The sequence below is a fragment of the Gorilla gorilla genome, chromosome 21, assembly GCF_029281585.2.
Source record: "Gorilla gorilla gorilla isolate KB3781 chromosome 21, NHGRI_mGorGor1-v2.1_pri, whole genome shotgun sequence".
Classification (NCBI taxonomy): domain Eukaryota; kingdom Metazoa; phylum Chordata; class Mammalia; order Primates; family Hominidae; genus Gorilla; species Gorilla gorilla.
In genome coordinates this window covers 50,682,661-50,804,241 of record NC_073245.2, presented here as the reverse complement: position 1 = coordinate 50,804,241, position 121,581 = coordinate 50,682,661, and the positions used below count along the sequence as shown (strand labels likewise).

The 121,581-nt window shown below is 40.8% G+C and overlaps 2 protein-coding genes across 6 annotated transcripts; both read right to left on the bottom strand.

Annotated features, from left to right (window-relative positions):
- Positions 1–4,469: 4,469 nt before the first annotated feature.
- ADIG (adipogenin) lies at positions 4,470–11,729 on the bottom strand. 2 transcript variants are annotated; one of them, XM_004062141.5, is made up of 3 exons: positions 11,520–11,725; positions 6,821–6,935; positions 4,470–4,832 (listed from the first exon to the last, which is right to left on the bottom strand). In XM_004062141.5, the coding sequence occupies exons 1-3, from the start codon at positions 11,719–11,721 to the stop codon at positions 4,478–4,480; spliced, it is 672 nt and encodes a 223-aa protein (XP_004062189.3). In that variant the 5' UTR covers positions 11,722–11,725; the 3' UTR covers positions 4,470–4,477. The 2 variants fall into 2 exon arrangements, 1 of the variants encoding a protein (XP_004062189.3); XR_010132233.1 differs by having other exon boundaries at positions 4,685–4,832; positions 6,707–6,935; positions 11,520–11,729.
- Positions 11,730–14,036: 2,307 nt separating this feature from the next.
- Positions 14,037–120,000, bottom strand: RALGAPB (Ral GTPase activating protein non-catalytic subunit beta). Of its 4 annotated transcripts, none has more exons than XM_055373230.2 (30): positions 119,696–120,000; positions 104,057–104,272; positions 99,547–99,749; positions 95,184–95,347; positions 93,060–93,246; positions 83,493–83,624; positions 76,662–76,840; positions 75,376–75,524; positions 75,030–75,246; positions 71,327–71,528; positions 68,088–68,255; positions 67,515–67,629; positions 66,990–67,137; positions 61,768–61,832; positions 60,144–60,273; positions 57,792–57,913; positions 53,051–53,233; positions 51,826–51,977; positions 46,477–46,664; positions 44,109–44,215; positions 41,684–41,836; positions 38,826–39,035; positions 34,451–34,609; positions 30,220–30,385; positions 27,429–27,548; positions 25,672–25,808; positions 22,918–23,026; positions 22,067–22,145; positions 18,611–18,759; positions 14,037–18,135 (listed from the first exon to the last, which is right to left on the bottom strand). In XM_055373230.2, the coding sequence occupies exons 2-30, from the start codon at positions 104,240–104,242 to the stop codon at positions 17,942–17,944; spliced, it is 4,473 nt and encodes a 1,490-aa protein (XP_055229205.2). In that variant the 5' UTR covers positions 104,243–104,272; positions 119,696–120,000; the 3' UTR covers positions 14,037–17,941. The 4 variants fall into 4 exon arrangements, with proteins under 4 accessions (XP_055229205.2, XP_018872918.3, XP_004062187.3 ...); XM_019017373.4 differs by having other exon boundaries at positions 27,429–27,551; positions 57,792–57,925; positions 119,696–119,994; XM_004062139.5 differs by having other exon boundaries at positions 57,792–57,925; positions 119,696–119,994.
- Positions 120,001–121,581: the final 1,581 nt, after the last annotated feature.

Genomic DNA, 121,581 nt, shown 5'->3' with positions numbered 1-121,581 from the left:
GCTTTACATGCATTACCACATTCAATCCTCATGATAAACTCTCAAGAGAGTGTTATGGGTTCAAGTGTCCTACCAAAAACATATGAAAAACATGTGAATGCCTAAGCCCCAGTACCTCTGAATGTGACTGTCAGGCCTCTGAGCCCAAGCTTAGCCATCATATCCCCTGTGACCTGCATGTACACATCCAGATGGCTGGTTCCTGCCTTAACTGATGACATTCCACCACAAAAGAAGTGAAAATGGCCTGTTCCTGCCTTAACTGATGACATTATCTTGTGAAATTCCTTCTCCGGGCTCATCTTGGCTCAAAAGCTCCCCTACTGAGCACCTTGTGACTCCCACTCCTGCCCGCCAGAGAACAACCCCCCTTTGACTGTAATTTTCCTTTACCTACCCAAATCTTATAAAACGGCCCCACCCCCATCTCCCTTTGCTGACTCTCCTTTTGGACTCAGCCCACCTGCACCCAGGTGAAATAAACAGCCTTGTTGCTCACACAAAGCCTGTTTGGTGGTCTCTTCACATGGACGCGCATGAAAGTGACTATATTTGGAAATAGGGTTTTGACAGAGATAATCAAGTTAAAATGTGGTTGGTAGGGTGGGCCCTAACCCAATAAGACTGGTGTCCCTCTGAAAGGGGAAAATCGGTCCCCGACACAGGTGTGCATATCAAGAGGATGATGGGAAGACACACAGTGGGGACACTATGTGAGGGCAGAGGCCGCAGCTGGTGATGCTGCCACAAGCTGAGGCACATTGGAGCCACCAGAACCTGTCAAAGGCAAGGAAGGCTCCTTCCTCTGCAGGGTTTGGAGGGAGCCTGGCAATGCCAGTACCATAACTGTGGACTTCTAGCCCCCAGAAGTAAGAGCCCACACGCTTCTGTTGTTCTAAACCACCCAGCTTGTGACACTTTGTCATGGGAGCTCCTGGAAGCAAATGCAGAGGGGATTGGCCCTGTTTTGCAGACGATGACACTGAGGCTGAATGGGATGGTGATGGGCTTGCACTCGGGAGTCCAGGCCCGTGGCCCCAGGGTTAGGGGTAGAAAATAAGCCTGTGCCTAGAAGATATGCTGTGACAAGGGGTGTGGCGTTCAACGAGATGCACCGACAGTCAGATACACCCTGCTTTGCTGATGCCCCTGCGGTGCTCCCATGTCATGCTGGTGACTGTCCTCGCAGGGTCCCTGCGCCCCTCAGCCTGGGGAGACAGGTTTGCTGTCCCGAGTGCACCTGAGTTTCCTACAAACGTCAACCGCACAGCCTTAAGCTCCATCATTCAGCTCTAGGAAGAGCCAGGGGCATCCCTGTGGATCTGGAGACACACATCCCAGTTAAGAGTCAGAAAAATGAGCCACTTCATGGCTGTGTGACTTTGGGCGAGTTGCTTAACCTCTCTGAATCTCAGTTTCCTCGTCTGAAAATGGAACCATGATGCGACTGAGAGGGCTGTTGTGAGGATCCAGTGGGATAATGCGTGGGCACTCAGCCGCAGCTGCTACGTGGGGATGATGTCTCTCGGGAGCCTGTGACTAGAGTGTCATGGGATGTGTTTACCAGTCACACGCCCATCTCCTCTGTATGAGTGTGCATGTGTGCGTGTGTGTGTCTGTGTGTGCCAGAATGGGGACCTCGTCCACATCCGTAGAGGCCCGGGGTCTCAGCCCTCACCAAAGCAGGGAAGGCGTCTCCCCACACTCCCCACAATTGTTCTCCAGAGCTGTCACCTGCCCGGGGCCCTGAGGAGCGGCCTCATCTGCCTTCTGCCTCAAAGGTTCCAGGGGCATGGCAGACGCTCTCCCCAGACCCCAGTGCAGGGCCCACTGCACTCACTCTCCTCGGGGTTGCCTCCTCAGCAGGTGGGGCAAGAGGGCTGGGGGGCTCTGCTGGCTTTTCTAGCCCAGAAGGGAGGCTGAACAATGGCCCAGCAGCCCCTCACAGCACAGTGGGGCAGGGCCGAGTAAGCAATGCACAGAGACTCCACAGAACGGGGCATCTGGCAAAAATGCAGACAATGCCAGGCAGAGCTTCCGCCACAGGGAGGAGTTGCCAACAGGGTTCATTCAACACCACCCCTGCAGCTCCCAGGAAAACCCCGTGGTGACAAAAGCTCATCAGCTGGAGCAAGGCTTGTGTGGAGAAGGGAGGGTTGTGGGGGTGTGTGCGTGTGTGTGAGTGTGCGTGTCTATGGATGTGTGTCGTCTAGCCCAGGTTTCTTCCTCATTCTCATTTAAAAGCCACAGCCTGATTGAAAACAAAATATTTAAATGTGTGAGAATGCGTGTGTGCATGTGTGTGTCTGTGAGAGTGTGTGATAGTGTGTCTGTGTGTATAAGGTGGTGTGTGTGAGTGTGTCTGTATAAGGGTGAGTGTATATGTGTGTGTGCGTATAAGAGTGTGACTGTGTGATAGTGTGTATATGTGAGTGTATGAGTGTGTGTGTGTGTCTGTGTGTGATAGTGTGCCTGTATGTGTGAGGGTGTTTGTGTCAGTGGATATATGTCTGTGAGCATGTGTGTGAGTGTATGAGAGTGTGTGTGTCTGTGTGTGATAGCGTGTGTGAGGGTGTCTGAGAGCATATGTGTGTGTATGCATGTGGATGTGAGTGTAGTGAGTGTATGTGTGAGGGTGTGAGTGTATATGTATGTGTGAGTATATGAGTGTGTCTGTATGTGTGAGGGTGTGTGTGAGTGTATATGTATGTGAGTGTATGAGTGTGTGTGTGTGAGGGTTTGTGTGTGTGTATGTGTGTGTCTGTATGAGGGTGTGTGTCTGTGTATGTGTGTCTGTATGAGAGTGTGTCTGTGTGACAGTGTGTGTCTATGAGGGTGTGTCTGTGTGATAGTGTGTGTATGTGTGTCTGTATGAGGGTGTGTGTCTGTGTGTGTGTACGTGTGTCTGTATGAGGGTGTGTGTCTGTGTGTGTCTATGAGTGTGTGCATGAGGGTGTGTGTGAGTGTGTGATAATGCGTGTGTGTGTCTGTATGTAAGAGAGCATGTTGGGATTGCACAGCAGGGCAAAGGACTGGGGAAACAGGTACTTCTAAGATACCCTTGGGGCCACTTTTTGGTCGGGCAACTTAGTTTCTGCAAAATGTAAATGCATGTCTTATATTCAACAATTTCTCCTTTCAGAATGTTCTCTGGATAGAAGCACATTTGTGAGCAAGGATTTAGGTTCAAGAGTGTTCATTGTAGCCTGTGGGTAAGAATAGAAACCTCATCCAGCAAATTCAGTGGGGCTCAAATCCCAAAAGGTGGCTTTCTGCACCTGACGAGGAGCTCAGACTTTAGCCCACGGACAATGGAAAGCATGGAAGACGTGAAGCCGGGAAGGGACATGTCCCAATTTGTGCTTTGGGTGGATCACTCCAACAGGGCAGAAAGAGCAGAGACCAAGGCCAGGAGACCAAAGACCAGGAGACAAGCTAAGATTTCAGGCTCAATTCTCTCTCCTTTGGACATTTAGAAGTCGTGGTGGCTGGTGGGGTGTAGAGTGAGAGAGAAAGAAGGGATAAAGATGATGCCCAGTTGGTACCTTGGAGGGCCTGTCCCTTTATCCCCCCACCCCCATCATCCTGCAGCCTCTGGAAACTTACGCCTCTCACCATACCTCCCCCAGCACCCCACCTGGGGAAGAACTGGCACAGTGGAGTGGGACCTGGTTCTGGAGTCATGGAACCTGGGTTCAAATGCCAACTCTCCCAGTGTGACTCTGAGCAACTTACTAACTGCTCTGTGCCTGTTTCCCCATGTGTAAAACAGAGGTAACCAACCTACCTTGCAGAATTCTTACAAGGGCTAAAAGCAATCGTATGTATTTGTTTTTGTTTTTGTTTCTTTGAGACCAAGTCTCACTCTGTTGCCCAGGCTGGAGTGCAGTGGCACGATCTCAGCTCACTGCAACCTTCACCTCCCTGGTTCAAGCGATTCTTGTGCCTCAGTCTCCCGAGTAGCTGGGACTACGTGAGCCATCACACCTGGCTAATTTTTGTATTTTTAGTAGAGATGGGGTTTTTGTCATGTTGGCCAGGCTGGTTTTGAATTCCTGACCTCCAGTGATCCACCCGCCTTGGCCTCCCAAAGTACTGGGATTACAAGTGTGAGCCACCGTGCTCGGCCAGCAATCGTATGTATAAAGCACATAGAAAAGTGCCTGATGTGTAGTAAGCACTCACCACATGTTGAGCTACTCCTATAGCTATTCCTACTCCTACCAAACTAGGCACTTGGTAGACACTCTGCAGCTATTTATCAAATATTTGTTATTAAGATCAGCCTGAAGTCCAATCAAGGAGCGAATTTGAAATCAGAGAATGGAAGTTCAGAGCAAGCCCCCCATCCCCGTTGAACAGATGGAAGAGGGTTGGGCATTCCCAAGAAGGTCCTAGATGGCTTGAATCAGGGCCAGGGCTGAGTCTCGGACCTACGCTGGTTGAATGAATGACTTGGTCAGGCCTGGTAGGTTTGTCAGGGGTCCCCCGGGCATGGGAAGACCCTTGCTTCTTTAATATGGACCCACACCCTCTGGCCCAGCCCTGCTTTAAGACCCCTCTGAATTAAATTGGCCAATTTCTCCCCATGGGCCTGCTCACTGCTCCCATGCCCTCCCAGACTTGAGCGGCTCCCTGCAGGGCTGGAGGTCATCTGTGATGCTGGAGAAGGGCTGGGTCCTCTGGAGGCTTTCACATGTCGGTCTGAAGAAGAGATGAGTTGGGGGTTCCAGGGAGGCACCACAGTTGCCAAAGTCCTCTTGCCTCCCTGGCAAGTCTCTCCCATCCACTTCTGCCATTGCCACTGCCCTGCTGACTCCAGGAAAACCAAACTAGAAACAAAAGGAAGGATGGGACTAGGGATGCCATTGGGATGAAAAAAAAGAGGTGGGTAAGGCCAGACGTGGTGGCTCATGCCTGTAATCCCAGCACTTTGGGAAGCCGAGGCAGGTGGATCATCTAAGGTCAGGAGTTCAAGACCAGCCTGACCAATACGGTGAAACCTTGTCTCTACTACAAATAGAAAAATTAGCCGGGCGTGATGGCATGTGCCTGTAATCCCAGCTACTCGGGAGGATAAGACAGGAGAATTGCTTGAACTGGGGAGGAAGAAGTTGCAGTAAACTGAGATTGCGCTACTGCACTCCAGCCTGGGGAACAGAGAAAGACTCCGTCTCAAAAAAAAAAAAAAAAAGGGAAAAAAGAAAGAAAGAGGTGGGTAAGTGATGGGGGTGGGAAGGGCTATGCATAAATGGGATAGGGTTCTTGTGCAGGGTCTGAAAATCTTTTCTCATGCCACAAATTATATAAAAACAGATCAAGCTACATAATTTGTAGGGCCCAACAGCAAATTAACACGTGGGGCCCCTTGTTCAAAAATTAAGAATTTCAAGACAGCAATAGCCAAGCATGAAACCAAGCCTGGGACCTTGTGGGACTGCAGGTTACACACCTGTGGAGCTGGCCCCGTACACAAATCTCTGAGGGCATGCATAGGAGGAGTTTTCCTGGGAAAAGGGCCCTCAGTGGTCAAGGTAGGACCCAAAAGGCTAAAAATCATTACAACTGAGGTTAAGTGAGGGGCCCTCCTTTTCACCACCTCCTCCCTCCACTCAGACAGGGTCGGGGGCTAGTGAACACACTGCATGAACCAACTTCAGAGTAAGGCAGGCTATGGTGGCCAAGGAGACAGAGAAAGGCGGACACATGAGAGATGGAGATTAGAGTTGGGAGAGAGAGGCGAGAGGCTGGCTCCCGGGTTCGTGACTCGGGCAACAGAATCAATCCACAGTGGTGCTATTCATGGAGATGAAGAAAAGCTAGCAGAAGATCAGGGTGCTGTTTTGCTTGGCTGGGTGACAATGGGAATCAAGATTCCTATTCTAGGCATGAGAGGGTGTCAAGCAGACAGATAATAAAGCTTGGGAGGAGATTAGATGAGACACACACATTTTGGGGCCATTGGTATAGAGATGGCATCTAACCCCACTGGAATGGCTGAGGTCTCCTAGGAATTCAATGGGTGCAAGGGCCTTTGGGTACAGCATCTGACTGCCCTGACACCTCACATGAGAGTGTGTGTGTGTGCCTCATTTGTAAATGTTCTCATTTGTAAATGGAGGTGAGAATCATATCCTCTTCATAGGATTTCACAAGTAAGCTTGTGGAAGGGGAACGGTTCAGACAGGCCTTGGTACCTATTGAGCCCCCAAGGATACCAGCCATTGTAATAATAATAATAATATCATGTCATCCTTCCACACACATGTATTGAGCCTCTAGCGTGTGTCTGGCAGTATTTTGGGGCTTTGGATGCAGCCACGATCAAACGTGTTAGAAGGCGGTAAGTACTACAGTGAAAGGAAAGCAGAGCAGGGTAAGCAGCACAATGCGGAGGATGGGGTGGGGGCTTCAATATCGAACAGGGTGGCCAGTGGGACTCTGCTGAAAAAGTGACATTAGAGCAAGCCCTCAGAGGTGAGGGAGTGCCCCACGCAGATGTCTGAGGGAACAGCTGGCCAAAGACCATCAGGAAAGTGGTGGGGGGTGAGGCCCTAGGGTAAAGGGTAGGGGACCTTTGTAAAGGCTCCTTGTGGCACAGGGGGCTGGCCCTTTAACAGGGCAACACCAGGCCTCCCCCACAATGAAGCAGAAGGCTCTCACATGCTGGAGAGAACCCGTCATCCAGCATGGCCAGGGAGCATACCTCTAATATGGTGGAGGCAGCCTCTTGCCCACATAGCAGCTGCCCAAGGCTTTGGGTGGGCCTTGAGGCTCCCCCTGGCCCCTGGAAGGGCCTGACCTGGCACAGCAGGCTCACCAGCAGGGCCTCTCCTTCTCTTGGCCGTGGAGTGTCCCCTTCCAGCAAAACTCGGCTGGGCCTTTGCTCCAGGGCTCCCAATCCAAGCATACACTGGAGTCATTTTCCTCTGAATCTGTGGAGATACGAGGCAAGACCTCTTGGATGGTCACATCCTGTCTCCTACCCCTGACCCATGAAGGAGTCCCCTGCCAGGCCTGGGTATCCCTGCAGCCTTGCCTGAGGCTAGGGCCAAGGCAGAATCCTATGAGCCAGCCTTGAGGCCTCAGGAAGACTTCAGGGCCTTAAAGGGTGACCAGGGACCAAGAAAGAAGGCTGCTCCTGTGACTTGGAAAATGGCCATATCTAGAGGGGAGGACACAGAGGTGACCAAATGACATACTGTACTGGACATGGTCCAGGAAGAGGCAGTGAAGAGACACAGTTATTGACCCATCCAGGCATTTGTCCACTAGTTCATTGATTAACAAACATCTGAGTACGAAGGCACAATGATCTCCACTGTAGCACTGTTTTGTGATGAAACACACACACACGAACAATAAAACACCTGGAAACTGTGTCCACGTCCACAGATCACGAGAGATCTGGGTGACTAAGCTGTGGCACAGTCACACCACATGGAGACCCGGACCCTCCGTTTGATGGCTTGTCATGAAGCTGTTAAAATGTTTGCATCGTACCTGTATCTTCTGACTTGCAGAATATCTATGGTATATTATAAGCAAATTAAAAAGAAATGTAGGATCTTTTTGTTTTGAAAAGCAAATGCTGCACCATTCCCCAATTTGTTTTGAAAACCTGCACATGTTAATGAGTTTGCTAACAGACTCATCTTGGGGAGGTAAGGTGAGAAAAAAGAGGGATGGGGAAGATTATTATTCTTACTAAACTCTTGCACTGTTTCACTAGTTGCAGAGAAGTAACAAAGGTTTTTGTACAATGGGCATAATATCAGCATCTTCTAGGATGAGGGTTAACCGAAGGCAGACATGTAAAACTCAGCACAGGCCTTCAACAGTGTTGGCAGTTAGTATGTCTTAAAAGTCAGTAGAGGCCGGGCACAGTGGCTCACGCCTGTAATCCCAGCACTTTGGGAGGCCAAGGCGGGTGACCATGAGGTCAAGAGATCGAGACCATCCTGGCCAACATGGCGAAACGCCGTCTCTACTAAAAGTACAAAAATTAGCTGGGCGTGGTGGTGCGCACCTGTAGTCCCAGCTACTCGGGAGGTTGAGGCAGGAGAATCGCTTGAACCAGGGAGTCGGAGGTTGCAGTGAGCCGAGATCGCGCCACTGCACTCCAGCCTGGTGACAGAGCGAGACTCCCTCTCAAAAAAAAAAAAAAAAGTCAGTAGGATGGCGTGAAGTGACTGTTCTTCACTAGAGAGAGTATTTCTTGAACATAGAGTATGTGCAAAGTGTTGTTACATTCATTTTCTCATCTGATCCTCTTAACACCTTCCTGAAGTCAATTACTAGTATTTTTTGTACTTTACAGATGAGGATGGTGAAATCACTTGTCCAGGCTCACAGCCAGGGAGTGGTGCTACTGGATGCAAATTCAGCCTCCGCACTCCACAGTTCCATTGGGTGTGTTTGGACTCAGGGGATTTAAAGGCAGCTTTGAATTGAACATCTTGCTCCAAGGCCCACCATGAGGGGTTGTTGTGCCACTCTTCTGTTTCAGCCCCAAACCCATCTCTTTGGAGGTTTCCCTTCATCCTTCTGCAAACTCCTTTCAAATCGCAAAAGGAAAATGCCGGCAGCAGGGCATCTTCCCCTTGAAGGGTGTGTGTGGCTTCCTCCACCTTATGGCCATGTCATGGCCAGACAGTAGCACTGTCCCCACTGACCAGCTTCTGCAGGAGTTGAGCTGCCCATTATCATTTTTGCCTCAGTGCCAGTTTCATCAGGCAGCTCTCCTTTCCTCCCCATTTGCTCCTCCTTCGACTTGGGAAAGTGCATCCTATCGGGTATTCCACAATTAACCCTCTGTATTCTGAGGCCTGAAACTGCCCTGAGGAGCCAGCAGGAGTGTTGCGGGGTGGTGGGGAGGAGGCGGCAGAGCTACTCCTGTCTGCTTTTCAAACTGGATTTCAGGCAAACTGATTCCAATAAAGGGATCTGCAGCAGAATAGAAAACTGCAGGTCTGGGTGTCCCGACCCCTTAGCCCCCCAAACCCTGACATTGGGTCAGTTCCCAGCACAAGGGCAAAACACGCACAATAACACCGGGAGTTTTAGAAGACGGAGAACCTGAGGGAGGAATGCCCACCTCACTTTAAGGACGGTTTCTCTTCGTTGCAAAATTAACAAATGACTTATTTCAAAACGCCACATGACACCAGTAAACAGCCTCTCAGGAGAAAGTCTGCGGAGGGGTTGGAGTGGGGTAGGTTGTGGATGGTTTTGGAGTTGGGCCTCCAAGCAGAGTGAATGCTGGAGGAGATTCACGCTGCAGGCCTTGGCCTGGGTGGTAGGAGAAATGTGTCTCCGCTCTGGAGAAGGCATCCAAAGCCACACCACCTGCATTTCCTCCCACACTGACAAAACCAGCATTGGCTGGACTATTTTCTCAGCCTACAGGAACCTACGATGTGCCAGGTGTGTATGTGTACTGTGTGCCCTGCCCTGTAAGTACCCGATATGCATCGACCACTGGAGCCTGTCACAACCCCAAGGGGCAGGTACTAGTGTTGTCTCCATTTTGTAGATGAGAAAAGCAAGGCTCAGAGAGGTGTCCACAGTCACGCAGCTGGTAGGTGGCAGAGTCAGGATTTGAAGGCAGACAATTGGCTCTCTTAAGTAGTTCACAGATGTATGACCTTGGACAGGTTGCTTCTCCTCTCCTAGCCTCAGTTTCCCCAATTGTGATATTATTAAGTATTATTAAGCAGGGTTATTATGAGGATTAAATAAGATTATGCAAGTCCAGTGTTTAGCACAAGGTCTGGTATATAGTCAGTGTTCCAAACAGGTTCACTATTATTAGGAACTATTAAGAAGCAAGGATGAGGCTGGGTGCTGTGGCTCACGCCTGTAATCCCATCACTTTGAGAGGCTGAGGCGGGTGGATCACCTGAGCTCAGGAGTTCGAGACCAGCCTGGCTAACATGGTGAAACCCCATCTCTACTAAAAATACAAAAATTAGACAGGTGTGATGGCAGTCACCTGTAATCCCCGCTACTTGGGAGGCTGAGGCAGGAGAATCGCTTGAAGCCAGGAGGTAGAGGTTGCAGTGAGCCGAGATTGTGCCACTGCACTCCAGCCTGGCTGACAAGAGTAAGACTCTGTTTCAAAAAAATAAAAATAAAAAAAAGGATGAAATCTGAACTCATATCTTCCAGACTCCAGAGAGACAACTTTTATCGCCAGTATGCAAACAAGGCTGACTCCCCACCAGCTGTGGGGCCCAATGCCTAAACCGTGCCCCTCAGGGAGGGCTGTGGTCTACCCTAGGACTATGAGGAGAATATACTTTAAATAAACACTTTCTAGAAACAAAAGGACATCCCAAGTTCTTGCCAGGAACTCCCAATAATTACATAATTATAAGCCCCTACATTTGAGATCATGGGGCTAGCAGGGGTGTGGGGAGGGACTTCTTACCCTGCCTCAACAACATCTGACCATTGCTGGTGGCATGTGCTGCGCCCTCCCTGCCTAGCTTGCCAAAGGTCATGGCACTCAGCAGCAGGAGGTAGGAGGTCAAGTGGTCCCCACGAAGAGGCCTTTTTTTGACACAGGGTCTCACTCTGTCTGCTGGAATACAGTGGTGTGATCTCGGCTCACTGCAGCCTCGACCTCCCAGGCTCAAGCAATTCTCCCACCTCAGCCTCCTGAGTAGCTGGGACCACAGATGCATGCCACCGCACCTGGCTAAGTTTTGTATTCCTTGTAGGGACGTTGCCTAGCCTGGTCTCAAACTCCTGGGCTCAAGCAACCTGGCCACCTTGGCTTCCCAAAGTGCTGGGACTACAGGTGTGAGCCACTGTGCCCAGCAGGAAGAGACCTCTTGCTGAAGGGGATGCTCAGGGAGACACATGCCAGAGGAGCAGAAGTCCCACTCCTGCCACACAGCCAGGCCATATCCTGATCCAGCCACGCACAGCTTCCTCCACAGCCAGTTTCGTCCCACCTCTTGCTCCTCTTGGTGGCATGCTGAGGTCAGGGTGAATGTCAGCTGGCTTCCATGAGCCTGTCTCCCAAAGAAGCCAGATCCTTTCTGGCAGAAACACTGTTTCTAGGCAGAAACAGTGAGTGGTCTGCAGGTACCTGAAAAATGCCTAAGGCTGCTGTATCCCATCGTGCAAGCTGTTTACTGCACAAAAGCACCCAATTGAGAGGGTGAGCGGGGCTGAAATCCAGCCCACGCTCTGCTCACAGAGCCTTGTGCCCCAGCTGAAAGGGGCACCTGGAAGTTCATCTGCCTGGAGGGATAACCTCTGATTTGTTCAAAAGATCACTCTCGAACTCTAGGTTCAAACTCTAGGACTCACTCTCGAACTCTAGGTTAAGAAACCCTAAACAACCAAACCAATCCTTTCCACTTAAGAGTTGACTGCTTGTATCTAAGCCAGCACTTAAAATGACTGAAGGAAGCCCCTTCTGCAGTTGTTTCAGGACACACTGGCCTATTTGGCCCCCTGCCTAAATCCAGGATTAGGGTCCTGCCTGGACGGGGTAAGAAGCTCACCTTGGCTAAGTAAGAAGCGTAGCCAGATGATCAATAACAACAGCAAACCCACAGGGAGGCAGAACCAGAAAACCAGGAAAGAAAATGTGAGGTCGTTCACCAGCGGCATCAAAGGGTACTTCATGGCGCATGTGTGGCTAAGCTGGGCCAGCCTGGGCTGGGCTGGCAGGGCTGCCCCATGGGACCTGGCAGGCTGGGCCATGCTCTGCTCTCAGCCCAACTGTGACTAAGCTGTGACATAACAAGGAAGTCACAGTGTACTTCAGGCAAAGCATGCAGGGGACACTTTGAGGGCGAGCTGTTCTGGATGAAAGGGTGGGAAAGTGAGGCAGTGAGACAGACAGACTGGCTGAGAATTAAAAAGCCCAGGTTTCCAGGCAGGCCTGGGTTTGAATCTCAGTCCAGTAGCTATTGGGTTCATGACACACCTCTGACCCTTTTTCTTGTAAGATGGAGATAATTGTTAAGTTAGAAAAATAGATGGCACAAAAATTACCCCCGGGATTGGTGTTCATATATCTGAAGTCACAGACCCCCTCCAGGAGCCAGCTGGGTCCCCAGGTCCTGTAATACCAGCTGTGGGTGCCCACGTCCACACTTGGTGGGGGTGCTGGGGACTGCGGCAAACTGGATGCAGCTTACTGCATCCTAAGCATGCAGTGATGGCAGCTCCAACCAATAACTGCTACAAGTGAAATGCAGGTCCATTATTGCAGGACTCCTAACTTTCCCAAGACAGGCAAAAAGTCTGGATTTCTATGTGAAATCTCCCAAGTTTAAAATGTCGGATCAGACCTTGTCAAAGCACTGTTGGCTAAACAAAACGTCTGCCAGGCTGGATTGGTCACTGGGCTGCCACTGAAAACTTTTAAAATCTAACACATAGTAGATTATTCTAATGATTACTAGATTAAATGACTATAAATGATTATTACTTAATCTGAAAGCTTGTGCCTCTCCTTATTAGGGTTTTCAGTGAAGCGCTTCTAACGACTTGAATCTTGTTCCTTTATCTCCTGAGTGGCCAGAACACTTCCACATGTCATCCTCATCTTCTCCTATCTGTCATCCGTTCACTCATCAAGTATTCAGTAAACCTCCATGTGCCAGACCATGGCAGAAAGGAGGCTTCGGGCTTCCCACTGGAGTGGCTGCTGCACGGTATTCTCCAAGAGGACCCTTGGACCACCTGCCTGTGACTGCCAGCAGGTGGGTGAGTGCTGGAGTGTATTTATTAAACATGCCAATTCCCAGGCTCACCTTCGTCTCCTCAGACCTCTTGGGGGTGGGGGTGTGGCTTGGGATTCAACACACTGATAAGCAACTAGAATGATTCTGATGCAGGCTTGATTTTGAGACTACAGCATCTCATGACTTAAAAGCACCTGTTGAAAAGGCAAACCCAGGTCCAGGCGGGGGAGCAGCTGCAGGAAGGGGGTGGTAAACCTAGGGAAAAACATGGAGTAGAAAACCCCCTTACAGGAAAAGACACCAATTCAAGGAGAAGGGCGCATGGGGCCAGCAACAGGAAAAAATAAGAGCATAGGAGGGGCTGGGAGAGCTGGGGCATGGTTTCAAGAGTCCTAGCCCAGCTGTGGGAAGGCCAGAATTCCTACAAGAGGAAGTCTGGGAAAATGGACTAGAATGAGTGTCCAAGAGGAGCAGTGCCCTGGCAGGGTGCTCCTGATGCAGGGCCCAGAGGCCAAGAGAAGGAGGAGCAGGTGGTCTGGGTTGGGGGTGATTCCCTGGAACTGGGTCCTGAAGGGGCTGCGGTCAGAGAGAGAGAGCTGAGCAGCATAGCTGGGAAAGGCTTGAGCACACATTTTTTTTCTGGCTACAAAACCTTTCCAGACACCAAAACGGGGCTACTGTGCAGTCAGCGTCTCTGGCCACTAGGCCCAGCTGGAGGTCCTGCTGTGCGTGGGCAGAACAGGCAGAACACACAGTGCAAGGTAGGCAGCTCCCAGGCACAGTTCAGAGGGCACACGTCAGCAGCTCTTGGCAGAGGCATGGCCACAATAGTTCTCATGGTTGTTTCAAGTGGTCCATTCACTCCACTATGTGTGATCCAGGCCTGAAGGCACTCATCCGGCTCCAAGATGCCCTTCACAAAGGGGGCAGTGGGCGGCAGGGGATGATCTCTGCACCTCCCCCCTTTCCTGACTGTCTAGTCCTTCTAGGGCTCAAATTTTCTGCAAGCAGAGGGCACAGCTGGCACTTTCTTGCTCCCATAACATAAGCATCTATCTCCTCAGCAATTCCCAGCCCCTGAAAGGTGAGCCTCTATTGGCAGTGTTTTAATTATACAAGCTCCTTCCAGCAGAGAAGGCCAAATACTTTTCTTAAAATTAATCAAACTTTGAGTATTTCATGAAATACTCATTTAATGTTCATTTAAACTACAGATCTAAATTATAAAGGGCAGCCAAAGCCGAGCAGACATCCCCTGAAAGGGTAAAATTAACAGCACCAGTGTAGGAGTAAAGATTCAGCCTGTATCCAAAAGCACACACAAAGTTATTAGATAAGAATCTCCTTAAAATTTAATTGACTAAATGTATTACATTCAATATTCCATGGGCTTCTTCTGGACAAAGGATCGGCATAAATACAAACAAACCTCTGGACCTTCTTCCCTAACCGACGAAGATGAAACACAGGAGGCAAGGGGCACGGGCACGCCTTCATATTTACACTTCGCCTTTACTTTACAGTTCAGTGCCAGAAATATTTACAGAAAATACAATAAGAAAAAGATCATGTCTTGGCAACATACTGAAATTCATACAAACTGTATATATGATTTCAAGCAAATAATGATACTGCTTATTTTTTAGCCACAACTGCCAAGCCCTTCAGAGGAGAAAGATGTCTTGGTCACTATAAGAGATGAGGACTTGGGAAACTTGGTTTGCTTCAACAAGTATTTATTGGGCGCCTACTATATGCAAGGCACTGTGGAATCCCAAATTATACCTTTTCCCTCACCATTAAAAAAAGAAAAGCATCTGAAGAACATGAGTTGATATTCTGAGAAACACACTAGAAGTACATGGCTTCTTTAGCTACTAAGAAACCCACCGTTTGATTCCACATCGTACGGATGGACCACCTCCAATCTCTCCAACTCAGGAAAAGAGGCTGTCATGGAAATCTTTAAAACAGACCATCTGACTCCAATGTCATTTCATGTAAACACGGCAATCAGTTCTTTTCAGGAAGAGAGAACCTGAATGGGCTTTAAAATGGTGAATAGAGAACTACTGCCAGCAGCAGTGTCAAATTACCTCCAATACATGTTTCTTTTTTTATTATTTATTTATTTATTTATTTTTACCACCTACCACAAAACACATCTTTGAGCAAGGCTAACTTCCACTTTGGGTAAAGCTCCACCTTCCAGAAGAAATGAATACTCTTAAAGACTCTGCCTCTCTAGAACCCAGTCTGCAGAGTCTGACCAATGCTTCCCTAGTGTATGGAGAAGGTAACCGTTCATGAAGTCCTCATACACAGAACCTGCAGCAGGTAACTGACATTACTGGCCAAAGGTGTGGGTACTTGTATTTATCAATGAATCCAGAGGAAAATGGGCTGCTCTGAAATAAAGGATCTGGAAATGAAGGAAAATGTGCATGAGTATGCGAGTGTGTGTGTGTGTGTGTGTGTGTGTGTGTGTGTGTCTGATTAGTCCTTTCAAAGGCCCAATGGATGGAAGAGGGTCTCAGGAAGAAGCCCTAGACAAAAAGGAAAGCTACCTAAATAAGGAAAGGATTAACAAGGTAAAAGCCCTCCTCACTGTCCTCAGTGCTCCCAACCAGAGGGGAGGAGAAAAGCTCCCTCCTGCAACTTAAGAAGGCAGTAGAAGAGCAACCTTACTTACCACCTTCCTCTTCACGGAATGCCACACTCATCCACCCCCGGCATACCCAAGAGATATAGCAACTGAACTGTTTAAGCCACAGACAAAAGTGGTCCTGGTTTCCCCCCAGAGGCTAGAACATATGCTGGCAAATTTATCAATGGACTACTAAATATTAATATTAGGTGCTAAATATGTTCCTCCAGTGTTATTCTACTCAAAGTGATTTTTAACACAGGCAGGTGGGTAAAAATAATGACCATGAACTCAAATCCATACTAGTGAAAGAGCTAAGGGTTCTTCCCACTCCCTCTTTGGGCAGATGTTATTTTGAGCAGAAGGAACCAGCGCCTGGTAAGGTATGGGTATCCCATATTCCACTGGCTCCGTACACACTGGGAGTTTCATGCCTTCAGGGGCTGCACATCCTTCCTTCCCTGGAAGACGAGGGAGTCTCCCAGATCACGAATGCATTCAACATGATTGTTCATGTATCAAATATATTGGAATTACAAGGAGTTGCCAGAATTTAGAGCTAACTGAAGGATCAGCAAGACCAACCCTCATACACACACACACAGAGCACATTTTTCTGAAATTAACTATGCCAAAAGTAAAAGTTTGATCTGAAGAATCACACTGAAGAAGTACATCTACATCAGTTATTTTTAACCTCTGGAATGCTGTAAGTTACATATTAATTTATAGCCTTCTCTGCTCACTTCAACTAGAACAAGACCCCATTTTCCCCTCAAAATGTCAATCTAGAATTACCTTGAAAGTTATTAAACCTCATCTTCTTCCTGTGAACTACTAGAACATTTTTAGGGTAGAATTTGCTCATTTTTATCCTATATGCCCTCTCCCATGCTACCATCTGGAAACATCAATTTATTGCCCAGCTTAAAAAGAAAATCAACTATTGAATAATACTATAACCTGAATGGAAACTGGAGTCATAGAAAGAGGAGATTATCTTTACCTGAGCTTAAAACAAACACGAACAGGTTATGGCAAACTTTAAACCAAGAGCTGCTATGCCCATATTTCTTGCTTATAGATGACAAAATGCACATTTCTGGAATAAGAGACATTTGCACAGGGAATTAGGTCTCACACTATCCCCACTCCGTAAGTAAACCACCAAAACATCAAACCAAACAGATGGTTGTAGCTCTGACCCATAGTCCACTGATATCAGAGTTCAAGTGGGAAAACACTCCTTATACAACTGTGATCATTCCTCTTTGGACTTTAAATATCACTTATTTTCTTAAAATAATCTTACTAAAGAAGAAAGCACATGAGAATAGGATAAATGAGCAGTGTGTACTGTAGCACTGTAACAGGAATCCTTGGATGTTCTGGGTCTGGCCACCTCAAAAGTTTTATCCCTGCAGAAAAGTAGCAGCGAGGTAACAGAAGTATTTCCAAAACCTGGCAGGGATCTGTTGGCTGGCAAAGTCCAGAAAACATGACAACAACAGCCATTTCTAACAGTAGCCACCCAAAGAGGTGGTCACTCATGTTTGTCAATTATGAGGAAATCCAGTAGTTCTCTGGGAGAGATCTGAATTAGTAGCGTTGAGAGGCTATTCCTGAACCCCATATTAGAATCCTTCACAAACTACTGCAGTTTGCTGCTTGGTCCTGAAATAAGAGACAATGGATGAAACCAAATAATTTTCAACCCTTATTGTGAATTTACATTTCTTTAAATAATATTTAATCAATGAATCACAAATATTTAACCTGTCATTATGTCACCCCGCTGGACAATAATGGAGAGAGTGGGGTGTCACTGCTGTCTTATAACTTTTAACCCCACAAACTTTATTTGCATCCCCATTAAAGGACAAGGCCATGCTCCATTTCTGATCTGTTCCTGGGTCACTGAGAAACTGAGGCTTTCAGACAGATCTGTGCAGTGATGAGAAGGACAACTTTTTGAAATGTGGAGAAAAAAAATATGACATCTTTTAATGTCAGGCTTCTTATCTGAGCAAAAAACATGTATCATCTTTTCTTTTTGTCAGTGTGACAGCTGGATGACAAGAAGACCTACAAGTGAGTAGAAGGCTGTGACTTCTTTCCTTCTCCTCCATGCTATCAACATGAGTCTTTAAATGTCCTGTAAGATTCTGAGAAAGATTTTAATTTTGAATACAACCTCCTAAAAAGTGAGGTATAAAACTATCTTCAACTTCTATATTGCAAATTTGTTGATACTACCAATGCACGTATTTAACTGAGATGCATAAAAGCCTTTCTCCTCAAAAGGCTTATGTTTAACTAAAATTGTCACTTTTAAAAGAAAGTTTATGGCTAAAATGTATATCATCATTATCAGCAGGAGTATGATTGTGTCTGGGAGCCCATTTCACTAGATAGCCCAAAGTCTCCTATCAAATGGGTTATAATGTGTTTCTTCTATTCTGGTGATTAAACAGTAAGCTCTTGGGAGTGATTTGTTTTTATTTTTACAGTGATCACCTATCAAACTGTTCTGCTGTGTTATAGTTCCCAAACTGGAGTTCAACAGTCTTAGAAATTCAGTGGTCTAAGAACTGCAGTTCTTGAGTCCAACCTCCTGGAAAAGTGAAGTATAAAACTCTGGCTCCAACTGCTTGCTCCGGTACTTGTTGACAATGTCGGTGATTTTCTGTTTCCGGCGGACATGGGGGGGACTGTAGGAGTCACTTTCGAGTCTCTTTCTTCTACAAATGTTAATTACAGTCTGCCTCACCAGAAAGCCTTGAAAATAGAGAGTTTTAAAATAAACGTTAGAAACTAGTCACTTACGTAGGTGAACTGTAAGTATTCAGGTGAACTATTCTCCGCATACTCAAAACTACTTCATTCAATTTGCAAACTTCCCATCCCCAGAGAGATAGACATAGTGCTAAGATAAAACTGTCAGAAGAAACACACAATGACAAGGAAAAGGAGAATCAAAATCTAGTCTAAAAACCTATTTTCTGTCCTGGATTACAAACAGCTTTCTTCAATATTTTAATACTAGAAGTTAGTGAGGTTTTACTTATACTTACTAGATTAAGGACAGATTTAAAAAGAACAAAACATGCTCCCTTTTTAACAAGAGCCATACCATTTCCTACATGTGGAAGCTATTAATTATCACCATTTCCTTATTTTTACTTCTTTTTGGTTTATAAAAATGATAAAGAAAAAGAAAATTTAACTCTTCAGCCACATATGAAGACCTTACCAAGAGCTCGCCTGCTGACAATCATCCCATCCACAAGAGGGATGACCATATTAAATTTTCCAGTGGCTCCTTGAATTTTTATCCGGAATAATCCAGTGTTTAAAGGGTGGATGAAGATGACAGGAACTTCTTTTTCAAGAGTTGTAGATCTTAAGAGAAGAAAATTTTTATCTCAGACACCCAAGAGTTGAAGTCCCCGAGACACCCAAGAGTTGAAGTCCCCCACATATAGCCTAAGATTACTAAAGGGACCCGTTGCTTGGCAGTGGTCTGAGAAAAGCCAAGGGGTCAGTGTGCTCAGAATCTGCTTTCTGGGAATCCATGCTGCTGACCCCTATAACATCTGGTCCTAAAGGTCCATTACTGGGTCAAGCTTTCTAAGCTAACAGAAAGGAGCTGAAAAAATATATATGCTTGGAAAACCAATAGGGACACTGGGTGGAAGGAGAGGCCAAGAGTACTCTGCTGCATGGAGTTAAGAATTTAGCAACCAGCTATGGGACTTTCACTTTAGTTCCTCTTCTTGTAGGGAACAAAAGTGTGGCCGGCCAGAGTACAAGGAATTCCAGCATAGTCAAGGCTGATAATCCCAGAGGAGAAGCAGGAACACAGCTTTGGCCCATGACAGGAATCCCCGACATAATTTTTTTTCAGGGTGGGGAAGGAGGTTGGGAGAGCCATTAATCTAAGCCAGCTGCAAATGTCCTTCTCGGCTATGGTGATAAATGGCCGCATTGTGGCAGGGCCAAAGCCCTCACAGCCTCTGGCCAGGCAGCAGATGCTAAAGTTGGCAACTGCTCCTATGGAGGGGCGAGTTACTCATTACACACCAGGGATAGGCCAACCCATATAATATTACATGTTATTTGTGATGCTACATGTTGGGGTCTTTTTGCAACCCAATGAGTTTTCTTTCTATATAGGTAAGGTGATTTTGGCCAAAGCAACACTGAATCAATCTTTCAAGACATTAAAAAAAAAAAAAGAAAAATCAATCCTTGAGTAATTCTGTCCCCAAGACAAATTATAAACTTTGCTAATCTACCAATAAAATATATATTTTACTGTCAAATTGTATTACAACCTTTGACCTAAAAAGATGAAAACTTGAGAGGCCAAGGCAGGAGGATCACTTGAGCCCAGGAGTTCGAGACCAGCCTGGGTAACATGGTGATACCTTGTGCCCAGTTTTGTTTTGTTTTTTTAAATTAAAAAAAAAAAAAAGATGAAAACAACAAAGACAGTAAATGATAAGTAAGTCTCTTCTAATTAGTTCCAGAAAAGTCTACTCATGACTATTCTATAGTCTCTTCTTTAGCAAGTTAGTGTCATAAAGAAAAAAGGACTGTTCCAGATTAAAAGAGACTGAAGGAATTAAAACCAGATATATAGTCCTGGAGTGAATTCTTTACCAATTGTGAAGAATATTTTAGTAAAAATGAAGAAATTTGAATGTTGGCTATTAGATAATATTAAGAAAGTATTACTAACTTTATTATTGCGATGTTGTTTAGCTATCTGAAAAGTTTCTTACTTTTCAGATGCATACTGATGTATTTGGAACGTTAAGATATCTGTAATTTGTTTTAAAACACCAAAGCATATAAAACATGGAAGTTTTAAGAATGACTTGCCCTCTTTTAGAAGTTTAAAATGATAATGCTAAAATAAATCATCTTTACTTACTTCATTTCAACAACAATCACCTAACAATATTAGAATAAATTCATCTTATATGCAATTTGAATCAGCTCACATAACTAAAAGGAACTTAAAATATCAAGTTTCAGGGTAGCTCTGTGATGAGAGAGATGCAGGGTCAATGCAGTTGGGGTCAAAGGCCTGGATTCAGGTAGCTTTCTCCTGCATTTACTGGATGTGTGATACTAAGGAATAACCTCTTTGAGCCTATTTTATCCCACTAGTAAAACGGAAAATAACTTTTGAACTCTTAGAGTTATAAACCAAAAACAAGTAAGCAAACCTTGAAAACTACAAAGCCTATACAAATACATTGTTACCATTCTTAGAATCAGATTATTCTCTTTTTATCCTTCTTGTGTATGGGCAGGTAAAACAAATTTTAACCCAATTATAAAGTATTACATTTTGCTTAGAAACATATTTCTGTTAATTAGCTCATATGATTTAGGATATTTTAACTGCTATTTGGCCACACTGTTTTGGCCAATTTAACTCCATTATTTCAATCTAATATTGCTACCCTACTATTACGGTCTTTATTTTTAATTGCCTCTACTTCTCCATTTTTCTTTTTGCTCTACATAAATGTAAAATAGCAATTAATTATACTATTAAAACTCCTGCTAAAGCACCCAACATCACTAATCATCAGGGAAATGCAAATCAAAATCATAATGAGATAGCACCTCATTCCAGGTAGGATGGTTATTTTCAAAAAAACCAAAAGAAAACAAGTGTTGGCGAGAATGTGGAGAAAAGGGAATCCCCTTGTATGCTGGTGGTGGAAATGTAAACTGGTACAGCCACTGTGGAAAACAGTATTGTTCCTCAACAAATTAAAAATAGAATGTTCATATGATCCAGCAATCCCACTTCAGAGTATATATCCAGAGGAAGTGAAACCAGGATCTCAAAGAGATAGCAGCACTCCCATTTTCACTGCAGCATTCTTCACAATAGCTAAGACATGGAGGCAACCTAAATATCCATCAATGGACGAATAGACAAGGAAAATGTGGTGTACACATACAATGAAATATTATTCAGTCTTAAAATGGAAATCCTGCCATCTGCAACAACATGGGTGAATCTAGAGTACATTATGATTTAGGCAGGCACAAAAAGACAAATTCCACATGATATTACTTATATGACAAATCTAAAATAAACTCAGAGAAGCAGAGAGTAGAATTCTAGTTGTCAGGAACTGCAGGGAGGGAAAAATGTGGAGGTATTAGCCAAAAGGTGATATAAAGTTTCAGTTATGCAGGATAAGTCCTAAAGATCAACAGTATAGTACAGTGGCTACAGCTAATAATACAGTACTGTATACTTAAAAATTTGCTAAGAGGGTAGATCTTATGTTAAGTGGTTCTTATCACAAAATAATAATAATAATGAATTAAGTGGGCAGGAGAAAACTTCTGGAGATGGTAGAAGTGTTCAGGAATAGATTGCTGTGATGGTTTCATGCATATATACTTATCTCCAAGCTCATCGAGTTGTATACATTAAATACGTACAGCTTTTAACAAGTCAATCAGTTATACTTCAATAAAGTGGCTTTAAAAAAATCCATGCTATACTAATTTGATAACCTTGTACATTGTATACAAACTTCTTTCTTTGATCTTTTTTGTTTTTATTTCTAGTTGTCTACAACTCTTTCGTTTCATAATTCTTTATTTATTAAGCTGCAATCAATATGTTAAAAAAAGACATGCTGATGAACTTCAAGCAAATAGAGTGTACCTCAGTGAAGTGCTACTATTTGCAGTAGTTTCCACACCAGTACTGATCTCTGTCATCAGCTCTGAGAGGGGAAAGTTTTCTGGAAGAAAATAATAGCATTACAATTAATATCTCTCTCATTTTCCCAAACAGATAATAGGAAATCTAATTTTCTAATCTCTTTACATAAGTGAGTGGCAAATATATGGACTGTGCTGTCCTGAAATATCATCTTAATTATTCTCTACAAATTAAAAAATTCTCTCTCAAGACATTTTTTAGCTAATTTCATCTAAAGCAAAGAGTTTTTAGAAAATATGTTCTGTGATCTTCGAGGGCTTGGTTGAAAAGTAACTATCACACTTTCCCACAAACTCTGGGCTGGATGGGATTTTAGGCAAGTATATATTTCTAATGCTCTAATGTTGCTTATGTAAAAATCATGAGAAACTTACCCAGAGCGCAACTCTTAAGGACAAATTAAGCTTTATACTAAAACGAGACAGTAGGACATGTGGGTGGAGAGAGGGTAAGTGAAGTGCTTCCCCTTCCCTTTTCCAAAGGTCCTGGGATGACTGAGACCAACTGGCAACAAACCACTGACTGTGATGCCAACATGAATAGCCAAAAGCTTTGTATCTACTGGTCTCATCAAATCTTCACAACTATGAAAAAAGTACCAGGATTTAACAGAGGAGTAATCTAAGGCTTAAAGAAACTGAGTAGTGGAGCTGGGGTACAAACCAAGGCTTGCTGAACTCCAGGACTAGCTCCTGGCCATACCATGCTTATGTGCCCACTCCCTGTAGACATTTAGCAAGTCATTGTCATATACTGCCATTTTATTTATGGACAAAGTCCTCATACAGTACCTATATCATCATAGCGTTCCACCCAGACTACAGAAACTCTTGTCTCAGGTCCAAGGGGAGGAACAGGGCGACCCTGAGGCAGCTTCCTCATTCTGGAACTGGGACTGAGCTACATGAAGAAGAAGAAGACAGAGAGCGGGAAAAACAACAGCAACAAAAAACTGGCTTAATAAAACTACCCAGTCATTCATTTGTCAAGGTGCTCAGTGACATAAGTATCAGGTCATGGAAAATCACTTTAGGAAAAAGTGTATACATTTGCAACAAAGCTCGTCTTTGGCTCCTGTTCATCAGTCTTAACCTAGGACAAGGCTTAAAATTGTCAAAGAAAAAAATGGAAGGAATACTGAATAATTATAATTTGCATTAATAAAAACAAAATTTACACACAGTATCTTAATGAGGGCTTAAAAGATTTGAGTCTATCTCTGTTAGGGCCAGAAAGCAGCACCCTTCCCCATCACAGCAACATCACTACTTGTCTGGGGATCCTAATCTCTAAAATGTCCCATCAGCAAGTTATTCCTAGATTCCAGACCAAATGTCTCCTACTGCAATTTATGCTTAATTCCTTTTTCTCATCAGTAGAAAGAAAAACGAGTTGTTTGGGCCTTCATTACCATGCAGTGTGCTTCTGGCTTCCTGCCACCCTAATCAACTCTAAGTTTCACTGCAAGGTTAACAGGACTATGTTGCTCCCCTTTAGCAAACTGGTACCCTGAGCTGCACCTCTTTTGAGGCATGCAGCAGAACTAAGTTTGTGCTAAAGCCCTAAACAAAGCTCATGTGTACAGAGGGAAGAATCTCATACTTGAGGTGAATTTTAAAATTAAACCTGCTTTATTAGCATAGAAATATACATGTCTTTACCAGATGACCAGAGTCCATGGCAAGTCCCCCCAGATAATTATATCTACTCTGACATTCACAGAAAATGGCCAGACCAAGAGATTTCTCCCAAACTAGTGACAGACATCTGGCCATATTCACAGACTACTTTCTTAGTATCAAGGCCCCTATTTAGCTTTGACTCTCTAACTTCTTCCATCTCTGACCTCTAGCCCTAGATTTAAAGAGCTCCTGTGATTAGGTCAGGTCTACTTGGAAAATCTCCCTTTTGATTAACTCAAAGTAACCCAATTAAACCCACAGGATCCCTTTGCCAAATAATGTAACATAATCACAGTTATCCTATCATAGTCACAAGTTCTACCCACACGCAAGGAGAGGACATTGTACACGGGCAAACGTCGCTGGGGGTTACCTTAAAATTTTGCCCAACACCCTGGCGTTTTTCCTGCAATCTTGCTAAACTCACCTCAATAGTTCTAGTGGATTTTTAAAAAGATTCCTGAGGGTTTTCTACTTACATGATCATGTCATCTGCAAATACATACAGTTTTACTTCTTTGTTTCTAATCTTTATGTACTGTGTTTCCTTTTGTCTTATTTCTCTGTGTAGGCCCCTCCTCTACCATGTTGAACGTAAGTGGTGAGAATAGGCATCCTTGCCTTGTCCTCCACCTCAGAGGAAAAGCATTCAAGAATAATGTACAATGTATAAGTATAATGTTAGCTGTAGGTTTTTAGTAGATGCTCTGTATCAAGTTGAGGAAGTTCTATTCATAGTTTGCTGAGAACTTTTCTCATAAATGAGTACTGAATTTTTGTCAACTGCGTTTTCTCCATCTATTGAGATAACCATATGGTTTTGCTTTTTTTTTTGTTTTTGTTTTTGTTTTAGTTTGTTAGTGTCTGCAAAGTACAGTATAAGTGAGAAACAAAAACATGGTGCTTTATCTGGGTTCTAAGGAATAACTATGCTGGCATTCAGAAAATGAGTATAAGGGCAGCTAATCACTGAATACGAGTTCTGTCCACAAATCTCAAATAAAAAAAACTTTTAAAGTAAGTATTAGATTTGGCTAAAATATTGCATTGCTATGCAATACTGACTGATCATCTCTAAATTGTATTCTGTAAAACCTTTTAAAAACTCCTGATTTTCAAATCAGTCTACTCCAGGGACTATTACACCACCTGGCATTTTTTTCCTAAATCAATTTTAAAGGTAAAAACCTCCCCGTATTCTCTTTTAAGCATACACTTACATTAAAAATAACTTTCACTGTGGAAGGAAGCTAACCTAAAATCCTGTACAATGGAGAACACCTTTAGTCAAGCTGACACTTCTGTCTTTGTTATGATTTGTTCTAAGTCAATCTTCCTACACTTCTGACCTGATCACAGATAAAGAAGTAACATTTGCTGATAAGGTAAGAAAAAAGATAAAGCAAAAAGCTCCTCTTGTAGTAGGTGCTGTGTTCCTCACTCAGAATATTTATCCATATACTGAGTTATTCTCCATAATGTTCCTATTTTCATATGGTCAGACTTGTTAAAGATGAACATTGCAAGATTAAAGATAAAAAAACATGTAGTTACTGCAGTAACTTTAGTGGATATTTCAGGGACAAAATTAAAACCTAGGCTTAAAAAGGAACAGATGAGAGAATCAAGTACGGGACCAGAATGGTGAAATCAAGAGAAACCACAAAGGCTGTCTCAGAATGAACTATTTGTTACAGGCTGAAAAAGAGAAAATCGTGAGAATTTTATTTTAAAAAATTAAGTTACTAAGGAATCAGTACTCTGATATAAATACGCTCTGGGTTAAAAGCTTTTCAGGCAGGATTCTACAATTACCCTGATTTCACTACAACATTTTGGAGACCTATCAACAAAGTAACTTACCCTCTGTGAGGAATTAAGATTGTCTGTATGATTGGGGAAAAGCTCAAGTGTCAGGGATGGCTGTTTCAGAATTCCTGGCATAAGATCCATATTTGAATCACTATCTTGGTCCGAGATGTTACTTTCCAATGAATCAGCTATGGGGTAAAGGAAAAAAAGCAACTATAATACATACCACTTATTTGGAGCAAGGCTGTTAAAACTAATTATGCTCACCAGTCTAACCTAAATCACTTAAACAAAGCATTGCTTCGAGAGCAAGGGCTGACAAACTTTTTTCTGTAAAGGATCAAGTACTAAGTATTTTAGGCTTTGCTGGCTATACAGATCTCTCACATATTCTTCTTTATATTTTATTTATAACCCTTTAAGAATGTAAAACCCATTATTGGCGGCATTTGGCTTGTGCCACTGTGGTTTGCCAGCTCCTGCTCTAAAGGATAACCAAAATAAGACTAGAAAATATTTGACGTTTCAGATGTAGAATATAATAAATGCCATTATTACTCTCTGAATTATTTAGATTATATATTCAATCATGTAGCATTGTGCCAAATAGGCACTGGGACATCCAGAAGCTACAGAAGATCTAGTCTCTGTGATTAAGAGCAATCTGGTTGGAGATAAGTACACAGAAAGTTATCCTCCACCCCATCCAAAAAAATCCCCAAATATCAGAAATAGGAGGAAGCTGAGTTGGAGTGGGCACAGTTGGCATAGGAGATGTTTTCACAACAGGAGACAAAGACCCAATTGCAGGAGCTATAGAATAAGGACGAGGCTCTAGCTCTGGGAGGACTTGTCTAGTACTAACAGGCTGGGCCAGAGAAACCAGGCAGGTATGTCCCCAAAGAGGACGGACAGGTTCTGGCTTCTGGAATTATAAGTAGTAAACCAGAACCTTGATGGGAAGCCCAACAGCTGTTATAATTCAAACCTAAACCATGGAAGGTCCAACCTCCCAGGGACACAGCTGGCCCCAGAGAGTAAGACAGGGAGGGGCCTAGAGTGAGAAATCAAGGGTCCAAGTACAAAGGTTAGGCAGCTACCAAGGTAGGGCACAACAAAAGTCATTAGTCTGGAAATGAGACTGTGAAATCGTGATGTATAGTATCCCATCCTACAAATGATCTCAAAGAAGAAGGTGAAGTTTCCCACCTACTGCCAGACCACCTACTCGGTCAGGCATGAACAAACAGGCTTAATTTGCAAAGAGCAAAGGTTCTGGGCAAAATAAAACTGTGAGTTCAGACTAAGAAGTAATAATTACTCCCAATTCTTAAAAAGTCTTGGACCACCATCTTTTCTAGGCTGCTTAAGTTTCTCTTGCTCAGTGTTAGAAGAATGGCCATATGCTATCATGAGATACTTCCAGTTGTAGGATCCTAGGTGGTTCCATGCAAAGGCTCTCATATGGGAATAGAAAAGCAGGTGAGGGATCACTCGTAATTAGAGAAAGAAATGAACTGGAAAATAAGCCTATGTATTGATTAATTAGATTAAAGAAAGCAAAATATCAGTTGAAATGGGATTCCTTCACTATTTAAAGATTATTAGAGGGTCAGTCTGCTTGTCTTTAACTACTTTCCATAAAAAAGTTAAGAGAAGACATCTTGTGCTTCTGCATATTGTTATAATGCCTTAGAAGCTAAAGAATGCCTTAGATCACTTCAAAATCTCTTCCAATGCAGTAATATCACACAACCCAGGAATATAAAAATAGATCCTAAAACAGGACCATGCAAAAATGATCTTACTTAAGGACTCCACAGGAGAAGGAACCACAAAAGCAATTTCTGTAAGGGCATCAGCATAATACAGCACCTTCTTCTGTCCATTGAAAATGCTAGCTCCAATATCTTCAGAGGAAATCACTTCTTCTGGGAAAAAGAAACACTACATTACTGCCTCAAAAAGTAGGAAAAAACCAGTATCATCTTGCTACATGAAATGTTAACTGGTTAATAAAGTGATAAATAGAATATATGTTTTCAACAAGAACCAATTAGTATGAAGGAATAAAATATGATGCTTATTAGATGTCTTTATTTTTAAATAATAAAATCTTAATTTCATAATTTCTGAAACGACTGTATATCAGACCACTTCTGATTAGCAGGGCTTTTAATTCAAGTGTATGAAGCAGATTAAGGGAGCAGTCCTTTGGATCCAGTAAATAAATAATCAAAAGGAAGACCATCCCAGTCCCTCAGAAGGGAGTTGGGCCAGAGAGACAGGCAGGCAGGCAGGCAGGCAGGCAGACAGAGAGAGAGAGAGAGAGACAGAGAGAGAGAGAGAGAGAGAGAGAGAGAGGAAGAGGAAGAAGAAGAAGAAGGGAGGAGGAGGAGGAAAAGAAGAGGAGGAAGAGGAGGAGGAGGGAGGAAGAGACAGAGAGAGAGAAGAAGAGAGAGAAGAGAGAGAGTGCACATGTGCGTTATCTCTGGACTCTTGCTTTTAAGGCATTTCTATCCCTGGTCTCTCTCTATGGCTCCTCAAGTTGGCCTATGTTCCACCTTCCTCAATGGTCAGTGACACTGTATAAAAATGTACAGCCAGTTTTAGTAATAGTATCTGCTCTAAGCCAGGAAGACTGAATTAACAAAAGAAACATTCATGAGAGCTATATAGTTCTCAATTAAAATGAACTCAGTGTCCTACTAGCAATACATAAAAGACCAACAATCGGACCAAAAATTGGAAAGGGGAAATGGACAAGTACTTCTCAGGGAAGAAATAAAAATATGATAAGATATACTCAACCATTATTAAAAATTAAAAATTTCTCACCAAAAAAATTGGAAGATACCTAATTCTGGTGAAGGTATGGCAAATAGGAAGCTTTAGACAAGAGGTTAGCAAACTTTTTCTGTAAAGGACCAGACAGATAACATTTTAGGCTTTGTAAGCCACAGGGTCTTTGCCACAACTACTCGATTCTGTCATTGTAGCATGAAAGCTGTCATAGACAATGTGTAATCTAGAGTGTGACCGAGTTCCAATAAAACTTTATTTACAAAAACAGGGCTTTAGTTTTCTGACTCCTGGTGTGGGCTCCGGGCAGGCACTTTGTATCTGATGTAGTAGATGCTGTGGTTACTATCCCAATAGCCACTCTATCCACCCCTACTCTGCAGCAGGCAAAATGTGCAGGTGGGACTGACCTCTGATACTAGTTCTAGCTTGTCTGTATCTCTCTACCAGAGTCATTCTATCTTTCTTGCCATAAGGACAGGCTTGGGATAGTCTAATCGCCATATAGTTCCGGATTCGGGGAGTAGGGGGTTCTGAGATCTGGCTAATCTCTCCTCTTCAGGCTGCTGTGGTATGTGAATGTAAAGCCTGGAATTGCCTTTCTGCACTATTAGAGAAGCCAGGCTGGGGACAAAGCCAAAATATGGAGAGCAAAGCTAAAGGAAAATTGTAAAGAAATAAAACAGGAATGCTAATCAAATGACACCAAAAACTTAACCAACCTCTAGAATTTTCAGTTACATGGGCAATAAATTATCTTTAAAATCTAAGGCAGTTTGGATCACGTTTTCTGATACTTGCAACCATAAGTATCCAACTGATATATTTATCAAAAGGAAAAATGTGCACTGGGCATAGGCATTATCCACTTTAGAGAGGTAACACTAACTTTCCAGTGACCTCAGGAGCCCAGGAACAGAAAGCATTAGCCAGGTGGGGCAAAGGTCTTAAGTTTAAGTTTATACTTGCTCTGCTACTTGTTATCCTGATTACAGTTCCTCAGAGGATCTGAGGGGATGGGCAAGAATCCTCAGAGATGGTCAGCTGTTTACTACAAAGGTTTTGGTATAATATCCCAAGAATATAACCTTTAAGTGTGACTGTTTTGATAGCCACAGTTGATAAAACACACTGGTTAATAGAAAACTACTTATTAGACAAAACATGCTTGTTAGGAAGCTGTATTGTTTGTATGGATGACCTATATTACACCATTTGTATAGAAAATTGAATCTTATGCATATTATAAAAAAAGGAACTTATCAGCATTGTAATAAGCCAGTCATTTTGTATTAACTCTATCATTATGTGTATATATATCTTTCATATACACTGAAAATGCCTAGAATATATAAACTGTTATTAAGTTACCCTGTCAGGACTGGGATTAGGGGAAGGATACTTTTCCTCTATATACCTCTGTTTATTTTTTAGAGACAGGGAGTTGCTCTGTCACCCAGGCTGGAATGCTGTGGCATGATCATAGCTCCAATCCCTGGCCTCAAGTGATCCTCCCACCTCAGCCTCCTGAGCAGGTAGGACTACAAATACATGGCCCTCAAGCCTAGAAATGTTTTCATTTTTTGTAGAGACGGTGTCTCGCTATGTTTTCCAGGCTGGTCTTGAACTCCTAGCCTCAGTCGATCCTCCCACCTTGGCTTCTCGAAGACAGGCATGCGCCACTGCATCCGGCCTGGTTTTGTATTTTTAACAAGACTATAAATCACAGTAAAGGGGGAAAAAAAACAAGACTAACAAACAAGAAACAACTGACATTTGAAACACTGTGAGTTTTACCTTGTTGAGATCCTTCACCATCACCACAACAATTAATAGACCAACTGGTAGAAACATGCCCAGTCCAACCAGGGTGTCTGCCCACATCTACTGACCAGCCAAGGGAAAGCAAAAATTCTAGGAAATGTGGCTGAACAGTTCTGGAAGACTCCACATTCTTTAAAATCTGAAATACATACCAATCATCAGCTATAATGAAGGAAACAAAATAATATATCAAAATAAATCTTCATAAAAATTGGTTAGTTTTGAAGCTTCTGACAAATCATGTCCAAGCTCAGAATAAATTTGAGGATATATCACTATAGAGAAAAATGCATTCTCCAGAGTTAGACAGATTTGGATTGGCTGAGCCTTGGGCAAGTTTCTTAACCCCACTGTCTCAGTTTCTTAATCCATAAAGTAGAGATAATAACAATGGTTGTGAAGTAATGCAAGAAAAGCCCTGAGCTCTCTTCCTGGCAAAACAATTACTGAACCAGGCATGTTTACTAAAAGACACTATGTCCCTGCCTTCGCAGAGTTTACTGTCTGGTTAATGAGAAACACTACATAGGTATGCAATTATTTAACTATAAATCTTGATAAATGCTATAAAATCTACTAAAATTCAATAAACATTAGGTGTAATTAATAAATGAGTATGAAAATATCCTTTTCTTAGGCCAAAGAAGAGAATTCCAGGAAAAATGAAGTGGCCAGAAAGTTCTCTCCTCTTCACTAAGCACTAAACGTAATGCGTGGGGTTTCTACTGGCCTTACAAAGAGTCCCTCATTCTAAAACAGTGCTTCTCATCTAGGGGTGATTTTGCTCTTCAGCGGACATCCAACATTTGGAGACATTTTTGGTTGTCATAACTGGTGAGGCACACTACAAATATCTAGTGGTAGAGGCCAAAGATGCTGCTAAATGTTCTAAAATACACAGGACAGCCCCCATAACAAAGAACTTATCTGGCCCAAGACGGCAATAGTGCTGCTCTTGAAAAACTCACTTTTAAAGGAAGGAAACTAAGAAATTCCCTTGCAAATGAAAAATAAAAGGGGGAGGGTAGAGAGCAGAGTATATCAAAATCATCTGGGAAATCTCCTAAAAATAAGGTTCTCTTCGCCTGCTCTAGACCTTCTACATTAAAATCAGTGAAGGCGGAATCCTGGAATCACTATTTCTAAAAATTCCTCCAAATGACTGTGATGCAGCCAGTCCACAAATCACTGATGTCATTCATACAATGCTAATCTATACCAAGATCATACAGAGGCCTGTGAAAGTCAAAATATAGGAAGTTACATTCATTACATCTGACCCACTGCAAACCACCTCAAGGTCATTACCTCTTAAACACAAAACCAGACTATTTTTTTTTTCTTTTGAGACGGAGTCTTGCTCTGTGGCCCAGGCTGGAGTGCAGTGGCGCAATCTCTGCTCACTGCAAGCTCCACCTCCTGGGTTCACGCCATTCTCCTGCCTCAGCCACCCGAGCAGCTGGGACTACAGGCTCCCGCCACCACACCCGGCTAATTTTTTTGTATTTTTAGTAAAAACGGGTTTTACCGTGTTAGCCAGGATGGTCTCAATCTCCTGACCTCGTGACCCGCCCGCCTCGGCCTCCCAAGTGCTGGGATTACAGGCATGAGCCACCACACCCGGCCTAAAACCAGTCTCTTTTGAAGTGAACCTATTTAGTTTACTCATATCCCTTCACATTCTTATGGATGCCAAGAAACTGACTTAACAACCATTTCTAGTTTTTGCGATTCAAATTTTTATCTAGAAGTAAAACTTTTAAATAAACAATTTTTGAAAATTTAGTCAAGAAGCAATAAGTGAATCAAATTCAACTTTCATGCCACTTGCTGGCAGACAGAAATTAATCTTAATCTACCCTGTGGCTAGGGAAGGCAGGTCTTAGACATTCCAAAGGAGATCTCAGGAAATCTTCATTAATTCCTAGTCACCCTCAGCTTCTAAAAAGCTAAGGAAACTGAACTGGGTTAGGAGGTGCCTCAAGGGTTTGTGTCTTCTTGTACAGGCAGGAGAAAAGTGGCTCCATTATTCTTATACAAAACAAATGCACTGATTTGCTGCAAAGCAGATCCCCACCTCCATAATTAATCCAATTTTACTGAGCTTCTTCTAAAACACTTGACTCCATGGGTCTCATCTCTGGCTACCACCAGCCCACCTTCTCTTAAGCTCCAAGCATATTAGACCCCATAATGAAATTCATGAAGAAATGCTCTCTTTACCCTGAAGAATTTACACGTTATTATTATTTTGTCAGTGACAATCTGCTTCTACCTCCTTACCTACAGTTAATGCACACCTTAAATACCAGCTAGAATATCTTTTCCTCCAGGCCACCTTCTTAAAACCAGATTAGGTTTTCCTGCTATGGCTCCTATAACATGCTTTAATGACCCTATTAACACCCTTTACAATGGTTGTTTGCTTATTTAATCATCTGCCTTCCCTTCTATGCAGTAGTTTTAGGGGGCCAGAAATCTTGTAGATTTTGTTCAGCACTATAACCCTGGTACCTAACAACAGACACTTCTTAACTTTATTGACTCAATAACAAAAAAAATACTTTTTCATAAATCAGTGTTCTTTTCTAGGAGCTCACAAATCATTTGAAACAGTGCTTCTAGTGTAAACATTTGGAAACTTTGGTAAATTTCTTTAGGCATGCTAATTTGATTAGTTGATGGTCTTAAAATGACTACAGTAAAATTCCAGGATCATGTAGTCACAGTGCCCTACACATCTGAATACTACATTTTACAAGTCTTCCTTCGGCTCTTTCCTAGTTACAGTTGGTAACTTCCTGCCTATTCCATATTTCAATTATTCCTTTCCAAAAAGCACTTCAAGTCTCCTGCCATTTTGCTCTCAGTTTTCCACTCTCACCTATCTTATATTTTTCTTCATCTCTTTGTTCCACGTATCCAGGTATGTTTTACTTAGTCCTTATGTTTTGTTTTGTTTTTGAGATGGAGTCTCACTTCTTCGCCCAGGCTGGAGTGCAATGGTGCAATCTCGGCTCACTGCAACCTCTGCTTCCCGGGTTCAAGCAGTTCTCCTGCCTCAGCCTCCCAAGCAGCTGGGACTACAGGTGCCTGCCACCACGCTGGCTAATTTTTGTATTTTCAGTAGAGACGGGGTTCCACCATGTTGGCCAGGCTTGTCTTGAACTCCTGACCTTGGGTGATCCATCCACCTCGGCCTCCCAAAGTGCTGGGATTACAGGCGTGAGCCACCGCACCCGGCCAGTCCTTCTGTTTTTCTCCTTTATTTCAGGTGTTATTTCTCCCACTGCACACTATGCATTCCTCAACTGAAATGATTTGCTTCTGAAATTACTAGGAAGGTGAGCTGCTTCTCAAAAAGGAAACTGTTACTCACTTCTATATCCTGGGACGCTGAGCCACAGGGAAGATGTTCCATAAATATTTGTTGCTATTGTTTTATTCTTCTTGAGCCTTACTTTAACTTTTATGACTAACCTTCGTTATTTCAGTTTCTTTTGTCTTGTGAATCTGAATTCCTTAAGGGGAAGAAAGATATCCTACAGCTCCTATTTAAATCACATTCCTTAAGGGTCAAAAGACTCAGGACTCCAAGCATCACAGTTTTCATTAATTCTGTTTTCAAACTGGTTCATAGCAAGTCTTTAGGTATCAAGTATAAAATACTTCTTACCATAGACAAGTGCATACCATGTAAAATTTTGTATATGAAAATGAAACTTTTTAAGGAATGTGAGTCTCCCTCAAATTATCATGCCTAGAAAGGCATTTTTTTGATAGCAGTCACATCTCACTCCCGCTTGAGCTAAGTAATCACTTTGAAGCTGTGTGCTATATGGACTCTAGACTGCGTGTCACCACCAACAGTTCATTAGCTAATCTAACAGTGCTGGACACCATAGCTCATATCCTACAGTTCAATAATTTATATCCACTCATTAATCAATGTTATCTCTGTAAACCAATGAGAAGTCCTGAAAAACAACTTTTGTAATTGCCTACTCTCCTGACTCATCCTTTTTATCTTTAAAAACTTGAGCCTCTCCTTTGTTCTTGGAAGCACTTTCCAGCATTTCCCAGGCTGCAGTCCTCAACTCTGGCCCAAATAAACTCTCCATATTAATTTTGCCTCAATTTTTTTCTTTAGACGTGTATTTATAGCACAAAAACATACCAAAAAAAAAAAATTCGTAACTCTTACCTCTTGGTTCGTTTTCTGACCTGGCTTCATATAGAAAATAAAAACTGTGTCAAAAGGACGACATGGCAAGAGATCCAGATACCCAATGTCATCAAAAAATCCAGGTATCGTGGAATCAAGTGCAATAAGGTGAGGAGGTAGACGACTATTTGCAGGTTCCTGCCACCAAAAGAAGAAAGGAGCAATTATTACCTATTTTCTTTCATTGTTATAATTATAAAAACAATACTTGCTCATGGTTTAACAAAAATAAAATTAAAAAATACAGAATGGTAGGAATAAACACAACCATAATCCTAAAGAAACTATTTAACATACTTCCTTTTAGTTCTTTTATTTGCCTCTTTTTAAATTAAAGACAACTGAGATTATATTGTGTATATAATTTTTGGATCCTGTTTTCTCTATAATATTGTGCTTTCTAGAACTTACTCTTAATGTACTTTTTTTCTCATTCATTACTGGTGAAATGCAAAATGGTACAGCTACTTTGGAAGACAGTTTGGCAGTTTCTTACAAAGCCAAACACAGTCTTACCATGCAATGCAGCAACTGCACACCTTGGTATTTTCCCACAAACATCCACACAAAAGCCTGCACACAAATGTTTACAGCAGCTTTATTCATAATAACCAAAACGTGGAAGCAATCAAGATGTCTTTCAATAGATGAAGGGATAAATCAACTGTGGTACATCCATACAATGGAGTATTACTCAGCAATAAAAAGAAATAAACCACCAACCCAAAAAGACACATTAAATGCATACTGAATGAAGAAACCTTAAATGCATACTGATAAAAGTGAAAAAAGCCAGTGTGACAGGACTACATACTGTATGATTCCAACTATATGACATTCTGAAAAAGGTAAAACTATAGAGAAACAGTACAAAGACCAGTGGCTGCTAGGTGTTGAGTGAGGAGTGAAGAGGGAGGGATGAATAGGTGGAGTACAGGGGATTTTTAGGGCAGTAAAACTATTTGTACAACTGATGGTAGACACATGTCATTATACACTTGTCAAACCCCAGAAACCTGTACAGCACAGAGTGAACCCTATTGTAAATCACCAACTTCGGTTAGTAATGCACCAATACAGGTTCATCAGTCATAACAAATGTACCACATCAATGCAAGATGTTGATGACAGGGGAAACTGGGCTGTGGGGAAGGTGTATGACAGCTTTCTACCCTTTCTGCTCAATTGTTCTGAAAACCTAAATCTTCTCTAAAAAAATTAAGCCTACACATTTTTCAAAAATGCATTTTTGTTTTGTTTTCCTCTTAATCCCCTATCTTCTTTGAGATCTTGATCTTGCCAAACAAGGTTTTGCTAACCATAGTATATCTTTCAGGAAAGCATCCTCCAGAGAAAGCAAGAATGACTGTCTTTCACACTGGCAAGGATTGTGAGTCTAGCCTTCTAGTCAATTACATAACATTCCTAGCAAGGTCTAGGGCAATATTCTATAATAAAAGACATTAATATTTCTGCAGTCAAACATAAGTGTATTCACACTAAGTGACATAAAACTACAAACAGCCTCATGTCAATTCAGGTCCAATTTTGCCACTAAATGAATTTACTACAAATATATAAAAAATTTTCCAGTTTTCAGTTTTTACTTTGAAATCATGGAAAAGGAATTGTGGACCTGAAGCATGTTGCAATACAACTTGTAGATCAGAATGTCCCCATTCTTCTTTTTTTTTTAAAGTAAGGTATTTCCTCAGCTTGTTCTTCTGTGTGATCTTCTAATCCAGGAACATAACATATACATATTTTATATCTCTTAATAATTGTTAAAAGTTTCTTCCTCTAGGTCTTGTACATAGTTTGTTAAGGTAACTTTTGTCAATATCACAGCTGTAAATGGGGCATTTTTGCATTGTATTTTTAACTGAATATCATAGACATAATCATTAATTTTTGTACTTTTTTGTAAGGCAACTTAAGTCTCATTTATTTTAAATATTTTATTGATTTTCTTATGGTTGTCAAACTAGAAGTCATACTACCTACAAACGTTCTTCTCATTTCCAATGATTTTTACCTCTTAGTTTAACATTTCATTGACTTTCCTCATTTTTATACTGTACTGTAGTTATATAAGAATTTATCATCGCAGGAAGGTCCTCATGTCTTTATTTTGCAATTTCCTGCTAATCTATAATTATTTAAAACTAGAAAGTTTAAAAAACGTCATTGACTAAACAATTCTCTTTCTTAAACAGTAGTCAAGGTAGATAACTTTTACCTCTGATTTTAACAAAAGATTCCTCTAGTTTGCTCCTGGGTTGTCATTAGAGGAATCTTTTAAAGTAAGAACCTACACTAGTAGTGCTGGCTTAGTTTGTTATTTTTTTAAGAATCAGAATATGATTCTAGTAAATACTGACTTACTGTTTCACTGACTGAACTGCTAATGGGATCAAATTATTTTCTTAATAGCTTTATTAATATTTCCTGGTAATTAATTGCTAAGTTTCTGGGATAAACCTTATTTGATCATGGAAAACAATTCACTTAACATGCTATTAATTCAGAACTAAGTCTGCTTAGCATTTCCTTTAATACTTTTGTACATACATTCATAAGTAAAACTGGTTTGTAGTTCTGTATGTATGAGCTGTCAGGTTTAAGTTATTAGAAATATTCTAAGGTTCATAAACCAGGTAACTTTATTTTTCCTATGTTCTCATACAGATGAGAAAGCATGATAATTATTTTCTTAAAAGCTTAAGTTTCAACTAGAACAGATAACAGAAGTGGAAAACTATAATCTCAGAAACAAGGCTATTAGGGCCTTTCTTGTGTCCCTGAAGTCCATAGGAAGCATTAATTTTCTTCTAGTATATTTTTATTTACTGCTTCTACTCTGTTCAATTTTCTCCACTAGGAATATCACTAATGATTTGTAAGTTCTGTCTTTTTTCCTTGCCTTCCATATTTACCTCTATATTTCTTATAATTTTCCTCTCTCTGCTCTTTTATTCTGCATTTTAAGTTTTTATGTTCATATGCTGCTTCAAACTCAATTTTCTACAAAAAAAAATACAAAAATACAAAAAAATTTTCCCTCTACATGCTGAAATACAAAATCAAACAGCAATGTCCCCATTACTTTCCTACAAAGCTAAATGGCCTATAACCAGGTAGTTCCTAGGCAGTAAGAGCAAGGGACAAGTTATGCAATAAGCAACTTCTTGCTTGGCAATCTTCAGTTGTACTTTTCAAAACAAACAGGACTTAGAATAAATTCCAAGTCCACCTCCACACAAGTTATTTCACATATTTAAGCCTCTATGTCCACATCTATAAAACAGGAATTGCATCACTTGTCTTGTACATTTTTTTTTCCCAAGAGACAGGGTCTCACTCTGTCAACCACGCTGGAGTGGAGTGGAGTGACCATAACTCACTGTAACCTCGAACTCTCAGGCTCAAGCAATCCTCTTGCCTCAGACTCCTGAGAAGCTAGTATTATAGGTGTGCCACCACACCCAGCTAATTTTTAAAAACAATTTTTCATAGAGATGGGGGAGGTCTCGCTATGTTGCCCAGACTGGTCTCGAACTCCTGGCCTCATGTGATCCTCCTGCCTTGGGCTCCCAAAGTATTGGGATTATAGGCATAAGCCACTGCACCTGGCTGTAAAATTGTTTTAAGGCTAATGGAATTAAGAATAATAGCAATATTTATCTTATAGGCTGGCTTAATTTGTGCTAAGTACTATACCAAGTATCTTCTACGAGTTAACACATTTAATCTTCACATGATCAATGAGATGGATACTTTTATCATCCTCACTTTATAGATGATGAGGAACTAAGACAAGATGAGAAATTCATCAAAGACCACATAGCTGGCAAGCAGTGATTCCAGGACATAAAGCCAGACAGTTTGATCTTACAAACTGGACAACATAAGAAGTGCTTGACTTACAAATACTACAGTATTAACTTCATTCTTTTCTAAAAGTGGCATGAAACAGCAAAGTTAATTGTAGCTTATATTCTTAGTAATAATGCTTACTAGCGGAAGATTTTTAACATTCTTTTTCTAATTATCTATAGATTTCATTTATCTGTGTAATATGGGTACTGTGTTATCTAGGAAAATTCAGAGTTAGATGTATCATCAAACCAGTCCCCTCCGACAGAACTCTGAATGCATTCATGGGGTGACCTGTCCTGGAGCACAAACTATAACCTACAGCAGCACAGAATTTCATTTATTTGTATGCAGGCTAAAATTTTAACCAGTTTTTTTTTTTTTTAATTCGCTTCTATCCTCATAAAAATATTTTAGCTATTGTCAGCTGAATGTTAACTTGTGAATATATTTATTCATAAAAGTTCATGAAAATTACCTTCAATGCTTCTAAGGACAAAAATCCAAAGTGTGAGAGAAAAAGGCGGGCTGTTTGGAATTCCTGGGCAGGAGGCGGGGGCTTGCAATCCGTAACTGGGTCAGGAAAACTTCTCTTCTGCAATTCCTCCTCACTCTGTTGCTCAAGGTGTATTTCATAAGCAATCTGCTGGGCCATGCCACTCCTTAACTTTTCGTGTCTCTCTTCTAACTGTAATAAACCAAATATTTCATTTTTTGAAACTATTATCAAACTAGTAAGGCCAATCTTAAGTTTTTTGTTTTGTTTTTTTTTTTTTTGAGACTGGGCTCTCTCTATGTTGACCAAGCTGGTCTTGAACTCCTGGGCTCAAGTGATCCTCCTGCCTTAGGCTCCCAAAGTGCTGGGATTACAGGCATGAGCCCCACTGCACCTAGCTAAGTCAATCTTAATTTTAAAATGAAAATAAAGCTACAAGCAACAAAGAAAATGAAGATAATTTTCAGTGATCAACATTGTGATTCAGTTCAATGTAGAGTATGCCATTAAGCAAACATGGTTCAAGGTTAAAACAAACGCCAAAAAACTTCCCTATACCTTCAACAATTGCTCCTTCATGTTTTCACTGTAAATGAAAACATTCAGTCTCTGGTTCCCTTCAAACAGGCAAGAAAGGGGGCAGAGTTGTCGCTCTCACCCCTCGCTTGCAGATCACTGTCCATCTTCACCCTGACGTGCTCCCTGTGTTTAATTCCTCATCTGTATGGATGACATGACTGTACTCTTAGAGATTTCTCCCACCTTTCCTTCTGATCAATCCTTGTTTAAAGTTCCATCCCCGGGTGAGTGACGATCCTTCTAACAACCTGGCTCAGAATTCTACAAGCTCCTCAACCTTCACAATTTTGGCCATCCATGAAAACAAACTTGAACCTGATATGTGCCCTGCTTTCCAGGGCTGTAAGTCTGAAATTCCCTCTCCAATCATAAGCCCCCTTGTGCAACTCCTATCCCTTCACTCCCTGAGCTCGTGCTCTACTATTGCTGTGGGGCACTCAATCCCTCCCCCTGCTTTCCCACTCCATTAGCATCCTTCTGGCTTTATCTGCTTCCCAACTAAACTGAAGCCCCCACATCTAACAGCTAAATACCCTCTCCTTAAGCACATTAAATGGCTGTGTTGAACCTCCTTCCAAATTTCCACACCTGTCAATCTCCACACCAGTCAAATTCTTTACTTATGCTTCCAGATCCCAAGGACTTTTGAAGAAAGTCAGCAGAGTGAGTTAAATAACTTCACTATAGATAATGCTACTTAACCTCAGCTGCACTGCCTGGCAATTCTTAAGAACTGTCTGGGATCCCCTATTACACTGCCAAGAACCAGGATTAAAATTTTCATAAACTTCTTCAATTTCCCTCCTTTCCTCTCTAAATGTCTCTGAACCTTCACCTACTCTCTCCTTCTGTCTTAGAAGCATCTCTTTTCTAGACTAGACTCTTGACCTTACTGCCTCTACTACTTGTAAGTCCCACTGCCCATCTTACAGTGTTAGCCAGACCCCTCTCTACTGGTTTCTTCCTTTCAATCTATAAGCATGTTCATAATCCTCACATCCTTGAATGTAAAAAAATATTTAAAAACTAGCCTTTTCTGGCCGGGTGCGATGGCTTACACCTGTAATTCTCAGCACTTTGAGGGGAGGCAAAGGAGGGTGGATCACCTGAGGTCAGGAGTTCGAGACCGGCTTGGCCAACATGGGGAAATCCCGTCTCTACTAAAAATACAAAAATTGGCCAGGCGTGGTGGCATGCGCCTGTAATCACAGCTACTCGGGAGGCTGAGGTAGGAGAATCACTTGAACCCGGGAGGCGGAGATTGCAGTGAGCTGAGAATGCACAACTGTACTCTAGTCTGGGCAACGAGAGCGAAACTCCATCTCAGAAAAAAAAAAAAAAAAATCAGCCTTTTCTTTCCTTAACGAGGTCATTTCCTTAAGCTATAGTATTACCCATTCTGTACCCTTGCCTTTACTGTTAACAGTGTAGTTTCTATTCACTGCCTGTCCCTCAATACATTCACTCCCCAGCCCTTTGAATTATCCCTCCTACTGTACACACCTGTTCTCAAAGGTCACCTAAATTTCATGCCAAAATTCAGGGGACTTTTTCTATTCCTTCTTCTCCCTGGTCTCTCCAGCACTGGAGAGTGTAGCCCTTCCTCCATTCCTGCTCTTCTGTTCTCTCATGTCCTGACATACTTCTGTCCCCGACTTCTTAAAATTCTTCTCCCTTGACCTAAGAGACAGTTATCTTAATTAACTCTCTAAATTAATCCAAAGCCAAATAAATTTTTCCCATCTTCCCAAACCTATCCTCTTCCTAATGTCTGTATTTCTGTAAATGGCACTGATATCTCTTTGTCACTCAAGCTCAAAATCTGAAATTCTTTGGCTCTTTTCCTTCCCTCACCAATTCAAGACTGCTTGGATCTACCTCCACAATACATTTTATATATTAAAATTCCATATGAGTGAAATAGTCCTTCCTTTCTTATATAGACTTAGATTCTCATAATAGTCTCTGAACTGGTCTTCCTTTTCCAAATAACTCTACTACCAGAGTCTGATCATGTCACTACAGTACTGAAACCTACCACGAACAGCCAGGCAGCCCAGCAACACCTCTAAGAGATATGCAGTTCCTTTCGATCAGCCACAATCTATATTCGTCTTAAACATGACAACCTCCTGGATGATGGAGGCCCATGTCATCTTAAAAATCATCTCCAACAACGCTAAAAGCATTGTCTTGACCACGGAAGTCGTAAGAATGTTTCTATTCATCCCCTTGACAACAGCTAAAAATAATGTACTTACTTCTTCAGTGACTATTTCATGCAAATCTGGAATGCTGAGATCTGCTTTCACAAAAGGAATCTTGTCCACCTCTTCAGGAAATGGCCGATGTTTCACAGAATATTTAAATCCAACGTCATTTTTAGGAACTGGGCGAGGTTCAGGTACAAAAAGCTGTTAAAACAAATAACATTATGTTTATTACACAGGGTCCAATACCCATCTGTAATGACATGTATTTCCCTGGTCTCTTAGATGCCTGTGTTTCCCTAGGATTACATGTCACAAAAACTCACTCAGAACCTGCAAATGCTACAGATAACAGTAAAGGGAAGCAGCCTGTGCCCCTGTGTACTCTTATTTTTCTAAAAATATTCATCGACTTCTTATAGATCTCATGACTGACAAATGGGCTGTGGACCTCTACTGCTGCAGGCCTGAATCTCCCACATTCAGTGGTAAGCCAATGGGTATAGCATTTTGGAGCTTTAAGACTCAAACTCTCTTCCCCAGGGGCTCTCACATCATTCAATATAATTAAAGACAAGTTTGGCTTCACTGGGCATCTCTAGAAAGTGATTTTAACAAGAATCTTAATACGGCTTAATTGAGAGTATGGGCACCAAATCTAGGTCTTCATAGCTCCAAATCCATGCTTTAATATGTATATGGGTACATGGTGAACCCTAAACAAATTTTAGCTCCTTTCCTGGTCCCCTTCCTCTTCAGTCTTCAATGCTAACTTACTGGCTTACAGAGTTGCTGACAGAATGTGCTCTGTACCGCCCCCTCCAAAAAAATGGAGGACTGGGTGATAAACACATCACATCTAACAGAGACATCTAAGATATTAAATGATTTTAGGCACATGCTCCAATTTTGTGGTGTCTCTCAAATGCTAGTGAAATATTAAGTCATATTTTAAATTTTTTTTAATCACTTTATTATTATACTTTAAGTTTTAGGGTACATGTGCACAATGTGCAGGTTAGTTACATATGTATACATGTGACATGCTGGTGCGCTGCACCCACTAACTCGTCATCTAGCATTAGGTATATCTCCCATTGCTATCCCTCCCCCCTCCCCCTACCCGACAACAGGCCCCGAGTGTGATGTTCCCCCTCCTGTGTCCATGTGTTCCCACTGTTCAATTCCCACCTATGAGTGAGAATATGCGGTGTTTGGTTTTTTGTTCTTGCGATAGTTTACTGAGAATGATGATTTCCAATTTCATCCATGTCCCTACAAAGGACACGAACTCATCATTTTTTATGGCTGCACAGTATTCCATGGTGTATATGTGCCACATTTTCTTAATCCAGTCTATCATTGTTGGACATTTTAAATTTTTAATAGCAGAAGTAAAAGCTTACAATGTTATAAATGAAAAGAGCAGTATACAAAATGACTCAAATTCTATTCAAGTGTTATTGTGTATGAAAAGAAAAAAAGGGAAGGAAATCCAATAAAATATTAGCAGTGGTTATATTCCTCTGGATAGTGAGTAAAGGTGATTTAAAATTTCTTCGTTATCTGAATTTTTCCAACTTCTCAAGTATTATTCACATAACTACAAATGCAATAAAATAAACTGCACCCCAAGAGATTTCATTAAATTATACACAGCATACATATGTGTGTGTGTGTGTGTATATGTATGTGTGTGTGTGTGTGTGTATATATATATATATATATTTTTTTTTTTAAATTAGGCTGGGTGTGACAGCTCACATCTGTAATCCTAACACTTTGGGAAGCTGAGGTGGGAAGATCACTTGAAGACAGAAGTTTGGGATCAGCTTGGGCAACAAAGCAAGACCCTATCTCTACAAAAAATTTTAAAAATGAGCTGGGTGCCATGGCATGTGCCTACAGTCTCAGCTACTCAGGAGGATGAGGCAAGAGGATCACTGGAGCCCAGGAGTTCGAGGCTGCAGTGAGCTATGATTACACCACTGCACTCCAGTCTGGGCAACAGAACAAGACCCTGACTCTTTATAAAAAAAATAAAATTTATACAATATATTACCAATTATTATATAAGAACAAATCATATAAAACAATTTCAAACTAAGTCCTGTTGCTGGACAAATCAAAAGTCCCACCAAATTTTTTTCACGTATGGTATATATCTGACTTTTATTACATGTAAAATTACATGGAAAAAACTGGGGCCATTGTCCACAACAGCAATTACTCCTAAGTAGATGTCAGAATCACCTGGAAAGCTTTTTGAAAAGACACCTGCCTTGAACATGTCTTTAAAGAGTAATTGAGTACATCTGGAATTCTAGGTTCCTAGATGATTCTGATATGAACCCACTGACTGAGAATCTGGCTAGGGATCAAAAATATTTATTTGATCTGTGTCTTCTGTTGGAATGTTACCTAACCTTTAAATTACAAAACACACACACACTTCCCTGTAACTTCTGATGAATACCTTCTGATTTGTTTTTGCTCCTCTGGGTAAAAGACAAAGTTGTTGTGCCCAAGCAAGTCTTCCAGACATTCCCCGGACCAGCACAGTGACAGAGGGGAAAAAATCATCTAGAATAAAATATGTATATAAAAGTTTTAATTTCAGACAACAACCATTTAAAATAAACTTGTTATCAACTGCAGAGCTTCTCATAATCAAAGGCCCAACAGCGTTTCCTAAGCTTTGATCTTTTGTGTACCACTTCTGTGGTTTCTGCCGTACCCGTACCCGTGTACTGTAAGTACTATTACTTTGTATCAACCACTCTTGTGCATCTCTAAATGGAAAATCATGAATTTTGGCATGTACTAATTATATCATTTTAAAGCACATGCTTAAAAATACATAAAATAATGTTCACTAATGTATCAACTAAGATCATCTCACATACCTCCAACGGTACATGTACACATTTGTGGGAAACACTGTCCTAGTAAATACTCTTAACCTCCCAATGTTGGGAACAACTTAAGTGTAGAAAGATAGACTGGGTGTTTGCAGTGTTAGTGTTATATCTGCCCATGCCTTTGTGTACCACTGCCCACCACAGGCAGGCACTGTTCCATCTCAGCAGAAGTTCAGGGACATGATGGGGGTGGTAAAAAAAAAACTCAGGATGGACTTCCTGAGTGACCCAGATCCTTTTTTTTATTCTTCTGTCTCAGAAATGGGAGTCAAACGCCTTCAAACTTCTCTATAATTTCTTATTATTACAATAAACTATTAAAATGTCCTTGTAAATCTATACAATTCCAATTGCTTGTATTTTTGGTACACTTCCTATGCAATGAAATTATTTGGAATGAAAGTAGGAGAGTCTTTAAAAAGCTGGAAAAAGGCCAGGAAGCCTGAAGGGGACACTGGGATTTTGCAGACTCCTCAGCAGATGGCTTGGAGTAGGAGGCTGGAGGAATCATGAACAGGCACAGGCTAGGAAAGAAAGCCAAGTACGCTCCATGTCTAGGGTAGAGAAGGATGAGATGCCTGTAGAAAAGACTTGGGAGTAGCACTTCTGAAGTTAGACAATAATAAAAGGCACCATTCCATTTCACATTAATGTCACCGCATCTCACCACAACACAACAGAAGTTTATGATGGTATTCTTTTCATCTCAAACTACAGGGAAATGTCTCACTTTCACTTCATGGATTTATGAGCTCTTACTCATATAATCAACAAAACTGGCACAGAACTCTTCACCTTTACAAAGGCAAGAAGGCAAATCTTTAATCACTGAGCAAATCCTATCACTGTGCAACAATAATAATAGAAAGGGACAATACAGGGTTTAGAAAATCTGGGCTCTAGTCCCAAGTAACCCTGGGCAAGTCATATACCCTCTGTGAGCCTGAGTTTTTTTCACTCATAACTAAGGGAATTGTATACCAGGTGACTCCGTGAGTCACTTTATACCCACAGATTCTGTAACCTTCACTTTCCTTCCCCTTCCCAGCAATAAGGGTCTGAGAACATGCTTCTTTTACATACTGGCTGATGCCAATTACCATCAGGAAAAAAAAAAATGTACTTGTGGATAGTTTGGGTCACAGTGATAATCACATATTGTGAGATGGCTTATAACTGAGGGGGAGGGAAAGGAGGAAAACAGTGCATGTTGTGTTAATGGAAAATCACTGAAGGATTTTCAGTAGGGCACTGGCATGTTCATTTGTGGTTGAAGATGAATACTATGGTGGCAGCAAGTAGGATGAAAGTAGGGAAAACACATGTTAGAACTGGCAAGGGGTTTAGGGGTTGAGGGAATCAGAGTAGGTAGGAAACAGCTGTAATAATCTAGGTGAGAAATAATAAGGACCTGCACTTGGATGTATTGGGAAAATACAGAGGAAAGGAAAAATTCAAGGGTCCCTGGGAAGATGGAAACTTAGAAACTAATTATATAAGTGAGTAACAGGAAGGGGCAGGTAAAGATAACTCCTCAAGTTTCTAGCCTGTGTAGGTAGCACCAACAATTGACACAGAACATGAGGAGTGAGAGGGAGGGGAGCAGAGGGGCAGGATCCGAAGTTCAAGGGGGAAGAAAAAGTGACAAAGATAAACAACACAATGGAACCCACTAAAACACCACCTTTTATAAAACTACAGAGCTAGTTCAGATGCACATCAAGAGCCTTTAAAAGACTCTATGTAATATGTATATTCTATTTTTTTGCCCCCCTATTTTTCAGGTGCTATTGTCCCACAGCTAGAAATCTTTCTGACCTACTTAGAATCTGTTGGCTGTCCTTCCCTGATCCTGGAAACAGCTTCATGGTACTGGTAACACTGATTAAGCAGTAGAGAAGGCTCAAAGTACTATAAACTTACTCTGCTCATTTCCAAGAGGTTGTTCCAGCATTGCCAGGATGACACTGTTATCCAAGACAAAGTACCGGAAACTATGCTTGTTTATGGTTGGCAGCCTGGAGTATTTAATCAAAGTGGTCTCATTCACAAGACTACAAGGAGAGGCAGGACCACTAGGTGAAGGAAATGCGCCGAGCAACTGCATAATGCTATGGAGAATGGAAAAGATAACAGTTAATTCCCAAAGCAAAATCTTCAGTTTACCTTGTGCATCAATGTGTCCCCTTCCACTCTTCTGAATTTTAATTGACCACAGCCATGCTTCTTGACAGGTCAGATTTACTCCTTGTGGTGAATGCCATGGCATGCTGTCCAGACTCTCCCCTCCAAGATTAAAAAGCCCATTACCCCAGATGCATACCTGTATGTCTTTATTTCAGAGACATTTAATCTGCCTTTCCAGTCTGGTCAATATCCGGAAGAGAAAATGCAGTTAGGCTGGTATAATTTGATCTTAGTGACCTACTCCCTTACCAGCAACCTATCTGATATCTTAGAATCTTGCATGGAACACAACAAGCTCATATTCCATATGCTTTGTGACAACCGTCTCTATCCCATTTTAGAAAACCAAAGCCATATTTTCTCATTATTGATCTCCTGGTGTTTAAAAGCCATATTTTCTCATTATTGATCTCCTGGTGTTTCTCCGATTTTCTGCAAACCATTAGAGGCCTGAACTTAATGCCAAGTTCTCCTGGTCCCTGAAGTTCTGAGACAGTCTTCGTTTTAGGAGGAGAGGAAATGGAAGAAAAATAATCTGTTGAGCAATGTTGCTCTCCATTGTTAGAGAGCTTTAGGTTCAAACCTTAGAGTGAAAGAGGAGAGGCCATTCAAGCTGAGAGTTGAGATGACAAATGTGGTGCTGTAGAATACTGGTCTTCCAATTGAGATGCATATGAAGGGCCAGATGATATTAGAACCACAAGATAAAATCTTCATTTTAATTTTAAGATATTTTCTTTCTGTGCTACAGTTCCTTCATTATAAAATGGGAATAATGGTACCTATCTGATAGGATTGTTATAATATTATGTGATATAGTATCATAATATCACAACAATTCACATAATATCCTAACAATAGGTACCACTATTATTCCCATTTCATATTATATGAAATAACATTTCATATAATATCATGAACTTGTAGCTAAATTTAAAAATCCCTGTGGACCTGAAGGAAGTGCTCTGATGATGTGCTTTGCGAGTCTATCTGTTCAATATTTTTATCAAGGTATTTAGAACACACAGGATATGCTCATTAAATGTCCAGTTGACCAAAAGCTGAGCTGCAGAGATAATATACCATAGAAAGAGTTGAGATCCAAAAGAATCTTAAAGACTAAAAATAATGAGGTAAATCTTAGATGAAGAAATTTCAGGTTTAAATGTAAAGTTCTGTGCATTACTTTCAAACACTCCCAAACAAGTCAGGATGAGAAAAACACATGAAAGGTAAACGTGTGAAAAAAAACTCAAGGATTTTAGTTGACTTAATGCAAATCATCAAGTTCTCAAAAATGCAATGCAGTCCGAGTACATTTTAATGAAAATGTAGTATTATATAGAGTTTAAAGATCATCAAATCATATCTAGAATACTGTACTCAGCTGGGTGCAGAAGGCTCACACCTGTAATCCCAGTACTTTGGGAGGCCGAGGCGGGAGGTCTGCTTGAGGCTCAGGAGTTTGAGACCAGCCTGGGCAACACAAGGAAACCTCATCTCTATTTCTTTAAAAAAATACAGCTGCGTATGGTGGCTCACGCCTGTAATCCCAGCACTTTGGGAGGCCGAGGTGGATGGATCACCTGAGGTCAGGAGTTCAAGACCAGCTTGGCCAACATGGCAAAACTCCGTCTCTACTAAAAATACAAAAATTAGCAGGGTGTGGTGGCACGTGCCTGTAGTCCCAGGTACTCGGGAAGCTGAGGCAGGAGAATTGTTTGACTCTGGGAGGCGGCAGTTGCAGTGAGTCAAGATCATGCCATTGCACTCCAGCCTGGGTGACAGGGCGAGACTCCGTCTCAAGAAAAAAATACAAAATAATAGAGTATTATACTCTGTAAACCACCTGTAAGAGGCTCATAGTCAAATCTATGCCAGTTGAGAATAACCAGGATGATAAAGGTACTTGAATCTTTGTAATATTTAAAAAAAAAACAAAACTGAAGGTAATAGCAGAAATGAACCAGAAAGAACATGAAGACTGCTTCTGGATACTGCTACTGCCTGGACAAAAAGGATTTAACAATCAAATGTATGAATTAGAACCAATGCATAGAAGTGGGAGAGATTTTAGCTCAATGTAAAGTATCAAGTTTTTAACAATTAAAATGAAATGGGCAACCCTGGGGGTTAGAAAATCTCCAAATTAGAGGCTAAATAACTTGGTACACATGTCTTAAAGGTGACGGGCAAAGGGACTGTTGAAATGACTTCCAAGAGCCCTAATCCTGAATTTGTATTAGCGTACACAGAGAGGGAAAAAAACCTAACCAGCTAATCTGCACTCCATAATTTTCTACTACGTGTTCAGCACTGTGTTGGCAAAGAGGTAAATGTGCTCCCCAGACTGGGGAGACAACACTAGCACGGATCACATGTAACCAGGTACAATCATGACAGTATAAAATTCCATGCCGTGCAGCAGCGTCAGACAGAATGAGCACGGAAGTACAGAAAAGAGTCATCTTCAGAAGCAGAATAACCAAAGGCCCCATGGAGGTAGCTAGATTTGCTACAAGCACTGAACAGCGGAGGATGTAGCCAAATGAAGAAAAAAGAGGTCCTGAAACCCAGGGGAAGAGCATAAGCAGGTATAAGCATGGCCAGTTCATAGCCACAGTGCTCTGTCAGGCCTGACAATGGCAAAACAGACAAGCTGCAAAGCAGTGGTGGAAAAGATCAGATGGCGCCCTTGAAAACCAGATTGAGGAGTTTAGACAACAAGGAAGGAAACAGATCTACTCAAGGTTTTCAATCATTCAAGCAGCAGGATCAAAATTGTGCTTAAGGATGATGAGTTTTGCAATAGAATACAAAATGAACAAGAAGGGCTAAGAGATCGAAAATAGGGCAACTGGGCAAGAAGTGAGGAGGGCCTGGACTAGGATGCTATCCAGGTTGGAGGGGATGGAGGAAATACTTTACAAAAATAAAGTCTGTTTAACTCAGTCACTGGCTCATGACAGAAAGATAAATCAGAGAAACAGCCAAAGTTCTGTGTTTGCATAACTGGCAAACAGCAATGATACTAACATAAAGCAGCAATTGTGAGAGAACAGAGAAATCTGGTTAGAGACATGTTTCATGATGACAGTTAAGACTGAAAACTGGAGATACCATTTGCCGAGCTGCTAGCAGAGACAAGACAGCTGAAGCGAAACAGATGAGCCATGTAGCTTACTGGTGAGGTTGAGAAGAAGCATCCCAAGACTCTACTTACCCTGAGCACATATCCAATCCTCACTGCTAGCCATGCACTCAAAGAACACCCCATCCAGGCTAGGATGGAGCAAGCTTATTTTTGTATAATGAAGAGTTTCTAGTGAGAAATGTCCCCTCCTTTCTCTCCATATCCTTCTTACTCTTTAAGACATGCATCAAGTTTTAGTTCTATGACACTTTTTTTTTTCTGAGATGGAATCTCACTCTGTCGCCAGGATGGTGTGATCTCGGCTCACTGCAACCTCCGTGTCCTGGGTTCAAGCGATTCTCCTGCCTCAGCCTCCTGAGTAGCTGGGACTACATGTGTGCACCATCACACTCAGCTAATTTTTGTATTTTTAGTAGAGGCGGGGTTTCACCATGCTGGCCAGGAGGTCTCGATCTCTTGACCCTGTGATCCGCCCGCCTCGGCCTCCCAAAGTGCAGCCACCGCGCCCAGCCCTATGACACTTTTAAGGGTACCCTGACCCACACATGGTCTTCTTTCTGAACTTATATTACTTCTAGTATTCATCATCAGCATAAGCACATGCTTCAGTAGCTGTATTCACATTTTTTAAAAATTTTCTAGCTATTAGCCAAACCTCCATCAAGTCACCGAAAGTCCAGCATTTGCATAGTGAGCAGGACTAAATGACAGAAAGCATTCTTCTAAAAATTCACTGAATGACTTAGGCCCACAGGAATAGAAACAAATCCAACTTCATTGTGCATGTCCCAAGCAAGCAACAGGCCACTGAACTCACAGAAGATGCTGGGATCTTGGTAACGGCTGACTTACACACGAATTTTCAAGCGGTTTTGCCTGCTACTTTACTAAGACCAAGATGCCCCAGCCCACACTAACTTGCCACTCCTCCTTTCTGCTTTTACATTTTCTGAGCCTTCATCTGCACATATCCTTTCATAAGCCCCATCTTTCCACGTGTACTATGGTTCCACCTAATTTCCACTAACTGTTCCATTCAGTCCACAAATGTGGCTAAGCTGCCTTCCTTCCCTCTTTCCAGTATGCTCACTTACAAGCCAAACAAAAACTCTCTCAACTTTCTCTGCTACTCTTTTTCAAGGTACCAAACTCCCTGTCTTTACCACTTTACTACACCAAAATTCTCAAAACAGCAGTCTTGGTGCCTTTTTACCCACCCTGTACTCTGGCTTGCAGCTCAAACTTGACCCATCCTCCCAGAGTCAGGTCCAGTGTCATTTTCCCTAAGAATGTTACTCTGACTTCCCCTTATCTGGAAGTATTCATTTTCTCCTTTCTACTCCCCAGCATTTTATTTATACCTCTTCTCTTGCAGCACTTATTTTCCACCTAATACTATAGCTATTTGTGTTCATATTTTATCTTCCCTACCAGACAAGATGGTAGACGTAGTGGTGACTAAATCAGACGTATCTTTAAGATCCTATTCTCAGTTGTTAAGAGAGTTCATAAATCTTGGTTGAATGAACCTATACTATGTAATATAAATGGTATAGCAGAGAATACAGTCCACTGAGCTGGAGAGCAGATCTAACAGTGTAACCACAAAGAGACAGACACCATCTCTGGACTTAGCTATCAAAGTGAGGGGGTACAGTAAGTCTAGCTCTAACACAGTATTACTTGAATTAACATCAAACGGTATAGAAAAAGGACTCAAACTCTCAACCCCAAGTTCCTAGTTTCTTTTGGTCTAAAAAACACGTGAAAAAAAAATAGAGATTTTCTTCCCATTTTATTTCTGGAGAAAAAGTATTCTAAAGGGGCTGCATCACGCAATGCTGAACAATCAGGAAGGAAATGAAACAACATGGATCACTGCTAACCCCATCTAATTCCTAGGCACAATCCCTGTGTGGTCACTTCCATACCATGTTAGGGTGGCTTCAGCAGCATCCTTTACCCTCATAGATGCAGGGTTTGGCTCCTTATCTCCTTTGTACTTGACCTCTTGCTCATTGTTCCTGGACTTACTTCCTGAGATACCCAGTTCCACAATCTCCAGTACTTCCTTAAGGCAGTCCTAAAAGCAGGAAAGGCAGATCAATTTTTGGAACACACCTTTCTCATGAGAAGACAAGGAAATCCATCCAAATGCTAACAGTGGTTGCGTTTTGGTGGAAGGGCTCCAGTTTCTTGGTAATTTCTTTAATGGATATATATTAACTTCATAGTAATATAATAAACTTTACACCCCCACCCCCCAATTTCTCGTTAAAGAACTAAATTTTGGTGTTAAGAGTGTTAAATAAATTCAATTCAACTTTCTTATAAAATTACTGAAGACTGTAAATCACAAAAGCACAAATCAAAGAGATTAAATAGTAATTCAGTTAAGCTTGGGATAGTGTAACCACAGAGAGACAGACACCATCTCTGGACTTAGCTATCAAAGGAGGGGGATGGTTTAAGACATAATATCCAAAGGAAATCTTGTCATTGACATTTTTAGGTAATTTCTGGTATTACAACTTCAGAAGCCATAATGAAAATGACTAAGATTTAATCAACAATATTATTCCTTAAACTACATAAAGGTTTCTATAAATATCCAAAGATCTCTCCTTTGATTTGCACTATGAATTCCTTATAACACCTGCTTCCCTATAAAGAAGACATTACACAGAACAATGGTAGGGAACATGGACTAGTTATCTGCATCCACTTGAGAATGAAGCAATGAGTATGAAGTAACATTTTTCGATAGAAGCAACCTTTATAGATGAGCTGTGCTCTAGGTTTGCAGCCTGGCAATCATCTGCCCTTCTTTGTTTGGTGAAGGGTGACCAAAGTGCCTACTAGCTATCTCCAGGCTACCATCCTTTCAAGAAAGAACAATCTTGATAGTTCAGATAAATTAGCCAAGGTCTCATCTTTCTAAACAATTTCTCTATGAGTTAATTTGCAACCAAATATAAGCAAAATGACAGTTTTCAAGTTGTACCCAAAAGGACAAGTGTTCCACTGTAATCTAACAAGTATTTTCAGTTTAAAGTGTGCAATACTGTATTTAAATTTAGATATTCTCTTTCAAAAGGCATTTTGCTAGCATACATTTTTGTTTTTACTTAATGGTTTAAAATAAAATAAACTCACCTTTTCATCAAGCATATCAGGGTGCTCTGTCAGCCAGACACAGAGACACTGAAAAGCTGCCACTATCATGGAGTGCAGATCCCTGGAGTGTAAAGGAGCTGGCCGACTACACTGATACACAATGTAGGTGCACACAGAACTGATGGCTCGCTTCCGGTCTCCTGAGTCAACCATCACTTTTACCTGAGCATATTCATTTGGAGAACAAAAACAATCAGCCAGGAATTACTGTACCAATTTCAAAGCATTTGCACTGAAGCTTGACCTATTTGACAGTGTCATACACTACAGGAATCCTTGCTTTTTTATATTATTTATATACAGGAACAGATTATTTCAGATGTACTGTAATACTCCACAAAAAATAGTGGCATTTTTCAAGTGCTCAAACAGTATTTCATTTTAGCATAGTTTTTCATGCCCTAAAACCCAAACCCATTGGGTATACCTGTTCATCACTGCCAGAGACTGAAAGAACATGGGCACATTTTTAAACCCCTAACCCAACCTCACAGTGATGCACTAGGCTCTGCAGAAAGTTCTGTGCAGCTGCTCAGGGCATAATTGTCATAAATTGCCCAATATTTCAAGTATACAACTGGTCAATTCTGACATAAGTATGAACCTGTGAACTATCACCACAATCAACAGCGGATGTATCTATCACCTCCAAATCTCTTCATGCACCTTTGTAATCCTTCCTCCCACTCCTCTTTGCCCCTCTCCCTAAGCAACTGCTGATCTGCTGTCACGATAGATTAGCTTGCATTTTCTAGAGTTTAAATAAAGTCATATAAAGATCATACAATATGTACTTTTCTTGGTCTGGTTTCTTTCACTCAGCATAGTTATTTTCAGACTTAGCTACACTTTTGGGTGTATCAATTGTTCATTCATTTCTATTGCTGAATAGTAGTCCACTGCATGGATATACCACAATTTATCTAGTTACTTATTAATGGACATTGGGTTGTTTCCAGCTTCTGGATATTATAAATACAGCTGCTATAAACATTCATGTACAAGGTATTTATATCGATAAATGTTCTCTTATCTCCTAGGAGTGGAATTATTGGGTCATATGTAGGTGTATGCTTACCTTTTTAAGGAACAGCCAAGCTGTTTTCCAAAATGGTGGTTCCATTTAACATTCTCGTCAATAGTTCCTCCACATCCTCACCAACATTTGGTATGACCAGTCTTTTATATTTCAGCCATTCTAATAGATTTGCAGTGGTATCTCATCATGGTTTTAATTGAATTTCCCTAATAATTAATGATATTGAGTATTTTTTCATGTGCTTATTTGTCATCTGTATATCATCTCTGATAAAACATCTATTCAAATCTTTTGCCCAATTTTTAATTGGGTTGTTTGTTGTATTATTAAGGGCTTTTGCTGTTGCATTTTGTCGTCTTAAAAGATTTTATTAAAGGTCTTTACAAGGCAACATCCAGACTCCAGATCCAGCTGCCAAGGAGACCCTATTACACAGTTGGGGCTGGGTAGAGCATGGCTTCCTAACCATCTGTCCTGAGATGGGCATGGAGAATAGTATCTCATCTTTAGGGTCTACAGTGCTCATGTGGTCAGGCAGGGGATTCTTGAGGCCAATCTTACCACTTGGGCCCAGGATGCCTGAGCTTCACTCTGATGCCCAGCACACCCTGTCTTAGCAGCACATGGTGGATGGCAGTATCAATGCAGTAGTTAACAAGGTCTCTGCTGTGGATCATCAGATCACACACAAAAGTTCATGAATTCAGTTCTCTGTCCTTAGAGTTTCCCTGACACCATGACGTCGTAGCTCTTGCCCCACTCTCCATAATGAACCACAGCACACTACAGAAGGCTCTCCTCACAGCAAACCCTAATAGTAGTTTACAGCACAGACTCTGTCTGGGCAATGGCATAGAGAATTATTTTAGGCCACCTTTTCAGCATAAAGCTTTCCCTGCCCTCAAGGAAGCCAAACCTCTTCTGAACTATCTCAGCCAATTCACAGATCCGGTGGTTCTTTTCACCAAGAACACTCTGCATCCTGGAGGCTAAGGTAGTGATATCTGTCCTGGTTGGTATAACTTGGACCTCAGCTCCAGAGCAGTCACCTTCTGCAAGCTTCTGAGTGAAGAATTCACTCAGTTTATTTCTGAAGATGCTATCAAACTTCCTCTTCTTAGAAATGTTCACCACCATATTGCTGCTGTGCACCACCAAAAGGAAAGGCTATTATTGAGTTCTGAGAGTTCTTTATGTAATCTGAATACAAATCTTTCATCAAATATATGCTTTGTAAACATTTCCTCCCAGCCTGTGATCTGTCATCTCATTCTTTTAACAGTGTTTACTAAAGAACAGCAGTTTTAAATTTTGAAGTCCAACATATCAGTTTGTTCTTCTAGCGTAACACCTAAGAAATCTATCCCAAGGTCACAAAGATTTTCTCCTGTTTTCTTCTAGAAGTTTTATTGTTTAGGTTTTATATATATATTTTTATGTAATAGAGACAAAGTCTCACTATGTTGCCCAGACTGGTCTCTTCCTGCCTCAGCCTCCCAAAGTGCTGGGATTATAGGCATGAGTCACCGTGCCCAGCCAGTTTGAGTTAATTTTTGTTCATAGTGCAAGGTATGAATCAAAATTTTTTGGCTTTTTTTTGTGTGTATGACTATCCAATTGTTTTATAGTACCTCTGGTTGAAAAGACCACCCTTTCTCCTTTGAATTACCTTTGCACCTTTGTCAAAAATCAGATGACCACTTAAGTATGGATACACTATTTTCTTCCACCGATCAATTTGTCCACCCCTATGCCAATACCAGGCTGTTGTGTTACTGTAGCCTTACAGTAAATCATGAAATCAGGTAGTGTTAGCCCTTTATGAATTGCTAGGCAGGTCCAGAGCAGTGCTCCGTCTAGGACTAATTATTGCTTACTACTGAGTGTACTAAAGGTCACAGGAAACAGTACCTTGCTCTCAAAGACAGTGTGGTCCTGTATGTCTCACAAATGGCTGTTTTTTATTTTCTGTACCAGTAACTGCTTCTCGCAAAGTTATGATGTCCATCCTGGAGGATCTTTGAGGTAAGCTCTAAGTGGTGGTAAGAACACCTTAGGTTTTATTGCTTATTTTGTTTCTTACAGCTTAGGTAAGTCACAGCCTCTGACAACTATTCCCATAACTGAAAAATAAGGATTTGAACCATATCATCCCAGACAGTAGCACCTGGTTATCAGCTCTTTGTTCACAAAATATTTTATGTATTTCCTCAATTATATATTATATGTAAGATAATCCTGCTCATCTTACTGACAAGAAAACACCTAGATGTTAGAGAAAATGCAAAGAAAGTGAAACTCTCATACACTGGGAATGTAAAATGATTCAGTTACTGTGAAAAACAGTTTGGCAGTTCCTCAAAAAGTTAAACATAGGGTTACCATATGACCCAGTAATTCTGCTCCTAGTGTACACCCAAAGAACTGAAAACTGGTATTCAAACAAATACATGTACATACATGTTCACAGCAGCACTACTGACAACAGCCTAGAGATTAAAACAACCCAAATGTCCATCAAGTGATAAATGGGTAAACTGGGGTATATACACACAATGAAATATTATCCAATCATAAAAGGGAATACAGTTCTGACACATTCTACAACATAAATGAAACTCAAAAACATTACATTTAGTGAAAGAAACCAGACACAAAAGGTCACACATTGTATGATTCCATTTATATGAAATGTCCAGTATAGGTAGACCCATTGAGATGAAATGGTGGTTGTCAGGAGGGGGTGGGGAGACTGAAGCAAAACTGCTTCATGGGTATGGGGTTTCCTTTAGGGATGATAAAAACATTTTGGAACTAGAAGTAGAAGTTGCTCAACATTGTGAATGTACCAATAGTCACTGAATTGTTTGCTTTTAAATGGCTAATTTTATATTACACAAATTTCATCTCAAAAGAATACACTTAGAGAAGCACAAATGACCACCAAGTTCTAAGTTTCCACAAAACTGAAGTAACGGCTGGGAAAGAAATCTAAAAAGTGTAGCCAAGGCCAGGTGCAGTAGCTCACACCTGGAATCCTAGCACTTTGGGAGGCCAAGGCGGGTGGATCACCTGAGGTCAGAAGTTCGAGATCAGCCTGGCCAACATGGTGAAACCCCATCTCTACTAAAAACACAAAAATTAGCTGGCTGTGATGGCGTATGCCTGTAATCCCAGCTAGTTGGAGGCTGAGGCAGGGGGATCGCTTGGAAGCGGAGGCTGCAGTGCGACGAGTTTGCACCACTACACTACAGACTGGGCGACAGAGCAAGACTCTGTCTCAAAAAAAAAAAAAAAAAAGGTGTAGCCAATTTTCACTTATCTCTGATAATGGAGGATGGCAGAGCCACAGGTAATCCCAAATGGCATACATTAGGATAATCATTTTTTACAAAATCAATATGCATTCTAGTATTATATGCAAATAAATAAATGGCAAGTATTGAAATGTTTCCTATAATTTAACGGTAAAAACCTCATTCATACTCTTTGAACCTATTTTTAAAAAGTAAAGTTCATTTCATAGAATATCACTTGGAGGCTCAATTTTGTACACTTTGGATATAAACTATGTTTGAGCATGATCAACACTAAAATACCCACACAAGGGGTTAAGAGATACAGAAAAAACAGCCAAGGCCCAAGGCTGTTGGGTTAAAATAAAAGGACTGTCTTCCTCACCTTTGCAAGGCCAGAGAGGAGCTCTAGAGCTGCCAGTGATATGCTCATGTCTTGGCGCCATTGGGAGTTGAGTCTCTGGGTGACGAGATGAATGCTGCGAATCAGGAGCCCAGCAGCTGAATCTGTATTAAGAGCTAGGATATAACCCCAATGCCACATCCCACAGGGAGGGAAAACAACTAAGCATTAGTAACGAGAAGCACAGCATCCACTAGGCACAGACCACAGCAGCCACAGTGAGAACGACGGGCACCCACACAGTGCTACGCTCCCCACCCCACTGGGTTGAGTGCCAAGCCCGACTACACGGTGCACAGGCACATGTGCTAGACCAGAGCAGCTTCTAGTTCCCGGTTCACGCACTTTCACACAACCGTGGGATTTGGCAGTTTCAGTGTCATTTTCATAACAACGTAATTTAAAGTTTCTAAATTATCAACTCATAGAGAGCTACATTTTCAAAAAGAGTGATGAAAAGGCTATCAATTATTTCCTTGAAACTTTATAGAGGAAAGTTCTAATTTTACGGCCTCCTCAGATGCTAGGAATTACTCTGAAGCAAGCATCTGTTGAAATTACTTACAGGGTTTAAGCCATCAAAACTCACATGCAATGCCTTTTCAAACATACTTTAACATTTAATTCTCCAGGATTACTTTAATACTTCTAAAAAAATTAAATAACCAAGCCACCATATTTTTATTTGGGCTCCAATCTATATGTAAAAGCAATCACCAGTTAGCTAATAGGAAATTAGGAAAAATTAAATAAGGACAAATTAAACTGAATTTATAAAGGAAGCTTTAGGGACATTATACCTGTCGATCCTATCAGAAAGAGGGCAGTGACAACAGAAAAAGGAATGATCATTAAAGAGAGACACTCATGCGACACTAACACAAATCAGGATTTCTTAGTAAAAAATATTTTACGACATTACAAGCAGAGCTCACTAACACCAGCTCAAAATGCTGAAACAAACAATAATCACTTAAAACATTTATATTAGAACACATGCAGTAATGAAAAATTTCTTTTTTTGTTTTTGTTTTCTGTTTTTTTTTTTTTTTTTTTTTGAGATGGAGTCTCACTCTGTTGCCCAGGCTGGAGTACAGTGGCGCAATCTTGGCTCACTGCAACCTCTGCCTCCCAGGTTCAAGAGAGTCTCCTACCTTGGCCTCCAGAGTAACTGGGATTACAGGCACCCACCCCCACCCCCAGCTAATTTTTGTATTTTTAGTAGAGATGGGGTTTCACCACGTTGGCCAGGCTGGTCTCGAACTCCTGACCTCAGGTGATCCGCCCACCTTGGCCTCCCAAAGTGCTGGGATTACAGGCGTGAGCCACTGCGCCCAGCCAGTACTGAAAAATTTATTTAGCTTAAACGTGTTTCAGAAAGCATGAAAAATAATTTTCAACCTATAGAATACCTAAATCTACATACACAGTGAATAAGATAATTTAAATAACTTCTTCATGAATATAATATTTAAATGTGTCAAATATCCACATAATGGCTTTATGTATATCTGACATGTTCAAGGATACTTGTTGCAAACTTAAACCATAGAAACATGCCTCATGAATTCATGAACTCATGAACATGGCTCATGACATGCCTCATGAACCTCATGAACATGGCTCATGAACTCTCCAGATGATTAAAAGATTAAACTCACATCTAAGAATCTAGGTATCACTCCAATCTAGCTGGATAAGTGCTCACAGATTTAATACACTGTTAGTACTTGTGTAGAAAAACATAAAGGTACCCACAAACTCACAGAATCCATAAAACAACTGCCCAAGGTAGGGGACAACCTTGTATAGGATGCTTGGCTGGCAAATGTTATAGTTGGCAGGGCAGAAAATAAAAATGTTTCAGGGCTAAAGAATCTAGTGAGCTATAGTAGGGGGTACACAGGTTTTAACATGAAGACATGCTCTCCTCTGGGCTGCTATCTAATCCATCCCCCATCACCCTCCTTGCCACACTGCAATAACTGGCTTATTGGACATCTCTGCCACTACACTGTGAGCTCTGAGGCAGAGCCCACATCTTATTTGGTTCTCTACCACCACACATAGTAGAGAATTCAGAAATGTTTACTGATCACCCATTACTATCAATTATACAACCTAATATACTACCCCAAATCTAATATACTACCCAAAAGCTATACAGCTAAATTAAAAAGATTTGTTTTTTCTTAGCTTCTTAAGACTGACATCCTCTCTATTATACTTAAGTACATAAAAAACATGAACATTAAAATTTTTAATGTTGTTTTATAAATGTAAGCATTAAAGTCATTCAATTAAACTTTGAATTTCAAAAGAAACACGACTAACCATAATCTCTTAAGAGAGCTTGAGCAGGTCTCTCACTATCGGGAGTCGTGGGCTCCGTGCTTCCACCACTTGCTGAACTAATACCACTATTGGTGCGACTATGACTCTTCAGGTTATTTTCTCCACCACCCTAGTCAAATGAAAATGAATCAAGTGAGGATTACATCACAGTTTACAAGCATAAATAAAGGTCAATCATTAAAAACCATGTTGATAAAGCAGAACGTGCCAACTGAATAGTACAAACTGACAGTAACAGAAATTGACAAGGGATTAAAACCACTGTGGTATTTTTACACACACACATCTACTGGAGGGTATGAAGGATTTGACTACTACAAGTGCCCATACTGGGGTCTTCTTTGCCACTATTTACAAAGGGCTGGCCCAGCTTTTTCATCTTTACTAGACTTCACTAGATTCCAGGTCCTTAAAAAGAATACCCTAGTGCCTCCCAAGTAAAACCTCAGAACAGAAATATAAGCTTAAAAAGCATGAATAACGCCAGGTGCACTGGCTCACACCTGTAATCCTGGCACTTTGGGAGGCCAAGGCAGGTGGATCACGAGGTCAGGAGATCGAGACCATCCTGGCTAACACAGTGAAACCCCATCTCTATTAAAAAATACAAAAAAATTAGCCGGGCGCGGTGGCAGGCACCTGTAGTCCCAGCTACTCGGGAGGCTGAGGCAGGAGAATGGCGGGAACCTGGGAGGCGGAGTTTGCAGCGAGCAGAGATTGCACCACTGCACTCCAGCCTGGGAGTCAGAGCAAGACTCTGTCTCAAAAACAAAACAAAACAAAACAAAAAACAAAAAGGCATGAATAAACAAACGGCAACTTTCAAATACAGTTATATCAGAAAACACAAACAGTAAAATACTAGGGTTAATTTTAACTCCCGTATGTATAGGGGCTAATAAACCTGTTAGACTTCCCTCATTTTTCCCCCATATAAACACAGTTCATTATATTCAGATCAGTAAATTATTATTCACCATCTACTGAGACACGAATGTAATTTCCGTAATAATAATTTGATCACCCATCCTACATCTACTCAGCTTACTACATCTACCCAACTTACCCCAGTATACCCTATTAACCCCTCCATTCTCTTGCCTATACTCCAAGTATAGGGAAGATATATCTTGAAGACAAAGCAGAGAGCACTGGAAGTCTCTGAGAAGCATTTTTGATTTAGAAGCATTGGTGCTTTGAGGGACCTGCAAACTTAGGTCTAGAGGGGTTAGAAAGAATTGATGGGTAAGAAAAAGTTAAACTAGTTGCTTGCTGGCTAGGGCTTTTCCTAGGTTATTCAACCAAGTTTGCCACCACAGCGAAACAAGTGACAGTTTTAAGCAGACACTGTTCAGGAATAAAGACTGGATTTAGCTGTAGTTTCTCTCATACGGAATATCTCGAGAACCTGATGTACAGCTGAAGAGGCACTGAAAAGCAAACCTCAAAATATACATTATTTTTAAAAAGAAAACTTCTGAGCCAATGAGCAGGATTTACAAACCAAAGGCCTTTAAAATTCACAAAGATGGACATTCTGGAATATAGTTTACATGAAATTCAAAAGCGATATTCTCTGACAGATTGCATGTATGCTTCTTACCATCTCCATCTGGCAACCAATGGCTTCCAAAAGTGCTGAATCTTGAACAATATTTAACATTGCCCCTACAACAACAATAAAACAGTATTTTATATAAAATACACAAGAACACTAAAATGCCTAAGACATTTTATATGATTAATAGTAGAGATAAGAATATAATTTTGGTTGAGCATTCCTGAAATACCCATGAAATTACAGTTGGCTCTTAAACAAGAGCTTGAACTGTACATATACAGGTTTTTTTCAATAAACATGTTAGAAAGTTTTTTGGAGATCTGTGACAATTTGAAAAAACTCCCAAACTGCATAGCCTAGAAATATTTAAAAAAAAAAAAAAAAATGGCCAGGCACAGTGGCTCATGCCTATAATCCCAGCACTTTGGGTGGCCGAAGTGGGGCGGGAGGTCAAGAGTTCGAGACTAGCCTGGTCAACATGGTGAAACCCCATCTCTACTAAAAATACAAAAATTAGCCGGGTATGGTGGTGTGAGTCTGTAATCTCAGCTACTCAGGAGGCTGAGGCAGGGGAATTGCTTGAACCTGGGAGGCGGAGGTTGCAGTGAGCCGAAATTGCACCACTGCACTCCAGCCTGGACAACAGAGCGAGACTTCATCTCAAAAAAAAAAAAAAAAGAGAAAGAAAAGAAATATTTAAAAAAGTATAAAAAGTTAAAATTGGCCGGGCATACTAGCTTATGCCTGTAATTCTAGCACTTTGGGAGGCCGAGTCAGCAGGATTGCTTGAAGTCCTAGGAGTTTGAGACCAGAGTGGGCAACAAAGCAAGACCCTGTCTCTAAAAATAAATAAAAAATAAAAAGCTAAAATTTATCAAAAAACTTACGTACACAAACACTTACAGACCATACATGATGCCATTTGCAGTCCAGAGAAATGTAAACAAAGATGTAGTATTAAATAACTGTATAAAATTAGCTGTAGTACATACTGCACTACTGTAATCATTTTGCAGCCTCCTCCTGTTGTTACTGGGGTGAGCTCAAGTGTTAATGAGTATGCTGCTTAAAATACAATGTGACGCTAACCATCTCCATGTGAGTAGTTCATCTCTCTAACAGACTGAATACTGCAGTAAATTGCATACCATGGTTCTCACATGTTTTCATCATGTTTACTGCAACACCATGAACCTTGACTAACACCATGGGACCCATAGGAAGTGCCACTAGTGATACTGGAAGTGCTCCCAAGAAGCAGAGAAAAGTCATGACATTACAAGAAAAAGCTGAGTTGCTTGATATGTACTGTAGATTGGGGTCTACAGCTGCAACTGCCCAACAGTTGAGATGATTTATCTTATAAACAGACAATTTATGGTATCAATAAATATAGTACTATAAATGTATTTTCTCTTCCTTATGATTTTCTTTTTTTTTGAGATGGAGCCTCACTCCGTCACCCAGGCTGGAGTCCAGTGGCGTGATCTTGGCTCACTGCAACCTCCACCTCCCAGGTTCAAGCAATTCTCTGCCTCGGCCTCCGAGTAGCTGGAATTACAGGCGCCTGCCACCACGCCTGGCTAATTTTTTTTTTCTTTTTTGTATTTTTAGTAGAGACGGGGTTTCACCATCTTGGCCAGGCTGGTCTTGAACTCCTGACCTCATGATCCACCCACCTCGGCCTCCCAAAGTTCTGGGATTACAGGCATGAGCCACCACGCCCAGGCTTTATTTTTATTTTTATTTTTATTTTTGGAGACGGAGCTTTGCTCTTATTGCCCAGGCTGCAGTGCAATGGCACGATCTTGGCTCACTGCAACCTCCGCCTCCTGGGTTCAAACATTCTCCTACCTCAGCCTCCCAAGTAGCTGAGACTACAGGCATGTGCCATCACACCCTGCTAATTTTTGTATTTTTAGTAGATACAGGGTTTCACCATGTTGGCCAGGGCGGTCTCGTGAGCCACCCACCTCAGCTTCCCAAAATGCTGGGATTACAACATGTATTTCTTAATAAAATATTCTTTTCTCCAGCATACTTTATTGTAAAAATGCAGTATATATTAATAATATGCATAAAATACAAAATATGTGTTAATCAACTGGTATGGGTAAGGTTTCTGGTCAACAGTAGGCTATCAGTAGTTAAGTTTTTAGGGAATCAAAAAGTTATATGTGGATCTCAACTACTCAGGGAATTGGCATCACTAACACCCATGTTGTTCAAGGGTCAACTCTACTAATAAATCCACTGATTGGTCAGAAGAGACTCTTTAAAAATTCCTTAATTCTGGCCGGGTGCATTGGCTCATGCCTATAATCCCAGCACTTTGGAAGGGTAAGGCAGGTAGTTCATTTGCTATCAGGAGTTCAAGACCAGCTTGGCCAACATGGTAAAATCCTGTGTCTACTAAAAAATACAAAAATTAGCTGGGCGTGGTGGTGGATGCCAGTAATCCCAGGTACTCAGGAGGGTGAGGTGGGAGAATTGCTTGAACCCAGGAGGCAGAGGTTGCAATGAGCCAAGATCATGCCACTGCCCTCTAGCCTGGGTGACACAGCGAGACTCCATCAAAAAAAAAAAAAATTCCCTAAAATAAATCTGGGCCAGGCACAGTGGCTCACACCTGTAATCCCAGCATTTTGGGAGGCTAAGGAGGGAGGACTGGAGAAGCCCAGAAGTCCAAGACCAGCCTGGGCAACAGAGCAAGACCCTATTCTAACAACAACAAAAAATTAGCCAGGTGTGGTGGCACACGCCTGTGGTCCCAGCTACTTCAGAGGTTGCGGCAGAAGAATCACTTGAGTCCAGGAGGTTGGGCTGCAGTGAGCCATGATTGCACCACTGCGCTCCAGCCTGGGCAACAGAGCAAGAACGTGTATTTAAAAAATAAATAAATAAATAAATAAATAAATAAATAAAAACTAAATACATAAAAATAAAATGAATGTGAAGGTCAAACTTGCTTTATATAAAAACATGCTCATTATCAGATATTTTTTAACTGGTGTAAAAGACCAGATGTAAGCATCTCAATTTCAAGGGTAATACAAACTAAGGAAAATATTATGGAATACTTTCAAAACTAGGTTCTAGTCTTAAAAATAAAACAAACATTACTGTCTGTTTTTTCTACAGGGAAAAAGAAACAAATAAATAAAACAAAAATTACAAAATAAAGTCACAGCAATACCTTTCTGACCACACTGCTTTTTAAGAATGATTAAAGCCACACAGTCTGGGGCTTGTTGACATCTGCATACCCTGAAGTAAGCTTCATTTATTTATTATCAAGGAAACCATTGTCCTGGAAAGGCTAGGAGAGAAATGAGATGGTGAGCCTAATACACTGCTTCTCATCCCAGTGGGAGGTACTCTTGCCCACTATGGATAAAGAGAAGATGGAAAGAGCTTTGCCACTTTACGGCAAGAGTAACAACTGACTCTTCCTTGGAAAGTACATAGGGAGTGCCTCAGAGCAAGGGTGTCTAACAAAACCAAATACTGCTTCAATCGTAGAAATTATATGATTTCAAGCAAAATTATGTTATTTAAATAACCTAAAACATTGTAACTTGGAGGTTCTCACATATCAAAACATCCCCCTCCACATAAACCACCCTCTGTGTTCAGAATGTATCTGAGATAGTATCAATGCCACTGGTAGACTCTGGTTCCAAACCTTGGTCAGACTGACCACATTGACTTCAGAAGGTCTCTAAAAGCCCAGCCTGAACAAGAATATAGCTATACATCATAACTGAGAATGTAAAGAGCAAAAAACTCCATTTGTGAGTCTAGAAAATCGTGTCCACAATTAATGGCTTTTGAGACTTACGAAACCCTAAAAAAATTTTTGCCCAGCTACAGACAACTCCAGTCACCTACTAATTAGGTGTCTCTGGATAAATATGGTTCTTGGCCGTTGTGACCCATCTCTTCAGGATCTGTCCCTCAGTTTTAGAGGCCTTTTAGAAACCATTTCAAGGATTGTGTTCCTGTTGGAAGGACATACACCCCACCTCCTCTGGGGGCATAAGGGCTTAAAGGGAATGTCTGATCCCACTTTTGAACAGATAAAAATCTAAGATGCTAGGAAGAAGCTGAATTCTAGTCTTGCTAATGAAGAGAAGAAAGAAAGCCTCTAACCACTGCCAAGGTCAAGTCATCCTCAGAGATCAATTGCTCCATAAGCGGGGAGTTCTAACTGCCACCCAGGTTTGTGGGCTGGGATGGTATTTGCATTCACATGGTTCAGTGGGGACTCCTGTTAGGTGGCTGAGGAAAGCCCTACTTTCCTAAGAGCTTCTACTGTCAAGGGTGGTGATCTCAATACCCAGGATTGCACTTCAGTGGCACTGAGATACAGAAGCAACAACTGAAAACCCTTTGCTTTCAAATGTAATACATTGCTGTTTACCCAATTTGAACATCAGATTAGAGGAAGAAAAGAAGAGCTCCTCTGTTCATCAGGGTCTCTCTGAAGATTTTCAGGGAGATAAGACTGTCCCTTAGTGCTAACACTAGATTTGTCAATCACCAAATACCTTATGATATATTTTGAAAAACATGTAAAAAGGGGGGAGTTTAAGCATTTAAGCAAACAAGATAATTTCAGGTTTTGTGCTGTGAAAAAAATGATGAAATAAGATAATCTTTAGCAAGTATTGTTAGGGAAGCTCTCTCTTAAGAAGATGATGAAGAAAAGCTAAACAAAAATCTAGGGAAAGAACACCCCAGCAGGAGGGATATAAAGTAAGGTTCTGAAGAAATCATTAGCTGATGTGTTTGAGAAAAAAAGGACTAGGAGGAAAGTGCAGACTGATGAGACCTGTAAGTAATGGGCAGGAGTAAGAGGAAGAGGCAAGAAGAAGAGGAAGAGGCAGGAGGAAGAGGACGAGGCGGGAGGAAGAGGACGAGGCGGGAGGAAGAGAAAGAGGCAGGAGGAAGGAGAGCAGGAAGAAAGGAGGAAAGAAGAGAGGGATGGGAAGGAGAGGCAAAGAGTGGAGAAAGGAGAGAAGGGAGAAGAGAAAGAAAAGCAAAAGCACAAATAAATGACCAACCAAGACAACTGTAACACTTTACTTCCCTCATCTCACCGCTTTAAATTTTTTTACATTAAAAAACTAACTTGTGCCTCTGATTCAGAGTAAGTAGAGCTACATTAGGTTTAGGCTCCCATTACCAACTGCCGCCTCCTCAGCAGGCCTGCAGTCAACAGTACTTTGGTTTCACTTACAAAATAACGTGTGAATACAAACCTAATATCATTTGGGTGTTGTTGGGGTCCGTTTCAGTTTGCAAGGCACCTATTAATATATTCACAAGTCTCAACTTCAGGGACAGAAAAGTTATTGGTTTATCATAAGAAGAGCTGTCATCGTTACTAAACTTTCCTTCCAGGACCACCTATGGAAAAAACAAATAATATTTAACATCAGCTGTTGCAGCTTATGATGCCCATGTGGGAACAGCTAGATGGAGGAACGGATCAGTATAATGAGAAAGGCTTTCAGTCTAATATTAGCCACTGTGCTAAATCTGTCACTAACAATATGTTAATAGATGTCCTTAGCCTATAACTGCTTGAAAACTGGTAGAAAAACTGACAGAACAACAACAAAAAAATCACAAGTCAACTTTGTTAATTCACTTGAAATAACTTGATGAAATAACTTGAGTTGAAAAATAAAAAAAGCTCCTGTTTCATTTTTAACATTCGATTTGACTTAAATTAGTACAAAAAACAGAATATAGAATATAAAAAAACTTTAACAAAACATTACCTCAGATTTGACTGTCCCAAAATGATGAGGGAGGGGCAACAAAGAAAGCAGGATATTAATGGAGGATCTTCGCAATTCTGTTGGATTTACATAGCTTTTGAATTTTGAGAGTTCTCTGCCAAAAAATAAAAAGCTATTAGTATTTTTGAACTAAAGCACATTTTTAGCTACTGCCAAATACATATAATGCCAATTTTTCCAAATCCAAGCATTGTGTATTTGTATATTGTATATTTCTAAGTTAAACTGTTACTGAATTAAACTAGAAGTTGATTGATTGATTTCTTTATCTAAAACGTAAGGCCTACTCTACAAAGGTAAGACCTCTGTGTTGGAGTTGTTCTTACCCTTCTAGACCAGGCCAAAAACGATTCAACAAGCCCACAGACAAATGAGAACTGAAGGATTTCAGGGATGAGGTGGGTTTGGACACACTACACTCATTTAATGTCGCCTGAGTTCTCTTGGACTATGAAGACAACTGGACAGGATACATTAGGAAACTGGGGAGGAAGCACCAACAGACCAGGCCAAATCAGACAGTTGATATAATAGCAGAGAATGATAGCTTACCTGTCAGGCAAAATGGTTTCAAGAGCTGAAATAAAGTAAGGAACCACAACATCAATCCCTTTCAAGTCACAGCAGAACAAAGGAGGAGAGTTTAGAATAACGCTGGCCAAGACAGGATGGCACACATAATCATTTATCTGCAAACCTTGAATTAAAAGCATGTAAAATCTAGGAAAGCAAGAAAAAAATTTTAAACAAACTGCTGATCAAAAGTTTTCATAATTATTATTTGCTACATAGTTACTGAAAGTCTATTTCCACTCATCACTATTTTTACCCTTTAAAGAAAGGACATTATTGGAATTACTGGAATTTACTAGAATTTTACCCTTTAAAAGTTATTACTGGAATTACTGGAATTTTACCCTTTAAAGGGTATTACTGGAATTAGAACAATTCTGAATCATATACACTAAGACCCAAATCATCTTTCTTAATGAAGAAAAAAAAAACATTCATGTCCGTTGCACCTTCTCAAACCTTAAGCCTTGCAACTCAAAGTTCTAGGGGCCTGCAAATAAGGCAACCAGAACAAAACAAAACAATAGGCTGCAGTACTTTTCAATAAACTGGGGGAACTGCTGAGTTAAATTCCGTAAGAGAAAAATGTTGCAACATTTAGTAATTCCTAGGGAAAAAGGTGTGTTTACATTTTTGTCCCTTCCCCATTATTTTTGGGGGGACAATGAAAGAAAGAAACCTGCATTCGATCATCTGTATTCATCATGAAGGTCACCTGAATAAGATTCCTTTTAGGAATATACCTGAATATAGCTTAGTTTTTAACTCCACCCCCAACCTCTAATCGACTTACTAAGCATTCAATCTCCCGTTATTCAACAGCAACTGCACTGTTATACTCTTCTATTGTGAGGTGCGTTTCTCTTCTCTGCAAAACTCTTCAGAAACAACTTCATCACCTACTGGTTACTGCTCAACCCGTTTCAATCTATCTCTCCCCCTAGAACTCAACTAAAACCATACTAGCAAATAACCAATGGGCTCTCGATTGCCAAATCCAAGAGACATGACTAAGTCTTAACTCATTCTGCCTTTTGAAAGCATTCAACCCTCTAACTACTCCCTTCTCTCCTTGCTCTTCCCTGATTTCTATGACCATTTTCTTTTACAGGTCCTCTTACTCTACCTGCCCCCTAATGATGGTGTTCCTCAGTCTGACAACCTTAGTTCTCAAAGCTCTCTCTTTTACTAACCTGATTTTAAACACTTCTTAAGTCACTAAATATAATCAAATCATTCTAACCCACACCTCTCAACTGAACTCCAGATCTATTACCCAAAATCTTACTGGATATCTGGATGTCTAGTGATTATTATGGTACTTCTGTGCACAATATCTGGCACAAAGTAGGACTTAATAAATATTTGTTGATAAATATCCCATAGGCACTTCAAATTCAATCGATTCAAAACTAAACTAATCACTTGCCCTCTCATGAATCTGTTGTTTTGGTTTGCCCTACTACCACCCATTCAGTCTTATGGCTCAGTCAGAAAGTTCATGGTGATAGCCTTCTCTCCTACTACCAGAGTACCATTTAGGATATCTCCCCAGCCCAGAGTTCCTGAGAAACGTGCCCCCACAACAAGGGGGTGAGCTCCAACACCCTTATGTGACCCACCTTCACAACTGTAGCTGACTAGACCAGAGACAGGCAGATTAATTAGATCCTCCTTCCCAGGAGTCTATAATTAAAATTCAGAGATACTAATTGGTCCTGATGGTCACCTAGACCAAGGCCATGAAAACTGGGAACTTTTTTTTTTTTTTGAGACGGAGTCTCACTCTGTCGCCCAGGCTGGAGTGCAGTGGCACGATCTCGGCTCACTGCAACCTCCGCCTCCTGGGTTGAAGCGATTCTTCTGCCTCAGCTTCCCGAGTAGCTGGGACTACAGGCAAATGCCATCATGCCCAGCTAATGAAAACTGGGAACTCAGAAGCACACTACAATAAGAGAAAATGATCTGCAGAGAAGAGAAGAATGAAGCAGTTCTGGCAGACCAGGAAGACAGAGAAAGAGAGAGGAATAAAGTTGTTTTGGTCCTTGAGTATCGGCTCTTCATGAGGCCATACTGCATTTCCTGACCTTAGAATTTAATAAATATCACTAGCTTCTCACAATTTCTTCTCCTTTTACTTAAGTCAGATTGAGAGGGTTTCTGTTGCTTAAACCAAGCGCCAATAGTTACGATAACCCTGCCTATTTGCCTGTATATACCATTCTTTTTCATATCTATAAAATTCTGTACTTGGTTCCCTCTGATAGGGTCAGTTTAATTCTATCTCCTGAGAACCTAGCAAGTATGCAGATATCTAAATACTCTGTTGATATTAACCTCACTTCTGCACTTGTGTGAATGATCAGTTAAGGAAGGCAAAACAGTGTCAAGAAGAACGGGAGGCCATTATGAGTTAATTTAGGAGAAAAGTGACAAAGTCTAAAGTATAATGGTGGGGATAGAGTGAAAAGAGAGATCAGAAAGAGAGTTAAGTAGCAGAAAGGCAAGAGTTGGTTGATCAACTAAAGATACAGAAGAAGAGGATTCTAAAATGACTCTTCGTTTCTGGCCTGAGCAACTGAATGGATGGCAGAGGCATTAACAAAGATGGCTGAAGCCATAGATTTGGAGAAGATGACCCTAACCAACTTCCTAACATAGGCTTAATGCTACTCATCCTTTATAAGTCCAGCATAATCATTTAATCCCCCATAACTCTTTCCCGAATCCCCTAGAGTAAATAAATGTGCGCTGCTTCTTCCCCTGAATACCCACAGCACATTATCTGTGCCTCTCCCATCAATATCCTAATTCCTGCTGGATCATTGTTACATGTGTACATGGCTTTGTTTGGGGCTTTGCCCAGAAAATAAGCTCCTTGGAGGCAGGATTTACAGCTGACTTATTTCTGGACTGCCTACATGGGAATACTGTGCTAAAAATTTGTTAACAAATAATTGTGGTCCTTCGAAATCTCTCCATATTAAAAAGATTCAAATAAGATGACATAAATAGCACTTCTAAAACAAAAAGGGTCTTAAGGGTCTTTACCTAATCTGATGAGACAGGTAAAATGAAAGATTTCAGGCAAATGTCGATCACTTACAGACATCTGTAGGTATTTCAGACCAACATCACTCATCGGTTCAGTCGGCCAAGCAACAATGGCTTCACTATCAAAACTATATAAATGAAAAAACAAACAAAAATTCCAAGACCTGGATAAATAAGCTGGCAGAATCTCTTCTCCAGTCTTCTTGCTACAAAAAATCCTACACAGTGTCCCACAAGCCTCAGCTCTTCCTGCTTCATAGTTATCAGGAAATTCACTTGCATCAAACATAGGATTGGAAACCATGGTGTCTGTGGACATTTGTGACCCTTTCCGTCGAAACTCCATGCTAGCTTGTGTTGTAATGGCTGGGGAGAGAAAAGGAGGGTTTTATTATATTTGCAATATGCCACATAGGCTCATGGGACCCTGGACACAAAGATCAAATATTGGTGTCATTAAATAGCTACTTGAATCCAATAAGTGCTTTTGTTTAGCAACTATGTCTTAATATTTTTAAAAAGGGCTCTCTGAAATCTTTGAAAATAGGTTACAATTAATTTACAGTGGCATTGTCAGTTTAACAGATTGTACAAGAAGCATTTTTCAACTGAATTTTTGATCAGCAGAGTACATTTGTATATATCTGTATCCACATACAGATATATAATACAGAATTTGGCTTTTCTATTATTTCTTTTCTGTTTTTTCTTCCCCCTACAGAATGATGCTTAAACGTTAAGAAAAATAGCTACTGCAATTTACACATTACCCCAGATGGACATCCTAATTAAATGGGCAACCCTATGCCGGTCTGTATACTTTAGGGAGAGGGCAAAGTAAGGATGAGAAGTGGGCAGGGAGAAAAAGAGAGCATTCCCACCACCCACCCAACTCCAAAACACACACCAAAGAATCGCTCAACCAAGCAAAATGAGAATGAATTTTAACAACCACAGACAGCAGCTAACTTGAGGCTGATAAATCAGAAAATTGGATTGATAAAAAAGATTATCATGGTCATTCGTTATCACTGAAACAGAAGCCCTTTGAAAGTTGCTTTTATTTTTAACAAAAGATTTCACAGTGTATTGAAAATCACTCTGAAATCTTTTATTACTCTACATGAAATGCTTAAATTATTTTATAATAGATTTAATAGAATACAGAGTCAAGCATAAATCTTTATGCAACTTCCCATGAGCCATTTTTAGTCCTAAATAAGCTATCCAGCAATAATACATTTGAAAAACACTACATGCAGAATGCATACAAATCAAACACTAAATCTGTATAAAAATAAGCTTAAAGCTTTAAAAAAAAAAAAAAAAAAAAAAAAAAGCCAAAACACAGTTAGTGCAAAGTCCTGGAATTCATGACATGACCAGACTAGTATACAGAAATAATGGGACTGATTCAGGCAGATTAATTTGCTTTTGCCAACAATCTTCCCCATTCAAAACACAGAAAAGTATTTTTCTTCCCAAGTGCAAAAACTACAAGAGACAATGACAATCAAATTTTTAATGGAATTATGAAAAAAATAAAAACATGACTGCAATTAAGGAGAAGCTTCTGGTTCCTACTTACAAGATTTATAAGAAAGAAGAATTTGGATAAAAGATGCTGCAAGATAATAGAAATAAATGGAAACAAATCAAAGGACAGTAGTAATTATAAAATACTTTAAAGATGGTGAAATTTTACAATAAATTAAGAAGCTTTTTAGCTTTTTAAAAGTTAAATTAAAAGCTTTACGATACCACAAGCTAGTTCAAAAACATAGGAAATTGTGCATTCAGGTCCAAAATTATGATTTTTGTATCATGCAAAACAATGAACGAAGAAAATTACACAACTACAAAGAACTGAGGTTTTGAAGTGCCCATAACGTGCATTAAAATTTTAGTTCATTAACCCTTCCCAGCTCAATGTTACTTTTACAAAGCACAGTGTGCTGTCATGTAAATCAAAAGCTAACCAGTTCAAAGAAGCAAACACTTTAAGTTAGAGGTGAACTGCATGGCAGAATTCCTTGATGGCAGCCAGTACTTAAAAAACAGTTAATATACCCATGCCTCCCACCAGACTTGAGACCTCAAGATTGGCACCTAGCATTCTAACCCCTTTAACTATTTGGACACCTCATATCTCCTGGGTAATGTAACAGCCTTTATCATCTCTGAACACAATGAGGAGAAAAGGAGCTTCTATCCTCTCCCCAGCAAGGAAAAATTTTAAAGTAAGATGTTGTTCACGTATGATTTGAAGTCTGGTTTTTATCTTCTGGTGCAAGAGGGTGAGCAAAGCTGTTACAAACTCCCTGGAGAGCAAAAAGATCTATAAGTTCCCTTTAAGCAAGCCCACCAACCAAGCAGCAGGTTGAGCCATTCTAGATTCACAGATTTCAGTGTCAACAGCTCTATACCCAAAAGTTACATTGTAACAATTACATCTTAACAAAAATAAAAAAGAAAAATAGGACTGATTCATTCTAGAAAATGCAAATTAATAAATATAAACATGGTACAGAAAACTCAAAATACAAGGTACATGAACATAAAGACAAGAATAACCCAATAGTCATTTTTTTAAAGTTTTCACTTATTGTAAGTAAGCACATTTACCTATCCCAGAAGCACTACTTTCAAATTGTGGATAAAATTATAATATGAAAATGGAAGAATATAAAGTGTCTGAATTTGAACAAAATAAAGCAAGCAAAGACATCCCTAAACTCAACCATGGCATTCTCAAATTATATTCCCAAAAATCTTTATATTCACAACTTTTCTAAATTAAAGATTTGTAAGAATATTCAAAATAATTACGAGTATAATGTTCACAGACATAGATCCTAGTTCTGAGATGATAATAATAATAGCTAAGAATTATAGTAACAGCTAAGAATTCATTTCTGAGAGAAAGCAGAGACCCTTCTGGTCATTGTATTAGTTTTATCCTTGGAATTAACAGTCTCCCTAGAGATACATAAACTAATTAGACATCTTTTTGTCTTGATCTATTTCCAACCCCAGTAGAAGAGTGGTTTCTTACCAAACAATCAATACACTCATTAATGCATATATCACAGTACCTGGCCGATAGTAACAGCAGCTCAATAAATGCCAGCCATTGTCATTTTTCAGCTCTCTAAGACATATTATAAATATTCAAAACATTGTGCCCTACCCCACCCATCCATCCTGCACCCTATGCCATTACTTTCAAATATAATAGTTAAGATGACAAAAAAAAACCACCAGCTCTTATTTAGACAGTTTCCTTTTTATAATAAAATCTAAATGAAGATATCAGGGTTGAGTTATTAATTCTCCACCAATCAATTTTATTAAGCTAAAAAGCAAATAATATTTTTGAAAGTGTGCCCTTGAAATAAAGTTCTCTAGACTAAAATCTGAGAGGTCAGAGTGTAGTGTGAAGCAAAAATTTCCTGATGTTTACATATACTAATGAGTGAATGGCTGTCAAAATCGAAAACACTTCTTGTAAAGTAAATTTCCAGTTCGAATTTTTAATTATTTATATAAATTTTATTATCCTGGCTGACATGAAGGGAACTTCCAGGTCACCTACTGAAAGAAATCTGATTCAACAAAATGTGACTAACCTTAAGTATGTCTAATAAAACCAGACAAAAGGCCAAACCTCATAGAACATACATAAAAAGAACAGGGAGGAAAACTTCTTAAGTTCTGTTACTTCAGCTGGAAGGGGTTAAGCACAAGACATTGCTTGGTCAGAAACAGAGAGCTTTTTAAGATACATATTAATCTTGCAGGTAGGAAAGACTAAAAAGAAAAAGGAAAAGGAAAATAATGATAACATATTTCTTGAGTAATATTTACCAGTCATGCTGCTGTCTCTGTTTATCCCATTATGAAGTTTACAGTGAACAAATGCTGCATCAAATAACCATGATCCAAAGAGATTCAAGATGCTGTTAACCTTTGGTCTCCGAGGGGCAGGCAGTGGCCGGGGTTCTGAACTAGTCTGATTTGGACTTGACAGAGGAGAGGTGGAGGACGTCTGGTGCTGAACTTTAGAGGCATGAGCAGTACTAACCTATTAGACGAACACAAGAATACACCCATACCAATGAAAAGTCTGAGAAAACAGCAAGACTTTATAAAAAGAATGGCAGATTAAAAAGCCAACCTTATATAGCATAACAATGGTGATGTAAACTCTTACTGTGCTTGTCTTCATGGTGGCCTTATTCACAGTAACAGCCCGGTGCCTCCGGTTATGTGGGGGGGTGGTACTGACAGCAGCACTTTGAGGCATACTTAATCTATTCACGGGTGTTGGGGGAGCACTGTCTGATCGGGGTCTAGAAATACCTTAAAAAAAAAAAAAAAAGACAAATGAAATTATTCCTCATAGGTCAAAATATATGATCAGAAAATTTCTCCCAGTAACCTAGTGAAGGCTTGGGACACATAGACTATAGCAGAGATTGCTAGTTGCCTCTCAGTATCTACTCACTATTTCTTCCTGAGTAACAGAACACAAACTTTAGATGGACATGACTACCCAGAAAAAAAATGACTCAATTTTCAAGCTCCCTTTGCACCTAGATGTGGCCATATTTTGACCATAAAGAAGTTGGTGACTGTTGGGTAGGTCTTCTAAGAGATCTTCTTAAAGGACCAATTATATGCAGACTCTCCTTCCTTCCTAGTTCCTGGACAGGATGTTTGGAACTCACTCAACCATCATGGCCCATGAGGCACCGTGCAAAGAATGGAGAGCCACCAGATGGAAGGGCCTTGGATCCCTGCTGGTGATGGAACCATTACACTGCCTAGCCCTAGATTTAACATATGTGAAAATAAGCTATCTTGTTTACAATAGGATTTTTGGTTGTTACGTGGCAGCCAAACTTAATCAGAGCTAACATATTAACTGTATATTAATAAGTATACATAAATATTTTAGAAAATATTATAAATCACTGCCTTTCAACAGGTTAAAAAATTGACTTTTCATATATCTAAAATGTGAAAAACAGCTTAAAAGAATGGCTCACTAAAGGTATAATTTGCTTTTTAATGATATACATGAGAATGGTCCCAAATGCATTTTCATCTGTATTTTCTTGGATAGCTAGTATGCATGAACACTCTTTTCTTTTGCAATCATTTACTCTTATCCTTTGTCCATTTATCTACTAGGCCTAATTCTTGTTCTTAGCACTTTGTTTGATGTATTAGGTGGGTACAAAAGTAACTGCAGTTTTGGCCGCATTACTTTTAATGGCAAAAACCGCAATTACTTTTGCACCTATCTAAATATTTACATAGAAACGATAATCCTCTGGCTATTTTATTTGTTGCAAATAATTTTTCCTCGCTTGTTATTTGTCATCAAATCTGTTCATCTTTTCCTTCGGATGTTTTCTAATAACTCCTAGGGTTAGCCTCTAGAGTTATCTAAATGAAGCTCTTCATACATCTAGCAACATACACAAAATTCACCTAAGAATGCATCCACCAGACAGCTGATTCCACGCATGGCACGAAAAAATATTTGAGGCAGATGTTTAAGGCAGGGATACTGATTCAATTCTTGCGGCATTCCGCTCACATTCAAGAACTGTTCCTGAAATTTGGGAGTAGAGCTTATAATAGCTGGGTTACTCAAATCCACAGGATTACTATTAAAAGAGAGGAAAGAATTAATCACAAATTTAGAAATTTCTATAGCAATAAAATACATGTAATCTAATTTAAGAATAGGACTGTGCCTATTTCTCTGATTCAGAAAAGAGACTGATTTGTATTTAATGGGCCAGCGATTCAAATCTCAACATTTCTTTACAGAAGATCTGCAGTGTGGTTACATGAACATTGCCTACTCCAAGCATGAGAATCAAAGTAAGACTAGAAAAAATTTTAATTTTTTGAGAGTATACATAGATGCTTTTTCTAATATGTTAAGAATTAAGCAATAGATGGACATGGTGGCACGTGCCTATGGTCCCAACTACTTGGAAGGCTGAGGCAGATCACTTGAGCCAAGGAGTTCAAGGCCGAGGCTGCAGTGAGCTATGATCATGCCAATGCACTCCAGCCTGAGCAACAGAGCAACATGCCATCTCAGGAAAAAAAGAAAAAAGAAAAAAAGAAAAAAAGAAAAAGCAATGGAATGGTAAAGCTATAAATATGTCAACAAAAGCTCCAAGGAGAAAATTTTACTTTAATATTAACATTTTCAATTAAAAAAAAACAACTATATTTGAAAATCAGGATTAGTGTTAACAGTTTTATGTTGTGTTCATGTGTATGTACTAAAGCCCTAAATTTCAAAACGGTGTATTTGTGTTTGAATTACATTTTATGTACAAAGTCTGAAATATTTCCATTAAAAAACAGATTATGATTTTTCACTCAAATGGTCTGCTTAGCATTCCATTAAAAAGCCTCTCCAATTCAAAGTAATACTGATAATCTAAAGCCGGTAAACAGAATTTCCACTAGCTACAAGGCAAAAGAACTAGGCTGAGAAATAGGAATCAGTGATCTATACATGCTCTGCCTTTCAAAACCTCTTTTTCCACCCACCAAAAGACTTAATTTCAAGTAACTGTAATTGGGGAAAGGAGAATGTGTGTGCATGTAAGAAAAATGGGCTTCCAGTGGTAGCACACTGTTTCCATAGAACTGGACTAGTCCACCAAGTAAGACAGAGGAAGGGAGATTCGTCTCCAGCAGCAGTGCCTGCTGGGGGCTGTAGTTCAACTATTCAGAAATTAGAAGAACAAGGAGTAAAGCTGAAATGGAACTACACCTAAGTCCCACAGAGCTTGGCTAAATTCATGTCTACTGTAACTCAAAAACTGGAGAGAGAAAGATTCATACCAGCTTCTCCAGAGGTAAACCAGGAATGACTTTATTGGCTCCCAAATATTTAGAGAACAGACTCAAGAAAGTAAGTAAAACTTGAAATAAGAATGGGTAACAAAGGATATGAAAAACTAAAAGAAACTGCATTCCTGCAGTTCCCAATGCCCCGTGTACCTGACACATTTGGGGAACCTGTTAAAAAATCCAGATTAGACCTAAATTTACTGAAACAATCTCCAGATGGGGCCTAAAGGGCAGGTGGGCATACACAAGTCCAAAGACAAGCATTTGACAACAGTATGGAAACAAAAATGAAAAATATTTTTTGGTTTTCCTGGAAAAAGATAAATCACTAACACACAAGACAAAATGTTGATGCCTATCTCCCCATCATATTCAACCTTCATCCTAGGAAATCTGCCAACAATCACAAATAATCACAATCATAAAAAATCCTCATGACCTGCCTTCTACCCACTCGCAGCTCATTTAAGAAAGGAGGTAAAACTGTCCTAAAGGAGGTATCCAGATGCCTGCCAGAGACCTAATTAACGAAGATAATTTGATCCAGTTTTCCCTTTGGAGAAACTAAGCAAAGGGAAGGCCCCCGTGAACTGAAAGGACAAACACTGAAGTCAAACAGTATCACAGCTATTTACACCACTGGGCAGTCATCAAGAGACTGCATGTCCCCCTCTCAAAGGCAGGAGGAAACAGGGACCCAGGAGCAAGCCTGCTGGAGAAAGAGAACAATGTGCATGCACAAGAGAATCAAAAAAGCAAAGAGAAACAAATGACAGAGTGGCTTGTCCCGAGGCTGCCTTCATCCCTCCCCAACATGAGAAAGGGTTGTTTGCTGCTTCATGGAGCCTAGTAAGACTGCTCTATCTTCACATAATCTCTTTTGCTCACCTGCATTTGCTTAAGTTGGCTCCTCTTTTTGCCATCCAAAATAACTCTGACTAAAGTACCACAGTCAGCTCAAGAAGAAAGACTATCTAAGTACTAGCTCTAAAAAAGACTCGACTAGAGTTTTACTGTTCATTTATTTCAAACTCTTAAGGAACACAAAACTTTGACACAACAGACCATAAAAAAGGATAGAAAGTTTTCCTATCCAATTCATCAAAAGAGAGAACTACAGACAATTCAGAAAAACATTAAAAGAAAAGCATTCCATAACCAAGCAAAACTTTTCTTTCAGGAACGATAGATGGTTCAACATTGGGAAATTAATTAATATTTCACATCAACAGATGAAAGAAGAAAAACCACTTAATTGCTTAAATGGATCCAAAAATATTATTTGAAACAATTCGGTACTATTCTTTATTTTATTTATATTTTAATTTAATTTTTTTTTTTTTTTGAGACAGTCTTGCTCTGTTGCCCAGGCCAGAGTACAGTGGTGTGATCTTGGCTCACTGCAACTCTGCCTCCCGGGTTCAAGCAATTCCTGTGCTTCAGCCTCCTGAGTAGCTAGGATTACAGGTGCACCACTATACTCAGCTAATTTGTTTTTCGCTTCCCCCGCCCCGCCGCCGCTCTGTCGCCCGGGCTGGAGTGCAACCTCTGCTTCCCGGTTCAAGCGATTCTCCTGCCTCAGCCTCCCAAGTAGCTGGGATTACGGGCATGTGCCACCACACCCAGCTAATTTTTGTATTTTTAGTAGAGACAGGGTTTCACCATGTTGGCCAGGCTGGTCTCGAACTCCTGACTTCAAGGGATCTGCCCGCCTTGGCCTCCCAAAGTGTTGGCATTACAGGCATGAGCCACCACGCCCAGCCCATTTTTTGTATTTTTAGTAGAGACGGGGTTTCACCGTGTTGCCCAGGCTGGTCTTGAACTCCTAAGCTTGGGTGATCTACCCGTGTTGGCCTCCAAAAGTGCTATTATTATAGGCGTGAGCCACCGTGCCCGGCCTATATTTTTAAAAATTTTTAATTGCTGGCCGGGCGTGGTGGCTCAAGCCTGTAATCCTAGCACTTTGAGAGGCCGAGGCAGGCGGATCACGAGGTCAAGAGATCAAGACCATCCTGGCTAACACGGTGAAACCCTGTCTCTACTAAAAAATACAAAAAATTAGTCGGGCGTGGTGGTGGGCACCTGTAGTCCCAGCTACTCAGGAGGCTGAGGCAGGAAAATGGCGTGAACCCAGGAGGCGGAACTTGCAGTGAGCAGAGATTGCGCCACTGCACTCCAGCCTGGGTGACAGAGCGAGACTCCGTCTTAAAAAATAAATAAATAAAAATAAATAAAATTTTTAACTGCTTAGGAAACCAGGAGCATAAAAAAGAACATCTAATATCAACAACCAACATCCTACTCAAAATTCCATATATCAGAGGCATTCCGATGAAAATCAGACCAAAAAAGGTGCCAAAACAGTATCACTTTAATTCAACAGTGTTCTACTTCTGATGGATGCAGTAAAATAATATACAGAAATAACTGTAATAATAGCAACTTTCAAGCACCTACCATGCACTAGGCATCATACCATTTTACATGCTTTTTCTTCTTCAATACTTATAAGGAGATGGTACTATCATTATTCCCATTATGTAGATTAAAAAGAAACTGAGGCACAGAGAGAATAAATTGCTCAAGTTCACAAAGAAAAAACTAGCAGAATTTAAGTCAGGTCCAAGACTTACTGCATCCAAAGTACTTTTAATTAGTCACCAAAACAAGTATGAATTATTAGAAAAGAGACACTTCTTATTTGCAGATATGTGCCCATATCTCAGAAGAATCAGTGAAATATTCAGAGCTCTTTTAAATGCTATATATAATATGCAAAATAACATGCAGTAAAAAATGTTCTTTACAGCAGTAATAACCATCTAGAAGACAGAATAGCAGAAAAGAGCTTTTCAAAACATCAGCAACAAATACCTAGAAATAATGGTAAAGAAAATATTAAAAATCTTTGTGAAGAAAACTGTAAAACATTTCAAGAAGATATGCAAAATTCTAAAAAAAGAAAAAGACATGCTCTTAAAAAGGGAGACTTGCCAGCCGCCCCGTCCGGGAGGTGGGGGGCAGCCCCTGCCCGGCCGCCGCCCTGTCTGGGAGGTGGGGAGCGCCTCTGCCTGGCCGCCCCGTCTGGGAAGTGAGAAGCCCCTCTGCCCGGCCGCCACCCCGTCTGGGAGGTGTACCCAACAGCTCATTGAGAACGGGCCATGATGATGATGGCGGTTTTGTCGAATAGAAAAGGGGGAAATGTGGGGAAAAGAAAGAGAGATCAGATTGTTACTGTGTCTGTGTAGAAAGAAGTAGACATAGGAGACTCCATTTTGTTCTGTACTAAGAAAAATTCTTCTGCCTTGGGATGCTGTTAATTTATAACCTTACCCCCAACCCCGTGCTCTCTGAAACATGTGCTGTGTCAACTCAGGGTTAAATGGATTAAGGGCAGTGCAAGATGTGCTTTGTTAAACAGATGCTCGAAGGCAGCATACCCGTTAAGAGTCATCACCACTCCCTAATCTCAAGTACCCAGGGACACAAACACTGCGGACGGCGGCAGGGCCCTCTGCCTAGGAAAACCAGAGAACTTTGTTCACATGTTTATCTGCTGACCTTCCCTCCACTATTGTCCTATGACCCTGCCAAATCCCCCTCTCCGAGAAACACCCAAGAATGATCAATAAATACTAAAAAAATTAAAAAAAAAAAAAGGCAGACTCAATATCAGATATCAGTGTTTCCTAAATATAAATACAAGCTTAATACAATTCTCATCTTTGGCAGAGTCTGGCTAGCTGTTCACCACTTTCTCTTTTCTTCTCTGTTCTCTTGCAATTAAGTGTGGTGTGTGTTTGAGTTGTGGCTAATGGAATATGAGTAACAGTGATTTATATTACTTCAAGGCCTGACACATAAAACCCTCCCACAAAATTTTCCTTGCTCTCTGTTCCCCATCTGCTAGCCAGATACGAGAATCCTGCTTATAACACTGAGGCCCTAATGGAGTCATCTGTTGAAGATGAAAGAGCCTCTGCCAGCTGGGTCTCTGAACGACTATGTGAGCAGAGCCAGTCCTGACTCCAGACTTTATAAAAGATTTTCAAGTTCATTTGCTAAAGCAGAACATATTCCTTACCCTAATTAATACACAATCCAAACCCCAGAAGGTTTCATTGAGGTTTTTCCTTCTGTTTGCTTATGTTTTGTAACTTGAAAAATTGGTTCTAAAATTGATCTGAAATGTTAAACAGGCAAGAAGAGATAAATATTCTAAGAGAAGGAAAAAGAGAAAAAGACATTAGACCTACTAAATATCAGTAAATATTATAAAGTTAAAATAAGAGTGTGAATCTGATATAAAAACAAATGAAGAAATTAATGCAGTAATATGTGAACTAAAGACAAATTCCAGGCTGGGTGCGGTGGCTCGATGCTTGTAATCCTAGCACTTTGGGAGGATGAAGTGGGTGGATTGCTTAAGTCCAGGAGTTTGAGACCGCCTGGGCAACGTAGGAAGACCCCATCTCTGCAAACTACATGCGTGCGTGTGTCTGTGTGTGTGTGTGTATGTGCGTGTGTGTGTTTATATATATATAAAGACAGATCCTGAGGTATATAAAAGAACTTACTATTACAAAGGAAACAACACTGGAAGAAATCATAGGTGACTATCTGATCAAAGAACACAAAGGAAATAGAAAATGATCACAGAAAGACATTTAAAAACTAAGATCACTGACAGCTGAAAAACACAAACTGTAACTACAAAATGGGAAGAAATGATAAAAAAATGATTAACATACCTAACTTATAAAAAGGTCATAAAGAGTAATTCAGAATCACTGATACACAAAATAGAAAAATTAGGCTAGTTAAACCAGAAAGAGAAGATATGCAAGGAAAAAATTTAAGAATCAGTTTACAACAGAATAAATGTTCCACAGAGCACACAGATGGGGCTGGAAGAGGGACAAGTAAAAAGTGATGAAGCTGAACTGAAGAGAATTACTATATAAAAGACAGGGACAGCAGGAAGTAGCAGTATACCCCTCTGTGAAATTTTAGGGTGTATCTCCCATTGAAACTTTAAACAGGCTATTGGAGGAGGGCTCTGAGAGGCAGACTGACCAGTCAGTGCTGGGCACAGAGAGGAGCAAGGCAACCTCCAGTCCCCACAGAATGTGACAAAATCCCAAGAGAAAGATCATCAGCCTGGCTGCAGTAACAGGCAAGAGAACAAGTGCGGCATCTACCACAGGGAACGCGTTCCTAGAGCGTGTAAACCAAGAGTGGCTGAGGACAGCCTAACCCTGCTGGGACGGGGAGAGCAGGAGGCACAGGACAGAAATGTGCTTGTTGTCCAGCTGGATTCCATTTGATGAATGGTGCTTAGTGTCCACATTCTGAATTCAAACAAGAGACTTACAGCATGGTTCCTGCCCTAAGATACTTACTAGGTAAATGGCACATGAAATAATAAAATAACAATACCTTAACATGTGTAAAAAGCGAAACCATGTCTGTGCAACACACTCATTATCCATTTCTGGAGGGATCAGACTGGCATCTTCATCGGGAACTTTAAATGCAGGAAATGAAGGACCATATGTAAAGCGTAGCAATCTAGAAAATAAATGCACACCACTGAGTCCATTTCTTAACAGACTGAAAAATACACTCAAGCATAGAAAGAAGACAGAGAAAATGGATGAAACATGTGTACCTCACATAAGTGAACAAGACATATGGAAACCCTCATTTATAAAACAGACAAACTGAAAGAGGATTTCTAGTTTTTTTATGTTTGGGATGATGGATATGCTAATTACTCTGATCAATCACTACACATTTTTTATATATATATCAAAACATTATGTACTCCACAAATATGTACAACTATTATGTGTTCATTAAAAAAAAGTTTTACATTGAAAACAAATTGGAGACTTTCAAGATGATTTCTAACGGAAAGAAGCTGGGAAGAAGAGAGTATATGCTGGTGTATATATTTTATATGTAATACACGTGTTGTTATCAGCGTCTTCTTTAAAAGATACACGAGTTTTTGGGTAAAATAAACAAGTATACCAAAAAAAGAGTGTTTTAAATTATTTAAGATACTTAAATAATTTAAAATAATTAGTATTAAAATACTGTTACTTCCTGCTGTCCTTTATATAGTAATTCTCTTCAGTTCAGCTTCATCACTTTTTACTTGTCCCTCTTCCAGCCCCATCCATGTGCTCTGTGGGACATTTATTCTGTTGTAAACTGATTCTTAAAGTTTTTCCTTGCATCTCTTCTCTTTCTGGTTTGACTAGCCTAATTTTTCTACTTGTGTATCAGTGATTCTGAATTATTCTTTATGACCTTTTTATAAGTTAGGTATGTTAATCATTTTTTATCATTTCTTCCCATTTTGTAGTTATAGTTTGTGTTTTTCAGCTGTCAGTGATCTTAGTTTTTAAATGTCTTTCTGTGACATTTATATGTTTATATGTAATATGTTTGACATATACACATTACATATTACTTATAAATTATAGCTATTTATATATGTAATTATACTTATATAATTATATAATCATACAATATTTAAATTTTTTAAAAGATTCATCTCGCTGCAAATTTCTGCCATATAACTAAGTTATAATAGTTTTACATGAAGTTCAGAATTTATGACATACCATAAAAATAACTCAACAACTTAATTACTTAATAGTAATATTCTAAATGTATTAAAACTATTCAAAGCCCTTTAACTCAATTATTCTCTACCTAAAGATAATATAATCAGAATACATATAAAGACTATGTATAAAGCATTCATATCACCAATATTTTTAAAATAAAACAATGGGAACAACATAAATATCAAAACAGCAGGGGAAGATGGGAGGATTGCTTGAGGTCAGGAGATCGAGGCTACAATGAGCCATGACTGCGCCACTGCACTCCACCCTGGGCAACAGAGCAAGACCATATCTCAAAAAAAAAAGAAAAACAAAAACAAAAACAAAAAAACAACGCTGGCATAGTGGCTCACGCCTGCACTCCAATCCCAGCACTCTGGGAGGCCAAGTCTAGTGGATCACTTGAGTCCAGGAGCTTGAGGCCTGCCTGCCTGGGCGATATGCAAAACCTCATCTTTACAAAAAATACAAAAATTAGCTGGGCGTGGTGGCATGAACCTGTAGCTCCCAGCTGCCATGGGAGGCTGAGGTGAGAGGATTGTTTGAGCCTGGGGAGGTTGAGGCTGCTATAAGTCCTGATCATACCACTGTACTCCAGCCTGGGCAACAAAGCAAGACCCTGCCTCAAAAAAACAAAAATAACAACAACAATAACAAGGAAATTATTAAATGAATTATAATTCCAATTATATAATGGAAAACTACAAAACCATTAAAAATATGATCTCAACAGCTATTTAATGAGAAAAAGTTTGTGTAACTAAAGTGACAAGAATCAGATATCAAATGAAAAAAGCAGATATTATATAGAATAATTTCAAACTGGCATTTTTAAGAAGGGAACTAAATGGAAAAAATACATTAAAATGTTAACGTGGGTTGGCTCTGAATGATAGGTATCTGTCCCTACATTTTCCAAATTTTCTATTATAAGCATGTACTGTGATTATAATCAAGATAAAAGCATTACTTAAAAACAGATTCATAATTTTTTTAAAGCAATCATCCTGCCTCAGCCTCCCAAAGTGCTGGGATTACAGGTGTGAGCCACCGCTCATGGCTAGATTCATAATATTCATGTTCTCTGTGATATACTAGAATCGACAAAATATTCCAAAGCTTCATTTTTTAGTTTAAATAATAATAAAGATCTAAACATTTTATTAACTCAGAAAAAGAGAAGTCTACCTTCTGATACATAACACTACCTATAAAGTTTTGTTCCTGTCACCCCCTCTCTTTGCCCCCTATCAAACCTGAATGAGATCAAGTCTCTAGATCTAACTACCAGTTTATAGGAAATACAGCGGGGCAGAGAAATATAGTAATTAACCATGTGGACAAATCCAAAATGTGAAACACTCTGTAAGACAACCCAGTTTCTTCAACAAAAAAATTGCAAAGAAAAATAAAGCAGAAACCTAGGCCAGGCGTGGTCACTCAGGCCTGTAATACCAGAACTTTGGGAGGCCAAGGCAGGAGGACTGCTTGAGCCCAGGAGTTCAAGGCCAGCCTGGACAACATGGAGGAACCCCATCTTGACCAAAAATATAAAAATTAGCCAAGCATGGTGGGTGGTGCACGCCTGCAGTTCCAGCTACTCAGGTGGCTGAGGCAGGAGGATCACTTGAGCCTAGGAGATTAAGGCTGCAGTAAGCTGTGATTGCACCACTGCATTCCAGCCTGGGTGACAGAGTAAGAAACCCTGTCAAAAAAAAAAAAGGAAAGGAAAAAGCAGAAACCTATACAGTTGTCCTTCAGAATTATGGGGGATTGACGCAGGACACCCCTCAGATGCCAAAATCCATGGATGCTCAAGTCCCCTTACATAAAATAATTTAGTATTTGCATATAACCTACACACATCTTCCTATATACTTTAAATCGTCTCAAGATTACTTATAATACCAAATACAATGCATACACATCCCTTCATTTGCACAGATTCGATCTAGTACTCAGTAGAAGGCAAATTCAATTTTTACTCTTTGGAATTTTGTGAAATTTTTTGCCAAATATTTTTGATCTCTGACTGGCTGTGTCCATGGATACAGAACCCACAGAGGGCCAATTGTACCTGGAAATTTGAACACTGACTGGCTAACTGGTATTAAAGAATTGTCAACTTTTTTGGGTGTGATAAGGGTATTATATTTTTTAAAGAACCCTTATCTATATCTAGAGTTATACGGGTATAACTTCGAGATCTTGCAGGTTCAGTTTCACACTACCCTAATAAAACAAACATTGCAAAAAGCAAGGCATGCAAGTTTTTTTGGTTTCTCAATGCATATAAAAGTTATGTTTGGACTATACTGTAGTCGATTAAGTATGCAATAGGATTATATCTTTAAAAATCAATGCACATCCTTAATTTAAAAATATTAACATTTTACTGCTGAAAGATGCTAATAATTTATCTGTGCCTTCACCAAGTCATAATCCTTTCCCTTTTTAAAATTTTCCAACTTTAATTTTAGATTCAGGAGGTACATGTGCAGGTTATCTGGGTATACTGCATGATGCTGAGGCTTGGGGTACAAATGATCCCATCATCTGGACTTTTCAACACTGCTCCTCTTCCCCCACCAGCAGTCCTCAGTTTCTAATGTTGTCATCTTTATGTCCATGAGTTTTATGTCCAATGTTTAGCACCCACTTATATAAGAACATGTGATACTTGGTTTTCTGTTCCTGTGTTAATTCACTTAGGATAATGGCTTCAAGCTGCATCCATGTTGCTGCAAAGGACACAATTAATTCTTCTTCATGGCTGCATAGTATTCCATGGTGCATATGTGCCACATTTTCTTTACCCAGTCTACCACTGACGGGCATCTAGGCTGATTCCATGTCTTTGCTATTGTGAATCGTGCTGCAATATATAAAAGCGCATGTGTCTTTTCAGTAGAACAATTTGTTTTCTTTTGGATATATACCCAGCAATGGGATAGCTGGGTTGAATGGTAGTCGTATTTTAAGTTCTTTGAGAAATATCCCAACTGCTTTCCACAGTAGCTGGAACTAATTTACATTCCCACCAGCAGAGTATAAGCATTCCCTTTTCCCTGCAGTCTTGCCAGCATCTACTGTTTTATTGACTTTTTAATAATACCCATTCTGCCTGGTGTGAGATGGTATCTCATTGTGGTTTTGATTTGCATTTGTTTGATGATTAGTAATGTGGAGCATTTTTTCATATGCTTCTTGGCCACTTATATGTCTTCTTTTGATAAGTGTCTGTTCATGTCTTTTGCCTGTTTTTTAATGGGGTTGTTTTTTGCTTGTTCAATTGTTTTAAGTTCCTTATAGATTCTGGATGTTAGATCTCTGTCAGATGTATAATTTGTGAATATTTTCTCCCATTCTGTAGGTTTTCCGTTTACTCTGTTGATAGTTTCTTTTACTGTGCAGAAACTCTTTAGTTTAATTAGGTACCACTTGTCGATTGCTTTTGTTGCAATTACTTTTGAGGACTGAGTCATAAATTCCTTCCCAAGGCAAATGTCCATAATAGTGTTTCCTAGGTTTTCTTCTGGTATTCTTATAGCTTGAGGTATTACATTTAAATCTTTAATCCATCTTGAGTTAATTTTTGTATATGGTGAAAGGTAGGAGTCTAGTTTCATTCTTCTGCATATGGTTAGCCAGTTATCCCTGCACTATTTATTGAATAGAGAGTCCTTTCCCCATTGCTTGTTTTTATTGACTGTCAAAAATCAGATGGCTATAGTTATGCAGCTTTACTTCTGGGTTCTCTATTCTGTTCCATTAGTTTATATATCTGTTTTTGTACCAGTACCATGCTGTTTTGGTGACTGTAGCCCTCTAGTATAGTTTCAAGGTGGGTAATGTGATGCCTCCAGCTTTGTTCTTTTTGCTTAGGATTTGCTTTGGCTATTAGAGCTCTTTTTTGGTTGCAATATGAATTTTAGAATAGGTTTTTTCCTAGTTATGTGAAAAAATGGCACTGGTAGTTTGACAGGAATAGTGTTGAATCTGTAGATTGCTATGGGCAGTATGGTCATTTTAATGATTTTGATTCTTCTAATCCATGAACATGGAATGTTTTTCCATTTGTTTGCGTCATCTAGAGTCATCTTTTCACTGGTGGAGGGTATTGCCTCATTGATGGCTGCAGACTGATCAGGAAGGTGACTGCTGAAGGTTGGGGTGGCTGTGGCAGTTTTTAAAAATAAGACAACAATGAGGTGTGCCACATGGACTGATTCTTTTTTTCACAAAAAAATTTATCTGTGGCATGCAATGCCATTTCATAGCATTTTATCCATAGTAGAACTTCTTTCAAAATCGGAGTCAACCCTCTCAAACTCCGCCATTACTTTACCAATTAAGCTTATGTAATATTCTAAATACTTTGCTGTCATTTCAACAATGTTCATGGCATCTATACCAGGAGTAGATTCCACCTCAGGAAACTCTTTGCTCATCCATAAGACTCCTCACCATTAGTTTTATCATGACATTGCAGCAATTAGTCATCTCTTTGGGCTATACTTCTAATTTGTAGTTCTCTTGCTACTTCTCCACCTCATCTGCAGTGACTTCTTCCACTGAAGCTCTGAACCCCTCAGAGTCATTCATTAGGGTTGGAATCAACTTCTTCCAAACTCCTGTTAATGTTGATATGGTAGCTATAACCTTACAGAATGTACAGTTGACCCCTGAACAATAGGGACTAGAGGTGCTGGCCCCTCATACAGTTGAAAAATCTATGTATAATGTTTGACTCCCTTAAAACTTAACTACTAATAGCCTACTTCTAATCAGAAGCCTTACCAATAACAAATAATTAACACATATTTTGTATGTGTATTATATATGGTATTCTTACAATAAAGAAAGCTAAATAAAATGTTATTAAGAAAATCATAAGGAAAATCAGATGCAGCAGCACACCCATAGTCCCAGACACTTGGAAGGCTTGAAGCAGAAGATATTGTGTTGGTACAAGAGTAATTAAAATATGGCAAAAGCCGCAATTACTTTTGCACCAATCTAAACAGCTTGCGCCCAGGAGGTGTGAATAGCCATTATACTCTAGCCTGGGCAACACAGCAAGACCCCCTCTTTAAAAAAAAAAATCATAAAAAAGGGCCAGGTGCAGCGGCTCATGCCTGTAATCCCAGCACTTTGGAAGGCAGAGGTGGGGCGGCTCACATGAGGCCTGGAGTTAGAGACCAGCTTGGCCAACGTGGAGAATCCCTGACTCTACTAAAAATACTAAAAAATTAGCTGGGCATGGTGGCTCACGCCTGTAATCCCCGCTACTGGGGAGGCTGAGGCATGAGAATCACTTGAGCATGGTAGGCAGAGGCTGCAGTGAGGCAGAGGTTGCAGTGAGCTGAGATCGCACCACTGCACTCCAGACTAGGTGACAAAGTGAGACTCTGTCTCAAACAAAAAAAAATCATATAAAAGAGAAAACACATTTACATTTACAGCACTGTACTGTGTTTATTGATACCATAAGTTTATGTCATCTGTTTACAAAGTCAATTGTCTGCCTGAACTGGCAGGTGACCACAGCTGCAGACCTCAAACAACAGAACGTATCAAGCAATTCAACTTTTTCTTGTAATGTCATGAGTTTTCTCTGCTTCTTGGAAGCACTTCCAGCACCACTGGTGGCACTTCCTATGGGTCCCATGGTATTACTTATTCCAGGTTTACAGTATTGTAAATTAAATATGACGAAAAATAAATGAAAACTGAGACATCACTTTTTACTGAGACACACTATTTACTGAAGAGATTAACTGCTCAAGCAGAGATGATTAGTGTCACATGGAGTTTTCAGTGAATATTCACAACACTTGAGCTCATTGCAATAGCAACAGGAAGTGGCTACAAAATTATTACAGTAGTACAGTATGTACCACAGTTAATTTTATGCAATTATGATTTAATACTGCAGCTTTTATGTTTGTTTACATTTCTTTACCTATTGTTTACATTACTGCAAATGGTATCATGTATATAGTCTATAAGCATTTGTATGCATAAGTTTTAATAAATTTTAATTTAGTATAATACATTTGTGTATATTTTATGATAGTAAATGATACAAGACTAGCATGTACATATATTTTATGCCTATGACATACCTAATTTTTTCTTAATTTTTTCAATATTTCTAGGATACACGGTTCATTTGCACATTTTTTCAAATTGTCTCAAATTTCAAAAAAATTTTCCACTATTTTTAATTGAGAAAAATCTACATGTAAGTGGACCCACACAGTTCAAATACATGTTGTTCAATGGTCAGCTGTATTTCTTAAGTAAGATTTGAAAGTCAGGCCGGGCACAGTGGCTCACGCCTGTAATCCAAGCACTTTGGGAGGCTGAGATGGGTGGATTGTTTTGAGACTAGGAGTTGGAGACCAGACTGGCCAACATGGTGAAACTCCCACCTCTACTAAAAATACAAAAACTAGCAGGACATGTTGGCACACCTCTGTAATCCCAGTTATTCGGGAGGCTAAGGCACAAGAATCACTTGAACCTGGGAGGCGGGTTCTACAGGCACAAGCCACCACACCAGAGATGGGGTTTTGCCAAGTTGCCCAGGGTGGTCTCAAACTCCTGAGCTCAACTAATCTGCCCACCTCGTACTCCCAAAGTGCTGGGATTACAGGTGTGAGCCACTGCACACAGCCAGAATAAATTTAACATCATTCTTAGTATATGGGCTGCCAAGGCAAGCGCAAATTTAACATCATTCTTAAGGGCCCTAGGATATTCCAAATGGTAAATGAGCACTGGGCTTCAGCTTGCCAGGCACTGACTTCTCCTCTCTAGCTATAGAAGTCCTAGATGGTGTCTTCTTCCAATACAAGACTGTTTAATGCACACTGAAAATCTGTTGTTTAGTGAGGCCACCTTCGTCAATGATCTTAGCTAGATCATCTGGATCACTTGCTGCAGCTTCTCCATCACACTTGCTGCTTCAGCTTGCACTTTCACGTTATAGACATGGCTTCTTTCCTTAAACCTCATGAACCAACCTCGGCCTCTTCTTAAGCTTTCTTCTACAGCTTCCTCACCTCTCGCAGCCTTCATAGAACTGAAGACAGTTAGGCCTTGCTCTGGATCATGCTTTGGCTTAAGAAAATGTTGTGACTGGTTTGATCTCCTATCTAGCCCACTCAAACTTTCTCCATATCATAAATAAGCCTGTTTTGCTTTCTTATCATTCCTGTGTTCAGTGGTGTAGCATGTTTAATTTCCTTCAAGAACTTTACCTTTGCATTCACACCTTGGCTAACCATTTGGTGCAAGAGGCCTAGCTTTCAGCCTGTTTTGGCTTTCAACACACCTTCCTAATTAAACTTAATCATTTCTAGCTTTTGATTTAAAGTGAGAGACATCCAACTATTCCTTTCACTCGAACACTTTGAGGCCATTATAGAGTTACTAATTGGCCTGATTTCAGTATCATTGTGTCTCAAGAGTGGGAAAGAGACGGGAAACAGCTGGTCAGTGGAGCTGTCAGAACACAAACAACATTGATCAATTAAGTTCACCATTTTACATAGGTGTAGTACGTGGCACTCTAAAACAATTACAATGTTAATATTAAAGATCACTGATCACAGGTCACCATAACAGTAAAAGTTTGAAATACACAAGAATTACCAACATATGACAGAGGCACAAAGTGAGCACATGCTGTTGGAAAAATGGCACCCGACAGACTCGCTTGATGCAGGGTTGCCACAACCCTTCAATTTGGAAAAAAAAAAAAAAAACATGGTATCTGTGAAGCTCAATACAGTCAAGTGCAATAAAACAAGGTATGCTTGCATATTAAAATCAGGATTGAAATGAAAAAATAAGTCTGAAAAAAATGAACCTAAGAGTGTACTTATAAAACAGTGATGGTATTAAATATAAATGGCAAAAAGGTAAAATTATTATTATAAAAAAACTGCCTACTTTGGTTATAAAGTAGCATGTCTAATATGGTCTCATTCCTGTAAAATTATATATAAATATACATGGTAGGATTTCAGGAGAACTTTTCTATTATACCTTTCCATGGTTTGTTTCTTTAAAATAATGATTATGCGTATTTTAATGATCAAAATAAGAGTGGAATTTTTTTGTGGGGGAAGTAGGGTATAAAATTTATCTGTTTCTCAAGAATACTTGATTATTCTGAAATGTTTTAAACAGGCACTAGCCAAACTGTTATATCTATATTTAAAAAGTGGCTCAATTCTGTATCTAAAGTACAGTAATAACAGACCCAGCCTTTGTTATAATGTATTCCATGAATGCCAGAAAGCTGCCTAAGGTCAGACAAGTGAAGGAAGGCAGGGCAATGACAATAACCTACCTGGAAGTGAGTGCACAAATGACCTTGCTCCACTGCTCCACCACTGCTGGGTGATGCCTCCAGTTAGCCACCATCTCCTTGGCTGTTTTCCAATAAGGAGGTGTTGGGAAGCACCGAGTACAAGCTAGTAACCACACCTCAAAGAGAACACCAATCAACTTCTCTGCTAGATTCTCAGCAATGCCACCTTACCAATGAAAAGAAAACACATCTTTGGCAAACTTATTTTTAAAGCAGAATCTTTAAGACACTGATTTGGGAGAACTGGTCAAAAAATTAAAATAAGTGCAATATTAAGTTTTGACTTTCAAATAATCATTTAACAGTAAAAATGAGAAGCAATTCTTAGGAGTTCCTGTACCCAAAATCACAGACACATCAAAAAATTTTTACTTTGAAAGATTTCAAGTTGCCCTGTTCAATTCTTATTGAAGGCCTTAATCCTCCAGCAAGGGGGACAGAGGGACACAGGGGAGAAGGAAAAGGATGACTGCCTATGATGACTGACTACTATGAGTCAGTTTCTATGCCAAATAGTTCATACAAATGACCTCATATAATCCTCACATTAATTCTGCAGGGCAGGTATCTGTAATACCTAATACCAACTGCTAATTATACCCATTTTGAAGATGAGAAAACTTAGATTCAGAAAGTTTAAGTAACTTCTCCGACTTCATGCAGCCAGTAAGTGAAGGAATCACAACAAACACCCATGTCTTTTTACCTCCAAACTTTGCCATACAATACTCCAAGTATTTGAAAGCCACCCTTCAAGGGAGAGAGACAGAGAGACAAATAATGGAGCAAAAGGACTGGTGTTGGGAAGGACAGAGCCTTAACCATGAAAATGGGGCTGTTCCCCTGTTCTAAGCCCTGGAACCAGGTGGAAAAACAGCAGTGGTCTTTACACCGCATAGCTCCAGAAGGCAAAGTTGGGACTCACAGGAAAAGTTTTAAGAATGTGTGTTTCAAATGAGCAAAACCAAAGTTTCAACAACAAAGAGCCCAAGAGGGGGATGAATTGTCTGCCTCATGCTGTTGAGACCCCTGGCATGGGGAGTAAGTAGCAGAGAGGTGATGAATCAATGACTGTCCAGCTATTGTCAATACCAGACAGAGTATTACTATCATCGCATCCCTTCCCACACTGAAATTCCATGCTTCCTTTTAGATATTTCCCTGAATACTGCATCTGTGTGAGAACACAAGCACACTCACATGTGTTAGTCAACAGAGTACACCAATGAATAAGCAACAAGAGAACTTGGAACTAGATGATCGATCAACTTATAGTTTATATATACTGTGCTATATACAAAGCAGGGATTCTGAAATACACTGTAAAGTCTTATAAAACTGGAGGCACTTAATGGCTAGCTAATGAATAGCAAACTGGCACACTTCCAAATAGAACAGTTAAAGACTTTGGAGGTTTCATTTGCTGAGTAAAATATCTTCTGTCACTACCAAGTTTTCAGACTCTACTTTGATAACTACTTTGTAATATATTATCTATAGGCTCTAATTTAATTGGTTAGTTGTTTCTTTTCTTTTTTTTTTTTTTTTCGAGACAGAGTCTTGCTCTTGTCGCCCAGGCTGGAGAGCAGTGGCGCAATCTTGGCTCACTACAACCTCCACCTCCCAGGTTCAAGCGATTCTCCTGCCTCAGCCTCCTGAGTAGCTGGAATTATAGGTGTGTGCCACCACGCCTGGCTAATTTTTCTACTTTTAGAAGAGATGGGGTTTCACCATGTTGGCCAGGCTGGTCTTGAACTCCTGACCTCAGGTGATACACCTGCCTTGGCCTCCCAAAGTGCTGGAATTATAGCCACTGCGCCTGGCCTATCCTATTAAACAAGCTACTGTTCCCATCACTATCAAACATGCATAATTCACTGAGTCCCTCCCTACATTAGCAAAATCATTACTGAAGGTAAAATAACTTCATCAGGGCTAAAGTTATATTGTGCCTGAGGGTTTCCATTCTAAGAACTGTTAACCTTTGTTTGTAAACCATCATGCCAAAATTTAAATCCCCAATGAGTCTACCGCTCACTGAGTTTAAAGATGAACTGTATTTGGAGCTCAGAAATAAATTAGAAAAAAAATAAATAAACAAACCTTGAACAGTTGGTGGGGCCAGAAGTATGTCGTTAATCTGCAGAAGAAACAACAGTAAGACTTCCCAAGTTTCTCGGGCCATGAGAGATGACTCGCGGGCCAGTTTCTGGATGGCTCTCAGGACCTGCAAGCATAGTCGAATCTGACTGGAACCCTGTTCCTGTCTGAAGAAGACAGACAGATATCACTGACAAGCCTGGAGGAGAGACAGCAACAGCTTCAGGACAGGTGACTTATGGATGTAGCAAGCAGTGGTCCAATGAAGCTCCCTAATATTATCAGCAGAGAGGGCTAGGCATACCGTCTTCAGTTTAAAGCTACTTCTTACTCATCGTAAAGTTAAGCACTCTGGGATCTAAACCTACCACTCCTATGAGAACTCGAAAGCTTCTGGGAGGAAGGCGGGAATACTAGAACATAAACTTCACTTCTGGATTTTCTATGTCTAACATGTGCCTAACACATAATAGCAGACACTCAATAGGTTTTTGTTGAATGAACAAGTAAATACCCACCGCCACCCTTGCTGCTCACATTGAAGCAGAATGGCCTTAGTATTCTTTTTAATTTTTTTAAACACATATTTGCAAGAATTCTGCATGTGATTTTACAGTGCTCATAGTCCCTCTGAAGCTAAGGTCTGTTAGAGAAGGGCCTACAGGCCAGAAGGAATAGCCTAATAGGTCCCCAAAATTAATGAGGTATGCAGGCATTGCTTCAGAAATAAATAACTGCTACTGCTGCTCTAATTTTAGAAAAAGACACTTAGCCAAAGATGGAGGCTCCAAGTTTCCCAGGATACCCTGGAACAACAGTTTTAAAACTCACTGCAGGACCATTTTTTCCAACGGAAATCTTATAAAGAAGAATGATCTATAAAACAGATCAAAGTATTTTGGCTAGGACTGAAGATGAAGATAGAGGTCCAGGCCCCAGCCCTCAGCCTCACTTTCCAAAGTAGACCACTGAGAATTTTGAGAATAGTAGGAAATCCAATGTATTAGCAAGTGGTAAGCTGGCCTCCAGATCTCTTATGGGAAACCCAAGAGAAGTATCTAATATTACCGAAAAAAGTCTTGAGGCCAAGTTTCTATATATTGTCATTTGTCACGAAGAACTGATAGAAACATACCTGAATCAGACTGGGGAGTTTCCTCAAGAAATTCCAGAAAATGAAGTGAGTTCCCTTAGAACTGTCAACCCAACCTTAGAAGAGAGATTCTCAGATTCTGGGCTATGATGCAGAAAACGAAACACTTACCCTAGAGTTGCAAGCAAACGACACCACTAAGTTTTCCCTAAAGAAGTCAGACCTAAAGCAAAATGATGAGAAAATTGCCTAGGAAGAGCCAAGCACCTCCAGGAGCGGGGAGATGTTCCACATTCAGCTAAAGGTGGATCTAGTAAAGGTGGATCTAGTCCATGTAAAGCCCTAAGGCTCAAGCTTGTGTCTATTGCTCTGGCTTACTTGAAGAAGAATAAAAAACTATAGCATAGCCCCAAACCTAATCAAGTAATATAAGAGGAAGCCCAGAATAAGAAATAAAAATACCACTAATGGCCCTGGGACTGACACCCTTCCAAGAGTGCATGCCTCCTACATGGTAACTTAGGTCTACCTACCATTTCCAGGTATTTGCCCAATGACAGGAAAGGAAATACCTGTTCCTCAGGTACTGAGGCTCCTCCTCATTCAGAAGGCCTAAATTCAGAGGCAGGGTCCAAAGTTCTAAAGCTAAAAGAAACAAGGTAACCTTTACATTAAAAAAAACAGAAGAGCTAAACACCAGAGATTTCCCTTTCAAAAATATCAAGTTACTTTTTAAAATGTAACTTGTGATCTTCAGAAAAACTGCTTTAGAACAGTGGTGGTGAATGCTGGCCAATGGGTCAAACCTGGCCTGCTATCTTTTATTGTAAATAGAGTTTACAAATCTGGCCTACTATCTATATTGTAAATGAAGTTGTATTGGAACACCGTAATGATCATTCATTTACATATTGTCTATGGCTGCTTTCATGCCACACCAGCAGAACTGACTAATTATAACACTATATGACCCGCAAAGCCTAAAATGCTATCTGACTCTTTGCTAACCCTGCTTCAGAACAATAATATGTTTTTTTAAAGTACAGTATAGTATATGTGAGCAATTAAAACCTTAACCAACTTTAAAAGATGATTTACTCTTCACTCAATCATAAAAAAAAAATCAAACTGATGGGCAAAAGAGAAATATTACATTCATTCTGACATAATCTCTAGCAAAATGGCAAAGGCAGTTCCCTCCATTTTGAATGTCAGTTTTTATAAAAACAACTAATTAAGTAAACTTAGATGACAGTTTTGTGAACTATCAGAATCAAATAAACAACTAAAACTTCAAATAATGGGAGATGAGATCATAACACCAATACTTAGCATTGAAAATATTCAGCTAATTTTCCTAAAACATTAGCCAGGAAGAGAACTCTAATTCTCAGTTGAGTACCCTCTCAGAATTTACTAACACTTATGCACACATACGTTTGAGAAAACAAGGTAATTACCAAAACCATTTATAAGGTAGTCATGTTTCTCAAAAGAGAAAAGTAAAGGCACAAGCCTAATTAACTCAAATGCCATTAATTTTTTTTCATCAATACAAATTAACTGAGCACTGAGAGGTAGTAGGCTTACAAAGAGGAAAGAGACACAGTGACAATACTACTCATGAGACTATCCCAGGCACGAAGAAAAAGCCCAGTAGGCTCCTAAATAAGATAACAAGAAAGTATTAAAACTATTACACCATTTTAGAAGAACCTGCTTATAAACAATATTCTAAGTACTCCCAACCGTTTCCTGTTTTGTTTTGTTTGAGACAGAGTCTCGCTCTGTCACCCAGGCTGAGTGCAGCGGTGCAATCTCGGCTCACTGCAACCTCCGCCTCCCAGATTCAAGCAATTCTCCTGCCTCGGCCTCCCATGTAGCTGGGATTATAAGCACATGCCACCACGCCCGGCTAAGTTTTGTATTTTTAGTAGAGACAGGGTTTCGCCATGTTGGCCAGGCTGGTCTGGAACTCCTGACCTCAGGAGATCCACCCGCCTCAGCCTCCAAACATGCTGGGATTACAGGCATGAGCCACTGCACCCGGCCCATTTCCTGTTTTTAATTCCATGTGAAATCAATAAATACAAACAACACGCATTTAACTGACACCTAAGATAAGTACTAAGTATTAAAATACCAGTATTGCACCAGATACTGTGGAAGCCTAAAATAGAGACAACAGAGTTCCTGCCTTTGAGTTGGTTAGATGGGGAAAGGAGACACACATTTTAAAAGATAAGCAACAAAACAGTGAGAGATACAAGAGTGATGCAGAAAGTATCATATAGGTTCAGAGAAGGTGTGATCGCTGTGGGCCTGAGTGGTTAGGTAGGACTTCTCCTCACAAGGCAGAATTAAAGAACCAACAAGAACGAGATGTGGTGATGGAGAGAAGGAAGAGGAAGAAGACAAAAAGACATCATGATGGGAAGGATCTTTAAGAGGTCTTAGAGGAATGTCTGACTTACGAGTCTGACTACAGAGCAGCACTCATGCAGAATTCAGAACAGCTAGTCTAGTTAGGGGCCAGACTACACCAGGCATCTCATGCATGGTGTATGCTGTTTACACCTGAGCCTACAGACCAGAGTTCTGGAGACTTCTCTTTTTTAATTCAGATTTTCCAAAGTAATCTTCCTTCTATATTTAGAAAGTTAAAAACTTACAGAGCTGGTTTTCAAAGTCCCTCACCGTATGACAGACCAAAAGCTCTAACCAGAACTTTACCAAAAGGAAACATGTTCTACTGCTCCTTGAAGGTATCCCTATATTATGATATTTAAGGCCCTTGCCTAAGAAGATGGAAAAAAAAATCAGAAACAAACTATCAAGAGGAATCTTTTGGCTTACTAACAATTTGCCCATAATCATTTCAAGTGTCTTCATTCTCTCATAGGAAAGATGCCTATTAAGGTAGATGCATCTCCCTTAGTTGTGTTTAGCCTAAATGGAAACAAGAATTGTGATAGGCAAAAGTACGTTTTTTTGAGTAGAAGGGAAAGATGTTACAGTATTTTAATATCTAACAGGTACGAGATTTTAGAAGCAAAGCTAAAAACCTTTAAAGAACACATACCTGTTAAAAACTCCTAGTAAACATTACATAAGCCCATCTCTCCTAACATTCACATTAATACAATCTTTAACTGAACACATGAAGTCACTGTTCAGAGGACTAACAATGAAATCAGCTCCTATACTATAGTAACATTTATGAATATTTTACTATGACCCTGATAATGGGCCAGATAGACAGGTATAGCTTACCTTGGTACAAAAAGATTTTGTAGGTGTTTTAGTATAGTTTGAACATATTGATTAGGCTCTTTAATAACTGGCAATGGAATAGAATCTTTTGGCAACACTAAAGCCATAATCCAGTCTGTATATACATCAACGCAATATTTTACAGTCTCTCCATCCAATGGAAGGGTCAGTCCATAGCAAATTACTTCCATGGTCCATTTTACCTAGACAAAAGAAAATATCCATATAGAATTACTACACATGCCTATCTCAGTAGACTGATTTAAAATGTCAATCTCTTTTATTGCCAAAAACCTCTAAATTGACAGTATATTCGTCTCAATGTAAATATCAGATTTATTTTAGATAATGCATTTTTCACATATCAAACATACAATTTCCCAAGCAAAAGCTTTAAGAAGAAAATAAATTACTTATTTTTGAATATCAAGCCTATGCTGGTTTTTACCCTTTAGATATTATTATTATTTGCTCTGTGAACTAAAAGGTAAATACAGGTCATTTCAAATTTCCATAGAGATTAGATATGCAAAATAGAACATTTTAGAGTTTTTTCTCCACTTAATGTTTAAGTATGTGTAGCATTTAGAAAATCATATAAAGTCAGTCACATTCCATCTCCAGATTATGCAAGTGCACAAACAACAGGAAGAAAGATCAACTGTTTACTCTTACAACTGTTTTCTCTGCCAAAAAAAAAATAATAATAATACTTAAAATGAAGAACAAACACAGCTGAAAAAGGATTGAAGCTGGGTAAGATCTTAACAAGGCATTTAGCTGCACTGAATGAGTCCCAGCCTCCTGACCTAGCTGAATCACATCCTAAGGACTGAGAGAACTTGCCTAAGAGACGGCTGAACCACTAGGCTGCCGGCAGTCGTAATTGTAGAGATTAAGTAATCTGGCCCAAGTCACTGGTTTATAAAAGGTGGAGCTGAAAACTTGAATTCTGGTCTTCCAACTAGAAGGTGCCATTGGGCAACTTTTTCCAAAATGACTCTGGCACATTAGTCTAATACTATTCTGTCATGTGGTATCTTGACCAATTATAAATTCAGCCATTCTACCATCATCTGAGCTATATGTCTCCATCTATGAGAAACCCCAATTTGCAAAAAAGGGAGGAAACTGTATTCCAGACATTGTAAACTGGAAAGTTTAAGTGAATTCCAGACAAAACTTTGAGACAAATTACTAAGCAATCAGTGAACACTCACAAAAGAGAAGCATGATCACCAAGACCCAGCCTGCTCAATAAGATCAAGCCATGCCAAATGAGCTTCATTCCTTTATTAATAGGGTTACTATTTAGAGGGCTGACAACAGTGTAGTCCTTGCAGTTTACAAAGCACTTTCATAAATATCATCTAGCCATCACAATAACTCTGTGTAGACAGGGTAAACTATCCTTACTTTACACATAAGAAAACAGAAGCTTAGCAAGATTAAGCAATTTGGCATAAGTCACTGGTTTATAAAAGGTGGAGCTGAAAACTTGAACCCTGGTCTTCCAACTAGAAATTTGAAGCTATTCTCTCCATACCATTAATAGAGTTCTCCGGCAAACGGGTATCTGGGTGTTAGCAAGAAATCTAGACAGACCCAGGATCTCCTTGTGGACAAGATGGAGACGTATGGCCCAGAGGATGGTAGAATGGCTAGATTTACAACTGGTCAAGACACCACATGACAGAGTAACAGTAGATTAACATGCCAAGATCATTTTGGAAAAAGGTGCTCAGTGGCATGCCAAAGGCTCTGCCAAGATTCTAACTCAGGGGAAAAAAAAAAAGAAAAACAGTGTATGCTGATCATCTGTAGATACCACAAAGCTAAAAAGGATGGCCAACTTGTTGGACAGAAATTCAGGATTCAAAAAGGCTTCAACAGCTTAAAACCAAAGTTAAATCTAACAAGATAAATATATGTATTAAATTTGTTAAGCTCAAAAGCAACTACAAAGGTTAAGGGTAGGAAATACGTGGTTTAACTGCAGTAAGTGTTAAAGAAGCCTATAACAGCACAGTGAAGCTGTGACAAATTTAGAGCAGTGTGTAGCAAGATTTAGCCACATAAGAGAAGAGATTCTAAAAGACATTGCAGGTCCCTAATTATCAAATGAAAAACCAAGAAGATATCTTTGGTGGCATCTTCACACAATTGTTTAATTTTATAATTCTAGGCCAGGCGTAGTGGTCTACAACCATAATCCCAGCACTTTGGGAGGCCAAGGACTGTGGATCACCTGAGGTCAGGAGTTCGAGACCAGCCTGGCCAACATGGCAAAACCCCATCTCTGCCAAAAATACAAAAATTGGCCGGGTGCAGTGGCTCACACCTGTAATCCCAGCACTTTGGGAGGCCAAGGTGGGTGGATCACCTGAGGTCAGGAGTTCGAGACCAGCCTGGCCAACACAGAGAAACCCTTGTCTCTACTAAAAAAAAATACAAAATTAGCCAGGCATGGTGGTGCATGCCTGTAATCCCAGCTACTCGGGTGGCTGAGGCAGGAGAATCGCTTGAACCTGGGAGGCAGAGGTTGCGGTGAGCTAAGATTGCGACATTGCACTCCAGCCTGGCCAACAAGAGCGAGACTCTGTCTCAAAAAATAAATAAATAGGCCGGGTGCGGTAGCTCACGCCTGTAATACCAGCACTTTGGGAGGCCGAGGCGGGCGGATCACGAGGTTAGGAGATTGAGACCATCCTGGCTAACGCGGTGAAACTCTGTCTCTACTAAAAATACAAAAAATTAGCCAGGCATGGTGGTGGGTGCCTGTAGTCCCAGCTACTCGAGAGGCTGAGGCAGGAGAATGGTGTGAACCCGGGAAGTGGAGCTTGCAGTGAGCCAAGATCATGCCACTGCATTCCAGCCTGGGCAACAGAGCGAGACTCCGTCTCAAATATAATAATTAATAAATAAATAAAAATACATTTTTAAAATACAAAAATTAGCCAGGTATGGTGGCGTGTGCCTGTAGTCCCAGCTACTCAGGAGGCTGAGGCAGAAGAATCGCTTGAACCCGGGAGGCAGAAGTTGCAGTGAGCCGAGGTCATGCCACTGCACTCCAGCCTGGGCGACAGAGCGAGACTCCGTCTCAAAAAAAAAAAAAAGTATAATTCCAGAGGAAACAGGAATTCTCATCTCTTTTCAATGGTGAGAAAGGAGAAAAAAAAGGGCTGCATCAGAGCACCTCTATCTACTCACGTACCATCTCTTCCCAGGAGAAGGCAACAAGGGATCACAAATGCACCAGGAAGAGAAATACTAGGGCCTGTGCTAGTCCTCGGGGATAAATCTAGGGTCCTCTGAAGAGAGAAAAATGTTCCTCAGACTGAAGACCTTTACTCTTCAGAGACCCATGGCTGAAGGAGGATCCTACCCTTAGAGCTACAAGTTTTAGTCTTATATCTAAGTCTAATCTCTCCTTCACGGGAAACCAAAAAGCAAACAGAAAAAAAGGGTCTGAGAAATAGGGTACAGGTTTTGCTAAACATGAAGCCTGAAGGTTGCATGAGCTTCTTCAACACAAGGGACAAAGTTTTAATCCTGCATCTTAGCCAGAATTTATACTAGCAAGCTCCTCTATCACTCCATTCTCAGGGCCCCTTCATGACTTCCCAATGGCAACTTTTTAACTTCAGCCTGGGCCGCTGAACCCAAGAACAAAGGGCCAGCTTCAGGGCAAGCCATTCCAAGAGCCCCTATCTTTAGAAACAGTAAACACCCAACCTGGGCAACATAGTAAGAACATCATCTCTATAAAAAAAATTTTTAAATTAGCCTGGCGTGGTGGCACGTGTCTGTAGTTCCAGCTACTTGGGACTCACTGGGGTGGAAGAATCATTTGAGCCCAGAGAGACTGAGGCTGCAGTGAGCCGTGGTGCCACTGCACACGAGCATGAGTGACAAAGCAAAACTCTGTCAAAAAAAAAAGAAACAGCGAACACGACCCCAATTCCAATCACCTAGGCTTAGGCCAGAAGGGCTTGGCTTCTCTGCAGCACTCTTAAACCTGGAAGCCAGGAAGGAGTAGATAGGGATGGGGACAGGGGAGAGCTTAAGCACAGCATACACATAGCCTGAAAACTCGACATGAGTCTTCAGTCAGGGGCCATCCAGAGGTAGGGATGAGGCCTTCCAAACACACTCTAAATGGAAATCAGAAGACTAAGCCTAGATCTTTGGGGGAAGGGTTTGACATTCAAGTCTTTGTCTTGGCCTTCAGCTCAAGTGGAGAATTGACCATAACCAGTAAAAAGTCCCAGCAGCAAAACAGTACAACTCACTCCTTATAACCTCCACAAACTCCGAGTCCCAGCCCTCAACTCAAACAAGATCAAAATTGAGAAGTCATACTACGTTGGGGAGAAATCCATTAAAAAGTTGACGTTATTCTACTACAGCTCTTTTCAAAGAAAAAAGAACAAAAAAGTTAACATTAAACAAATTCTTCAAGAACAAATGTACATTTTCATATAAGAGAATGAAATTTAGAAACACTTACTTCTTTGTCAGTTTTTAACAAACTCTCACTACCAGCCACTGAAGGGGTACCTAACACCTGCCCAAGAGGACGGACTACAGCATTTGCCACCTCTCGTCCAACGCTCTCTGGATAGCTGTGCAGCACACTGGTATGGCCTTGATCATTCTGAATCACCAAATGCAGTGACCTCCACTCAGAGTACATCGTGCCACTAAAGTACAATCCAAATGGCACCTGAAAAGACAAAACAGAAATGCATGTCAAATTATACTACTGGAAATTAACAGAAATAAATAAAACAGATGTATAGACTATTGGCATGATAAAGAATGCTGCAAACATCTTGCCTCTATCAATGTTTTTCAAACTGTGGGTCATGAAACTATCAATGTTTTTCAAACTATGGGTCATGAAATAAATGTTATGGATAATACTTGTTTTAATTAGATGGTATAGGATGTATGATAAAGGCATCACACATAATAAAGGCAAGCAATGTTTCTGTGAAACTTGTTTCCTTTGTAATATATGCATATGTTCTGGGTCACAATGGAAAATACATTTTTTTCTTTTCTTTTTTTTTTTTTTTGTTTTTTGAGACGAAGTTTTGCTCTTGTTGCCCAGGCTGGAGTGCAATGGTGTGATCTTGGCTCACAGCAACCTCCGTGGTTCAAGCAATTCTCCTGCCTCAGCGTCCTGAGTAGCTGGGATTACAGGCATGCACCACCATGCCCGGCTAATTTTGTATTTTTAGTAGAGGCAGGGTTTCTCCACATTGGTCAGGCTGGTCTCAAACTCCCGACCTCAGGTGATCCACCCACCTCAGCCTCCCAAAGTGCTGGGATTACAGGCGTGAGCCACCGTGCCCAGCGGAAAATACATTTGTTATTATAGGTCTTAGTCCAAAAATTTGAAAACATAACCCTAATGTGAATATGTAGTCTCCTAGATTTTCCTGCAAGATAATTGCATAATTTTTCACTTAACTTGTATATTCATCTGGAATTTACTTCTGTAAGTGGTGTAGGAAAGGTCTGATTTTACTTTCTTCTAAATGTATGGTCAGTTGTGTCAGCATCACCTCTTAAAAATACATCCTTTTCGCACTAAACCGAAATACTAATTCTGTCATATATTAAATTTTCATTTCTTCTAGAATCTATGAAACTTCTGTTCTATTCAACTACTTGTCTATTCCCATGCCAACCCATAATGATTTAAGTTCAGTGGCTTTATAGAATGTTTTTTCCAAAACTTTATTGTCTTCTCTAGACATTTATTCTTCAGTATACGATTATTTTATCCAAATCAAAAAAAAAAAATCAACAATAAAGCCTTGCTAGAATTCTAATGGGAATTGCATATACCACCTTGCCAGCCTCATCTTCTACTGCCACTTTCCCACAAACATCCCAAGCAATGGCCACAAAGAACTACTGATGATTGCTCAAGCCCAGCAAATCCTTTCTTACCCTAAGTCACTGATCATGCTGCTCCCACTGACTGAACTGCCATTCCCTGCCTTGATCCACCTTATGAAGTACTCAGCCTTCAAAGCCCAACTCAAATGTCCTCTCTTTGGTAAAACCTTTCTTGACTCCTTAGACCAACTCCTCTCAGCTGAGTGCCTATTACTGGATGTTCATATAAAGCTGCCCATTAGCTCATTCATTAGTGGTGTACAGATACATTCACCACAAAAGTGTCAGCCTTTTTTGGGTGGGGACCTTGCCTCCTGAACCTCTGAGTCCCTGGCACACAGTGGACGCTGACCATGTGTTTGAGAGTGTCAAGGTCTACCAGTGGGAAAAAGGAAGATATCAGAAGGTATTCCCTCTATTCCACTAAAGTGTGTCCAAAATTTTGTATGTTATATTCAAATAAAAATTTAAAAATGTTCACTTGTTTGAAGCCAATTACTAGTAAAAATAAAAGTTGGATGGTTTCCAAATACTAAATGAATATTTAATATTCAGGGTCCATCACAGCATATTATTGGAAGAAAACAGATTTTAAGAAGAAAAAAAAGGACAAACTAGCTCTCAAACTCTACTGTACACTTAAGAATCATCAGGGGAGGAAAGGGTCTAGCTGAAAATGCAGACTCCTAGACCCCATTCAGAAAAAGCTCAATTCTGCAGGTCTGAGCTGGGGCCTGAGAATCTGCATTTTTAAGAAATGGCCACTACCCTCCCAATTCTGAAGAGAGGAGTATACCTTATGAAAGACCAATCAAAATAGGTTTAATAGCTATTAAATCCTTCTGACAAACTTCTTTTAAGTTTTTAAATGTAAGAAATTTTCATTCTCTAAATGTATTAATGTTTAAATGATTAAATGAAACCAAAAAATGCTTTCAAGAAACATGTAAAATAGAAAGATATAGGCCAGGCGTGGTGACTCATACCTGTAATCCCAGCACTTTGGGAGACTGAGGTGGGTGGATCACCTGAGGTCAGGAGTTCGAGACCAGCCTGGACAACATCATGGTGAAACCCTGTCTCTACTAAAAATACAAAAATTAGCTGGGCGTGGTGTCACACACCTGCAACCCCAGCTACCTGGGAGGCTGAGGCAGGAAAATCACGTGAAACCGGGAGGTGGAGGCTGCAGTGAGCAGAGATGGCACCACTGCACCCCAGCCTGGGCGACAAAAGCAAAACTCCATCTCAAAAAAAAAAAAAAAAAAAAAAGATATAGAAAGGATACAATGAAAAAGCTGAACGAAAACATCAAAATATATGTAACAGAAAAAAGATGCTAAACTTTAACAAAATGCAGACAAAAAACATTAAAACAAAGAAATGCATTATAATTACGGATATGTTAAGTAAAACAATGAAGAGAACATAAACATTAGAAACAAACATGGAAGAAACACAAAGGCAACTAAAGTATCACTTTGTACCTATTAAACTAACAAAACAAGTGATAAAACTCAACTCTGGCTCACACCTGTAATCCCAGTACTTTGGGAGGCCGAGGCGGGCAGATCACCTGAGGTCAGGAGTTTGAGACCAGCATGGCCAACAGGGCAAAATCCCGTCTCTATTAAAAGCACAAAAATTAGCCGGGTGTGGTGGCGGGCACCTGTAATTCCCAACTACTCAGGAGGCTGAGGCAGGAGAGGCTTGAACCCGGGCGGCAGAGGTTGCAGTAAGCTGAGATCGCACCACTGCACTCCAGCCTGGGTGACAAGAGCAAGACTCCGTCTCAAAAAAAGAAAAAACAAAAAAACAAAAAACTCAACTCTGATGAGGAGGTTAAGGACCCAACTGAGAGATTAGGGCAACGATTTTTAATAGAAAAACCTGTCACCTAGAGGCACTGTGGAAATAAGTGTACTTTTGGTTAGCACAATGACTAGGGCGAGCTGCTGGTATTACAGGCAGAGTCAGGAAATCTAGACATCCTGTACTGCATGAGACAGTCCTGCACAATGAACAATTATGCCACATCTCACATGACTTTTGAACATCTGCTAGAAAATCATTGAGCCTAAAAATTAACTTCATTTACATATAAATACAAAATATATTGTGCTATTTTAATAGACTGAATTTTCCAATAATGCAATTAATCATATAAATTGAGGAAGACTAAGCTTCATTATCTTTAGAACCAAGAACTGTTCACAACTCTAGAAAAATCACATCACCAGGCAGGTGTGGTGGTGGCTCACACCTGTAATCCCAGCACTTTGGGAGTCCAAGGCGGGTAGATCACCTGAGGTTGGGAGTTGGAGACTAGCCTGACCAACATGGAAAAACCCCAACTCTACTAAAAATACAAAATTAGCCGGGCATGGTGGTGCACGCCTGTAATCCCAGCTACTCAGGAGGCTGAGGCAGGAGGATCACTTGAACCCGGAAGACAGAGGTTGCTGTGAGCCGAGATCGTGCCATTGCACTCCAGCCTGGGCAACAAGAGCTAGTATACAAGCTCTGTTTACAGCTATTACACAGTTCTAGCTGTCACCTAGAAGGAATGCAGACCCAGACTTGCCAGATAATCCAATTTTTGAAGAGACACAGAAAATCTGGACATTTCTACAGTCTCCTACTCTTTAAATGTTATCAACTAAACTCAAAACAAAATAAAACAAAAACAAAAACAAAAAAAACACACAATGTCAGCTAAAAAAGAACTTATCTATGGTCCAATTTATGCCTCTGATCACAGATAAAGGCATATACTAGTTTTGGTAACTGAATTAGCAAAATCCTTATGGAAAGAGGATAGTGAAGTGTATACTTTGTATAAGCTGTTGGTGCCCCAGAAGTCACCCCAACCCACCTTTGTTGCAGGGGCTGGGCTTATAACCCAACTATGGAGGTCCTACAACTTCACTTTATTTCATTGTGGTTGCTGTTAGGGAAAAAAGGGATGAAGGCAAAGTGCAGTGACAGATTTGGTAGAGGGAGTTCCATTAGGCCCAGTATTGTCAGTGGCCAGTCTACTCTTTTCTTTTTTTCTTTTCTTTTCTTTTTTTTAAGATGGAGTCTCACTCTGTCACCCAGGCTGGAGTGCAATAGCACCATCTTGGCTCACTGTGACCTCGTCTCCCGGGTTCAAGCAATTCTCCTGCCTCAGACTCCTGAGTAGCTGGGACTACAGGCGCCCACCACCACACCTGGCTAATTTTTGTATTTTTAGTAGAGATGGGGTTTCACCATATTGGCCAGGCTGGTCTCGAACTCCTGACCTTGTGATCCACCCACCTCTGCCTCCCAAAGTGCTGGGATTACAGGCATGAGCCACTGCGCCTGCCCAGCCTACTCTTAAACACACAAATAAGAACCTCCTCTTGCTGTTGTGGCTTAGGCTATCCAAAGCAACAAACCTTGGAGATCCTGGAGAACGTTACTTTCAGGAGCCAGTATTGCCGCACCGCCTAGGCCCTCCTAGGCAAGAATCAACCTCTCAGGATAGCATCATGGCATCTGCATCAACCTCTCAGGATAGCACCATGGCAGAACCCTCACGTGTCTTGATCACACTTGCCATGTCTTAGTCTACTTGCCATGGGGTTGTTTGTAGCTCCATCCGGTTAATAAGTTGGCACACTTGTAAGGCACCTCAGGCTGATATGTCATTTTCTAAACATTCACCCAAGGATAGCATGAACGTTTTGCCAGTACAAAGCAGAAGACAAAGGGTGCCTTGACCCGGTAATTTGACTTGTTTATCCTTATAAAACAGCTCAACTTTTAAAAATGTACAACATGCTCACTGTAGTATTACATATAAGATGGGGAAGTGGGTGTAATTTAACTTCCATCAATAATGGGAAAATTTCATAATTAGGACATATTAATTCTATATACTATTATGTAGCCATTAAACACTGAGATTACAGAGAAGCATGAAAACATAGATGAGAGTGGTTAAGAGCCAGTGCTCTGGAGCTAGGCTTCATAGATTCAAATCCCAGCTCTACCTGCAAGCTGGGTAACGTTGCAAAAGTTACTCTACTTTTGTGTTGGAACACCCTCATCTGTAAAATGGGAATAATAATAGAATAAGGCCAGGTATGGTGGCTCACGCCTATAATCCCAGCACCATGGGAGGCGGAGGTGGGCACACTGCTTGAGTCCAAGAGTTTGAGACTAGCCTAGGCAACATGGAGAAAACCCAACTCTACAAAAAACACAAAAAAGTTAGCCAGGCATGGTGGCCCACACCTGTAGTCCCAGCTACTCTGAAGGCTGAAGTGGGAGGATCACTTGGATCCTGGTGTTGGGGCTACAGTGAGTCATGATTGTGCCACTTCACTCACTCCAGCCTGGGCTACAGAGCGGGACTCTGTCTAAAAAAAAAAGCAAATAGTAGATTAGGAGCCTACACATTGTGTTTCTTGTGGTGGTGATTAAAGAATCACATATGTAATCCGTCTGAAACATGCCCTTGTCCATGTAAGCAATCAATAAATAACTATTAGAGAAAGAAAAACATATATATCATAATTACAACCAGATAAACACATATGCCAGACGCGGTGGCTCACGCCTGTAATCCCAGGACTTTGGGAAGCCAAGGTGGGTGGATCACCTGAGGTCAGGAGTTCGAGACCGGCCTGACCAACATGGTGAAACCCTGTCTTTACTAAAAAATACAAAAATTAGCTGGGCTTAGTGGTGTGTGCCTATAATCCCAGCTACTTGGGAGGCTGAGGCAGTAGAATCTCTTGAACCTGGGAGGGTGAGGTTTCAGTGAGCCGAGATGGCGCCACTGCACTCCAGCCTGGGCAACACAGCAAGACTCTGTCTCAAAAAAAAATAAAAAAAAAAGATAAACATACAGCTGTGACTAAAGATTAGAAGGATGGTAGAGAAATGCAAGTACAGTTGACCCTTGAACAACATGGGTTTCAACTGCTAAGGTCCACTTACATATGGATTTTCTTCCATTTCTGCCATCCCTGAGGCAGCAAAACTAATGCCTCCCCTTACTCCTCAGCCTACTCAACATGCAGATGATGAGGATGAAGACCTTTATGATCCATTACCACTTAATGAATAGTAAATATATTTTCTCTTCCTTCTAATTCTTAATAACGTTTTCTTTTCTCTTACTTTAAGAATATAGCATATAATATATATACAAAATACGTATTATTTGACTGTTTATGTTATTGGCCAGGCTCCTGGTCAACAGAAGACTATTACTAGTTTTGGCAGACTCAAAAGTTACATGAAAATTTTTGATTGCACAGGGTCAGTGCTCCTAACCCTTATGATGTTCAAGAGTCAACTGTAGTTTTAACTTAGTGGTAGAAATGTTGGTACAACTTAATGTAATATGTTTTTATTACTACATCTTCATGTCATAGAATTGGTAAGTATATGTCAGCATCCTGACTATATATATGAACATTCAGAGACACTGGCAGGGACCACCAAGTAGACTTATTCAATAAACAGCTATTAACCATCTATTTTGTCCAATGCAGTGTTAAAACCATGAAGAAGAAAGATTAATAGGACTTGGTTCCTGTTTTCAATGAGTTCATGGCTTAATTAAGGAGATTAAGATGTATACATTGATATGGTTTGGCTCTGTGTTCCCACTCAAATCTCATCTTGAATTGTAACTCCCACAATTCCCATTTGTCATGGGAGGAACCCTGTGGGAGGTGACCGAATTATGGGGGCAAGTCTTCACTGCGCTGTTCTCATCACAGCGAATGAATCTCACGAGAGCTGATGGCTTTTTAAAAACCGGAGTTTGCCTGCACAAGTTCTCTCTTTGCCTGCCGTCATCCACATAAGATGTGTCTTGCTCTTCCTTGCCTTCCGCCATGATTGTGAGGCTTCCCCAGCCACACGGAACTAGGATTTCTCCATTAAACCTCTTTCTTTTGTAAATTGCTCAGTCTTGGGTATGTCTTTATCAGCAGCATGAAAACAGACTAATACCTACCATAAATAACTATAACATAAACTAGAACATTAAAATGTTGAATGTGATATTTTTAAAAACTATAGGCAAGACACCATGGAAGTTCAAAGGAAAAAGATTACTTTTGATTGAAAGATAGGCTGAGCTGGAAAACAACAGCGTAAGATCAGGGAAGACTATAGATACAGAGCATACAAATTGTGCATTGAAGGAAGGGTATAATTTTGATGGAGGTAAGAAAATTGAGGTGATAAGACTGAGGGTAAAAAGGGGCAGATGAGGCCGGGCGCAGTGGCTCACACCTGTAATCCCAGCACTTTGGGAGGCCGAGATGGGCAGATCACAAGGTCAGGAGATCGAGACCATCCTAACACGGTGAAACCCCGTCTCTACTAAAAATACAAAAAAAAATTAGCCGGGCGTGGTGGCACATGCCTGTAGTCCCAGCTACTCAGGAGGCTGAGGCAGGAGAACGGTGTGAACCTGGGAGGCGGAGCTTGCAGTGAGCCAAGATTGCGCCACTGCACTCCAGCCTGGGCGACAGAGCGAGACTCCGTCTCAAAAAAAAAAAGGGGGGGGGTGGGGGGGGTCACAGATAAAAGAGAGAACAAAATACATAGAAGAGCCAAGTGTAGTGGCTCATGCCTGTAATCCCAGCACTTTGGGAGGCCGACGCAGGTGAAATCACCTGAGGTCAGGAGTTCAAGACCAGGCTGACCAACATGGTGAAACCCCATCTCTACTAAAAATACAAAAACTAGCAGGGCGTGGTGGCATGCACCTGTAATTCCAGCTACTCAGGAGGCTGAGGCAGGAGAATCGCTTGAACCCAGGAGGAGGAGGTTGCAATGAGCCAAGATCACGCCACTGCACTACAGCCTGGGTGACAGAGCGAGACTCCGTCTCAAAAAAAAAAAAAAAAAGAAAGAAAAGAAAATACATAAAAGAAAGGAAACTTGCTTCAGGTAGCAAAAAAAAAAAAAAAAAAAAAAAAAAAAAAAAAAAAAGCACTAGAAACTGAAAACCCAGAGCCAAAGGAAAGAAAGCTATATGTAGAAGGTGGTAAGGTTTCAAAGGTAAGCAGTGACCAATTTGGAAGGACTCTGAATGTTAGGATTGAATATTTGTAATTAATTCAGTAAAACTGGAGGCAGAAAATGAGCAAAAGTTTAACCTTATCTTAGCCGGGCATGGTGGCACACACCTGTAATCCCAGCTATTCGGGAACCTGAGGCATGATAATCGTTTGAACCCAGGAGGTGGAGGATGCAGTGAGCCAAAATCGCACCACTGCACTCCAGCCTGAGCAACAGAGGAAGACCCTGTCTCAAACAAAAAAAGAAGAAGAAGAAAGTTTAACCTTACCACAGGCATGACACATCGGGAACTAAATTTCCATTAAAGCAATTTGATGGAAGTGTCCAAGATACACTGAAGGGATAGTAGAAGAGCAAACTCCAATGTGGCTACCATATAGGCTAAGGTTGAGGGCGGTCAGGGGGGTAACGGGGAGGTTTCAGGCACTGTAGTGAGATATAATGATATAACTGTCAAGTTAGATGATTAAGGACTTCAACTGCTATATTAGGGATCCTGAGTCCCCTCCCCAGGTGGCTGTCTGCTATCAACCTGAGCTGCTAGCAGAGAAACCTCTACCTTCAATGCTCCAGAAGTAAATATAATGGGAAGACGGGGAAGAAGTCAACAGTGCTCCCCTGCAGATCCCTTAATTTCCTTCCCAACTCTATATGTACTCATTTTCTAGGTATTCTCTCTGGAGGTTGTGTGTGCTGGGTAACAGCTTATGGCTCGTAAGCACCACCACAAAATAACATGCAAGTTTGGTCTAAATGACAAATTACCAAAATAATCAATACAATGGTGGACACTCTAAGACCATAGCCTGACATTAATTACATCAATTGATTCAAACAATATTTATTACATGCCTTCTATGCAACAAGCACAGAAAATAAACAACATCCCTGTTCCCAAGGAGCTTCAAGTCTCATTACAAAAAACAATTCTTTAAAACTTTGTAAAGTGCATCCAGACATAAGTTATTTCATTAAACAAACATTAAACACCAGCTACATGTCAAATTTGTCCTAGGATTTAGGACAAATCCTAATATAAACAAAACACAGTGGCTGCCCAAGAGAAAGTTTCATAGTGAGGAAGACAAGAGAAATCAAAGATGACACCATGGTACAGTAGTATTCAATATGGTAACTGATGAGTTATGACAGCAGCATAATACAACAAAAACTACTTGAGGCTGGATGTGGTGGCTCACACCTGTAACCCCAGCACTTTGGGAGGCCGAGGCGGGTGGATCACTTGAGGTCAGGAGTTTGAGACCAACCTGGCCAATATGGCAAAGCCTCATCTCTACTAAAAATACAAAAATTGGCCAGGTGCAGTGGCTCATGCCTGTAATCCCAGGACTTTGGGAGGCCAAGGTAGGCAGATCACCTGAGGTCGGGAGTTCAAGACCAGCCTGACCAACATGGGGAAACCCTGTCTCTACTAAAAATACAAAATTAGCTGGGCGTGGTGGCGCATGTCTGTAATCCCAGCTACTCAGGAGGCTGAGGGAGGAGAATCACTTGAACCCAGGAGGTGGAGGCTGCGGTGAGCCGAGGTGGCGTCACTGCACTCCAGCCTGAACAAGAAGAGCGAAACTCTGTCTCAAAAATAAAAAATAAAATAAAATAAATAATAATAAAAATTAAAAAAATTAGCCAGGTGTGGTGGCGGCTGCCTGTAATCCCAGCTACTCAGGAGGCAGAGGCAGGAGAATTGCTTGAACCTGGGAGGCGAAGGTTGCAGTGAGCTGAGATCACGCCACTGCACTCTAGCCTGGATGACAGAGCGAGACTCCGTCTCAAAAAAAAGAAAAACTACTTGAGATCTTGCTTGAGCACAATGTACCTTTGCATAATTTATCATTTTCAAAGAGCTTTTACATGTTACTTCATTTTATTCCAATAACAACCCTAGAAGGTTAGGTAAGACAGATGTCACTAACCACTAGGTAAGGAAACAAAGTAAAGCTATGACTTGCTCAGGATCACATCAAGTAACAGCAGATCTGGGACAAGAAACTCCACCTCTTGCCTCAAAGTCCAATGCTACTTCCCTTTGTCCTGACTCCATACCTCACCATATGACTTTGGATAAGTCAACCGGCATTTCTCTTTTTGAGACAAGGTCTCACTCTGTCGCCCAGGCTACAGGGCGGTGGCACGATCTCGGCTCACAGCAGCCTCTGCCTCCCAGGCTTAAGTAATCCTCCCACTCAGCCTCCCAAGTAACAGACCACAGGTGTGTGTCACCATGCTCCGCTAATTTTTGGAAAAATTTTTATAGAGACGAAGTCTCATTATGCTGCCCAGGCTGGCCTCAAACTCCTGGGCTCAAGCAATCCTCCCACCTCAGCCTCCCAAAGTGTTGGGTTTACAAGTCAGCCACCGCACTCGGCGACCTGGCATTTCTTTGTCATAGTTTCCTCATCTGTAAAACAGGGAGAATACCTGCAGTGCCTATCTAGAGTGACCTGGGAGAAGGATCAAATAAAGCAACCTAAGTTGACATACTTTGAAATATACCAATGGAAGGTACACATTATAAGACATGCCTATTTCTCTTGGGAAAAATAGGATACAGGGTGCTAAAACACTAAGCAAATAAATAAACTGTGCTTTTTTAAGGTGCACCAAATTCATCCATATAACCTCATGACTCATATTTCTGTTGCAGTCCCATTGACCCCATAAGGCAAACATCAATAAAGCTGGCAAAAAAGGCATGTATTCACCTATGTACCAGATGCTATTAGAGATCCCATCAAACACCTGAATTACAGGAAACAAAGACAGGTTCTGCCTGCATCTCTCCCAAAACATGGAAAGTGGTAGTTTTTGGTAAGCTACCCAAAGAACGTTTGAATACCCTGTCTGCCCCCTACCAGCACCACCACAGTTCTCATCTTTTATGCCTGAGACCTTCTCTGAGGCATAAAACAGACCTCTGTCCAATACAGCAGCTATTTCATGTAACTATTTAAATTTTAAAAACTTTTAATTTTAATAGTTTTAAGTTTAAACTATTTGAGTCAAACATCACTTCCTTGGTTACACTAGTCATTTTAAGTGCTTACAAGTCACATGTGGCCAGTGGCTACCATATTAGAGCAAGTAAGATTTAGTTCCATGATTGCAGAAAATTCTATTTGACAGAGCTGCTTCAGATACTACACTATTATTTTATTATAACTTTGATTAGACTCCTTGAGGACAGGGGCCGTGTCTTATTTATCTTTGTATTCCCAGTTTATATAGCTAAGTGCATTTCACACACCAAGTACTCACTATCCTCAACTTATTATTTTCAACTGTACCAGGGTGTGAAAGCGATATGCATTCAGTAAAAACCGTACTCTCATTATCCACATAACCATTGTTTTTCACTTTCAGTACAATATTCAATCAATTACATGAAATATTCAACACTTTATTATAAAATAGGCTTTGTGCTAGACAATTTTGCTCAACTGTACGCTAATGTAAATGTTCTGAGCATGTTTAAGGTAGATGAGGCTAAGCTATTCTGTTCAGCAGGTATATTAAATGCATTTTTGGCTTACGATCTTCTCAACTTTGATAGGTTTACTGGGAAGTAATCCCATCATAAGTCGAGGGGCCTCTAGATATCTAATTGAGTTTCTCAAACATAGCAGATCACTCTCTCCCCTTCCCTATCCCATGCACACACAGACATGCAAACACAACACAACAATACACAAGACAACCTTTCTCATGGGGAAGGGGTCGGGGGTGAAAGGGGACACCGTCCAGAGGAAGGAGACCTGCTTTCTAGTCCTGGAGGTGCTAGAAGCTAACCATGTAGCCTTGACCAAGTTACTTTCCGCATCTATAAAAAGTTAGAATGAAACTCCATGCACCTTAATTTTAAAACTTAAATCATCTCGCACCAAAGAAAATCAACTATTCTGCCCAAAAAGTCTTTGCACATGTCAGCAAACACACCTGCTAACACTGATGAGTACCTCGTATTAAACAGAATCCATTTCTAGGTCCCAAGCTATCATGATTAGAGTCACTTTTGTTCTCTGAGCATGTGGAATTTTTCACCTTTACTTTGGGGCACAACTACAGACTTAAACCTTCAGCCTTAAAGATTGAGTTTCTTCCATGTGCTAAAGCAAGAACTGGATACTGTGTCCATATCTGATCAGACACACAAGGACAAGTTTCTTGAGTATCTGAATTTAACATAAGTTGTCCCATCAGTTTCTATTAGTGCTAAGCCTAAAAACTGACCAAATAATACAAAACGGAACCAAGAAAATTTTTCTATAACAATCCTTACAAAGAATATTTTATAGGCTGGGGACAGTGGCTAATGCCTGTAATCCCAGCACTTTGGGAGGACTAGGCAGGCAGATCACTTAAGGTCAGCAGTTCGACATGAACCTGGCCAACATGGCGAAACCCCCTCTCAACTAAAAATACAAAAAAATTAGCCAGGTGTGGTGGTGGGTGCCTGTAGTCCCAGCTACTCAGGAGGCTGAGGCAGGAGAATCGTTTGAACCTAGGAGACGGAGGTTGTAGTGAGCTGAGATTGCGCCACTGCACTCCAGCCTGGGGGACAGAGCGAGACTGCATCTCAAAAAAAAAAAAAAAAAAAGAAAAAATATTTTATGAAATGTGTTTTTAATTCAGTCTACATACTTTGTCATGTTTAACTGCTATACAAAAAAAAAATCTTTATTGTCCAAAAACCTCTTCATAATGACCTTCACACACATATTCACTAACTTTTGCAAATCCTTACACGGTTTTCAGATCAACCAAGAACAAATCCAATCTGAATTATTGGTCTGCCTTCCTTTAAACTTGTAAATATGGCAAATGGGGCAATGGCAGTTCAGACATTCTGCAATAAATATGTGCTAAATTTGTCAATTCCTGTGACAACATGATTTTACTCTTCATTAAGTACTTAACGTCATCGCTCCTGGTGAACAGGACCAAACATTACCAATGGCAATCCCATCTGCTTGTATCTACCAAATACCAACAAGGCAGTGGCATTTAGTGGATGACAACTAAACGCTTTTTTGGACAATGAAGTAGGGAACACATGCAAAGGTCTAACAGTAATAAAAAGACTTTCCCTACAGACATGATTGCGTCTGGTTGTGATAGAATCAGACATTAAAAATCAAACAATGTTGATTGCACATGGTTAGTTACAGAGTGCCTTGCAATTGGTAAGAACTCAATGTGTGTGTTCAACTGCTGGACAAATTACTGAACATAACTAGAATATTCATTCCTAAGCAAAAAGAACAAAACTCTATAAGCTGGGAACTACCAAACATCTTTTACAAAAATGGAAACAGAGAAGAATCTGTTTGCAACATGATCTATCTATGACATAAAAGGACCCAAACATTCCGCTGAGTAAAAGCTTTGTGAGTCTGTATGTCAAAGCACTGGAAGGAATACAGAGATGAAGAAAACATAGTCCCTGCCCTAAAGCTTCTCATAATCTAGAAGTAGGGACAGAACTACAACTCAGAAAAATAACTGATAAGTTTCACTACGATGTTCCTAAAGAGCAAATTGGAAGGACTCAAGGTGGGTAGGGGTCAGGGACAGAGGTATCTTGAAGGGAATGCTTAAAGCTAATGCAGCCAGAGACAGGAAGAAAAGGGTATGTAGGCCTGGCACGGTGGCTCGCATCTGTAATCCCACCACTATGGCAGACCATAGTGGGTGGACTGCTTCAGCCCAGGAGTTTGAGACCAGCCTGGGCAACATGGAGAAACCCCATCTCCACAAAAAAAATTCAAAAATTAGCCAAGCATGGTAGTCCCAGCTACTTGGGAGGCTGAGGTGGGAGGACTGCTTGAGCTCAGGAGGCGGAAGTTGCAGTGAGCCAAGATCATGCCACTGCATTCCAGCCTGGGCAACAGAGCAAGACTCTGTCTAAAAAAAAGAAAGAAAGAAAAGGGTGTGTATATGTATATAGGAGAGAGCAGAAGTGTGCGCATTTGGGTGGGATGGCCAGAACGTTCAGAGGATGGTCTAGGCAGACTTTCAGCATATGTAAAAACGACCCAGAGGTTACAGACGCTACACCTATAAGTACTGTATATTTAGGAAAATTGCAAACGAGCAGTTTGCATAAGATGCATACATTTTAAATGTTCCAGATGACTCAGATTCCCTGCAGAGAATTCCACCCCTAACAGTCTTTCACAAGGTGTAGTGGTCAGTGAACCTAAAGATCTCTGCGGGTGGAACCTGCAAGTTTAACAAGCTCCCAGACAATTCTCCTGCACACTTAAGCTGGAGAAAGAGAGATGCTTTTTGAGATGCAGAATTATCAAATTACATGCGGTTCCCAAACTTTGCTGCAGGTTGGAGTCACTTGGGCATATTTTAAAAAAAATATATTGAAGTCTGGCTTTCAACTCCAGACATTCTGATTGTTTTGGTCTGGGATGCCACATGGGCATCAGAAACCTTTACAATTTCCCCCAGGTGATTCTACAGTGTAGCAAAGTTGGAGAGCCACTGCCCTAATTGTTAAGCACTTGGGTCGGATGCTTCGGTTCAAATTACTAGCTATGTGACCTTGGGTAATTAAGTCACCCAACCACCCAGGGACTCAGTTGCCTCGTCAGTAAAATGGGGACAACAATCCTACCTCACAGGGTTGCTGTGAAGTTAGACGTGGAGAACGTAATGGCCTGGCATGATGCCTGGCAGATAAGAAGCGCTTAATGGGGGTTAGCTGTTTACTCCCATCATCAACTCTTCCTCATCAAAGTGTCACTGTGTAATGGGCAGCATCGTCCCCACTGGGCGGCAGCAACTCGCCTAACCTTTCTGCTGGACCAAATTCTTTGCGGGAGTTGTCTCGCTCCGCTCCAGACCCGCCCCCTCCCCCAGGTTGCCAGGAGAGAGCTTCGCCTGGCCGGGGTAGCTCCCAAGGATTAGACCGGGTTTACACAGACTCGACAGCAGCCGCCCACTCCAGGGCCAAGCTTTCCCCGCCCCCGTGGGTCTCCCAAAAATTTGCAGACGAGCTTCCAAAGGCCGGGCCCCTGGAGCACCCAGAGCCGAGAAACAAGCCTCAGCCGTCCCTTGACCGCCGGGAGGGGAAGAGAGGGAAGGAGAGGGGAGGGTCCGGCCGCGGCGGGGCCGGCTGCCCGGTTACCTGAGGCAACGGGCGGGGCCCGCATCGCCGGGGCGGGCGCCGCCGCCGGCCCTCCTCGGCCTTCCGCCTCACGCGACCCGCGCCATAGGGCTGGCGCTTTCACCGCCCTGGCCGGCCGTCCTCAGGCGGTCCGTCAGTCCACTCGTCAGCGACTCTCCCAGGGCGCCAAGGGACGACGAAGGCCAGTCGAGCCAGCCGGCTGGGATCTGTTCAGGCAACTTCCGACTGCCAGGGGCGGCGGCGTCAAATAACTCCCCAGCCAAGTGGGCCACTGCGCGTGCGCGGTGCGCCTAATCAGAGCTTTCTATGGGGCTGAACTGGTGGCGACAAATAATTCCCGAGACACAGAGCCGGAAGCTGCGCCTGCGCAGCTATCCCAGATCGCCGCGCGGGACGCATTCCGTTCCTCCTTTTCCGGATCAAGTGGAGAGGGAGGAGTGAAGTGACGGATGCACCTACCTCATCGCGTCACAGAGGAGGCGCTCTCCCTGCGTCCTTAGGAGTCTTACGGCATCCACTCTACCTGCTTTCGGTGCAGACGGATAAGGGGCTTCTCTGCAAGATTCTGGCTCCCACCTAGGTTCTAGGAATTTCTCCCATCCCACCATTACAGCACTCTTCCTCTGAAATGATGCCCTTTGCTCGCCGCCGTCTTATTACACGGGCACAGCATTAATTATGAACAGTGCTCTATTCTAGGCCCGGTGTGGGTTACAAAGGTGAATCGAACATAAGATTTAGAGCCTCTCATTGAAGAGCTGAATCTGATCGAGATAAGACAGTAGTAATAATACTAAGAGATACTACTTCGAGCACCTGCAATGCGCCAGACATTTTGTAAACAGTACCACTTTCAATAATTTGCTTTCACTTCAACGAAGAAAATAATACCATTGGAGAGGTACAGCTTAAGTGCTTTGAGAATCTAAAGGAGGAAACTTGGACTGAGAAAGAAGAGGAGGGAGGGATGGTGGAATTCTTCACGGAGTACCTGGCCTTGAGACTGACCTTGGGTATTGAGAGAGGGAGGAGGGGTCAGAGTGTTGAGTAGAGGTGAAGGCACGGTTGTCTGAAAAGCAGAAGGGAGCAAAGAAGATTCTGACTCCTCACCTCAGTTAGAAGAGACTATGGAGGAATGAGTGATAAGGGAACTAGTATCCTCACAGAAAGGGTAAAACTGAAGAGTATTTCCTCAAGACCACACCTCACCCCCCAGAAAAATAGCTACAGGAAGGAAGAGGGAAAAGGAGGGTAAGAATGTGCTAGGACAGGAACGAGGCTATGTCTAGGACACTGGATCCAAGCAATACATTTCAATTAAACACAGTGTGACAAATTATGTAGTTGGCTAACTCAAGATCTATTTCAGCCACTCCCTTGCCTTTCTATTCTACAGGGGCTGAAAAGCAAAGCACACAGCTCTCAACTTTCTTTGCTGCTAAGGGTGGCAGTGAGACAAAGTCCTGGCCACTGAGATGTAGGCAGAAGTATCAAAGGAGACCTTCCCTTCCTTCTTCCCTTGGAGGAGTTTGTGTCCTTCACTTTTTCCCTGCTTCATGCTTGGAGCTGGGTAACACCTGGGGGCACAGCAGCCTAGAGGCCATGAGGAGGGCTGTGCTGAGGAAGGTGGAGCAGAAAGACAGGAGCCTATTTGTTTAAGTCATACTCAAGCAGCTACACAAACCCTGTACTACCTTCCTATCTTATCGGGATGAGGGATCTTATATATACCAGAGTTTGTTGAGTTTTCTGTTACTTGCAACCAGATGCATTCTAACACAATTAATACTGAACCCCTGTAACAGACAAGGGAGGGGTGACTAACTGGAAGAACAACGGGTGATGGGAATTGGAAAAGTGACAGGCACAGAGGATGGGAAAGCTGT

What these genes read in the sequence shown, in the direction of transcription:
- ADIG (XM_004062141.5), bottom strand. Translation starts at nt 11,721, where the DNA reads ATGGCCCAGCCTGCCAGGTCCCATGGGGCAGCCCTGCCAGCCCAGCCC. An exon ending in ACGCTTCTTACTTAGCCAAG is followed by an intron (nt 6,936 to 11,519) that starts GTGAGCTTCTTA and finishes GTATCTCCACAG; the next exon opens with ATTCAGAGGAAAATGACTCC. An exon ending in GAGAAGGAGAGGCCCTGCTG is followed by an intron (nt 4,833 to 6,820) that starts GTGAGCCTGCTG and finishes TTTTGTTTCTAG; the next exon opens with TTTGGTTTTCCTGGAGTCAG.
- RALGAPB (XM_019017373.4), bottom strand. Translation starts at nt 104,242, where the DNA reads ATGTACTCTGAGTGGAGGTCACTGCATTTGGTGATTCAGAATGATCAA. An exon ending in CTGCCAGCTTATTTATCCAG is followed by an intron (nt 68,256 to 71,326) that starts GTCTTGGAATTT and finishes TTGCTTTCCTAG; the next exon opens with ATTTTACATGCTTTTAATTC. An exon ending in GAGCAAAAACAAATCAGAAG is followed by an intron (nt 41,837 to 44,108) that starts GTATTCATCAGA and finishes TTGTTTTAACAG; the next exon opens with CTTTTTGTACCTGAACCTCG.